General features: G+C 45.5%; 1 protein-coding gene across 1 annotated transcript; it reads right to left on the minus strand.

Moving 5' to 3' along the window:
- Positions 1-33,574: 33,574 nt before the first annotated feature.
- Positions 33,575-77,923, minus strand: LOC134912399 (inactive tyrosine-protein kinase PRAG1-like). Its single transcript, XM_063919906.1, has 6 exons — positions 77,650-77,923; positions 60,389-60,799; positions 57,483-59,008; positions 51,929-52,098; positions 38,928-39,667; positions 33,575-36,991 (listed from the first exon to the last, which is right to left on the minus strand). Exons 2-6 carry the CDS (start codon positions 60,725-60,727, stop codon positions 35,957-35,959), a joined length of 3,810 nt encoding a protein of 1,269 aa, XP_063775976.1. The 5' UTR covers positions 60,728-60,799; positions 77,650-77,923; the 3' UTR covers positions 33,575-35,956.
- Positions 77,924-144,179: the final 66,256 nt, after the last annotated feature.

Below are 144,179 nucleotides of genomic sequence, written 5' to 3' on the forward strand. Positions count from 1 at the left end.
GTCAAAGTCAGCCCAAACAAGCCAAAAAGTACCTCCAGCATGTGCAGGGATGCACCAGTGCTAAAATAGGAGCAAAAAAACATGTTTTGGGAACAAACAACGACACATGTCGGCCACATGGCAGATACCGACACACTCTAAAATCACCCCAAACAAGCCAAAAAGCATCCCTGCACATGCTGGAGGTCAACCAGTGCTAAAGTAGGAGCAAAAAACATGTTTTGGAAACAAACTACACCACATGTCGGCCACATGGCAGATACCGACACACTCTAAAATCACCCCAAACAAGCCAAAAATCATTCCTGCACATGCTGGAGGTACACCCAGTGGTTAAAGTGGGCCGGAACGGGACGGAACTGCGTTCCGTCACCTCTAATTGCAGCCTCCGCCCGGCCACAGCATCATGTCCCTGTTCCATTATAAAGGTGGCAGCGGCCGCCAGCCAATCGCGGCTCGCGGACCGGCTGCAGCACCAATTAGAAGTAGATGAGGCTTTTTCAAAATCTGGCGTGAGCCAATCACGGCTCGCAGACCGCCAGCCAATGAAAAGCTGCCAAGTGGCAGCTTCTCATTAGCTGACGGTCCAGGAGCCGTGAATGGCGCTCAGCCGGCGCCAGGTTCAAAGTGCCCTCACTCCCCCCCTCTGCCGCAGCCACAGCCACAGCCGCCGGAGTGTGACTGAGCCGCGGGCTGTAACGCCCGATCCCCCCCCCCCCCCCCCCCCCCGCAAATAGACTGTGCGGTACGGCTGCCGGCAGCTGCCTCCACTAACTGAGGAGAGGACGGAGGCAGGCTGGCTGAATGTACGGGGAGCAACAGTAGCTGCAGAGAAAGTTGCAGCTCCTCCCAGGCAGACCTCCCATGTGACAGAGCTGGCCGGCCGGGTGAGGCAGGACGGAAATGTTTACAGTGAACTGTACTGCAGTTGAGCACAGGTATTTGTTTTAAGTGTAGGTGGGGGCTTAGTTGGCCGGGTGAGGAACCCACTGCCCTGGTGTTTGGAAGGAAGAGGGGGGTGCTATGTGTTTATAAGCTACGTGTGTATCATGTGCTGTGTGCATGTATCCTATGTGTGTATCATGTGCTGTGTGCATGTATCCTATGTGTGTATCATGTGCTGTGTGCATGTATCCTATGTGTGTATCATGTGCTGTGTTCATGTATCCTATGTGTGTATCATGTGCTGTGTGCATGTATCCAGTGTGTATCATGTGCTGTGTGTATGTATCCTGTATGTGTATCATGTGCTGTGTGTATGTATCCTGTATGTGTATCATGTGCTGTGTGTATGTATCCTGTATGTGTATCATGTGCTGTGTATGTATCCTGTGTGTGTATCATGTGCTGTGTGTATGTATCCTATGTGTGTATCATGTGCTGTGTTCATGTATCCTATGTGTGTATCATGTGCTGTGTTCATGTATCCTGTGTGTGTATCATGTGCTGTGTTCATGTATCCTATGTGTGTATCATGTGCTGTGTTCATGTATCCTATGTGTGTATCATGTGCTGTGTTCATGTATCCTATGTGTGTATCATGTGCTGCGTTCATGTATCCTATGTGTGTATCATGTGCTGCGTTCATGTATCCTGTGTGTGTATCATGTGCTGCGTTCATGTATCCTGTGTGTGTATCATGGCCTTTGTTCATGTATCCTGTGTGTATCATGTGCTGTGTTCATGTATCCTGTGTGTATCATGTGCTGTGTTCATGTATCCTGTGTGTGTATCATGTGCCGTGTGTATGTATCCTATGTGTGTGTATGTGCTGTGTGTGTGTATGCATGCTATGTGTGTATGTGTATATGCTGTGTGTATGTATGCTCTGTGTGTATATGTATGCATGCTCTGTGTGTATGCATGCATGTATGCTCCGTGTGTGTGTCTGCAGTGTGTATGTTTGATCCGAGTAGTTATGTATTGTATATATGTTTTTGAAAGTACGCCATGAATGTATGTATGCTGTGTGTAAGTATGTATGTATATGTACAGAAGTGTATGTATGTGTGTGTGTATATATATATATATATATCTATCACAACATATGTACATGCATACGTGAACGGAACCCCCCCCCCCCAAGAAAATCCTGCGTTTGCCCCTGCCTGGGCGTCTGGTAGGAGAGTCAACTCTCCCTCCTCATGAAGACCTCCAGGTAACTGCTGCCACAATTCACAGCTCTGGGTGCCCAGTCTTTCTGCTGCTGATATTCTCTCTCTCTCCATGTCCCTCTCTCTCTCTCTCCATGTTACTCTATTTTGCCATGTCTCCTCTTCATCTCTCTCTCTTTTGCCATGTCTCTCTCTCTCTCTCTTGCAATGTCTCTATCTCCATGTCTCTCTCACCCTCTCTTGCCATGTCACTCTTTTTGTCTGTTTTTGCACTTTCAAGACTCTGAGTGTGTGTGTGTGTGTGTGTGTGTGTGTGTGTGTGTATATATATATATATATATAACACCCTCATAAAATCCTGCGTTTGCCCCTGGAAGGGGCTCTACCTGTCGTACTGTGTAAAAGGGGACGCTGTCTGCCGTACTGTGTAAAAGGGGGACTCTGAAAATTGTGGGCATTGTGTGTAAAGGGCACTAGTATGTGGGGCGGGCAATGTGAATAAGATTGTGCTACTGTGAAGCATTATTTTGAATTGGTGGTACTTTTGTGTGGCCACGCCCCTTCCTTGTGAGGCCACACCCTTTCTGTGGCATTGCAGGTGAGGTGAGTTCCCCCACCTCTCCAAGACCACTTTAAGCCCTGGGTACACCAATGCAAAAGCATGACCTAAAAAACATTATATGGAAAAAAAAAAACGTGAAAAACTACCCCCAAACACAAAACTCAAAAAAAAAACACGCAGCAATACAAGCAGGAGCTATATACACATACCTGCGCACATACACATACCCCAAACACCCCAAAGCAACGCCACATGTACACCTCATGGCACCCCCCCACTACACAAACACATACATGCAACGCCAGACCACATGTGGTACTTACCTACAAATGTAGAAATCGCTCCAAAAACGACTCTCCTCGGGTAACAGGTATCCTCCTGTCCGTCCTGGATTAAAGCCTGCTGGGTGTCCAAACGATACCACAGCAAACAACAACCAATTTGCTAGCTCTACAGCACCTCCACTCAACTCTGCAGGTTCACAAAATGGCTGCTGAGCACGCAGCAAACAAGCCCTATAAAGGGCTCAAAACGGCGGGAAGTCGAATCCAGGACGCCCACTACTCGACGATTGGTCCGTTATTCGACAAGGGGAGTGTCGAATGCGTTTTGTATTGAATATGTCGAATTCATGGTCCCGGGTGGAGGGTTTCGGCTGTCGTGTACAGTCGAATCCTAAAACGGTCGAAAAAAACGCAATTCGTCCGGAATTGCATATACCCCTTAATGTTTTCTTGTGTGCAAATAACAAATAAAATATAGCATATTTCAAATTTCCATGTAGTTGAAAAAAAGAAACAAACTAACAAACAAAAAAACATTAGCACAAATAGCGAACTGCTTTCAGCAGTTATACAACTTGGCCGCTAACACTAGCAACTCAGAATCCCCTCCCACATTTACACAAATTAGGGCTCATCTCTCATCTGTGTCTTTTCCTATGCTGTCATCCCTGGATAGGGAAGCTTTGGAACAACCCTTCACCCTTCATGAAGTCGAGCAGGCCATTTCCTCGTCCCCATCAGACAAGAATCGGGGCCCGGACAGTTTCACCATAGCATACTATAAAACATTTAAAGATCCCCTTGCCCCTATGCTACGTCAGGCTTTTAACTCAGTTTCTGCTACTTCTTATTTTTCCCGACACTCACTGGAGGCTCATATAATGGTTCTTCCGAAACAGAGTAAGAATCCCTCAGTGTGCTCCAGCTACCGAACCATTTCACTTTTGAATGTCGACCTAAAGTTATTCTCCAAATTGATGGCAAATAGATTAAATAAACTGATCCTTTCATTAATTCACCTGGATCAGGTGGGGTTCGTTCTTGGGAGAGATGCCAAAGATAACACTACTAAAGTGTTGAATCTTATTCACTTAGCCTCTCAACGGCGGATTCCTACTATACTGCTCTCTACTGAACGCTTTTTCAGCATCGGTTGAGTCAATTGGACCTTCATGAGGGCGGTGCTGGAGCACATTGGATTGGGTCCCCTTGCTCTTCATAGAATTTTGCCACTATACAAGACACCCATGGCTAGGGTCAGAGTGAACGGCTGTCTATCGGATCCTTTCACCATCTATAATGGGACGAGTCAAGGGTGTCCTCTGTCCCAGTAATATTTGTTCTTTGCATCGAAGCCCTAACCTGGGCCATTAGGGCTAAACTTAACTTATCAGGCCTTCACGTTGATGGAGAGGAATACAAACTAGCCTTGTTTACGGATGACGTATTAGCTATTGTATCTCATCCTACTATCTCTATCCTGCACTTAATGCATGAATTTGAGACTTTTAGCAAATTGTCAAATTTTTCAATACATTTCTCAAAATCCAGTGCCTTTAATATTTCGGCCCCTTCTTCTACGATTGTAGGCCTCAAACAGGTGTTTACGTTCTCTTGGTCCTCTTCGTTCATAACCTATCTGGGAGTTAAGCTAACACAAAACCTCACCCACTTGTTCTCCTTCAACTTCTTACCCCTTCTTCCGACAATCCGAAACGACCTTAGCAGATGGCACTCTAAACAACTCTCTTGGCTATGGAGAAAGAGTATTTTAGGGAGTGTATTCATTTTAACTATATTCAATCGCCTTCAAACTCTGCCAATTCATATCCATTAACCTTGGTTTAAATCCATCCAGCTCCTGATTAGACAATTTATTTGGTCGCGTAAGAGACCCATAATAAAACACACTGTTCTCATATGAGCTTCTTCTTCTGAGGGTTCCAATTACCCGATATTAAGACTTACTATTGTGCGGTCATTCTGAGCAGGATCCTGGATTGGACAAGGAATAGGGATGTTAAACAATGGCAGTGATTGAAGGCAGTTACATGCAACAACACACTGAGATATTCCCTTGGCTTCCCCGGCTACCTAAACCTCCTTGTCCCCATCTGATGATTACGCCCACTTTGACCTTATGGAGACTTTTGAGACATTCTGACTTTATTTTCTGTGAACTTGGTCCACTGATGTCTTTTTTTGACTAATCCTAGTTTCCCCCCAGATCTTCCTCTTTCCCACTTTACCGGATGGACGTGTGTGGGTCTCTTCAGGGTCAGCCAGCTGGTGACTTCATCTTGTGTTAGACAATTTTCTGAGATCCAAATTAAATGGGACATCCCATACCATGATTTTTGGAAATATCTACAAGATAGGGACTTTCTGAACACAGATAATAAATTGAAACTAGTGGCCAGAGACTTGACACCTTTTGAAAGGCTTTGCGTGTACCTTAACGTAATACCCACATAGGGGGTAATTCCAAGTTGATCGCAGCAGGATTTTTGATAGCAACTGGGCAAAACCATGTGCACTGCAGGGGAGGTAGATATAACATGTGCAGAAAGAGTTAGATTTGGGTGGGTTATTTTATTTCTGTGCAGGGTAAATACTGGCTGCTTTATTTTTACACTGCAAATTAGATTGCAGATTGAACACACCACACCCAAATCTGACTCTCTCTGCACATGTTATATCTGCCTCCCCTGCACTGCACATGGTTTTGCCCAATTGCTAACAAAAAACCTGCTGCGATCAACTTGGAATTACCCCCATAGTCTCTATTTTCTATAAGCTACTATAAAGTTGAGACTCTACTATTACTTTTTATGCGTTGGCCTGGGAAAAGGGACTTAGGTCTAACTACCCCAAAAAGGATTGGGAAATTATATTTCTTAATGCGCATGCAAGTTCTGTTTGTATTCAGATCAGGGAGACTCGGTATAAAGTATTAATGCATTGGTATAGGTGTCCTTCGCTCCTTCATTACATGTACCCTTCCATTTCAAATACATGCTGGCGCTGTTCTACTGCAGTTGGCACATTGCTCCACGTGTGGTGGGAATGCCATCATTTGACTGCATTTTGGGATTAGGTTATTAAAATATTGCAATGTATTTTAAATACAACACCTCCCACTGGTCCAGCTTTTTGGTTGTTGGGCCATTCCCCAATGTCAATCTCTGCCTACAAGAGATCTCTTTTACGCCACCTCAGCAATGCTGCAAGATCGGTGATTCCTGCATTGTGGAATTCCCAATCCTCCCATACACATAAAGATTAGGTCTCCAAATTGGATTATTTTATGAGCATGGAAGAATTATTGTTTTCATCCATGGGTAGACATGCTGAATTCACAGCTATTTGGTTCCCTTGGCTTGAATACAAATCACAGAAGCATATAAAAACTCCTTTTTATCTGCAGCAACCGTGGCCTAGCTTTTTTGTCCACAGGTGTATTTTCCAGTTTTCGTTAGTTAATCTTGTATGTTCCCCTGCTCCCCTTTCTTCTATATCTTTTATTCCTTTTATTTCTAATCTTCTCTTTCTCCTATATATTATTTTGTCTTTAGAAAATTATTCCGAGTGTGTTTGTTTCCTCTGATATTTTGTGAGCTTATCACTATCTAACTGTTCTGGACTAATTTATGTCTATGCAATTTTGTGTACCTGTCCTTGAATTTCTTTCAATAAAAAAAGATTAAAAAAAACAAAAAAAAAAAAAACCCTTAACACTTAAGTCATCCCAGTAATAGCCTGAATATATATATATATATATATATATATATATATATATTTTTTTTTTTTTTACAACTGAATGTACTGTATTTAGCCTCTATAAGACCTAATATAGTTCTCATTAACCACTTGCCTGTGTGTGTTGTCTCACCTGGTTGCAAACAATGCAACCAGTCAGAAACACAGAGTGGGCGGCTGCCGGAAGATATTCTTCTGGCAGCCGTCAATAACAGGGGGACCTCCTGCCCCTCTGCATCCGCCAGTGTCTGCCATGCTGCTGATCACTGCTAATCAGTTAGCACAGCAAGATCCCCCTCCCAGTGGCTGCAGACAGGATGAGGAGCGGCCGCCTGGGAAATGTAAATTACCCTCCTCAGCCCCCCCCTCCCCATGTGTGCCTTGTGTCTGCAGTTGCTGGACTTTACAGAGCTGGAGAGCACAGGCTGCAACAGCAAACTGTGCATTGAAGTCTAAAAAAACAGTTTATTTGAAGAAAATTATTAAAAATAATAAATGCCAACTTTATTTATCATCTCTCTGGGAGAAGCCCAGGGAGTAAATGCTGCTGACAGCTTTGGGGTCGGGTCAGCTCTCCACATCATTAGGCCCCACCCCTGTGTCTGCAGGGTGAGGCTCAAATGACTCAATTTGCATTGGTTTAGCCACTCCATACACATCTGAGACTTCCCGTATTATCCCTCCATCCTGCCAACTTCATTAGGTAATTGGTGGGATGTGGGAAATCAACCTACTCTTTGTAGGGGAAGTACCAGAAAAATCAGGAATTTCCCGCAACTTCCAAGAAAGTAGGAAATAATTTTATAAAGTCAGCACTGCCCACAATAAAATAAATGTTATTGTCCGAAGCAGTCCAGTAAAAGGATATTTGTAGAACCTTAATGCTGATCCGGTGGGCGACAGGACCCAGTGTGCGGCAAGTGCATACTCACTTGCTGATGCCATCATGTCATTGCTGACGATATCCTCTATCAGCCCTGCTGCAGGGCCGACTGAGGATGACGCTAACGACCCACGAGAGCGCGCATATCATGTGTACAGACTAGCAAACAGCTGCATTCCGGATCGCTCGACCACTGCTGGCTGCTGCCGCTCTCCAAATTCGGGGGGAGTCCACAATTGACTCCCCTCGCCGGTCCATAGCGCTCCTCAGTCGCTGGGGACACAGATGCTAGAGGTCATCCTTTACCTCAAATGTCTGTCAGGCAGAACAGTGCTATAGCTACCCGGAAGTGCCGGGAGCACTCAGCGCTGGCGCTCCCGGCACTTCCATTACACCCCTGACAATGAGCATTACACCCCTGGCAACAAGACCCCTTGCATTGAACATTACACCCAGAGCATTACACCGCTGGCAACAAGATCCCTGGCAATGAGCATGACACCCAGAGTATTACACCCCTGACAATAAGCATGACACCCAGACCATGAAACCCCTGGTAATGAGCATAAAACCCTTGGCAATGAACGTGGAACCCCTGACAACGAGCATGAGACTCCTGACAATGAGCATGAGACCCCTGGCAATGGGCAGGTCATTTATAAGTAATTCGAAACCTTACTGTGGGGCATAATGTGTAATGGGAATTACGGTGTGTGGCATAATGTATCATGGGCATTGCAGTGTGTGGCATAATTTAGCAAGGGCATTGCAGTAGGTGGCATAATGTGTCACAGGCATTACAGTGTGTGGCATAATGTATCACGGGCATTGTGGTGTGTGGCATAATGTGTCACGGGCATTACGGTGTGTTGAATAATATGTCAGGGGCATTTTGGTGTGTTGGCATAATGTGTCATGGGCACTACAGTGTGTGGAATAATGTGTTGGGGATTGCGGTGCGTGGGATAATGTGCCATGGGCATTGCCGTGTGTGGAATAATGTGTCAGGGGCATTGTGTGTGGTATAATGTGTCATGGGCATTGCGGTGTGTGTAATAATGTGTCACGTGTATTGCAGTGTGTGTAATAATGTGTCAGGGACATTATGGTGTGTGGAAAAATGTGTCAGGGGCATTACCGAGCGTGGCATAATGTGTCATTGGCATTGCGCCGTGTGGCATAATGTGTAACGGGCATTACGGTGTGTGGCATATTGTGTAAGTGGCATTACGGTGTGTGTGGTGTAATATGTCACGGGCATAACAGTGTGTAGCATAATGTGTAACGGGCATTACTATAAGGAGGAAAAATGACAAATAAGGGGGACGAATCAGGTTTTTTTTTTCCTGTGGTGGCCAATGTCTGGGTGTGCAGGTTGCAAAACTGGGGTATAAGGTAGTAATTTCCTGCAATGCCACACCTCTAGTGAGGCTACACCCTCTTTTTGGAGTGTGCGCGCCTAAGGTGTGTACTAATTCTTTACTTTTCATATGACAATGGGAAGGGGCGCCAAAACTTTTTTGCCAGGGGGGTGCAAAATATATAGCTACGCCACTGCCCACGAGTCTGGTTGCTGGGACTCTCTCAGTGTTAAGACCATTCAAGTACAGCATTTTTTTCAAAAACTTTAGTTTCATTTTCTCTGACGTCCTAGTGGATGCTGGGGACTCCGTAAGGACCATGGGGAATAGCGGCTCCGCAGGAGACTGGGCACAAAAGTAAAGCTTTAGAACTACCTGGTGTGCACTGGCTCCTCCCCCTATGACCCTCCTCCAAGCCTCAGTTAGATTTTTGTGCCCGAACGAGAAGGGTGCACACTAGGTGGCTCTCCTGAGCTGCTTAGTGAAAAGTTTAGTTTTAGGTTTTTTATGTTCAGTGAGACCTGCTGGCAACAGGCTCACTGCATCGAGGGACTAAGGGGAGAAGAAGCGAACTCACCTGCGTGCAGAGTGGATTGGGCTTCTTAGGCTACTGGACATTAGCTCCAGAGGGACCGATCACAGGCCCAGCCATGGATAGGTCCCAGAGCCGCGCCGCCGGCCCCCTTACAGAGCCAGAAGACAGAAGAGGTCCGGAAAATCGGCGGCAGAAGACGTCCTGTCTTCAACAAGGTAGCGCACAGCACTGCAGCTGTGCGCCATTGCTCTCAGCACACTTCACACTCCGGTCACTGAGGGTGCAGGGCGCTGGGGGGGGGGGGCGCCCTGAGACGCAATAAAAACACCTTGGATGGCAAAAAATGCATCACATATAGCTCCTGGGCTATATGGATGAATTTAACCCCTGCCAGAATACACAGAAAAACGGGAGATAAGGCCGCCGAGAAGGGGGCGGAGCCTATCTCCTCAGCACACTGGCGCCATTTTCCCTCACAGCTCCGTTGGAGGGAAGCTCCCTGGCTCTCCCCTGCAGTCACTACACTACAGAAAGGGTTAAAAAAGAGAGGGGGGCACTAATTGCGCGCAGTATTAAAAATACAGCAGCTATAAGGGGAAAAACACTTATATAAGGTTATCCCTGTATATATATAGCGCTCTGGTGTGTGCTGGCAAACTCTCCCTCTGTCTCCCCAAAGGGCTAGTGGGGTCCTGTCCTCTATCAGAGCATTCCCTGTGTGTGTGCTGTGTGTCGGTACGTTTGTGTCGACATGTATGAGGAGAAAAATGATGTGGAGACGGAGCAGATTGCCTGTAATAGTGATGTCACCCCCTAGGGGGTCGACACCTGAGTGGATGAACTGTTGGAAGGAATTACGTGACAGTGTCAGCTCTGTATAAAAGACAGTGGTTGACATGAGACAGCCGGCTACTCAGCTTGTGCCTGTCCAGACGTCTCATAGGCCGTCAGGGGCTCTAAAGCGCCCGTTACCTCAGATGGCAGATATAGACGCCGACACGGATACTGACTCCAGTGTCGACGGTGAAGAGACAAATGTGACTTCCAGTAGGGCCACACGTTACATGATTGAGGCAATGAAAAATGTTTTACACATTTCTGATAATACGAGTACCACCAAAAAGGGGTATTATGTTCGGTGAGGAAAAACTACCTGTAGTTTTCCTGAATTTGAGAAATTAAATGAGGTGTGTGATGATGCATGGGTTTCCCCCGATAACAACTGATAATTTCTAAAATGTTATTGGCATTATATCCTTTCCCGCCAGAGGTTAGGGTGCGTTGGGAAACACCCCCTAGGGTGGATAAAGCGCTCACACGCTTGTAAGAACAAGGGCTCTACCCTCTCATGAGATGGCCGCCCTTAAGGATCCTGCTGATAGAAAGCAGGAGGGTATCCTAAAATGTATTTACACACATACTGGTGTTATACTGCGACCAGCAATCGCCTCAGCCTGGATGTGCAGTGCTGGGTTGGCGTGGTCGGATTCCCTGACTGAAAATATTGATACCCTAGATAGGGACAGTATATTATTGCCTATAGAGCATTTAAAAGATGCATTTCTATATATGCGTGATGCACAGCGGAATATTTGCCGACTGGCATCAAGTCTAAGTGCGTTGTCCATTTCTGCCAGTAGAGGGTTATGGACACGACAGTGGTCAGGTGATGCGGATTCCAAACGGCATTTGGAAGTATTGCCTTATTAAGGGGAGGAGTTATTTGGGGTCGGTCTTTCAGACCTGGTGGCCACGGCAACAGCTGGGAAATCCACGTTTGTACCCCAGGTCGCCTCTCAACATAAGAAGACGCCGTATTATCAGGCGCAGTCCTTTCGTGGGCAAGCGGGCAAAAGGTTCCTTATTTCTGCCCCGTGACAGAGGGAGAGGAAAAAGGCTGCAGAAATCAGCCAGTTCCCAGGAACAGAAGCCCTCTCCCGCCTCTGCCAAGCCCTCAGTATGACGCTGGGGCTTTACAAGCAGAATCAGGCACGGTGGGGGCCCGTCTCAATGAATTTCAGCGCGCAGTGGGCTCACTCGCAATTAGACCCCTGGATCCTTCAGGTGATATCTCAGGGGTACAAATTGGAATTCGAGACGTCTCCCCCTCGCCGTTTCCTAAAGTCGGCTTACCGATGTCTCCCTCTGACAGGGAGGCAGTTTTGGAAGCCATTCACAAGCTGTATTCCCAGCAGGTGATAATCAAGGTACCCCTCCTGCAACAGGGAACGGGGTATTATTCCACACTGTTGTGGTACCGAAGCCGGACGGCTCGGTGAGACCGATTCTAAATCTAAAATCTTGAACACTTACATACGGAGGTTCAAATTCAAGATTGAGTCACTCAGAGCAGTGATTGCGAACCTGGAAGAAGGGGACTACATGATGTCTCGGGACATCAAGGATGCTTACCTTCATGTCCCAATTTACCCTTCTCACCAAGGGTACCTCAGGTTTGTGGTACAGAACTGTCACTATCAGTTTCAGACGCTGCCGTATGGATGGTCCACGGCACCCCGGGTCTTTACCAAGGTAATGGCCGAAATGATGATACTCTTTCGAAGGAAGGGAATTTTAGTTATCCCTTACTTGGACGATTCCCTGATAAGGGTAAGATCCAGGGAACAGTTGGAGGTCGGTGTAGCACTATCTCAGGTAGTGTTGCGGCAGCACGATTGGATTCTCAATATTCCAAAATCGCAGCTGATTCCGACGACTCGTCTTCTGTTCCTAGGGATGATCCTGGACACAGTCCAGAAAAAGGTGTTTCTCCCGGAGGAGAAAGTCAGGGAGTTATCCGAGCTAGTCGGGAACCTCCTATAACCGAGCCAAGTCTCAGTACATCAATGAAAGGGTTCTGGGAAAAATGGTGGCTTCCTACGAAGCAATCCCATTCGGCAGATTCCACGCAAGAACTTTCCAGTGGGACCTGCTGGACAAATGGTCCGGGTCGCATCTTCAGATGCATCAGCGGATAACCCTGTCACCAAGCACAAGGGTGTCTCTCCTGTGGTGGTTGCAGAGTGCTCATCTTCTAGAGGGCCGCAGATTCGACATTCAGGACTGGGTCCTGGTGACCACGGATGCCAGCCTGCGAGGCTGGGGAGCAGTCACACAGGGAAGGAATTTCCAGAGCTTATGGTCAAGCCTGGAGACATCACTTCACATAAATATCCTGAAGCTAAGGGCCATTTACAATGCTCTAAGCTTAGCAAGACCTCTGCTTCAAGGTCACCCGGAGTTCATCCATTCGGACAACATCACGGCAGTCACCCACGTAAACAGACAGGGTGACACAAGAAGCAGGAGGGCAAGGCAGGAGCTGCAAGGATTCTTCGCTGGGCGGAAAATCATGTGATAGCACTGTCAGCAGTATTCATTCCGGGAGTGGACAACTGGGAAGCAGACTTCCTCAGCAGACACGACCCCCACCCGGGAGAGTGGGGACTTCACCCAGAAGTCTTCCACATGTTTATAAAACTCGACAAGTATTGCGCCAGGTCAAGGGACCCTCAGGCAATAGCTGTAGACGCTCTGGTAACACAGTGGGTGTACCAGTCAGTGTATGTGTTCCCTCCTCTGCCTCTCATACCCAAGGTACTGAGAATTATAAGATGGAGAGGAGTAAGCACTATATTCGTGGCTCCGGATTGACCAAGAAGGACTTGGTAACCAGAACTTCAAGAGATGCTCACGGAGGATCCGTGGCCTCTACCTCTAAGAAGGGACCTGCTCCAGCAAGGACCCTGTCTGTTCCAAGACTTACCGCGGCTGCGTTTGACGGCATGGCGGTTGAACGCCGGATCCTGAAGGAGAAAGGCATTCCGGATGAAGTCATTCCTTTCCTGATCAAAGCCAGGAAAGATATAACCGCAAAACATTATCACCGCATTTGGCGAAAATATGTTGCATGGTGCGAGGCCAGTAAGGCCCCGACGGAAGGTCGATTCCTACATTTCCTGCAAACAGGAGTGTCTATGGGCCTGAAATGGGGGTCCATTAAGGTTCAAATTTCGGCCCTGTCAATTTTCTTCCAAAAAGAACTAGCTTCAGTCCCTGAAGTTCAGACGTTTGTGAAAGGGGTACTGTATATACAGCCTCCTTTTGTGCCTCCAGTGGCACCTTGGGATCTAAATGTAGTTTTTGGGTTCCAAAAGTCACATTGGTTTGAACCACTTAAATATGTGGAGTTAAAATATCTCACATGGAAAGTGGTCATGCTGTTGGCCCTGGCCTGGGCCAGGTGCGTGTCAGAATTGGCGGCTTTATCCTGTAAAAGCCCTCATCTGATTTTTCATTCGGGCAGGGCGGAATTGAGGACTTCAGTTTCTCCCTAAGGTGGTTTTCAGCGTTTCACCTGAATCAACCTATTGTGGTGCCTGCGGCTACTAGGGACTTGGAGGACTCCAAGTTGCTAGACGTTGTCAGGGCCCTGGAAATATAGGTTTCCAGGACGGCTGGAGTCAGAAAATCTGACTCGTTGTTTATTCTGTATGCACCCAACAAGCTGGGTGCTCCTGCTTCTAAGCAGACTATTGCTCGTTGGATTTGTAGTACAATTCAGCTTGCACATTCTGTGGCAGGCCTGCCACAGCCAAAATCTGTAAAAGCCCATTCCACAAGGAAGGTGGGCTCATCTTGGGCGGCTACCCGAGGGGTCTCGGCTTTACAACTTTGCCGAGCAGCTACTTGGTCAGGAGCAAATACGTTTGTAAAATTCTACAAATTTGATACCCTGGCTGAGGAGGACCTGGAGTTCTCTCATTTGGTGCTGCAGAGTCATCCGCACTCTCCCGCCCGTTTGGGAGCTTTGGTATAATCCCCATGGTCCTTACGGAGTCCCCAACATCCACTAGGACGTCAGAGAAAATAAGAATTTACTTACCGATAATTCTATTTCTCGTAGTCCGTAGTGGATGCTGGGCGCCCATCCCAAGTGCGGATTGTCTGCAATACTGGTACATAGTTATTGTTACCAAAAAATCGGGTTATTGCTGTAGTGAGCCATCTTTTCTAGAGGCTCCTCTGTTATCATGCTGTTAACTGGGTTTAGATCACAAGTTATATGGTGTGATTGGTGTGGCTGGTATGAGTCTTACCCGGGATTCAAAATCCTTCCTTATTGTGTACGCTCGTCCGGGCACAGTATCCTAACTGAGGCTTGGAGGAGGGTCATAGGGGGAGGAGCCAGTGCACACCAGGTAGTTCTAAAGCTTTACTTTTGTGCCCAGTCTCCTGCGGAGCCGCTATTCCCCATGGTCCTTACGGAGTCCCCAGCATCCACTACGGACTACGAGAAATAGAATTATCGGTAAGTAAATTCTTATTTTTCTCGAGTAGCTCACACACCAAGTAAGGTTGGAGACCACTGCACTAGATGATGAACCTGGTATGTCACTACAATCGATGTGTACCCAGATTAAGTTAAGCTTCTCTGTGCCAAACAGAAATGTGTATCAATGCCAGTTGAATATGTTGTAGTAGCATAATGTAGGGGAGATTTATTAAAGCTTGGAGAGAAATAAATTAGAGAGAGATAAAGTACCAACCAATCAGCTCCTTCAAATACAAATTACAGAAGCAGCATGGTTGGTATTTTATCTCTCTTCACTTTATTGCTCTCTCAGATTTGATACATCTCTCCCTGTATGTGTACTTTCAATTGTGCCAGCAGGACGAGTTCCTGTAAATATAGGGGGTAATGGTGCCCATACATATGTGCAATTGTCCTCAATGCGATTTCCCTTGAAGCCCCCCATGCTTATTTCGGCATTCGATGTGCACACGATCATGCGATAAATCGCATGCCCCTTGCAACCTGAAATCGGGTGGTCGAATGTAGCCTGCACACCTTGTTTGGCAGAGAGCAGAGCAGCATGCGTCCTCCTTCTTCCAGTATAAAGTTTAGCACAAGGGGTTGATGCGATTGTCCAAGAAATTAGGTCAAAACAGCACAGATCGCACATTGTAGAGCCATAAATCGCATGTGTTGCGATCGCACATGCAATGCGATAAATATTATGTGCAGCACATATCTTGAGATGCGAGATTGGACCAGCATGCCCGCACATCACGTCAGGGCACACATGCGATTGGCTTGCTATCCATGTGATTTATCGCAATCGCATGATTGTACCCGATATCTCACAGCATAATTCAGATCTGATCGTAGATGTGGTAAATTTAACACATCTACGATCATTTACCCTGACATGCGGGGGGACGCCCAGCACAGGGCTAGTCCGCCCCGAATGTCAGGCCCTTTTTCCCCCCCCAGCACAGGTGGAAGAGCAGCGGCGATGCTTTTGCGCCTGGCAAGTAGCTTCCTGCCAGCGCAGCTCCTGCGCGCTGGCAGCCCGCTGCCCACCATGTCCTAGGTCGCAGCGGCTGCGTGTGACGTCATGCAGCCGCCATGGCCTCCCTCCACGGTCCGGACAAGCCTGTGTTGTCCGGACCACGCCCCGCCAATGGCGCTCTAACGCCATTGGCACGCCCCGCGACCGCCTCTGCCTGTCAATCAGACAGAGGTGATCGCAGCCCAGAGATGGTTTTAGCATCTCACTGGGCTCCCAAGGTGCGTGCACACTCCACGAAAAAATTCAGACTGCGATCGCTGCCATTGCAGTGATCTAGTCTGAATTAGCCCCAGATCTGTATATAATGTAGAGCTGCAAAAGCCTGTACATGAATAGATTTGTATTTGTAATCTGTTTTCCCACTCGATATATAGCTGATCTTGTTTATTACTTCCAGCTATTCTGCATGCAGGACAGCAGGACAAGTAAACTCAAAGTGAACGGACTGCCAAAGTGCCCAAATTCTGCTTGATTTAGCAGTTGTAAGTATTTTACAATTCTATAGTACTCCAACCATTCTTGCATATGGGCTATTCTGGCTATCTTTGTTTCAGGTTTTTTCTTAGCATTTAGTTTGGTACCAAATATTTATTTGTACAAAAAAAAAGAAAATTACTACTTTAATGTATTTACCAATTTAAATTTAATCTAGGCTTCGCGAACCTGCAACTCTACAACTGTTGTGGAATGATATGTCCCAGCCTGCCCTGTGACACAGAAGTAGAAGAGTTACAGGTTGCTTAATCCTTCTCATTACCTTCCTGGGTCTATCCCACTAACCAAATACTAGCAGGTGCCATGTAGGAAGTTCCTTCCTTTTTAGTACAGGACCACTGACTATGATACCCCTTTCACATCGCACAAATAACCCGGTACCGACACGGCATATTGCCGTGTCGAACCGGGTCAGTGTGCGATGTGAAAGCACACTGGGCGATTTAGCGGGTCGCCTGACCCGGTAAATCAACCCGGTAAAAAAGAAGGGTTTTACCCGGGTTGATTACCGGGTCAGGTGCGGTGTGAATGGGAGCCGTGTCGATGCGACACGGTTCCCATTCACAAGATAGGGAGAGGCGGCGCTGGAGATGAGCTCATCTCCCGACGCCGCCTCCACCCCCGCCCCTGCTGCTGCTGCGGCCTCCGTTGTCATGGCAACCGACCCGGTATATTGCCGGGTCGGGAAGCCTGCAACGGAGCGCAAATGCCGGATCCCACCCGGTAAGTACACGTTTGTCTTACCGGGTAGGACCCGGCATTTGCGGTGTGAATGCAGCATAACTGTCAGCTGTTAATTCTCCAAGGATCAGCACCCTTATATTACAGTACTTAGGGGGTTAATCAGTATTTTTAGCACACAAAAGTTAGCCTTTGGGAAAAACCATGTGCAGTGCAGGTGGGGCAGATGTAACATGTGCAGAGAGATTTAGATTTGGCTGGGATATATTGTTTCTGTCCAGGGTAAATAATGGCTGCTTAATTTCTACACCTCAATTTAGATTTCAGTTTGAACACACCCCACCCAAATCATAAGGTGCATACACACGGTGAGATATTGACTATTTCCGAATTGACTTTGGGATTTCCCCTAAACTCCCCGGAGCCCAGAACCACTGATAGTCAATATGTGAGATTTTGACCAAGTGGCAATTTTAACTATACTATGTACTAGATAGTACACAATATAGTCAAGTTTGACTAGCCTGCACAGTCTGTCTTTTCTTACGATACAGACCCCACGGGAGCGTGCATCGGTATCGCAAGCTGTGTACACACGGTGCGATTTGCACCAACTTTATAGTTAAAATTGTAAGGTTACATCGCACCATGTGTATACACCTTAACTCTCTCTGCATTGTTTTGCGAATTGCTAACTTTTTAGGTTTGCGAACAACTCTGAATAACCCCTTAATGCAGTATCTTAATAAGGTAGGTAGGTAGGGTAGATGAAAGTGAACCGCAGCATATGAATCGAAAAGTAGTAATTATTTAGACCAATTTATTATAAAATCAAATCAAATAGATTTATAACTGGCTGTAGAAGATTTTAGTAAATAATCATAAAGAATGAAGAAACAGTATAAGTATTGTCCACAAAGACAAATGTTGTATACGTGACAGCAGAGTCTTGTACAGATGAATTATGTATGTATTGTATGGTCTGAAGGTGGTTTTGGGAAAAGTTAAATAACGAACAGTTTTCTTAAAGTTTCCTATAGTCAACTCATGTGTGGCATAGTAACTAAATATATGTTAGCATAAACAAGTACCTCAAAGCAGATTAGAAAAAAAATGACTTGGCCGCTTATTAACAGTCATCACTAATCCCTAATCTCCTTATGCCAAACTGTAATGGGTCTCTGAGAAATTATATAAAAATTACTGACAACGGAATATTTGCTTGTTAATAAAGTATCCACTTGTAACAATAGGGTTTCCACAGAGGTAGGAGTAAATAAAAAAAACAAAACCTGCCTACCCAGGCCCATATGTGCATCTGGTCCCATTGCAGGTGGGATACCCTGGGGGGTTTAAACTGGAATGCCCACCTGCTGCACCAACCCTATTGCCGGGCGCCCGCTGCGGTGTATGTTTTGCTAGTGGTGTGCCTAGCTCCTTTTCTCCATTCTGAACATGCTCGGCCTCCCAACTCCCATACTTCTGCTCAGGACGCTCTGGGTGGTTTTTCTCACCAACATACAGTTTCACTGGGGTGCAACTTCATGTCGGCGTGCACTCAGGGGTGACCCAGCGACCTCTGCCTCCCTGTTATGGGGTATGCCTTACCTGCAGAAAGCATAGTTTTACCAAGATGCTTCTAACTCTGCATAAACCCAATGTGTGTTAGTTTATGCAGGCAACTTGTAGCGTGCATCAACCCAATTATATCCATAACTAGCTGAATACCCGTGCTTTGCCATGGAATTTCAAGTATTTATGTGCATATAACTTTCATTTTGAAGGACTTCCTGGTAAACTAATTAGACTTACAACAGGACATGCTCTACCCACTGCTGCCAATATTTGGGCCTAATTCAGACCTGATCGGAGCAGCAAAAAAAATTCTAATAGGCAAAACCACGTGCAGTGCAGGTGGGGCAGATATAACACGTGCAGAGAGAGTTAGATTTGGGTGGGGTGTGTTCAAACCGAAATCTAAATTGCAGTGTAAGAATAAAGCAGCCAGTATTTACCCTGCACAGAAACAAAATAACCTCCCTCCAGATTCCAGACCAGTGAGCTCTTCCATCCAGAGTCTCCAGACCAGTAATTGCCTCAGTCCAAACCAGTGGGTTGATCTTGGTCCCACGCCCCCCCCCCCCCCTTACACAAGCCCTCAGCACCTCACCTATGGATAAAATGTAACCTCATCTGATGTACTGTCATCTGACTACATTAGTATGTAAAAAAAAAAAAAACACAACAACAACACACATATGAGAGGCCCCCCAACATGTTTGAAGTTTGCCAACATATTGGATGGGCTCCTGCATGTTTTCTTCTTTTTCTGCCTTGGTAATGCAAGACCGTTTCACCACCAATCAGCTTACTATTTTTTTTACAGGACAATGTTCAGCAAAATTAGATCCAGTTACGTGTAAATAAATTAATAGTTTCAGGTACACATTTGGGATATTTTACCATTTGCTTAATTTTCCAGAAAGTTAATATTTTGGCTGTTAGCAATAATACATACAAAACACACACAGACAGTAAGGCATACTTGCCGATATTCTGGCTGCTCTCTGCGGGAGAGAGCAGCCAGGTCGGCTCAGCAGGGGGGCAGGGGCAGGCTGTGATGTGGGGAGGAGGCGGACCGGAGGCGGGATGGGGGCGGAGCAGGGGCGGGCCGGGGGCAGAGTTACTACGTCACACCCTTTAAGCCACGCCCCCCGCTCTGTAATGCCGCGATCCCCGGCATTACACTGCAGGGGGCGTGGCTATGATGACGCGATTCAGCAAGAATCGCGTCATCAACTGCCCGGACCGCCCACTTTACACAGTAAGTGGGCGGACGGGCAGGGTGACTGCTAGTTCCGGGAGACTTGCCTGCTCTTCCGTGGGGCCGGGAGGGTCACCCGATTTTCGGGAGCCTCCCGGCCATTCCGGGAGAGTAGGCAAGTATGCAGTAAGGGTAATTCAGAGTTGATCGTGGAAGCAAATTTGTTAACAGTTGGGCAAAACCATGTGCACTGCAGGGGGGACAGATGTAACATGTGCAGAGAGAGTTACATTTGGGTGGGGGGTGTTCAAACTTAAATCTAAATTGCAGTGTAAAAATAAAGCAGCCAGTATTTACCCTGCACAGAAACAAAATAATCCACCCAAATCTAACGCTCTCTGCAAATGTTATTTCTCTGACGTCCTAGTGGATGCTGGGGACTCCGTAAGGACCATGGGGAATAGACGGCTCCGCAGGAGACTGGGCACATCTAAAGAAAGATTTAGGACTATCTGGTGTGCGCTAGCTCCTCCCCCTATGACCCTCCTCCAAGCCTCAGTTAGATTTCTGTGCCCGGCCGAGCTGGATGCACACTAGGGGCTCTCCTGAGCTCCTAGAAAGAAAGTATAGTTTAGGTTTTTTATTTTACAGTGAGACCTGCTGGCAACAGGCTCACTGCAGCGAGGGACTAAGGGGAGAAGAAGCGAACCTACCTAAGTGGTGGTAGCTTGGGCTTCTTAGGCTACTGGACACCATTAGCTCCAGAGGGATCGCACACAGGACCCGACCTCGTCGTCCGTTCCCGGAGCCGCGCCGCCGTCCCCCTTACAGAGCCAGAAGGTCCGGAAAATCGGCGGCTGAAGACTTCTGTCTTCTCCAAGGTAGCGCACAGCACTGCAGCTGTGCGCCATTGCTCCTCATGCACACCACACACTTCGGTCACTGATGGGTGCAGGGCGCTGGGGGGGGGGGCACGCCCTGAGCAGCAATATTAACACCTTGGCTGGCAAAACTGACACCATATATAGCCCCAGAGGCTATATAGGTGTAAATTACCCCTGCCAGAATAACACAAAAAGCGGGAGAAAGCCCGCCGAAAAAGGGGCGGAGCCATCTCCCTCAGCACACTGGCGCCATTTTCCCTCACAGCTCCGCTGGAAGGATCGCTCCCTGGCTCTCCCCTGCAGTCCTGCACTACAGAAAGGGTAAAAAAGAGAGGGGGGGCACTAAATTTAGGCGCAGTATATATATAATACAAGCAGCTATAGGGGAAAACACTCTGTATAGTGATATCCCCCTGTTATATAGCGCTCTGGTGTGTGCTGGCATACTCTCCCTCTGTCTCCCCAAAGGGCTTTGTGGGGTCCTGTCCTCTGTCAGAGCATTCCCTGTGTGTGTGCTGTGTGTCGGTACCGCTGTGTCGACATGTATGATGAGGAAAATTATGTGGAGGCAGAGCAAATGCCTGTAAATGTGTTGTCACCCCCTGAGGGGTCGACACCTGTGTGGATGGACTTATGGAAGGAATTACGTGACAGTGTCAGCTCCTTACATAAAAGGTTTGACGACATAGGACAGCCGGCTACTCAGCTTGTGACTGTTCCAGCGTCTCAAATGTCATCAGGGGCTTTAAAACGCCCGCTACCTCAGATGGCAGACACAGATGTCGACACGGATACCGACTCCAGTGTCGACGACGATGAGACTAGTGTACCCTCCAATAGGTCCACCCGTTACATGATTAAGGCAATGAAAAATGTATTACACATTTCTCTGACGTCCTAAGTGGATGCTGGGACTCCGTAAGGACCATGGGGATTAGCGGCTCTGCAGGAGACTGGGCACAACTAAAGAAAGCTTTAGGACTACCTGGTGTGCACTGGCTCCTCCCACTAAGACCCTCCTCCAGACCTCTGTTAGATTCTTGTGCCCGGCTGAGCTGGATGCACACTAGGGGCTCTCCTGAGCTCCTAGAAAGAAAGTATATTTAGGTTTTTTATTTTACAGTGAGATCTGCTGGCAACAGACTCACTGCAGCGAGGGACTAAAGGGAGAAGAAGCGAACCTACCTAACAGGTGGTAGTTTGGGCTTCTTAGGCTACTGGACACCATTAGCTCCAGAGGGATCGACCGCAGGACCCGACCTTGGTGTTCGTTCCCGGAGCCGCGCCGCCGTCCCCCTTACAGAGCCAGAAGCATGAAGAGTCCGGAAAATCGGCGGCAGAAGACTTCGGTCTTCACCAAGGTAGCGCACAGCACTGCAGCTGTGCGCCATTGCTCCTCATGTACACCTCACACTCCGGTCACTGATGGGTGCAGGGCGCTGGGGGGGACGCCCTGAGGGCAATATATGACACCTTGGCTGGCAAATCTACATCATATATAGTCCTAGAGGCTATATAGATGTAAAATTACCCCTGCCAGTATTCCAGAAAAAGCGGGAGAAAGTCAGTTGAAAAAGGGGCGGTGCTTCTCCCTCAGCACACTGGCGCCATTTTCTCTTCACAGTGCAGCTGGAAGACAGCTCCCCAGGCTCTCCCCTGTAGTTTTCAGGCTCAAAGGGTTAAAAAGAGAGGGGGGGCACTAAATTTAGGCGCAATATATGTATACAAGCAGCTATTTGGGGAAAAATCACTCAGTTATAGTGTTAATCCCTGCATTATATAGCGCTCTGGTGTGTGCTGGCATACTCTCTCTCTGTCTCCCCAAAGGACTTTGTGGGGTCCTGTCCTCAGTCAGAGCATTCCCTGTGTGTGCGCGGTGTGTCGGTACAGCTGTGTCGACATGTTGGATGAGGAAGGTTACGTGGAGGCGGAGCAGAGGCCGATAAATGGGATGTCGCCCCCTGTGGGGCCGACACCAGAGTGGATGGATAGGTGGAAGGTATTAACCGACAGTGTCAACTCCTTACATAAAAGGCTGGATGACGTAACAGCTGTGGGACAGCCGGCTTCTCAGCCCGCGCCTGCCCAGGCGTTTCAAAGTCCATCAGGAGCTCAAAAAACGCCCGTTACCTCAGATGGCAGACACTAATGTCGACACGGAGTCTGACTCCAGTGGCGACGAGGTTGAGACATATACACAATCCACTAGGAACATCCGTTACATGATCTCGGCAATGAAAAATGTGTTACGCATTTTCTGACATGAACCCAAGTACCACATAAAAGGGGTTTTATTTTTGGGGAGAAAAAGCAGCCAGTGTTTTGTTCCCCCATCAGATGAATGAATGAAGTGTGTAAAGAAGCGTGTTTTCCCCCGATAAGAAACTGGTAATTTCTAAAAAGTTACTGATGGTGTACCCTTTCCCGCCAGAGGATAGGTCACGTTGGGAGATATCCCTTAGGGTGGATAAGGCGCTCACACGTTTGTCAAAAGGTGGCACTGCCGTCTTAGGATACGGCCACCTTGAAGGAACCTGCTGATAAAAAGCAGGAGGCGATCCTGAAGTCTGTATTTACACACTCAGGTTATATACTGAAACCTGCAATTGCCTCAGCATAAATAGGGCTGCTGCAGCGTGGTCTGATACCCTGTCAGATAATATTAATAAGCTAATACAGGGATAATATTTTGCTAACATTGAGCATATTTAAGACGTTGTCTTATATATAAAGGATGCACAGAGAGATATTTGCCGGCTGGCATCCAGAATTAATGCAATGTCCATTCTGCCAGGAGGGTATTAGAAACCCGGCAGTGGACAGGTGATGCTGCCTGTAAAAGGCACATGGAGATTCTGCCTTATAAGGGTGAGGAATTGTTTGGGGATGGTCTCTGGGACCTCGTATCCACAGCAACAGCTGGGAAGAAAATTTTTTACCTCAGGTTTCCTCACAGCCTAAGAAAGCACCGTATTTTCAGGTACAGTCCTTTCGGCTTCAGAAAAGCAAGCGGGTCAAAGGCGCTTCCTTTCTGCACAGAGACAAGGGAAGAAGGAAAAAAGCTGCACCAGCAGCCAGTTCCCAGGATCAAAAATCTTCCCCCGATTCCTCCGAGTCCACCGCATGACGCTGGGGCTCCACAGGTGGAGACAGGTGCGGTAGGGGCGCGTCTTGGGAACTTCAGGGACCAGTGGGCTTGCCCACAGGTGGATCTCTAGGTTCTGCAAATAGTATCACAGGGATACAGGCTGGAGTTCGAGGCGACTCCCCCTCGCCGTTACCTCACATCAGCCTTGCCGGCTGCCCTCGGAGAAAGGTAGTACTGGCGGCAATTCACAAGCTGTACTTCCAGCAGGTGAAAGCAAGGTACCCCTCCTTCAACAAGGCCGGGGTTACTATTCCGAAATGTTGTGGTACCGAAACCAGACGGTTCGGTGAGACCCATTCTAAAATTGAAAGCCTTGAACACTTATATACGAAGGTTCAAGTTCAAAATGGAATCGCTCAGGGCGATTAATGCAAGCCTGGAGAATTTCATGGTATCACTGGACATCAAGGATGATTACCTGCATGTCCCTATTTACCCTCTTCACCAGGAGTACCTCAATATTGTGGTACAGGATTGTCATTACTAATTCCAGACGTTGCCGTTGGTCTGTCCCCGGCACCGAGGTATTTACCAAGGTTATGGCCGAAATAATTATCCCGTACTTGGACGATCTCCTTATAAAGGCGAGGTGCAGGGAGCAGTTGTTCGTCGGAGTAGCACTATCTCGGGAAGTGCTACAACAGCACGGCTGGATTCTGAATATTCCAAAGTCGCAGCTGGTTCCTACAACGCGTCTACTGTTCCTGGGTATGGTTCTGGACACAGAACAGGATAAAAAGGGTTTCTCCCGGAGGAGAAGTCCAAGGAGTTGTTGTCTCTAGACAGAGACCTCCTAATACGTATACAGGTGTCGGTGCATCAATGCACGCGAGCCCTGGGAAAGATGGTAGCTTTTTACGAAGAAATTCCATTCGCCAGGTCCCATGCAAGGATTTTCCAGTGGGATCTGTTGGACAAGTGGTCCGGGTCGCATCTTCAGATGCATCGGTGGATAACCCTGTCTCCAAGGGTCAGGGTGTCGCTGTTGTGGTGGCTGCAGAGTGCTCATCTTCTAGGGGGCCGCAGATTCGGCATACAGGACTGGGTCCTGGTGACCACGGATGCCAGCCTTCGAGGCTGGGGGCAGTCACACAGGGAAGGAACTTCCAAGGCTATGGAAAAGTCAGGAGACTTCCCTACACATAAATATTCTGGAACTGAGGGCCATTTACAATGCCCTAAGTCAGGCTAGACCCCTGCTTCAACACCGGCCGGTGCTGATCCAGTCAGACAACATCACGGCAGTCGCTCATGTAAACCAACAGGGCGGCACAAGAAGCAGGATGGCGATGGCAGAAGCCACAAGGATTCTCCGATGGGCGGAAAATCATGTGTTAGCACTGTCAGCAGTGTTCATTCCCGGAGTGGACAACTAAGAAACCTCCACCCGGGAGAGTGGGGACTTCATCCAGAAGTCTTCCAAATGATTGTACACTGCTGGGAAAGGCCACAGGTGGACATGATGGCGTCCCGCCTCAACTAAAAGTTACAAAGATATTGCGCCAGGTCAAGGACCCTCAGGCGATAGCTGTGGACGCTCTGGTAACACCGTGGGTGTACCAGTCGGTGTATGTGTTCCCTTCTCTGCCTCTCTTACCCAGGGTAATGAGAATAATAAGAAGGAGAGGAGTAAGAACTATACTCATTGTTCCGGGTTGGCCAAGAAGAGCTTGGTAACCAGAACTCCAAGAAATGATCTCAGAGGACCCATGGCCTCTGCCGCTCAGACAGGACCTGCTGCAGCAGGGGGTCTGTCTGTTCCAAGACGTACCGCGGCTGCGTTGACGGCATGGCGGTTGAACGCCGGATCCTGAAGGAAAAGGGAATTCCGCAGGAAGTTATCCCTACGCTATTTGAAGCTAGGAAAGAAGTGAACGCAAACCATTATCACCGCATATGGCGGAAATATGTTGCGTACTGTGAGGCCAGGAAGGCCCCAAAGGAGAAATTTCAGCTAGGTCGATTTCTGCACTTCCTACAGTCAGAGGTGACTATGGGCCTAAAATTGGGTTCCATTAAGGTCCAGATTTCGGCTCTATCGATTTTCTTCCAAAATTGAACTGGCTTCACTGCCTGAAGTTCAGACTTTTTTTAAGGGAGTGCTGCATAGTCAGCCCCCGTTTGTGCCTCCAGTGGCACCGTGGGATCTCAACGTGGTGTTGGATTTCCTGAAGTCGCATTGGGTTGAGCCACTTAAATCCGTGGAGCTATAATACCTCACGTGGAAAGTGGTCATTCTGTGGGCCTTGGCGTCGGCCAGGCGTGTATCAGAATTGGCGGCTTTGTCATACAAAAGCCCTTATCTGTATTTTATATGGATAAGGCGGAATTGAGGACTCGTTCCCAATTCCTTCCTAAGGTGGTATAATTTTTTAATGTGAACCAACCTATTGTGGTGCCTGCGGCTACTTGGGACTTGGAGGATTCCAAGTTACTGGATGTAGTCAGGGCCCTGAAAAGTATATGTTTCCAGGACAGCTGGAGTCAGGAAAACTGACTCGCTATTTCTCCTGTATGCACCCAACAAGCTGGGTGCTCCTGCTTCTAAGCAGACGATTGCTCGCTGGATCTGTAGCACGATTCAACTTGCACATTCTGCGGCTGGACTGCCGCACCCTAATTCTGTAAAAGCCCATTCCACGAGAAAAGTGGGCTCTTCTTGGGCGGCTGCCTGAGGGGTCTCGGCTTTACAACTTTGCCGAGCTGTTACTTGGTCGGGTTAAAACATTTTTGTAAGAGTCTACAAGTTTGATACCCTGGCTGAGGAGGACCTAGAGTTTGCTCATTCGGTGCTGCAGAGTCATCCGCACTCTCCCGCCCGTTTGGGAGCTTTGGTATAATCCCCATGGTCCTTACGGAGTCCCAGCATCCACTTAGGACGTCAGAGAAAATAAGATTTTACTCATCGGTAAATCTATTTCTCGTAGTTCGTAGTGGATGCTGGGTGCCCATCCCAAGTGCGGATTGTCTGCAATACTTGTTTATAGTTATTGCCTAACTAAAGGGTTATTGTTGAGCCATCTGTTGAGAGGCTCAGTTATATTTCATAATGTTAACTGGGTATAGTATCACGAGTTATACGGTGTGATTGGTGTGGCTGGTATGAGTCTTACCCGGGATTCAAAATCCTTCCTTATTGTGTCAGCTCTTCCGGGCACAGTATCCTAACTGAGGTCTGGAGGAGGGTCTTAGTGGGAGGAGCCAGTGCACACCAGGTAGTCCTAAAGCTTTCTTTAGTTGTACCCAGTCTCCTGCGGCGCCGCTAATCCCCATGGTCCTTACGGAGTCCCAGCATCCACTACGGACTACGAGAAATAGATTTACCGGTGAGTAAAATCTTATTTTCTGATAGTACCCCAGGTACCACAAAAAAGGGTATTATGTTCGGTGAGAAAAAACTACCAGTAGTTTTTCCTGCATCTGAGGAATTAAATGAGGTGTGTGAGGAAGCCTGGACTTCCCCCGATAAGAAATTGATAATTTCTAAACGGTTATTGGCAGCATACCCTTTCCCGCCAGAGGATAGGTCACGTTGGGAAACATCCCCTAGGGTAGATAAAGCGCTTACACGTTTATCAAAACAGGTGGCACTACCGTCTCAGGATACAGCCGCCCTAAAGGATCCTGCTGATAGAAAGCAGGAGGCTACCCTAAAAGCTATATATACACACACGGGCATTATATTGCGACCAGCGATTGCATCAGCATGGATGTGCAGTGCTGCTGCTGCGTGGTCAGATTCCCTGTCGGATAATATTGATACCCTGGATAGGGACAATATTTTGCTGACAGTAGAGCATATAAAAGACGCTGTCTTATACATGCGTGATGCACAGAGGGATATTTGCCGGCTGGCATCAAAAATAAGCGCAATGTCCATTGCCGCCAGAAGGGGGTTATGGACTCGGCAGTGGTCAGGTGATGCCGATTCAAAAAGGCACATGGAAGTTTTGCCTTATAGGGGAGTGGAACTGTTTGGGGATGGTCTTTCAGACCTCGTTTCCACAGCTACGGCTGGGAAATCGACATTTTTGCCACAGGCTACCCCACAGCAAAAGAAAGCACTGTATTATCAAGTACAGTCCTTTCGGCCCCATAAACACAAGAGGGCTCGAGGCGCATCCTTTCTGCCGAGAGGCAAAGGTAGAGGGAAAAAGCTGCAGCATACAGCCAGTTCCCAAGAGCAAAAGTCCTCCCCCGCGTCCGGTAAGTCCACAGCATGACGCTGGGGCTTCACAGGCGGACCCGGGTACGGTGGGGGCCCGTCTCAGAAATTTCAGCACACAGTGGGCTCTCTCACAGGTGGATCCCTGGATCCTTCAAGTAGTATCTCAGGGGTACAGGCTGGAATTCGAGACGTCCCCCCCCCCCCCCCGCCGTTTTCTAAATCTGCCTTACCAGCAACTCCCTCTGCCAGGGAAGCAGTGTTGGTGGCTATCCAAAAACTGTATTCACAGCAAGTGATTGTCAAGATACCCCTCCTTCAGCAAGGAAAGGGTTACTATTCCACAATGTTTGTGGTACCGAAACCGGACGGTTCGGTGAGACCCATCTTAAATTTAAAATCCTTGAACACGTATATCAGAAAGTTCAAGTTCAAGATGGAATCGCTCAGGGCGGTTATTGCGAGCCTGGACGAGGGGGATTACATGGTCTCTCTGGACATCAAGGATGCCTACCCTGCATGTCCCCATTTACCCTCCTCACCAGGAGTACCTCAGATTTGTGGTACAGGACTGTCACTATCAGTTCCAGACGCTGCCGTTTGGGTTATCCACGGCACCGAGGGTCTTTACCAAGGTAATGGCCGAAATGATGATACTCCTTCGCAAGAAGGGAGTTTTAATTATCCCGTACTTGGACGATCTCCTGATAAAGGCGAGGTCCAAGGAACAGTTGGTAGTGGGGGTAGCACTTTCTCGGGAAGTGCTACAACAGCACGGCTGGATTCTCAATATTCCAAAGTCACAGCTGGTCCCGACGACACATCTTCTGTTCCTGGGAATGATTCTGGACACAGACCAGAAAAAAGTGTTTCTTCCAGTGGAAAAAGCCGAGGAGTTGTCATCTCTAGTCAGAGACCTCCTAAAACCGGGACAGGTGTCGGTACATCAATGCACACGAGTCCTGGGAAAAATGGTAGCTTCGTACGAAGCAATTCCATTCGGAAGGTTCCACGCAAGGACTTTCCAGTGGGACCTGTTGGACAAATGGTCCGGGTCCCATCTCCAGATGCAACAGCGGATAACCCTGTCGGCAAGGACCAGGGTGTCGCTGCTGTGGTGGCTGCAGAGGGCTCATCTACTAGAGGGCCGCAGATTCGGAATACAGGACTGGGTCCTGGTGACCACGGATGCCAGCCTTCGGGGCTGGGGTGCAGTCACACAGGGAAGAAATTTCCAAGGACTGTGGTCAAATCAGGAGATTTCGCTTCACATAAATATTCTGGAGCTAAGGGCCATTTACAATGCCCTAAGCCAAGCAAGGCCCCTGCTTCAGAACCAACCGGTACTGATCCAATCAGACAACATCACGGCGGTCGCCCATGTAAACAGACAAGGCGGCACAAGAAGCAGGAGGGCAATGGCAGAAGCCACAAGGATTCTCCGATGGGCTGAAAATCATGTGTTAGCACTGACAGCAGTGTTCATTCCAGGAGTGGACAACTGGGAAGCAGACTTCCTCAGCAGGCACGACCTCCACCCGGGAGAATGGGGACTTCATCCAGAAGTCTTCCAAATGCTGGTAAACCGTTGGGAAAGACCACAGGTGGACATGATGGCGTCCCGCCTCAACAAAAAGCTAAAAAGATATTGCGCCAGGTCAAGGGACCCTCAGGCGATCGCTGTGGACGCTCTAGTAACACCGTGGGTGTACCAGTCGGTTTATGTGTTTCCTCCTCTGCCTCTCATTCCCAAGGTACTGAGAATAATACGAAGGCGAGGAGTGAAAACTATACTCGTGGTTCCGGACTGGCCAAGAAGAGCTTGGTACCCGGAACTTCAAGAGATGCTTTCAGAGGACCCTTGGCCTCTGCCGCTTAGACAGGACCTGCTGCAGCAGGGGCCCTGTCTGTTCCAAGACTTACCGCGGCTACGTTTGACGGCATGGCGGTTGAACACCGGATCCTGAAGGAAAAGGGCATTCCGGAGGAAGTCATCCCTACCCTGATCAAAGCCAGGAAGGATGTCACCGCAAAACATTATCACCGCATTTGGCGGAAATATGTTGCTTGGTGTGAGGCCAGGAAGGCCCCAACGGAGGAATTTCAACTGGGTCGATTCCTGCATTTCCTGCAAGCAGGGGTCGTGACGTTGGGCCTCAAATTGGGGTCCATTAAGGTCCAGATTTCGGCCCTGACGATTTTCTTCCAGAAAGAACTGGCTTCACTGCCTGAAGTTCAGACTTTTGTCAAAGGAGTTCTGCATATTCAGCCTCCTTTTGTGCCCCCAGTGGCACCTTGGGATCTCAATGTGGTTTTGGAGTTCCTGAAATCACATTGGTTTGAACCACTTAAGACTGTGGATTTGAAATATCTCACGTGGAAAGTGGTCATGCTGTTGGCCCTGGCTTCAGCCAGGCGTGTGTCAGAATTGGCGGCTTTGTCCTATAAAAGCCCTTATCTGATTTTCCATATGGATAGGGCAGAGTTGAGGACTCGTCCTCAGTTTCTCCCGAAGGTGGTATCAGCGTTTCACTTGAACCAGCCTATTGTGGTGCCTGCGGCTACTAGGAACTTGGAGGATTCCAAGTTACTGGACGTAGTCAGGGCCCTGAAAATTTGTTTCCAGGACGGCTGGAGTCAGGAAAACTGACTCGCTGTTTATCCTGTATGCACCCAACAAACTGGGTGCTCCTGCTTCTAAGCAGACTATCGCGCGCTGGATTTGTAGCACTATTCAGCTGGCGCATTCTGCGGTGGGACTACCGCAGCCTAAATCTGTAAAAGCCCATTCCACAAGGAAGGTGGGCTCATCTTGGGCGGCTGCCCGAGGAGTCTCGGCTTTACAACTTTGCCGAGCTGCTACTTGGTCAGGGGCAAACACGTTTGCAAAATTCTACAAATTTGATACCCTGGCTGAGGAGGACCTGGAGTTCTCTCATTCGGTGTTGCAGAGTCATCCGCACTCTCCCGCCTGTTTGGGAGCTTTGGTATAATCCCCATGGTCCTTACAGAGTCCCCAGCATCCACTAGGACGTCAGAGAAAATAAGAATTTACTCACCGGTAATTCTATTTCTCGTAGTCCGTAGTGGATGCTGGGCGCCCATCCCAAGTGCGGATTGTCTGCAATACTTGTAAATAGTTATTGTTACACAAATCGGGTTGTTATTGCGAGCCATCTGTTCAGAGGCTCCGTTGTTATCATACTGTTAACCGGGGTTCCTATCTCGAGTTATACGGTGTGATTGGTGTGGCTGGTATGAGTCTTACCCGGGATTCAAAATCCTTCCTTATTGTGTCAGCTCTTCCGGGCACAGTGTCCTAACTGAGGCTTGGAGGAGGGTCATAGGGGGAGGAGCCAGTGCACACCAGATAGTCCTAAATCTTTCTTTAGATGTGCCCAGTCTCCTGCGGAGCCGTCTATTCCCCATGGTCCTTACGGAGTCCCCAGCATCCACTACGGACTACGAGAAATAGAATTACCGGTGAGTAAATTCTTATTATCTGCCACACCTGCAGTGCACATGGTTTTGCCCAATTGCTAACAAACTTGCTGCTGCGATCAACTCAGAATTACCCCCCATGTGCACTGCAGGTGTGGCAGATATAACATTTGCAGTTAGACAGTTAGATTTGGGTGGGTTATATAGTTTCTGTGCAGGGTAAATACTGCCTGCTTTATTTTTACACTGCAATTTAGATTTCAGTTTTAACACACCCCACCCAATTCTAAAGGTCCATACACACTGGGTGTTTTTGCCCAGCGTGTATGCACAGCGATGATCGCTGACATCGCTGGGCTGAAAAGCGCTCAGTGCATACACACCGAGTGCTTTTCCCTCCTGTCCAGCAATGTCTGCGGGGGTGAGCGGCTTTGCATAGCAGGACGTTATGGAAAGCCGCTCACCCCGCCATTCATCTACTGGTAATACCAGTAGATGAACGGCAGCCGCTGGCGATGAAGTGGGAGCGCGCATCACTGCTCATCGTTTGGGCATACACACTGGCCGGTTTTGAGCTGAAAGCAGCTCAACACACCAAAAGTGACCTGCTTTCAGCTCAAAATCGCCCAGTGTGTATGGGCATTTACTCTATCTGCACATGTTATATCTGTCCCCCTGCAGTGCACATGGGACCTAATTCGGACCTGATTGCTCGCTAGCAATTTTTTTGCTGCGCTGCGATCAGATAGTCGCTACCTACAGGGGAGTGTATTTTAGCTGTGCAAGTGTGTGATCGCATTTGCAGCCGGGCGGTACAAAAAATATTTGTGCAGTTTCTGAGTTGGCCAGAACTTACTCAGCCGCTGCGATCACTTCAGCCTGTCCAGACCCGGAATTGACGTCAAACACCCGCCCTGTAAACACTTGGACACTCCCTGAAAACGGTCAGTTGTCACCCACAAATGCCTTCTTCCTGTCAATCTCCTTGCGATCGGCTGTGCGAATGGATTCTTTGTAAAACCCATCGCACAGCAACCATCCGCTTTGTACCTGTGCAACGCGCCTGTGCATTGCGATGCATACGCATGCGCAGTTCTGATCTGATCGCAGCAAAAAAAGTTAGCGTGCGATCAGGTCTGAATGACCTCCATGGTTTTGCCCAACTGCTAACAAATTTGCTGCTGTGATCAACTCTGAATTAGGCCCACTGTCCCTTGTTCAACCAATGTAAGGTAAGAACAGTTTCAATATTAAATAATTTGAAAATAACCCCAGTCTTGCATTCATTATTAAACTTAACATTATTTAAACACCGGCATCCTGACCACTGTGTACTATTAGGTATAAAATAAGATACTACACATTTATCGGATTTATTATCCTAAATGTTTTGGACCTGGGGTTTTCTGTAAATGATTTGAAGCATCATGATGCTTCAAATCATTTACAGAAAACCCCAGGTCCAAAACATTTAGGATAATAAATCCGATAAATGTGTAGTATCTTATTTTATACCTAATAGTACACAGTGGTCAGGATGCCGGTGGTGACACTGCAAACAGAGCTGTAACATACCCCTCCCGCAGTCTAACCCTAACCATCTCCTCCTGCAGCCTAACCATCTCCTCCCGCAATCTAACCCTAACTATCCCCTCCTGCAGCCTAACCATCTCCTCCCGCAATCTAACCCTAACCATCTCCTCCTGCAGCCTAACCATCTCCTCCCGCAATCTAACCCTAACTATCCCTTCCTGCAGCCTAACCCTAAACATCTCCTCCCGCAATCTAACCCTAACTATCCCTTCCTGCAGCCTAACCCTAACCATCTCCTCCCGCAATCTAACCCTAACTATCCCTTCCTGCAGCCTAACCATCTCCTCCTACAGCCTGACCCTAAAAGTAGCCCTACTACTCATTGTAGAGATCGACTGGCATTGTGACCTTCGGGATTCCGCTTTCAGGATTCTGACCGTTGGGATCCTAACCACATCCCAGAAAGAGTTAAAATTATTCCATTAGTACTGTACTAGAATTTTATTATAACATGTTTAACGTCAACAAGTCATGGGAAAATGTAAACAGCAGCTGGTGAATCACAAAATAAAAATAGTTTGTAAATGATTGAAAAACTGGTCACACACATGTATTTTACTTTTTATTATTTTTGAATGTTACTGTAAACCTAAAACAGCATATGTACAAAACAAAAGAACATAAAATTTACATTTTCAATATCCTTCTAGAATATGAAATGGCTGTAAGTTAACAATATAAAAAAATAACAATAAAAAAACTTTGAAGCTAACAAACCATTGCACTGCAATGTGATTAGGATCCCCTGTATTACATGATACTTTTATATAACAAATATACATCTATCATACAGAAATGCTGGCGTATAAAGTAAGTTATACCACTACTTTGCTAATGAAACAGTAGGTATGTGTAAACTATAGCAGCAATCCTGGCTACTTATGTCTTTGTGTATACACATAGTTATTAAGTTCTGTGTGGGCTATACAACATGCAGCAGCCATTTATTTAAATCTCCTGCAGGCATGTATACAACAGGGAGATGGTAAGGAAACTTGGCTGTGGAGATGCAAACACCCTAAAAAGTGGTTATCCGGTTAATAGATCTACAGTAAAAAGATAGACAATTGGCCAACCCCAAATGGTCGACAGGCAAAAGTTCAACAGTGCTTAAAAGTGCAACCGGTTCAAAAAGGTTGACATGACCATCGTTGACACCATTGAAAAAAAAAAAAAAAAAGATTTGTTCAATGTATTCATTATTTACCATCCACGTTGACTAGGATTGGGAATAGTTACCTTGTCCGAAGCGTGGCGAGCAAAGCGGGCCCACAAGGGTACACATTTTGACAAATTTGGCTCAGATATGGTGAAACATCAAAAATGACACACAAAAAAACTTGTCGACTATTTTTATGTCGATCTTTTCTACTGTCTACCATTTTTGTGTTGATCTTTTGACCCCATTGACCTTTTGCATGTCGACCTATTGACTGTATCTTATTACTGTAGATCTAACGAACCACACTCAAAATAGTGAAAACATAATAAAAGTATTATAACTAAATTGCAGCAATCATTTCATGCTCTGTAAGGTTTCCTATACTGGTTTACATACAGGATATTCAGTGTGCATAGAGTAAAAAGAGAAAAGAAGTTGCAGAAATGTCGCAATAATATTCAATTATTGTTAGTGGTGATTAGCTCAGCAAATGCTTATATAAAATGTGCGGGAAAGTGCAGAGTAGGAGTAGTTATAGACCCCAAGGATAAGTTTTATAGTTCATTCTGTTCTCACACTAATGTACTTCACTATAGCTGGGATTCCTGTAAAGGATCAGACTGGAAAATTACATATTTAAATAAAATAGCCAATGGATGTCAGGATTTAACATTTAAATAACTGTGTACCATTTTTTTCCCCCTCTTTAAATAAAATTTACAGAAGATAAAGCTTTAATTGACATAGCCTGTACAAATATTACAGGCACCAGATGTAGAGATGCTTTAGGGCAAATTAACCGGGTGGTCTTCAGTTTGCCGACTGTCGGGATCCCGGCGCACAATATACCGGCGCCGGAATCCCGACAGCCGGCATACCGACACTTTTCTTCCTCTTGGGGGGTCCACGACCCCCCTGGAGGAGAATAGATAGAGCGCCGCACGTAGCACGCCACCGAGCCCGCAAGAGGCTCATTTGCGCTTGCCCAGCTGTCGGTATGCCGGCGGTCGGGATTCCGGAGCAGGTATACTGGCCGCCGGGAGCCCGGCCGCCAGCATACCCTACTACACCCAAATTAACCACTGGCATGAAATTAAATCACCAGTGATGCTGGCTGCATGTCAAATGCAACGGCTTTTGATATACGGTGACAGTCCTTCAAACTTGCAAGTAAATAAAGCAGTGTCAAATGCTTCTGAACACAAGAATTTCTGGTACGGAGGGATTGGGTCTATTGCCATCCTGGTTCATGCTTTTCCTAGTGTAACACACTAGTAAAAGGATGTATTTTGGTAAGGGGTCTAAGTTCTTCTAATGAAATTATTGTAAACAAAATTTATAGGAGTTGAGTACAACAAAACATCAGTTTATATTAGTTTTAAGTATATATTAACTGGCTGCATAATTATTACCCCTAACAACATGTTCAAATGATTGACAGCTTTGTAAATTCGCAACTTCATCTAAAATAATGCATGTAGCATTTCCCACATTGGTAACAATTTGTGAAGCAAACTGTGTACACTTTTTTCTTTTAACAAAACTGAAAAAAGATGAAGGTTCAATAGATACAACCTGTTTGATATTACAAGCTCATTTGTAGAAATTATTTTAGGCAAATTAATCAGTGGCGTAATATTAAATCACCAGTGGTGCTGCATGTGGTCTCATTATTACGAGTTAAAATGGCCACTGTTACCTGTTTTTAAGGGCAGCATAAAATACTCTACAAGTCCTCTCTGCAGGCAGATTTCAAGTGGCTTCCGTTATCACGTAATAAGTTTGATAAGTTTCAATATTTTATAAAGGTAGCATGGATCTGCAGACGCCAGGTATTGGCAGCACAGCCAATCCTCTAGAGAGATGTTATACTTGGGCTCCAGAGCCCGCTCTGCAAACTTCATCATCAGAAGGGCTCGCTTCATATCAATCCAATTTTGCAGGGCACAGTGCAAAGCCTCCTCATGGCTAAACGGCTGATCTGTTAAGTCTTTCCTTGGACCCCACAACAGACACTGAAGAATGCGTTTTGCTTCAGAAATGCGGATACGTTTGATTGGATCGGCTTCCAACAACAAGTGGGCAAGATGCTGCAGCCCACGAGAGTAAACGGATAAGCCAGGAAGTGGAGGAAGGTCTTTCTGGCTATACTCATGCTCATGAAGGCTTGTGCGGACCTCAAATGGGTTGGGTTGGTGAAGTAGTTCATAAATAAGTATCCCTGTCTGGAACTCATCAAACTTTTTGTACTGGGAGGCGGCCATAATCTCAGGTGCTAGTCTGGTTTTATCTCTTCGGAGTTTGGAGTCCTCAGAGCCTGGCCTCAGCTTGGCTTTGGAAAAGTTGCTCACAATAAGTCTTGGAATATACTTGCCATCTTTAATCTTATCAGGTGTGGTTTGGCAGTGGACCAGAAGCAGGTTTTCCAAGCAGAGGTCTCGGTGGATGATGGCATGTTCCTTCAAGTGCTCCAAGCCATTGCAGAGCTGTAGTAATAGAAGGCAAACCTGGCGCTCATATATCTCTGGCTGGGTTTTATGAGTGGATACAGCTTCCCTGACAAAGGAGGCAGCTGTGCAGTAAGGAACCTCCCTAGTGATAACCACCACACAGTCCTCCTCATTTGACACCCCAGACACTTGTGATGTTTCAGTAGTTGAAGAGCCTTTGGATATTTCCGAGGGATGTAGCAAACTTGAAGGAACAGTGGCCAAAAAATGGCCACAGTCTTGCTGTATATTGAAGTGGACTGGAAGCGACAGGTTGCAATACTGTGGAGTTCTTGTGTCCTCTGCCCTGCACATCTGCAAATAAAAGCAAATACAAAACATAACTATAGTATATGAATAATATTTACAGATCCCTAAATAAAAATCTCTGTTTTTAAATGTGTACAGGTACAACATACAAATAGAAAACATTGACTTATATGTGATATCAGCATTAATGTGCTGATTAAAAAACTATATTCCATTGACCCTACAAAAGTTTCAAAAGAAGTTTTCTTTGATTAATATGAACTTTTATCAATTGAAATATGTGGTAGCAAACTATAAATTGCGTAAAGACTTTGAAATAGAATAAACTCAGTAATCACTTTATTAGATATACTTTTACATCTCCTATTTAATGATTTAATGCTGATACTGCGGCAGTGACTAAATGCATATAAAAAAAAAAAGATACAGACATGGCCAAGAGCAACAGTTCTGTGGGGGAAACAGTAATAGGACCTACACACTGGGCGATATCACTAAAAAATATAAACGATCTCCTTCATTAATGAACGATGCGCGGCCCTGCGCTCGTTCATCGCTGGTGCCCCGTCGGCTGTGCATGCAGGCCAATATGGACGATCTCGTCCATATTTGCCTGCACTTCTATGGAGCCGGGTGACGGGGCAAGTGAAGAAACTTCACTCCCCCCGTCACCGGGTCGTCCGTCGGCCGTATCCGCCGTCGGGCAGCTCGGCGGCGGATCGGTCAATGTGTAGGGCCCTTAAGAAAAGAATGACCAGGCTGGTTCAAGTTTACAAGAAGCTGACAGTCACACAACTCGCTAAGCTTTACAACAGTGGTATGCAGAAGAGCATCTCTGAATGGACAGCATGATGAACCTTGAAGTAGATGTGCTACAGCAAGTATAAACATGAATCCATGGATTCATACTGCCCTGTATCAATGGTTCAGGCTGGTAGTGTAATGGTGTGGGGAATGCATTACTGGTAAACATTAGACCACTTACCTGCTTGCCTCTGTGTGGCCCCTAAATTGTAGATTTGTTTAATCATATGTAAATGATAGCTATTTAAATATGATTTAGAATTTTTGTCAATTTTTTTTTTATATTGAATCAGGTTTAAATAGCTATTATTTAAGTAATTTGATAATTAAAAAGGATTTTGAAGACATTTTTTGAAAAATATTAGCCAGCTACATGGTTATACTTGAGTGTTTAAATGCCACAGACTACCAGGATAATGTTACTAACCATGTACATCCCTTTATGTTCACAGTCTATAGCATCTTATGAGGGTTACTTTCAGCAAAGTATTGTGCCTTTTCCCCAAGCTGGCTCCATGATCATGAGAATACGTTCAGTGTCCAATGGCCTCCACAGGCACCAGGGAATAAATTCACTAATCAGCACTTTTCAATGCCAACGTGTCTTCAGCAGTTTCGTTTGCTGGATCTAAAGGGGCAATAGTTTTAAATACAAAACCAGGCGCGATTTGTATTTATTAACATTAGCTCTTTAAATCCAGAATCCAAAACCGCCAGAGACTGGGGCTTGCTGCCCGGGGTAACCCACAGATTCTGGGCACTACACACAGAATCTATGGGTTACCGCACAGGGAAATTCAGAAAACTGAATAGCTCCGGGCGTTAAAGCCAGAGCTTTACCCACCCAGTAATCACTGCAGGTAATCGACTCTTTTCCTTAATGTATTTGTTTTGTATAAACTTGTTTGCCTTTCAAGCTTGATCCAGTTTCCACACACACTCTAGTAATAACATACTTACAAATCAATTAGCTAATGACAAAAAAAAAAAGTGTGGGTGTGTGCATGTGCTGTAGAATATAGATTGTGAGCTCCATTGGTGCAGCTGATGTGAGTGACTGAAATATCTGCAAGGTGCTGGGTAATGTGTGCATGCTATTTAAAATAATAACTCAAAAGGTATCTGTACAATCACTTCATCCTAGCAAAAGACATATTTAAATCCGTTTCAAATTTACCTTGACTGCATAGTTATTGGAAGGGTCATTGGCACACGTTGCACAGTAATAAATTGCATCCCCAGCATTGCAGCATGGTTTGTTGCTTGTCAACTTAAAGAGTGACCAATTGTTCTCATTGAAATGTTGCTCCTTCTTTTGGTCCCGCATGAAGTAATCCTCACATTTCTTCATCAGCCGCCTTGTAGACTGTGCATAAAGACCACTGAGCTTTGCATACATGCCTTCTTTGCTGTCTATATTGCTAAGAAGGTGATGGAGCTGCAGACTCGATGCAGAGGAAGCATGACTGGACACACTTAGCTGTGAAATAGATAGGGCTGGGGTTCCTCTGCTTTGAACACAATTCCTGCTCCTAATCTCATTTCTATGACTAGTCGCTCTGCAGCAGGTCTCTAAAGACTCAGAGGAGGAAAACATGGCCTGTCGGTCAACTGGACTTAAAGGATAGCTACGTAGTACAGTATCATCTCCACAAACATTGTTTTCTGACTGACTTAAATTGAGTGCGGGACTTTTTGGGCCAATCCCTGTTCTTGATGGGAAAGCCCTTCCCCATGCGGAGTTATCTGGAGCTGACACAGCCCTGTTCATAGACTTCTTTACTGGTAGTGGCGGTGGCTGGCCAGGTCCATGCTGATCTTCCATTCCGGAGTCCACAGAGAATGAAACTTGGGCAAAATGCTTTCTTTCACCACCAGACGTAACAGTTGGTGAAGTAACTGCATCACATGACTGACCTGCAGACAAGATGGAATCATTAGAATAACTTTCTTGTGAAACATTATTTGTTAAATGATAAAATATTTACTCCCATAGCAAGATGAAAAGAGATTAGCAGAACCTTGATAAAACCTGAGACCATTAAATACTGCATAAATGCTTATATATAGTTTCCATGCTGATCTGAAACTAATTATCACATGCATATTTTGCACACATTTTATTTGTTAATGTCATTGAAACAATGCTTCATTCCTCCTGAAAACTGCTGAAATTAAAAGTTACTGTCACATGTTTACCTGCATGGCTTTGCTTTGTCATAGAATAAAGCAATGACACTGTGAAAATTTTATTATATTGCTTAGTCTACAAAGTTATTCTAAATGTCCTGGACATATTTGTCCAGGCCCTAAGAAAAGATAAGAAATAAATGGATGATAGTAACATTTCAAACGAATTGATTCCTTCAATTAGCATCACACGTCTTCTTTATTCTAATCAGTCATTCACCTTATTGATATGAAGAAAAAAAGTTATTACTCTGATGTTTGGTATCATCAAGTGCACCACACTGAACATAGACCAGAAAAAGCAAAGGAGAGAGTTGTCTGAGCAGATCAGAAAGAAAATTATAGGAGAAGCATGTTAAAAGGTAAAGGCTATAAGACAATATCCAAACAGCTTGATGTTCCTGTGAATACAGTTGCAAAGATTATTTAGAAGTTTAAAGTCCATGGAACTGTAGCTAACCTCCCTGGATGCAGCCACAAGCGGGAAAAAAAAAAAAAAAAAAGACACCAGATTTAAGCAGGTGAGAAAAAAATTAGAATGGTAGAAAAAATGTTGGACTGGAATTAGCTAAAATGCATACTGACAAACAACGCTGGACAGAGGAGTCAAAATGGTCTGGCATGGGTAGACCTGATTCTGTGCAGGACACAATGAAATCTCAAATACTAGTAAGGCGTTCTAGAGCAAAATATGCTGCCAAGCGTCAGAAAGTTCTGTCTCTGGATAAATGACTCAAAACACACAGTTAAAAACACCCAAGAACAAAATACTGGACTGTTCTGAAGTGTCCATCTACAAGCCCTGATCTGAATCCTATTGCACATCTATGGAAAGAGCTGAATTAAGCAATTTGGAGAAGGCACACACCAAACCTGAGACTGCTGGATCAGTCTGCTCAGGAAGAGTGGGCCAAATTACTTGTTGACAGGTGCAGAGGTCCCTTTGATAACTACAAAAATCACATGAATGTAGTGATGGTTGCACAATCTTTAGATGCAAATTATTAAGTGAAGGATCCCATCGTTTATTCATGCCATTTTTATTTGTTTTTTAATGATTTCAAATATTCTGTTGAATCAAATTATACACATACACAGTATGTACTGTGTGTATATATATATATATATATATATATATATATATATTTCTCTAACGTCCTAAGTGGATGCTGGGGACTCCGTAAGGACCATGGGGAATAGCGGCTCCGCAGGAGACTGGGCACATCTAAAGAAAGCTTTAGGACTATCTGGTGTGCACTGGCTCCTCCCCCTATGACCCTCCTCCAAGCCTCAGTTAGATCTTTGTGCCCGAACGAGAAGGGTGCACACTAGGGGCTCTCCTGAGCTTCTTAGTGAAAGTTTTAGTTTAGGTTTTTTATTTTCAGTGAGACCTGCTGGCAACAGGCTCACTGCATCGAGGGACTAAGGGGAGAAGAAGCGAACTCACCTGCGTGCAGAGTGGATTGGGCTTCTTAGGCTACTGGACATTAGCTCCAGAGGGACGATCACAGGCCCAGCCATGGATGGGTCCCAGAGCCGCGCCGCCGGCCCCCTTACAGAGCCAGAAGACAGAAGAGGTCCGGAAAATCGGCGGCAGAAGACATCCTGTCTTCACCAAGGTAGCGCACAGCACTGCAGCTGTGCGCCATTGCTCCTCAGCACACTTCACACTTCGGTCACTGAGGGTGCAGGGCGCTAGGGGGGGGGCGCCCTGAGCAGCAATAAAAACACCTTGGCTGGCGAAAATACATCACATATAGCCCCCAGGGCTATATGGATGAATTTTAACCCCTGCCAGAATCCATAAAAAAGCAGGAGAAAAGTCCGCAAAAAAGGGGCGGAGCCTATCTCCTCAGCACACTGGCGCCATTTTCCCTCACAGCTCCGTTGGAGGGAAGCTCCCCTGGCTCTCCCCTGCAGTCACTGCACTACAGAAAGGGTTAAAAAAGAGAGGGGGGCACCAATTAGGCGCAGTATTAACAATACAGCAGCTATAAGGGGAAAAACACTTATATAAGGTTATCCCTGTATATATATATAGCGCTTTGGTGTGTGCTGGCAAACTCTCCCTCTGTCTCCCCAAAGGGCTAGTGGGGTCCTGTCCTCTATCAGAGCATTCCCTGTGTGTGTGCTGTATGTCGGTACGTTTGTGTCGACATGTATGAGGAGAAAAATGATGTGGAGACGGAGCAGATTGCCTGTAATAGTGATGTCACCCCCTAGGGGGTCGACACCTGAGTGGATGAACTGTTGGAAGGAATTACGTGACAGTGTCAGCTCTGTATAAAAGACAGTGGTTGACATGAGACAGCCGGCTACTCAGCTTGTGCCTGTCCAGACGTCTCATAGGCCGTCAGGGGCTCTAAAGCGCCCGTTACCTCAGATGGCAGATATAGACGCCGACACGGATACTGACTCCAGTGTCGACGGTGAAGAGACAAATGTGACTTCCAGTAGGGCCACACGTTACATGATTGAGGCAATGAAAAATGTTTTACAAATTTCTGATAATACGAGTACCACCAAAAAGGGGTATTATGTTCGGTCAGGAAAAACTACCTGTAGTTTTCCTGAATCTGAGAAATTAAATGAGGTGTGTGATGATGCGTGGTTTTCCCCCGATAACAACTGATAATTTCTAAAATGTTATTGGCATTATATCCTTTCCCGCCAGAGGTTAGGGTGCGTTGGGAAACACCCCCTAGGGTGGATAAAGCGCTCACACGCTTGTAAGGGCTCTACCCTCTCCTGAGATACCCTCCTGCTGATAGAAAGCAGGAGGGTATCCTAAAATGTATTTACACACATACTGGTGTTATACTGCGACCAGCAATCGCCTCAGCCTGGATGTGCAGTGCTGGGTTGGCGTGGTCTGATTCCCTGACTGAAAATATTGATACCCTAGATAGGGACAGTATATTTTTGCCTATAGAGCATTTAAAAGATGCATTTCTATATATGCGTGATGCACAGCGGAATATTTGCCGACTGGCATCAAGTCTAAGTGCGTTGTCCATTTCTACCAGTAGAGGGTTATGGACACGTCAGTGGTCAGGTGATGCGTATTCCAAACGGCATTTGGAAGTATTGCCTTAATAAGGGGAGGAGTTATTTGGGGTCGGTCTTTCAGACCTGGTGGCCACGGCAACAGCTGGGAAATCCACGTTTGTACCCCAGGTCGCCTCTCAACATGAGAAGACGCTGTATTATCAGGCGCAGTCTTTTCGTGGACAAGCGGGCAAAATGTTCCTCATTTCTGCCCCGTGACAGAGGGAGAGGAAAAAGGCTGCAGAAATCAGCCAGTTCCCAGGAACAGAAACCCTCTCCCGCCTCTGCCAAGCCCTCAGTATGACGCTGGGGCTTTACAAGCAGAATCAGGCACGGTGGGGGGCCCGTCTCAATGAATTTCAGCGCGCAGTGGGCTCACTCGCAAGTAGACCCCTGGATCCTTCAGGTGATATCTCAGGGGTACAAATTAGAATTCGAGACGTCTCCCCCTCGCCGTTTTCCTAAAGTCGGCTTTACCGATGTCTCCTTCTGACAGGGAGACAGTTTTGGAAGCCATTCACAAGCTGTATTCCCAGCAGGTGATAATCAAGGTACCCCTCCTGCAACAGGGAACGGGGTATTATTCCACACTGTTGTGGTACCGAAGCCGGACGGCTCGGTGAGACCGATTCTAAATCTAAAATCTTTGAACACTTACATACAGAGGTTCAAATTCAAGATTGAGTCACTCAGAGCAGTGATTGCGAACCTGGAAGAAGGGGACTACATGATGTCTCGGGACATCAAGGATGCTTACCTTCATGTCAAAATTTACCCTTCTCACCAAGGGTACCTCAGGTTTATGGTACAGAACTGTCACTATCAGTTCAGACGCTGCCGTATGGATGGTCCACGGCACCCCGGGTCTTTACCAAGGTAATGGCCGAAATGATGATATTCCTTCGAAGGAAGGGAATTTTAGTTATCCCTTACTTGGACGATTCCCTGATAAGGGTAAGATCCAAGGAACAGTTGGAGGTCGGTGTAGCACTATCTCAGGTAGTGTTGCGGCAGCACGATTGGATTCTCAATATTCCAAAATCGCAGCTGGTTCCGACGACTTGTCTTCTGTTCCTAGGGATGATCCTGGACACAGTCCAGAAAAAGGTGTTTCTCCCGGAGGGGAAAGCCAGGGAGTTATCCGAGCTAGTCAGGAACCTCCTAAAACCGAGCCAAGTCTCAGTGCATCAATGCACAAGGGTTCTGGGTAAAATGGTGGCTTCCTACGAAGCAATCCCATTCGGCATATTCCACGCAAGAACTTTCCAGTGGGACCTGATGGACAAATGGTCCGGGTCGCATCTTCAGATGCATCAGCGGATAACCCTGTCACCAAGGACAAGGGTGTCCCTCCTGTGGTGGTTGCAGAGTGCTCATCTTCTAGAGGGCCGCAGATTCGGCATTCAGGACTGGGTCCTGGTGACCACGGATGCCAGCCTGCGAGGCTGGGGAGCAGTCACACAGGGAAGGAATATCCAGGGCTTATGGTCAAGCCTGGAGACATCACTTCACATAAATATCCTGAAGCTAAGGGCCATTTACAATGCTCTTAGCTTAGCAAGACCTCTGCTTCAAGGTCAGCCGGTGTTGATCCAGTCGGACAACATCACGGCAGTCACCCACATAAACAGACAGGGTGGCACAAGAAGCAGGAGGGCAATGGCAGAAGCTGCAAGGATTCTTCGCTGGGCGGAAAATCATGTGATAGCACTGTCAGCAGTATTCATTCCGGGAGTGGACAACTGGGAAGCAGACTTCCTCAGCACGACCTCCACCCGGGAGAGTGGGGACTTCACCCAGAAGTCTTCCACATGATTATAAACCGTTGGGAAAAACTCGACAGGTATTGCGCCAGGTCAAGGGACCCTCAGGCAATAGCTGTAGACGCTCTGGTAACACCGTGGGTGTACCAGTCAGTGTATGTGTTCCCTCCTCTGCCTCTCATACCCAAGGTACTGAGATTGATAAGATGGAGAGGAGTAAGCACTATATTCGTGGCTCCGGATTGGCCAAAAAGGACTTGGTAACCGGAACTTCAAGAGATGCTCACGGAGGATCCGTGGCCTCTACCTCTAAGAAGGGACCTGCTCCAACAAGGACCCTGTCTGTTCCAAGACTTGCCGCGGCTGCGTTTGACGGCATGGCGGTTGAACGCCGGATCCTGAAGGAAAAAAGGCATTCCGGATGAAGTCATCCCTATCCTGATCAAAGCCAGGAAGGATGTAACCGCAAAACATTATCACCGCATTTGGCGAAAATATGTTGCGTGGTGCGAGGCCAGTAAGGCCCGACGGAGGAAATTCAACTGGGTCGATTCCTACATTTCCTGCAAACAGGAGTGTCTATGGGCCTGAAATTGGGGTCCATTAAGGTTCAAATTTCGGCCCTGTCAATTTTCTTCCAAAAAGAACTAGCTTCAGTCCCTGAAGTTCAGACGTTTGTAAAAGGGGTACTGCATATACAGCCTCCTTTTGTGCCTCCAGTGGCACTTTGGGATCTCAATGTAGTTTTTTGGGTTCCAAAAGTCACATTGGTTTGAACCACTTAAATCTGTGGAGTTAAAATATCTCACATGGAAAGTGGTCATGCTGTTGGCCCTGGCCTGGGCCAGGCGCGTGTCAGAATTGGCGGCTTTATCCTGTAAAAGCCCTTATCTGATTTTCCATTCGGACAGGGCGAAATTGAGGACTCGTCCTCAGTTTCTCCCTAAGGTGGTTTCAGCGTTTCACCTGAACCAACCTATTGTGGTGCCGGCGGCTACTAGTGAATTGGAGGACTCCAAGTTGCTAGACGTTGTCAGGGCCCTGAAAATATATGTTTCCAGGATGGCTGGAGTCAGAAAATCTGACTCGCTGTTTATCCTGTATGCACCCAACAAGCTGGGTGCTCCTGCTTCTAAGCAGACTATTGCTCGTTGGATTTGTAGTACAATTCAGCTTGCACATTCTGTGGCAGGCCTGCCACAGCCAAAAATCTGTAAATGCCCACTCCACAAGGAAGGTGGGCTCATCTTGGGCGGCTGCCCGAGGGGTCTCGGGTTTACAACTTTGCCGAGCAGCTACTTGGTCAGGAGCAAATACGTTTGTAAAATTCTACAAAATTGATACCCTGGCTGAGGAGGACCTGGAGTTCTCTCAATTGGTGCTGCAGAGTCATCCGCACTCTCCCGCCCGTTTGGGAGCTTTGGTATAATCCCCATGGTCCTTACGGAGTCCCCAGCATCCACTTAGGACGTTAGAGAAAATAAGAATTTACTTACCGATAATTCTATTTCTCGTAGTCCGTAGTGGATGCTGGGCGCCCATCCCAAGTGCGGATTGTCTGCAATACTGGTACATAGTTATTGTTACCAAAAAAAATCGGGTTATTGCTGTAGTGAGCCATCTTTTCTAGAGGCTCCTCTGTTATCATGCTGTTAACTGGGTTCAGATCACAAGTTGTACGGTGTGATTGGTGTGGCTGGTCTGAGTCTTACCTGGGATTCAAAATCCTTCCTTATTGTGTACGCTCGTCCGGGCACAGTATCCTAACGGAGGCTTGGAGGAGGGTCATAGGGGGAGGAGCCAGTGCACACCAGATAGTCCTAAAGCTTTCTTTAGATGTGCCCAGTCTCCTGCGGAGCCGCTATTCCCCATGGTCCTTACGGAGTCCCCAGCATCCACTACGGACTACGAGAAATAGAATTATCGGTAAGTAAATTCTTATTATATATATATATATATATATATATATATATATATATATATATATATATATATATTGTACTTGTATGTATACTTAAAGTGCTTGTGACCATTCTTACTGTATTTTCACATTAGCTGGATTTACAAGCATGTGTTTTCCTTGTCTACTTGAGATTTAACAAAACCCAATGTAAAATTGACAGGATATGCATTAAGTGCCAATTCTGCCACAAGAGTATTTTTGCCTACTGAAACAAATTTTTACTTTAGGTCTACTGGTCAATATAAAAACAATAGTGAGCTTTTTTGTAATTCAGTACAACAGCACAGCCGTTGCTAGAAGCCTTGTCGGTTAGTGATAACCAGTAAACCTGTTGCAAACACCTTTTTGTGCCAGCACTGCATTTTAAGTTTGTTTGCGTTGCTCAGGTAGAGAGAGTAAAATACATTCCAAAGCTGCTTTGTGACAAGAGCTCATTGCAATCGGATTATAAATAGAGACAGGGAGTGGCACCTTGCTGAACACCGATCTGGGCAGATTAAATTTATTTTAAGTGCATATTCTGAGCAGAGACCAGATGTTGCAATAGCCTTAACAGTGGCTTAGAGAGAGAATCTTGCTTTTAAAAAGGCCAATGCTACAGTAGCTCTTACAAGTAATTTTTTCCAACTTTTCCATCCCTTGCATTTGTACGATCATGAGAAAATCAGTCTAAAGAAGGGTTTTCAGGCTGCAAACATTAGGTTGGCTAGCAGAAAATTATATTTTCCATACAGCGTACTCACCTGAGCAAAAGTTGAAGGTCATACATTCAGATCAGATTGAATTGTTTAACACCAATCACCTGGACAGTCTGCTCCTTAGTATTAATGCCAGGTGCAATGTAATTTAGCCTGATCAAGGTGCAACCCCTGATAATACAATTTATAATGCCCAGAGTTCAAAGAGCAATGATGTTACCAATTCCATATTGTAATACTCCCCTCCAGACATGCAGAGAAAGCCCAGTCACATTTGCATTCTTACTCCTAACAGTTGTTGACACACACCAGGTGGACTTTGCTCATTTTACAAGCGTTATGCAGGTATCTTAAAGAGAATGAATGTTTATAGGTGCCCTTACATTTGTAGAGCAATATCATTGTTTATGATAAGAGGCAGAAAAATGTATTGTTTGATAGAAATATATTTTCCAATGTCATTTAAAACAACGCGTAGATCAACTTTACCATATTTTTTTGTATAATTAATAGTTAAAGGACATATACATCTATCACATGAGAATCTTTGCAGAAAATTAACAATATAGATAACATTTGCAGCATACAGTATCGAGCTTTGGACTTAATAACTTTAATACCAATGTTCAGTTCAGTGATCTGTAGACTCAGGGGATCAGGACGAGATCCCACCGGACGGGATCCCGGCGGTCGGAATTCCGACACTGGGATCCCGACCAGCATAATCCCGACAGGGGGGCGAGCACAACGCAGCCCCTTGCGGGCTCGCTGCGCTCACCACGCTGCAGGCATGGTGCCTCGCCACACTGCGGGCACTAATTTATTCTCCCTCTATGGGTGTCGTGGACACCCACAGAGGGAGAATATGTCGGGATTGTGTCGGTCGGGATCCCGGTGTCGGTATTCCGACCGCCGGGATCCCGTCCGGCGGGATCTTGACCGCATCCCATTCTAAGGTCAAATACCTCTGCCCATGAATGCAGCTTAGGGCAAAGTAATGTGGATGGCTTTACTAAAGCTGGCCATACATCAGGACGATATCTTTCCAACCAGCCAACTACTTGGCTGGTTGGAAAGATAATGTGGCAGTGTGTGGGAGCAAACGATTATCAGCCGTTTGCTCCCACACGCTGAAAAACGGACAGAAACAGTCTGTCCAACTAGTTGGGAAAATCAAACCTGTTTGATTTTCCCAACCAATCGTTCAGGTGTAGGGGAAACTTTCCCCCCAACTGAACGATAAGTAGGCGGACACTGCCTGCTAGTGTCCGCCTACAGTATGAAAAGCCCCCCCCCAATCACCTGTGACAGCGGGCTGTGCAGTGCGGGGTCTGAAAAGGGGGGGGAGCTACGGCGGCACGAGGGGGCGGAGCTACACGGAATAGAGGGGCGGAGCTACACGGGACCAGACAGCTTTGCAGTGACGGCCAGCCAGACTTGGTAAGTGGAGGGTGAGAGAGAAGTGAGTGTGTGTGTGTTTGTATATATATATGTGTGTGTGTGTGTGTGTGTGTGTGTGTTTGTATATGTGTGTGTTTGTATATATGTGTGTGTGTGTGTTTGTATATATGTGAAGTGTGTGTGTGTGTGTGTGTGTGTGTGTATGGTGGAGATGTGTGTGTGTGCAAGGTGGGGTGTGTGTGTCTGTATATATGTGTGAATTGTGTGTGTGTGAGGTATGTCTGTGTGTGCGCGCGCTTTATGGACGCCACTGCTAGGGGGGCCATTACATGCAAGGACGCTACTACTATAGGAGGGGCATTACGTATAAGGACGCTAACGATGCTACTACTACTGGGGGGGCATTATGTATAAGAACGCTACTACTACAGGGGGGCATTACATATAACGATGCTACTACTACTGGGGGGGCATTATGTATAAGAACGCTACTACTACAGGGGGGCATTACATATAACGATGCTACTACTACTGGGGGGGCATTATGTATAAGGAGGCTACTAATACTGGGGGGGCATTACATATAAGGACGCTACTACTGGGGGGGCATTATGTATAAGGACTCTTACTACTGGGGGGCATTATGTATAAGGACTCTTACTACTGGGGGGCATTATGTATAAGGACGGTGCTACTACTAATGGGAGGGCATTACATGTAAGGATGCTACTACTACTGGGGGGGCATTATGTATAAGGGCGGTACGACTACTGGGGGAACATTACGTATAAGGATGCTACTACTACTACAGGGGTGGCATTACGTATAAGGACGCTGGATCAGATGAGTATAATTATCTTTTATTTTCAGGTACCCGTGGATTCTACTTGGAGAAGAGGACCGACTGCTTCGTGTCAACATAGGTAAGTATGTGTGTGTCGACATGTGTGAAATAAAGTTTTACTGTCACGGTGTGTGTCTCCTGTTTTTATTTGGGTATTTTTTTTCCATTAGAACTGCAGGTACCAGCGGGCCCGTTTTTCTCCCGCATGCTGGTACTTGTGGTTCTCCAAGTACCAGCTTGCGGGGGAGGCTTGCTGGGACTTGTAGTACTACTGGAAAAAACAATATTCTTTAAATTTTCTCAAGGCTATCAGCCCCCCATCCGCAGCCTTTGGATGGGGGGGACAGCCTCGGGCTTCACCCCTGGCCCTTGGGTGGCTGGGGGGGGGGGGACCCCTTGATTGAAGTGGTCCCCACTCCCCCAAGGTACCCCGTCCAGGGGTGACTAGTTGGATATTTAATGCCATGGCCGCAGGGCACTGTATAAAAGTGACCCCCGGCAGTGGCATTATCTGTCCAGCTAGTGGAGCCTGATGCTGGTGTAAAAAATATGGGGGACCCCTACTCTTTTTGTCCCCCGTATTTTTTGCACCAGCACCAGGCGCAGAGCCCGGTGCTGGTTTTAAAAATACGGGGGATCCCCTGTCCGTTTTCCCCCCGGATTTTTAGAACCAGGACCGGCTCGAAGAGCCCGAGGCTGGTTATGCGTTGGATGGGGGACCCCACGCAAATTTTTTTCGGGTTTTTCCCATTCCATTAAAAAAAAAAAAAAAAAAAAAAAAATATATATATTATATATATATATATATATATATATATATATATAATAATAATAATCTTTTTAAAAATATATAAATAATACTTGTGCCTCCAAAAAAGAGGGCACCAGGCAAGCTGTACATTTTACTACATTGGGAGTGCCGAATATCTACATCTTATATATATATATATATATATATATATATATATATATATATATATATTTGCCTTGGCAGCCCAACCATGCTGGTATCCATAGTTCAGTATAAAAATAAGTAAATCTAATAAATGTATGGTGGTGAAAGAAAAGCCCAGTTTCACTGAAAAAAAGACACTTCTGCATGTTTTGAAATTAAAAAACAAAACAAAACTGAAGAACTGTAGGCAGGCACTGTCCGCCTACTTCGGTGACATCACAAGTGGTACAGAAGTTGGCAGGTTGGTTGGTCTGATGAAAAGTTAGTTAGATGTGTGGAGCACTGGTAAAAAGTTGGTGAGATGTGTGGGGCACTGTTTTAGTTGAACAGACAAGTTGGATGGTTGGAAGTTTGGAGTGTTGGAGAAAAGTTGGTCTGATGTATGGCTAGCATAAGGTGTCAGGTCCGGAGCTGGGTCACAGAGCAGGGCTGGCTAGGGATAGGATGATGCAAGGTGGCTGAATGATACTTATCTTCATAAAGTAACTACCATAATATGGATTAGTAGGAGAAAAGAGCAAATCTAGATTTCAACTGTATGCTACCAGGTTGTGGTAACAATACCTTAGAACCTAGTACAAAAGAAGGGTTGGGTATGCGTGTCACCATACAGACGCCGGAATCAGCAGTGATCAGCAGCACAGCAGACACTGGGGGAGGATGCAGGGAAGCAGTTTTCATAGCACCCAACTTGGAAAAAAATAATAATAAACACGTGCCTACCTGTAATCCTTAGTTCAGTAATGTGGTCATGTACCACCAACCCGAGGCACCCCTGCAAGAGCTCTGCGGCTCCTTAGGGTGCATGGGCACACAGTTTGGGGACCACTGAATGTATTATCTCCACACGCATACCCACTCACACATGTACACACTAACAAACATACATGCATCCATCTACCCGGGGCTGAGAGGTGATTCGCGGCCACTGGTCCGCGCCACTACCCGAGGGGGAATAGATCGGTAGCCACCAGGCGCGAAGCGTGGGGACACGCTGCGCTCGAGGAAGGGATTCTGGCGTCGGTATTTCTACTGCCAGGATTTCATACTGATGCCCTTATTTATCACTGAGTGATAAATTTCACTGTGAGTGATAAATTGCACCAGCCAATCAGCTCCTAACTGCCATGTCACAGGCTGTGTTTGAAAACTTACAGTTAGGAGCTCATTGGCTGGTGTTAATTATCACTCACAGTGAAATTTATCACTCATTTATAAATAAGCGCCGAATCCGTTTATTACAGTCTACCTATACCCGAATTTCTAACAATACTGCAGTGGGCCAATATTCTTGATAAGTAGATGTGTGGAATTACCTCCTTCGCTGCAAGCCCTGGAATCCAGACTATCCATAGAACCAGCACTAAAGCTGACACTTATGTTCATGTTTGAGTTGCTGACATTTGTAGCCTTAAAAGACTCTCCAAGACTCTCCATTGAGCTCATATTCTCCAGTTCAGAGCTACTTTTGTTCATTTTATGATGCCTTGGGAAAAGAAAAGACATATGTCAAGAAAAATAATGCTTTGCAATACTGCAAGAAATGGATAATAGTTATTTCCCATTTCCTAAAGCATTAAAGTGATTTAAAAAAAATAAGCACAACGAAACGCTACCTAGTGTACATTTAAAATGTTGTTTAAAAAAGTTAAAATAAAATAAAAATAAAGACAACCTGGTTACTTTCCAGGAAGGGATGACCAGCTAGAAAACCCATTTTTGTATAAGTACAATACAAATTATTATTATTACCAGAGCAGGATACACAAACGGACACTTCCTGTTCCCCATCCTATAACTCAAGTTACAAAGAGCAGTAAAACAGGTTATTCTTTTCTCAAAAATCCACTTATCAAATGAAGCAGAAAGCACTTTTTTTTGTACCTCCTTATGCAAACACAGATACATTTTACAGAGCAACTACAGTCTGAAGAGAGGCATACACAATGTGAGACTGCTCGCCAGTTCTCCACAAGGGATGTAGTTAATATGCCGGATGTCGGGATCCCGGCGTTCAGGATACCAATGCCGGCAGTAAAATGCTGGCAGTTGGAAAACCAAACAAAGCCTGGTATTCCCACAAAAGGTCGCCACCGGGCACGAAGAGTGGTGAGCGCAGTGAGCCCGCAATGGGACTCGCTGCCGGGATTCAGGATGGCGGGATGCCGCTGTCATTATACTGAAAGCCAGCATCTGGTCTTCTGGCATTACGTATGTATTCCCTCCACATACAAAGGTCCTAAAGCACAGCAAATACAGGTCTACATTTGAGCTGGACCAAGCTTGATCAAATCTGGCATAAACTGCAGTGGAATGATTGGTTAGAAAAGGTCTGTACCTTACACAATATGTCCCTTTGGCCCAAGTGCCAATGTATAGAATATTGATAGGTCCATATGTGTAGCCAAATTGGATATACTGTGGATTTGGCCACTTGGTGTTTACAGCTAGTGGCTGCATCTGCAAATGTATGCATTACATGCAAGATAAATGTTAAGAAAACATAATAATCCTAAAATGTAGCTCTTATTATCTTGCCAATATTATCTTGGTATGGGATTATATAATTATTTTTAAAACTTTCTAATTAGTTAGCTAAAGGGCATCCCAATTATTTAGTTATGTTGTTAATGTTAAATTAAAAAGTGGAAGACAAAAAAAAAAAATGCAGACACAACACCTTTTGTGTACTTCAGATCCCTCACTGTGGCGGAGCTGTGCTTGGCTGGTGGTGTACATATTTCTGGGTGATTAGACTTGGAACAGGTACAAAATAAAAAGATAAAAGCTAGAATCTATCCAGAAATATGTGGAAAAGCAACTTGGTATAATTAACAGAAATGTCTCTGAAAGAAGACATTGTGATGGCGAATGTTTGTTCTCCTTGGAACACTGACAATCATTAACCTCATTCCTCTGCTTTCTATATTTACATGTTCTGCAGTGGAATGCAAAACAATACTGGTGAACTGGTCAGTGTGGACTTTAATTTTCTTTTCTTGCACTCTCCTTGGCGTTTGGGCTGTGAGGATGATGCCTTTTGTAAGCAGTTACTGAATAACAGCCACGATACTGGAAGGGCCAAGGATTCCAAAAGGAATGTGACTAGGCCTCTCTCCAGGACTTCACCATGGAGGCTGTGGGAATTGGTGGCAGGCAGCGTCCAAACAGAATGTAGCATGTCATTTTGTGACTCAGTCGCTGGATTCAAAGAAACAAGAAATTCTTTGCATAGCTTAAAGCCCCTCTTACTCAGCTCTGCTACAGAGAATTTACAAATAAATGCCATGTAAGGCTTTGAAGTCTGGGCAAGCAGGAAAATCCCAATAACTGAAGCAGATCCCATCTCTGAGAAATGTTTTATACAGTTTCCTGGCATAGAGTGAGTAGGACACATACCATCTCCATAGCAGCCCAGGATGTCTAAAAGTGAGTCATACGCAGGGCTAAATCTGTGCTGGAAGCACAGGAATGCAGTTCTGAGGCTACTATTGGCCTCATAAAGGCAATTCATTCAGTGCCGTAACTAGAAGTGTGCAGTCTATGCAGCCGCTCAGCACATCTTCATATGGACGTCATGTGCTTAGGGAGCAGGGCTGGCACAGGGTACTCCAGAGCCTTGTTATGGCATGAAATGCAGTTAGCATTGCTATGTGGTCACCATGTGTGACTGCACAGTGACACACATGCACACCCCAACATTGCAGACTTTCTTGCACATCTCTTGGTGCAAGGACAAATGTGAGATGCTGGTGGTCAAAAGTTGCAGAAGAAATGGTTCTGGCCATCAACACTAAAATAACTGTCAATGAAGTCATTAATGTTTGAGGAGAATATTTAGTGTCCTTCATACACATTTGCACTCCACTTCTTTTATCTAATAATTAAGCACTGCTTATTAAATTGATTATTTACATAGAGAAATAGTTTATAATAGAGAAACAGCATTGTGGCGGGGCCCTTATGTCGAAGAATGCTCGTTCTCGCGCTGAACACACTGTTTAAGGCACGAGTATGGGCATTCTCCAACAAAGCAGCACGCTGATTTGAATAGCTGCAGGACCTCCTTCCCTGTGCTATTCAATTTGCATTGAATTGAATTGAGCCTATTGAAGTCTTAAAATGCAGATTAGTGCTTCAAAATACACATTCTACAATAGATTTACAAGTACTGTGTTCAGTAAAACTTTTAACTATATGTGGATATTAGTTTGGGAAGTGGTGCAAGGTGCTTCTAATTTACACTGCAAATGTAACTGAAAAGTTTGCAGAGGTCTGTATAGTCAGTATATACTAGGAAGCTGCAATTGTATCTTATTCTAAGCATGTCAAGTCATAAAATATTATTTCTGAAAAAAAGGCTGTATTTTAAGAAAATGATCCTTATCTTCTGTGTGAGGGATGTGAGAACTAGAGATATTGCTCACAGTCATGTGTTGATGTAACCAAACAGACAACCTTTTGTGTGTCCAGAGTCAATGATCCCATTCATCTTATGACACAGGTCAGCGACAGGAGCTATCAAGTCACACACTTGTATATGGTGTGCATTTGGAAAGCCATCTTGCTGCACAATGCCTTTAAGGAATTTTGTGATGACTGCTGGGAAGAGGGTGATGATAATTGCTATCAAACAACAAAAGTCACCCAGATCATTAAGGTTAAGTGACCTTTAACATATTCCTCAGCATTACAGACTTAGTAGGAATAAGCTTCTAGTGGAAAGGAAAAGTGGAGTGTGCTAATAAATGCCCTATAAATAAATCCCTCTATTACATAACGCATAAGTATTAGGCTGACTCAGTATATCCTAGTTAATTGGTTGCAAAGCCAGTGCAAGATCAAAGATGAATGCCTACAAATGACTAAAGCAGCCCATACATCAACAGGATGAATTCCCAATGCCAATCAGATTCCCTGATCGTCAGACTCCAATGATCGGTAAAATACAACATTTTAAAAATCCCTGGCTCGCCGTTTCCATTCATTTTTGGGTCGGAATCGGCAAAAACGAGGATTTCCAACATGTTGGATTCGGGAAGTGGTTACAATACCGCCAGTCGGGAACCCGGCGGTCACAATACAGATGCCAGAAACCCGGCAGGGGGTTAAATGTGCCGCTGGAATACCGGCGAGAAGGGCTATTCTCAGTCTGTGGGTGTCAATGACACCCATAGAAAGAGAATATAACCTGTGGTGAGTGCAGCAAGCCACCGTGCCTGCATCAACTCAACATAGGATTGTGCCAACCCCAAGATGGCAAGAATAAATACTGTAAGTACAAGAAAAGGATACCATCAACAGTATCAGCTGATCATCTGTATTTACTAAAACTACTAAAGTACATAGTTAAACCATCATCGGCCACGATTCTTTATATATTAATCATTACTACAAGTGGAGCAGACCTTATTACATCAATTCATCCACAGGGGCATAAGTCAGCACATATAGAGTATCAGCCAATGCACAGGAAGAGAAAATGGAATAGATCACATGAGCAATCCATTCGCATTTCTTAATTTATCTCAAATAAAGCCTGCCTCATCTGTAGATCAACTGTGACCCATCACTTCTTCCCCCCCCCATCACCAATGATAGGCTGAACTGCATTGCAGACACTGGGAAATTTTTAAACCTAGACTACTTTCCACATTAACACTTGTGTACATCCAGCGCAATGAAATAGCAAAAGGACAATGAATTACATAAAATTGAACAGCATATAAATAATTTCCTAGCTACATTTTTCTAGACTGTTTGTACGGTCTAAACTTCCATTAGACTAGTATGAGGAAAAGTTGTAAAACCGGGCAATAAAACATTAACAAAATTAGTATAGGCCACATTCCTATGGCTATATTGAGAACAAGTAGCCATTTACTGGAAGCATTAAACTTTCTTATGCTTACCAACTAACTACTAGTAAAGACAGGAATACACATTTTAATCCAAAAGCTAAATAAGTTGTACACATCACATAAATGTTAGAAATTTCCCTTCCCTTTCCCATATACAAAAAATTATAGGATCTCAGAATCCTTGAATTGTTCAACACTTTTAGGCGTAGTTCAAAATAATAATCCTATTAGAATGAGTACTAAAAGCGACAGGTTACAGCTGCCAAGATAAGGCAAAATTATTTTTTTTCCATTAATTGCAAGTAAAGGCAGGCCAGAGCAAGGCTGCCTGCAGTGCGTCATGAACTTCTAGGTTTTACTAGCTACTGTTTATACCGAAATAGCGTGTTGTATACTAGCAATATGCAAAAACGGGTGTGATACAGGCCGTCGGCAGTCGGGATGCTGGCGGTCACAAACGACCTTGGCATCTCGACAATTATTTTACCCCTCCCCTGTCCTCTACCTTTACCCTAATCAATATGGGATGGTGGCTAGGGCTACGATAGCGGGTGTGGTGGCTCTGGCTAAGTCACAGAAGGTGGCAGCTTTGGCTAGGCCCCCCCCCCCCCCCCATGGCCCTACCCTTGGGGATGTCGGCGGTCGGTGTCCGTCACATGACCGCCGGGACGTCCTGACCGCATCCCACAAAAAGGGCAGTAACCCAAAACAGACATGTGCTTTGATGGAGTCCTCTTTACTAATGTACTGCAATCTTCTAAAGCACGCTTTACACTCAGTGTGCTAGGAATAATATACTAATTCTTAGAGAACTGTATTGATAAGCACACCCAACTTTACCTTTCCAGCAGTTTTGCTGTGTAATCTGTAACCTAATGATCGGAGTGAAAATCTACCCCAAATTTTGGAGGTGCCAAAAGTAGAGCATTTATTACAACATAATTCAAAAGTATCCTAATACTTTTTATGGTTCAGGAGTCATAATAATGGGAAAGTATCACGTTCATACCTGCTCTGTTTTTTCGGTGGAGGAGGTGGTGGTGGCTGACTCGAGTCTTCAACTTCCTTATTTATTTTTGAGAGTTCAACAGGACAAGAGGCAGATTTACTCATACCTTTCTGACCTCTCAGTTCATCCAACTTGTCTCTCTCTTCATAGCTACAATTAGTAGTGATGGATGAAACAGGCTGACCATTGCCTACAGCACAGGTACTTGACTGCAGTGAGCTAGATGACACTTCTTCCTCCTCTTCCTCATCAATCCTGCACTGCCGGCTCCATATTGCATGGTTGAGCCTCTGTCTACGATCTCCTGCAGGCAGGCACCTGTCAGTCAGCTCTTGGGAGTCCTTTTTATGAGAGATGGAGGATAAGATCCCAGTAGTGTGTGTTGGCAAAGTCAGACGTAAGCTATTCAACTCCTCCGATTGGGTAACCTTAGGAGGCACAACATGGCTGGTGTTACATTGATATTTATGTGATAATGAAGTCTGGTACCTTCTATTCACATCAACTGATTTACTTTGGCTCCTTTCTCCCCATAGAAAAGTAGGTGAGAGACTCCCATTCTCTGCAGATGAAGGACTAGTGCATGTCCATTCAACCCCAACTGCAGAATCTGGGCTGCTCAGGTAAATTGTTCGGTTGTCTTCTTCTGTATGGGCAGCCATGACGGTTATCCTAGCAGCAACATGTGTTGTGGATTCTTGTATCATCCTGCTATTGCTGACAGAACACTGATTACCCTCCTGTTTAGCGCTGGTTTTCTCCGTGTGCCATACAGTTTTCGTCCCTGTGCCTGAAACACCTTTTCTTTTAGTGCTTTCAGCATAAATAGGTTCATTGTTTCTTCCATCATCAGGTACAGTAGAGGAGTGAAACTTAGTCTGGGAATCTGCAATAGTTGGTGACGCAAGAGGACTGTCTTTAATACCAATACATGACAGAGTCTCTGACAGGTTATCTGACTCAGAATGAAGCGATACTTTAGTTCTACTGACGTACATGCTCTTACTAGATCTCACATCTGATTTATAACAGTTTGTATCATCAGACCTGGTTTCTTTGCACAATCCTGTTTTGACAGAAGCTACACAAACTGCACTGTCTTTGCTAAGAAAACTTCCTTTAGAGGATGGCCTGTCTGGGGCAGGTCGGGTTCCTGAGCAGTAAGCACTGCTACTCTTTAAAGAAAGCAAGGCAGATTCTTCTTGGAGGCTGTTCAGTTTCTCAGTATCCCCATCATTTTGTTTTGATACCTGGAAATCTTCCTCCTGAGGTGCTCTCAACTTGTCCTTGAGGAACACTGCTTTGTCAGCCTGAACATCAAAGTGACTCACATACGTTAAATTATTCACAGCATTTATCTCAATCTTCTTATCAGGACTTGTCGTACCATTGAATAAATATTTTGATGTATCACTCGAGGAGCAATAATCATGGCTGAAATGTTTGCTGAAGTTATCTAGAATAACCATTGAAATATCCTCAGATTTCAGGACTGAATTGCTCATTGAAGATACTTTCCAACTGACCTAAGAGGGGAAAAAAAAAATAATGATTTTGTTTTATAATATTGCAGAAGATATTAAAACTATAATCTACTGTAAGACAATAGGCCTATTTCAGAGATGGACAAAGATCAGCTGCAGTAGGTGTCTTGTGTAAATAGAAGACTCATGCAGGCTTCTGTGATCTGCTGCTTCCTCTGAAGACGCAGCATCAGATCACTCTGCATGAACATAGGCCTTCTGAGCCTCAGGTTACTTAGCATGGTCGGTGTTCTCACACAGCCGGGGCCTGTGAAGTTGCGCCTGAAGAAAAAAAACACTGGCCTGGGCACGCCTTAAAAATGGTGCCAACGCTCCCCACCCCCTTCATTTTTGAAAATGCTCTCGTCGCTGCCCCACTCCCAAACAGATGCGGCTTAGCAGGGTCTGTGCCTAAAGAAGCAAGACCCAATAGGGACATGAGCAGTTCAGTAAACATAAGATATATACATTAACGCAGTGGTTCTCAAACTCGGTCCTCAGGACCCCACACGGTTCACGTTTTCCATGTCACCCAGCAGCTGCACTGTGTATCACCAACTGCCACATTTTAAAAATCTACAGGTGACCTGCAAACCACGGACCGTGTGGGGTCCTGAGGACCGAGTTTGAGAACCTGTGCGATTAACGCCTGGGGCTATTCAATTACAGCCCATTTATCTTGCCAATTAAATTAACCTGTTAATTGGCTTTAACCCATGGAGTCCGGGATAAGTTTACCGTGGCTAATTGAATTCCCCCCAAAATCTCACTTACATGTATCATAGATGTATTTTTTACAGTCTGTGAACTACAGTATTACACAAATATACTGCACTGACAAAATGTATCAGATAAGCTGGAACAGGTGGAACTTTGGCAAAATAAATGTATGTATGAGACAAAATAGATAGCAAAAACCTACTTTTAAATTTAAATATACCCAGGGCAGGGAAAAATAGCCCTTGCATCACATCCGCATTCTATGAATTACTTTCACAAAGGGAAACCTGATAAGGTTATCATGCCCTTGGTCACTGAAGCAAGTAGGTATATGGTTAATACAAAGGACTAGAAGTGCTTCTTTTATATAAACCTAGTCTAGCCAGATACTGGATAAATAGTTACCAGTTTATTATTAGAATGCTAACTTTCTGCAATTTCTTTGAAGTATAAATACTGTATTTCAAATGGATTCTCTGCCATTGCTTGGCAACTGACAATGCTTAAATTGGTTCTAAATAATTCTGGAACCTGGTGAGAATGTACAGTACATGCGCCATATGGAACACAAGTTTCATAATAATAAGCCATTTTATGGTCACTTTCTTTCCCAGTTGGATCACATGCATCCACTTAGAAAGCGTCCTAGATATGTGCACGTACCTGTGTTGGTGTTTCACTGCTGTTCATCTCAGCCCACCCCTCAGCAGTATCTGATGTAATCATGGTTGGTTTTACTGCTATGGTGGGCTTGGAATACAGAGCAGCAGTTACAATCTCATCATCTTGGTTTGTGTTCTCCGACTTGATCCTAATCCCATTAAGACTAGGCAGGACTGGCAGGTTGCCTATTTTTCCATCAGAGGATGTCTGAAGCTTTCGGTGGTCACTCTTTGGGTGAAAGCAGTTCTTGCAGGATCCAGGTTTCCAAATGTGTTCCACAAATTCGTTGCACACAGACATTCTCAAGCCCTGATTGGTTAGTGTGATGCCTCGATGCATGTTAGAGCCAGAACCACCTCTCTCATCTTGTGCTCCGCAATATGCAGAACAAATTGTGGCTCCTTCACAAACCTAGATTAAAGAAAAAAAAATATTATTGAAAAATTGTTTTTATTCCTACATGAACCAAAATGATACAGAGATCAATAAATTTTTCTTTGTTTTTGGGTATAGAAAAATCATAATATAACTGCAGTAAAATATATACCAATGAGTGTCCCATACATATGCTGTCTAGCAGAGGCCACAAAATGTTAAGCTTTGCAAACTTGGAGTGATAAACTCTTATGTGATTCATGCAAGAAGTGTAATGGGCTAGAAACTGAAGCCGAAATGACCGTTTGGGTTAACAGTACCTGCCTGCACAATGATAGCTGCATGATGTGCCTATGTTTAATGAATCACCCTTACTCTATCCGTTTCATCTGATAGAGGTGTTACTCAGTATATGACACGTTCCGCCAACATAAATCCCCTCCCTATGGTCACGTAAAAGGAATTTGGATACCAGCTCTTCACTTATCTGTAAGGTTCTGTAGCCAAACCATTCATTCCTGCCTTTTAATATGCGTTTCCATTCTCAGCTTAATGACAATTAGAAGTGACACCTTGAACATTTACCATATCAAAAGTGTACTTTCCCATTTCACAGCTGCTCCAGTCTGATTGATTCTGCAATTACATGCTTCAAACAAGTAATCCTGAACAAACTGGTGCTCAATTTTATTACTGTTCCTTTTACGTTACCTGCTGTCCAGGGATATACTGCATGTACCTGTGTATCAGATGCACAGCTAGAAGTACAATTCTTGTCAATAGAAAATGTACAGCAGACTGCCCCTTTTAAAGAAAAGCTTAAAAACTTAAATTATCCAGTGAGTCTGCACATACCTTTAAGTCTTATTAATTAGTAAGGAAGTAAATTAAAGCAGTATACGATCCGATGCACTGCAATAGACATCTAAGAGCTTCATATAAATTGGTTTACTATGCTTGGCATGCTTCCCCCCCCCCCTCCCAAAAAAAAAAATAGAATACATGGGGGAGATTCTATGACATTTTAAGGTATCATACAAATGATACAAACATTAAATAAGAGTTAAACTTACTAGTATTGTGCACGGATCTGGTGCCAAAAACACTAAAAAGAAGCATTGCCTAAAAGTCTATCACCAGTCATTGTGCTAGGATTAGCTCTTCACAGTGCCAAACAGTAGAACCAACCCTGAGGTGATGGCGGTCAAAGCAGGTTGAAATAAATCTGCCTGCAGACAAATGTTCCATTTCAGCAGATGCTCTTGACATGTTTTAAAACACAGAGGGGTAGATGTACTAAGCCTTAGAGAGTAATAAAACGGACAGATAAAGCACCAGCCAATCAGCTCCTAACTGCCATGTTACAGGGTGCATTTGAAAAATGACAGGAGCTGATTGGATGTTACTTTATCTCTTTCCATTTTATCACTCTCCAAGTCTTAGTATATCTGCCCTAGAGAGTTGAGCATTTAGGGGTCTATTCATGAAGCAGTGAAAAGAGTGGAGAAACAGACCAGTGGAAAAGTTGCCCATGTCAACCATAGTGTTCATTCTAGCACCCTGCACCTTTCAAAATCCGTGCAGTTTCTCTTTCCTGCCTGGGGTGTCGCTCTCTGTTCTGGTGTTTCTCAGCACACTGGTCTGTTACTCAGTGCTGTGATACAAACCTGTGTGCGCTGAGAAGCACCAGAGCAGAGAGCGACACCCCAGGCAGGAAAGAGGAACTGCATGGATTTTGAAAGGTGCAGGGTGCTAGAATGAACACTAAACCAATCAGCATATTACATTTTATAGAATGTACTTGATAAAGGGTTCCTTTAAAGCCGATTGACAACTTCTCCACTAGTTCTTTATTCCACTCTTTTCACTGCTTCATGAATAGACCCCTTACTCACATGATGCCATGAATAATGCACTTTTCAGGTGCCCTTTCTTGCTTTGTGGAGGCTAATTTAAATATTTAGCCTCAGTATTGCCTGAAATTCTCCCTCCCGATAGCTTTTAGAATACTTTTCAAATATTTTCTTTTACAGGCAAAGATCAAGAAATGAAAAGTCTTGCCATAGGCTTAAAAGGCATTTTTTTTCCCCTAAAGAAGCTTATCACAGCAAACCCATTGTGAAGATGATCCTTTCAAGAGTCACACTATTACACCTTTGCTTCTCTGCCTTTTGACTAAGATCAAGAGGCTCTATCTCTGTACCCATAGGGTTATAGTGTACCCAGTGGATGTGCAGTAACATAGTAGTGCCAGGGGCTGAGGTGCTGGAACTCTGAGCTGCCAGTGCAATTTCTTACCCAAGTGAGGATCACCACCCTGTTATAGAAAACATGCCTAATGGCGTGGAAAACGTGCACAAACAGCATTTTTCTTTTTTTGCAAGAACATTTTATTTTATAAATCTAGTTAAGAAGGCACTGCAGGCTACTTATTTAAATTATTCACTACATTGTCCTTTGTCAAGATTTTGTCTTTAGGATGGGCTACCAGATGGAGACATTATCCCTCTACCTAGCCCTGGCCTTTGTGCTCCCATATCCCTACAAAGTATAAAGTGTCTTCTTAGGGGAATAGATGAAGATTCCAGGATCTCTGGGGGAAACCTTAGCAAAGATAAATGGACCTTGCTTAGCATTGTGACCAAAGGGCCATTTGGGCTTTGGGGATTGGGGAATACAGAGGTCCTCTACTTTTGGGAGATAACTCGAGTACCTAGAGACCAGTCCCAATTCTTACTTCAGAGGAGGTTTTGCTGTGAACCAATTCATATTTTAAATGTTGGGAAGTTCATAAAGCACTGCACTTCAGGCTCTTAAAGCAAAGAAGAATAAATAAAGGAAAATCGATTCTACCTTGTTAGCTTGGGAACATGAGTCATTCTCAAACATCACTGTCTAGTTTCAACAATTGAATTCTCATATCTGAAGTAAAGCTACAGGGTTTGTATTATGATTAAATTGTTCTTCCCCACTTCTACCACTAGATGGCACCCAACTGAGCAATCCAATTGATGCTCTGTTCGGGCATGTGGACACACTTCAGCTCTCAGCCTCCTGGCGTGGCAAGCTGAAATGTGCAATAAGTCAACACTGTGGGCGTCCCAAGCAGTACTTTAGATGGGATCAGTACGAAATCCCGCCAGACAGGATCCCGACCGACACAATCCCGACAGGGGGGCAAGCGCAACGCAGCCCCTTGCGGGCACGGTGCCTTGCTACGCTCGGCACACTAATTTATTCTCCCTCTATGGGTGTCGTGGACACCCACAGAGGGAGAATATGTCGGGATTGTGCCTGTCGGGATTCCGGTGTCGGGATTCCGACAGCCGGGATTCCGTCCAGCGGGATCTTGATCGCATCCCCCTTAGATGGGTTTGGCCACTTTGTGTGGGTAACCAAGAACTAATGGGCGCGCAAACGCAGCCTGTTACGTTATTATAGAGAAAACACCATTAAAGATGTTCACACAGGGATGGCCGAAAAATATATTAATATTCTTTAAAATGGGACAGACCAAAACGATTATTTATCATCATTTTGTGAATACCAAAAACACGTTAAAATAAAAGTTGCTTTAGGCAGTTGATTATAGCAGACATAAAGCCTTACAAGTGACTACAGCTGTATTGAAAACATATTTAGTTAGCAGGACCTGGCATTCAGCTTAACACTGAACCCAAAGATACCATTCATGGGTCTGCACTTTCCCATTACACCAACAATAAGCAGCCATGAACAAAAAGCACTGCTAAGAAAAGGCTAAATGTAATAGCTATTTTACTGTGGGATTTGGAGGTCTGCTTTTTGCAGTAACATGCCTGACAGAACTACTTGGCTTACAGCTGCACTGCCACCCAGGACTTGCAGGACTCCTGCTGTTCTTACAGAAAATCAATGCGATTTCCCCCACCTTTTACAAGTGACTAACAAACTAAATTCACTGGTTCCATATTACTACTGCTACACAAGGCCTCATTTGTTTCCTGGGTGGTACCCTTGCTTTAAATGATAATTGTATCTTTAAATATTAGCCAACTTAAAAGTAATATTTTCCTAAGAAATGTGCATGTGATTTTGTATTACTACTGCGACCCCTGAAATACTTTTTTGAGGAGTTGCTTTAAATCCTACAAGTTATTTTCAGTCTAAAGATGGGTACACACTGGAAAGATATCTGCAGATCAATTGATCTGCAGATATATCTATGGACGGATCGGGCAGTGTGTTGAGCATACACACTGCCCGATCCGTCGGGGACTGACGTCATGAACTGGGCAGGCGTGTACACACGCACGCCCAGTTCCGCTGTCAATCACCGCCGGCCGCCGCAGCATGTGTACGGGCAGTCGGCCGACCGCCGTACACACACAGCGGCGCGCCAATATATCGCTAGATATATTGTCCGTCGGCTGTGCTGCGGGGCCGACGCGATACGTTTGTGAACGACGAAGTTCACAGACGTATCGGCCGTACACACTGGCCGACAGACCCGCAATATATCGGCCGTTCAAGAGAACGGCCGATATATCGGACAGTGTGTACGGGCCGTAATACGATTTTACTGGATACCATGCCGTAGTATTGTGTGATTGTGGATATAAAATGCAATTCACAGTCATTGCTAACATGCATACATTATCATTACTAAAGGCTGTCTTTCCTCTGGCATCATCACTGAGCTACCTATATTGGGGGGGATTCAATTGTTATCGCCCTCAATCTCCCATCTAAAGTGACGGGAGATCGCAGGGGGCGATATACAATTAATGTCCCCTATCATGCTGATCGGGACCATTAGACTAAACTAATAGACGCAATCAGGAAAAGTGCCTCTTGGGCGCCCAAATGGATAACTTTTGACACATTTCAGCTCGCCACCACTGGCGGGTGCAAGCTGAAATGTAGACGCCGGCAGCCGATTGCGCCCAAACAGAGCTACATTCGAATAGCTCCGTTGGGCGCCATCTAGTGGCTGCTGGCCACAAATACCTTTGAATCTCACCCATAGAGGCTCTAACAGAGAGATATAAATCATGCACCTGCAGTAAAGAGAATGCAAAACAGACTTAGAATTTTGTAATTATGATATAAATAGTATACAGAGGGTACCATGAGGTATGACAGTAGGCATCATAATATTAACACATGCTTTCTAACTCTTCCGGGACAGTGACAAATTTCGTCCAGTCACCAGCATGCCTCTCACTCCACGAGTGTACTGGGCAGCCTGTGGGTTTGGAAATGCAATTCATATTGAATCCTGTAATTGTGTCCTCAACTCCCAGCGCCCACTGTAAAAGTGCACGAATTGCAGCTTGGGGGTTGGGGGCTGGCCACTAAGACACAATCACAGCACCACACCCCTGCACTCCAGTGACCGAGACTCACTTGGAGAGGTTACTTTTCAAAAGTTATCAAGTATGTGTTAACATAATAATAATAATAATAATATCATCATCATCATCTTTTATATGGCGCCCAATTACAGAGTACATAAAAAAAATAATCAAAACAGGAAAATAGTGACTTACAGTTGAAGACAATATAGGACAAGTATAGGGTAAAGAAACATAGTTACAGCAGCAGATGACACTGATATTAGTATCAGGGTGGCAGAAAACAGCAGGGTTTGGTGCCGTTGAAGAAGGTTTAAGTAAGAGTAAGTAAGTGAGAGATAGGATAAGCACATGAGGGGTTGAGGGTCCTGCTCGTGAGAGGTTACATTCTAAAGGGGAGGGGCAGACAGACATGGGTGACACAGATGGGGTAGACCGTGAGCAAGGAACAGAGGGTTAGGATGAGAGTAGACTGGGTTTGGTGAAGTAGTGGGCCCTTCAGATCCCGTTTGAAGTTTTGTAGAGAGATGGGGAGTCTGAGGGGAAGAGGTAGAGAATTCCAGGGAATGGGAGCAGCACATGAAAAATCTTGAAGGTAGGAGTGGGAGGAAGTAATCAGTAGGCAGGATAGGCGGTCTGCAGTAGCAGAGCGAAGAGGACAGGAGGTAGTGTAGAGGGAGATAAGGTCAGAGATGTAAATGAGAGAGAAGTGGTTGAGTGCTTTGTAAGTGAGTGTGAGAAGTTGGAATTGGATTTTGAAAGGGAAGGGGAGCCAGCGAAGAGCTTGTAGGAGTGGGGAGGTGTGTTTATTAAGGAAGATGAGCTGGGCTGCTGCAAAGAGGATCGATTGGAGTGAAGAGAGGCATTTGTCAGGGATGCCAGTTAGGAAATATTTTTGAGATGAAAATGACAGATTTTTGAGTGTTGAATGTGTGGTTTAAAGGAGAGGGAGGAGTCAAGGATTACTCCAAGACAGCGCACTTGGGGGCTAGAGATAGTCGTGCCATCAACAGATAATTAAATTGTAGGAGGCGAGGTTGTGCGGGAGTGTGGGAAGATGATCAGTTCAGTCTTAGTCATGTTAAGTTTAAGAAAGCGCTGGAACATCCATTAAGAGATAGCAGAGAGACATTTGGAGATACCAGTGAGAAGAGCGGGGAACAGGAAAGGTACATTTAAGTTTTATCAGCATAGAGATGATATTGGAAGTCAAAAGAACTTATGAGTTCATCTAAAGAGGATGTATAAAAAGAGACAGGGAGAGGACCAAGAATAAAACCTTGAGGGAAACCTACAGTTAGTGGAAGTGGGGAGGAGGTGAAGTCATGAGAGGAGACAGAGAAGGAACGGTCAGATAGGTAGGAGGACAGTATCACGCAGACCAAGGGAGTGAAGGTTTTGCAGAAGGAGAGGGTGGTCCAGTGTCAAAAGCAGCAGAGAGTAGTGGTCCTTAGATTTGTCAGCATGGAGGTCATTGCAGACTTTTGTGAGGGAAGTTTCAGTGGAGTAGAGAGAACGGAAGCCAGACTGGAAAGGGTCAAGCCGTGAGTGGAAGGAAAGAAAGGCATTAAGGCGATTGTAGAAAATATGCACAAGGAGCTTGGAGGCAAAATGGAGGCGAGAGATGGGTCAGAGATGTGTGTTTGGATCAAGGGTAGGTTTTTTAAGAATAGGGGAGACGAGAGCATGCTTGATGGGGACAGTGCCTGTTGAGAGGGAGAGATTGAGAAGGTGAGCAAGATGGGAACAGGCAGAAGGAGAGAGGTAGCGGAGGCGGTAGGGGATAGGGTCAAGTGGAGTGGTTATGGCAGGAATGGATGAGGGTTATGACTTCCTCACCAGACACATGAGAGAAAGATGTCAGAGTTAGTGAGAGGGATGAGGAGGGGTGGTAAGTGATAGGAGGTGGCTGGTTACTGATGGTCTGGTGTGATGTGATGTCCTGACGTATGGAGTCAATCTTGGATGTGAAATAAGTGGCAAAGTCGAAAGCCAACAGTGAGGAGGGGAGATGAGGTGGGAGTGGGCAGAGAAGGGAGTTGACAGTGGCAAGTAATACTGTTCAAAATAGTGTTTAAATTATACCCCCAACATCGTCCTGAAGATAGTGGAGAGAATGTGAGCATTCCACTGGAGGAGTGAGCGAGGACACACTTCATCCAACTTTCTGGTGTAGGGACAAATATACCAAATGACTGGACAGTCCCCTCAAATTGGGACTGTCCTGACAAAATAAGAACAGTTGTAAGGGAAGTTTAAGAGGGAGAGGGTGAGCCAAATAGTACCAAGAGACCAAAGACCCGGAGCAAAAATAAGAATTTACTTACCGATAATTCTATTTCTCGGAGTCCGTAGTGGATGCTGGGGTTCCTGAAAGGACCATGGGGAATAGCGGCTCCGCAGGAGACAGGGCACAAAAAAAGTAAAGCTTTACTAGGTCAGGTGGTGTGCACTGGCTCCTCCCCCTATGACCCTCCTCCAGACTCCAGTTAGGTACTGTGCCCGGACGAGCATACACAATAAGGGAGGCATTTTGAATCCCGGGTAAGACTCATACCAGCCACACCAATCACACCGTACAACTTGTGATCTAAACCCAGTTAACAGTATGACAACAGAAAGGGCCTCTTAAAGATGGCTCCTTAACAATAACCCGAATTAGTTAACAATAACTATGTACAAGTATTGCAGATAATCCGCACTTGGGATGGGCGCCCAGCATCCACTACGGACTCCGAGAAATAGAATTATCGGTAAGTAAATTCTTATTTTCTCTATCGTCCTAAGTGGATGCTGGGGTTCCTGAAAGGACCATGGGGATTATACCAAAGCTCCCAAACGGGCGGGAGAGTGCGGATGACTCTGCAGCACCGAATGAGAGAACTCCAGGTCCTCCTTTGCCAGGGTATCAAATTTGTAAAATTTTACAAACGTGTTCTCCCCCGACCACGTAGCTGCTCGGCAGAGTTGTAATGCCGAGACCCCTCGGGCAGCCGCCCAAGATGAGCCCACCTTCCTTGTGGAGTGGGCTTTTACAGTTTTAGGCTGTGGCAGGCCTGCCACAGAATGTGCAAGTTGAATTGTGTTACAAATCCAACGAGCAATCGACTGCTTAGAAGCAGGTGCGCCCAACTTGTTGGGTGCATACAATATAAACAGCGAGTCAGATTTTCTGACTCCAGCCGTCCTTGAAATGTATATTTTTAAGGCTCTGACAACGTCCAACAACTTGGAGTCCTCCAAGTCGCTAGTGGCCGCAGGCACCACAATAGGTTGGTTCAGATGAAATGCTGATACCACTTTAGGGAGAAAATGCGGACGAGTCCGCAGTTCTGCCCTATCCGAATGGAAGATTAGATAAGGACTTTTATAAGATAAAGCCGCCAATTCAGATACTCTCCTGGCAGAGGCCAGGGCTAGTAACATAGTCACTTTCAATGTGAGATATTTCAAATCCACCTTTTTCAATGGTTCAAACCAATGGGATTTGAGGAAATCTAAAACTACATTTAGATCCCACGGTGCCACCGGAGGCACCACAGGAGGCTGTATATGCAGTACTCCCTTGACAAAAGTCTGGACCTCAGGGACAGAGGCCAATTCTTTTTGGAAGAATATTGACAGGGCCGAAATTTGAACCTTAATGGATCCCAATTTGAGACCCATAGATAATCCTGATTGCAGGAAATGTAGGAAACGACCCAGTTGGAATTCCTCCGTCGGAACACTCCGATCCTCGCACCACGCTACATATTTTCGCCAAATGCGGTGATAATGTTTCACGGTGACTTCCTTCCGTGCCTTAATCAAGGTAGGAATGACTTCTTCTGGAATGCCTTTCCCTTTTAGGATCTGGCGTTCAACCGCCATGCCTTCAAACGCAGCCGCGGTAAGTCTTGAAAAAGACAGGGACCCTGTTGTAGCAGGTCCCTTCTGAGAGGTAGAGGCCACGGTTCGTCCGTGAGCATCTCTTGAAGTTCCGGATACCAAGTCCTTCTCGGCCAATCCGGAACCACTAGTATTGTTCTTACTCTTCTTTGCCGTATGATCTTCAATACCTTTGGTATGAGCGGCAGAGGAGGAAACACATACACTGACTGGTACACCCAAGGAGTTACCAGTGCATCCACAGCTATTGCCTGTGGATCTCTTGACCTGGCGCAATATTTGTCCAGTTTCTTGTTGAGGCGAGACGCCATCATGTCTACAATTGGTCTTTCCCAACGGTCTATTAACATGTTGAAGACTTCTGGATGTAGACCCCACTCTCCCGGATGAAGATCGTGTCTGCTGAGGAAGTCTGCTTCCCAGTTGTCCACGCCCGGGATGAACACTGCTGACAGTGCTATCACGTGATTCTCCGCCCAGCGAAGAATCTTGGCAGCTTCTGCCATTGCACTCCTGCTTCTTGTGCCGCCCTGCCTGTTTACATGGGCGACCGCCGTGATGTTGTCCGACTGAATCAACACCGGCTTTCCTTGCAGGAGAAGTTCCGCCTGGCTTAGAGCATTGTAGATTGCTCTTAGTTCCAGAATGTTTATGTGAAGAGACTTTTCCAGACTCGTCCATACTCCCTGGAAGTTTCTTCCTTGTGTGACTGCTCCCCAGCCTCTCAGGCTGGCGTCCGTGGTCACCAGGATCCAATCCTGAATGCCGAATCTGCGGCCTTCTAATAGGTGAGCCTTCTGCAACCACCACAGAAGTGACACCCTTGTCTTTGGTGACAGGGTTATTCGCAGGTGCATCTGCAGATGCGACCCTGACCATTTGTCCAACAGATCCCTTTGGAATATTCTTGCATGGAATCTGCCGAATGGAATTGCTTCGTAAGAAGCCACCATTTTTCCCAGGACTCTTGTGCATTGATGTACTGACACCTTTCCTGGTTTTAGGAGGTTCCTGACCAGATCGGATAACTCCTTGGCTTTTTCCTCTGGAAGGAAAACCTTTTTCTGAACCGTGTCCAGAATCATTCCTAGGAACAGCAGACGAGTTGTCGGGATTAAATGGGATTTTGGAATATTCAGAATCCACCCGTGTTGTCTTAGCACCTCTTGAGATAGTGCTAAAGCTGTCTCCAGCTGTTCTCTGGACCTTGCCCTTATTAGGAGATCGTCCAAATATGGGATAACTAATACGCCTTTTCTTCGAAGAAGAATCATCATCTCGGCCATTACCTTGGTAAAGACCCGAGGCGCCGTGGACAATCCGAACGGCAGCGTCTGAAACTGATAGTGACAGTTTTGAACAATGAACCTGAGGTACCCCTGGTGTGCGGGGTAAATCGGAACGTGTAGATACGCATCCTTGATGTCCAAGGATACCATAAAGTCCCCTTCTTCCAGGTTCGCTATCACTGCTCTGAGTGACTCCATCTTGAACTTGAACTTTTTTATGTAGAGGTTCAAGGACTTCAGATTTAGAATAGGCCTTACCGAGCCATCCGGCTTCGGTACCACAAATAGAGTGGAATAATACCCCTTTCCTTGTTGTAATAGGGGTACTTTGACTATCACTTGCTGAGCGTACAGCTTGTGAATGGCTTCCAACACCCTCTCCCTTTCGGAAGAGACGGTTGGTAAAGCAGACTTCAGGAAACGATGAGGAGGATCCGTCTCTAATTCCAACCTGTACCCCTGAGATATTATCTGCAGGATCCAGGGGTCTACCTGCGAGTGAGCCCACTGCGCGCTGTAATTTTTGAGACGGCCCCCCACTGTCCCCGAGTCCGCTTGAGAGGCCCCAGCGTCATGCTGAGGTTTTTGCAGGAGCCGGGGAGGGCTTCTGTTCCTGGGAAGGAGCTGCCTGTTGGTGTCTCTTCCCTCTTCCTCTGCCTCGTGGCAGGTACGACAAGCCCTTTGCTCTCTTATTTTTGTAGGAGCGAAAGGGCTGCGGTTGAAAGGTCGGTGCCTTTCTCTGTTGGGGAGTGACTTGAGGTAAAAAAGTGGATTTCCCGGCAGTAGCCGTGGCCACCAAGTCTGATAGACCAACTCCAAATAACTCCTCCCCTTTATACGGCAAAACCTCCATGTGACGTTTTGAATCCGCATCGCCTGTCCACTGTCGTGTCCATAAGGCTCTTCTGGCTGAAATGGACATAGCACTCACCCGAGATGCCAGTGTGCAAATATCCCTCTGTGCATCACGCATGTAGATAAATGCATCCTTTATTTGTTCTAACGACAGTAAAACATTGTCCCTATCTAGGGTATCAATATTTTCAATCAGGGATTCTGACCAAACTACTCCAGCACTGCACATCCAGGCAGTTGCTATAGCTGGTCGTAGTATAACACCTGCATGTGTGTATATATTCTTTTGAATAACTTCCATCTTTCTATCTGATGGATCCTTAAGTGCGGCCGTCTCAGGAGAGGGTAACGCCACTTGTTTGGATAAGCGTGTGAGCGCCTTGTCCACCTTAGGGGGTGTTTCCCAGCGCGCCCTAACCTCTGGCGGGAAAGGGTATAATGCCAATAACTTTTTTGAAATTATCAACTTTTTATCAGGAGCAACCCACGCTTCATCACACACGTCATTTAATTCTTCTGATTCAGGAAAAACTGTTTGTAGTTTTTTCACACCATACATAATACCCTGTTTTACGGTATCTGTAGTATCAGCTAAATGTAACGTCTCCTTCATTGCCAAAATCATATAACGTGTGGCCCTACTGGAAAATACGTTTGAATTTCTACCGTCGTCACTGGAATCAGTGCCCGTGTCTGGGTCTGTGTCGACCGACTGAGGCAAAGGGCGTTTTACAGCCCCTGACGGTGTTTGAGGCGCCTGGACAGGCATTAATTGATTGTCCGGCCGCCTCATGTCCTCAACTGACTGTTTAAGGGAAGATAAACCATCACGTAATTCCACAAATAAAGGCATCCATTCTGGTGTCGACCCCCTGGGGGGTGACATCTGCATATTTGGCAATTGCTCCGCCTCCACACCAATATCGTCCTCATACATGTCGACACCACGTACCGACACACACCGCAAACTCACAGGGAATGCTCTAATGAAGACAGGACCCACTAGCCCTTTTGGGGAGACAGAGGGAGAGTCTGCCAGCACACACCACAAAGCGCTATATATATATAAGGGATATCCTTATATTAAGTGCTCCCTTATAGCTGCTTTAATATATAATATATATAGCCATTAATGTGCCCCCCCTCTCTGTTTTACCCTGTTTCTGTAGTGCAGTGCAGGGGAGAGACCTGGGAGCCGTCCTGACCAGCGGAGCTGTGACAGAAAATGGCGCCGTGTGCTGAGGAGATAGGCCCCGCCCCTTTTTCGGCGGGTTCTTCTCCCGCTATTTTTCCAGTCAGGCAGGGGTTAAATATCTCCATATAGCCCCTATGGGCTATATGTGAGGTATTTTTAGCCTTGTATAAGGTTTATATTTGCCTCTCAGAGCGCCCCCCCCCAGCGCTCTGCACCCTCAGTGACTGCCCAGTGAAGTGTGCTGAGAGGAAAATGGCGCACAGCTGCAGTGCTGTGCGCTACCTTATGAAGACTGAGGAGTCTTCAGCCGCCGGTTTCCGGACCTCTTCACGCTTCAGCATCTGCAAGGGGGTCGGCGGCGCGGCTCCGGGACCGGACTCCACGGCTGGGCCTGTGTTCGATCCCTCTGGAGCTAATGGTGTCCAGTAGCCAAGCAGCAAATCCACTCTGCATGCAGGTGAGTTTACTACTTTCCCCCTAAGTCCCACGTTGCAGTGATCCTGTTGCCAGCAGGACTCACTGTAAAGAAAAAAAACCTAAACTAAACTTTCTCTAAGCAGCTCTTTAGGAGAGCCACCTAGATTGCACCCTTCTCGTTCGGGCACAAAATCTAACTGGAGTCTGGAGGAGGGTCATAGGGGGAGGAGCCAGTGCACACCACCTGACCTAGTAAAGCTTTACTTTTTTTGTGCCCTGTCTCCTGCGGAGCCGCTATTCCCCATGGTCCTTTCAGGAACCCCAGCATCCACTTAGGACGATAGAGAAATAACTATAGAATGACACTTCAGAAGAAGATCATCTAAACTAAAGCTCACAGGTACTATGCTGTATTGAAATGTTTGACTGGAATGTGTTTAAAGTAAGTAATTTGTTTGAAAATGGAATTGCCCCGTGCTTTCAAATGTTACGTGCACTGCAGTAGGCCTATGCGGTGACAGTGCACAGTTGTAAATGTCACTTTATGCATACCTGTGACTCACACCGTAATGCTATTCTGTGCCAATATGTTAACACATCCAAACATGGCATAACATTTCCCAATGGCAAAACAGATTACAGCAGATAACATATGACTATTTCATTTACATATTGCAGAGGGACAAATTGATTATTACATTCCAAATGGAAAGTGTATGACAGCTCTGGTATATCAGACCAGGAAATACAAGCAAGTCATTTTGATAGGCATTAATCAGTCTTTAAACCAGAGCCACACGGGTATGTTATCGCTGATGTAACACAGCAATTCAGAAACTAATGATTTTTTCGTTCATCTTTAATGTTTTAACTGTACCAACTGCACAAACAATAATTCTTAAGTATATCAAGCAAATGTGAACTAGAACAGGGATTTTTAAGGCAATCATAGACTAAGCAAAAATTGTACCAACAACAGGAACACAATCTGCAAACAGATAACACCTAATATAAAGCTTATTGTAAACACAGGCAGTTTATTTCAGACACTGACTTGCTGTGAAAACAGCACTGGAATTCCTGTGAAGCTCTATCTGCAGACCCTGATCAGTTCACATTCCTGTCTTTATGCACTGCTACCACTGCCTTTGTTATAAAGTACTGGGGAGATTCCCATTCTACTGGGATCCTGCATTCCACACCAGAAATAGGCCAAGGCATAATATTCCCAGCAGAGCACAAGTAATCTGTCTTGTAATTCAAATTTCTATCAAACTGAATCAGAATCACTGGTAACACAGAGATATATGGAATGAAGTCAAAAAGCATAAACCTAAAGTAGAAGAATCAAACATTAAAATAGATATTGTTACAAAACTTGCTTTAGGGGGGTATTTATCCAAGCTCGGAGAGATATAAAATTGTGAGAGATAATAGTCAATCAGTTTCTAATTTATATTTTACAGGCTGTGTTTTAAAAAGGACAGGTGCTGATTGATTGGTACTTTATCTCTCACAATTTTATCTCTCTCCAAACTTAGCTAAATACCCCCTTAGTGTTTTTCCTCACAAAAATAATGGGTCAAATACTGAATTAGACAAAAGCAGAGCACAAGCAGGGAACATGTGCTCCAGGGAGAGAAACAAAAACCCAGACATATTTACGCTTACGTCTAGCTCTGCATAGTCCGCAGTTGCGCTGATAAGCACTTGCTGAACTTTGCCTAGAGCTCTCTGTTACCCCTCTGCAGTAAGTAGATGTGACTGAACTGTGTAATGGCCCATACACATGGTGAGATTTGGGCTAAGCCGATTCTCACTATGCGACAGGGGCAAGGTTGGCACATAGTCAGTATCGCAAGCACACTCATTATGTGCTTGCGATACTATGTGCAATTTTGGTGTCAATTTTGACTATCTCTTCTATAGATAGTCAAAATTGACTTGCCTGCACAGTCTATTTTTGCGATGCCGACCGCACATCGGCATCGAACCGGGATCGCAAGGCGACTTTCACTTTGCGATCTGCACTAACTTTTCTTACGATTTTGACTATATAGTCAAAATCGTAAGAAAAAATCTCACCGTGTGTACACACCATAAAACTGCCTTTGTTCCAAATCATGTGTAATGTGAAAATACGCAGGTTATGCTTTGCATAGAGGCATATGTTCAACTCAGACTCTTCCATAATTAGAGCAAATAGAAATAATTCCTCCAAGTCACTGTAAACAGTCCACAACTGTATCTCTCTGTCTTAGTGCTTTGGAATCTGTATTTTTACAATACCCTATACAGCAGCAAGATCGAATTTGGTGACATCACTTGCACCATTCTCCCAATTAAGATAACCAGCTGGTGCACAATACGTTGACACAGATGCAATTTAGCCACACATGTGGGTGATCAAATTGAATATACAGTCTCGTTCGGTTGCCAAGTAAATGGATTACACTGTGCACCTGAGCAATCTGCCAACATCTCCTCTACCGTAAGCGGAGGACCCGAGACACGTCATACATTTTGACCCAAAAAGTACATTATTTATTAACAGTTATTTATATAGCGCACACATATTCCGCAGCGCTTTACAGAAAATATTTGGCCATTCAAATCAGTCCCTGCCCCAGTGGAGTTTACAATCTATATTCCTTACCACATGTACGCACACACACACACAAACATACACACATATATATATATATATATATATATATATTCATGCTAGGGTTATTTTTGTTGGGATCCAATTAACCTACCAGTATATTTTGGGATTGTGGAAGGAAACTGGAGTACTCAGAGGAAACCCACACAAGTACGGGGAGAATATACAAACTCCACACAGTTAGGGCCATGGTGGGAATCAAACCCTGACCTCAGTGCTATGAGGCAGTAATGCTAACCATTACACCATCCATACACGAGTTTGATCAGTTAGTAGAACACACAGGTGTAGCTATAACCTGGCTCACACTACCTAATCTGTAGTCATCACAATCAGCAAACTACTGGGTGACAAGGCGTAACTCCTCCCCCTTACGGAAAAGGTCCCTTAGCCCACTTGATTCTAGCATCTACCGTGACAATAGCACTACCCATTATTTTACAACAAGTGAAAACAAGCTATTGAAACTCAGCTGGACCCTGCCGCTTCGTATTGTATAACATTTTATAACTATATAATCGTTTTTATTGCAAAGAAAATAAAAATAAAAGCTAATGTGTGTAAATGTCAAATTGCACTTTGTTTCACTGCTAAATCTTAAGGCTTCTTTTGCTGACCATTTGTGATAAGGAGTGTCCAAGTTCAGAAGACTGTGTCTAACAGTACAGCCTCACCAACCCGGCTATAAAGTCAGGTCAACAAGAGCCTTCCAAGGTGAGGGCTATAGCCCAGTCCCCCATAATCCCCCTGTGCCTGGAGTGCATCTTATACAACAACATGTAAACCTCTTAAAGGAAACCTTTTTAGACATCACTTAATCATCAAGATCGTGTCCTGGGCTTAATGACCCAGCTGGGTTTGTGTTTTTTTTTTTTTCTCTCATCTAACCAGGATCCTTAGTAGATCACTGGCCTCTGTAGAAATTCAATATGCGAGGAAAAGTTCCCCTCCATGACCTGTTACTACCCACATACCCTGGGATAAGCTGCAACTGAGAGAAACCTGCCCTGTAACCCTCTGCCTGCTCCCATGTCAGCAGGAGCCCGGGGGAAGGGGTGGGCGAGGACTAGGAGTCAGGGGAAAGTGCAGTTGCCCGGGCAAGTTCTCCCAACAGAACAGCAATCTGTCTGTAATACACATACAATCTGGAAGGGAAATGACACACTGTATATAAGGAGCTAGATATGTGGCTATGCGTGCTACCATGTGCACAGTCAGTCACAGCAAAGTTACTACATTACCTGTCTATAGTAGTTGTACAATGATCCAAGCACCGGCCGAAGAGCAGAATAGACCGCAAACAAGGATGAATGGAGGAGGCACAGTGAGAGAGTGCGCTACACACAGTCACCAGAAGACCGGGAGCTGACACTCGGCAGCAGCACTGAAGTGCACTGTGTGTGAGTGAGTGTTACTAGTGACTGGATACAGCGCCAGAGGTGGAGAGAGACACTGGGGAGGAGCAGCACCGTCTCTTCCACACCCCGACCCTGCTGCTGCTGTATGCCCAGCTCTCCTCCCACAGGGCAACGTTCTGGGACTTCGTTTGCATTAACTACAATTCATTTTAATGCAATTAAAGTCACTTATGAATAAAAATAAATAAAAGGATTTCAAATACAAGAGCATAGGGGATAGGAACAACTCCTACTGTGTGTTTAATTGCATCAAACGTCGTATACTGTAACTTGTTCTCGCGTCCACACTTCTCTGTGCGGCTGAATGACTGACCAACACAAAGCCGTTTACTGTTTACCTCATCATTCCATTGTGTGTGCTTTGAGAGAGAAGAGACATTTCAGTTTCCAATCACAGTGGGGAATTCATCAATTCTGTGTGCCATACCCGAATGCCACACTGTGCCCGGCAACTTTGCGTTCGCCAACATCGTAACGTAAGTTTTCGCAAAAGTTGTGTGTTGGCACTACTGTAAATAGGCCTCATTCAGATGCGGTCGCAACTTCGATGGTCTTGCAACTAAGCGAATATCGGCAAACTATGATTGTGTCACGGCCGCAGTGCGCACTCGCCAATGTACCTTTGCAATGCCGCTTGCAATGAAGAATCAGTCGCAGAGTTATTGAAATTAAGAGGTCGTTTGGGGGTGGTAACGGAGGCACAGGCGCATTGTGACCGTTTTTGGGTCGTGTCTAGGCGTACCACTGCGGTCTCATACGCATAACACATGGTGCCAGCATTGCAGCTCCCATGGTTATTCTGCACGACATTGGAGGCAATCAGGGAGTCATGTTCCTTGCATATGCGTTGCAGTAGCGGTGGAGTACACAGTTGTTGAGAATGTTGCGATGGCTCGGTGGGCGTCTCTGTTCACTTGTGGGCGGCTGCTACTCTTGCAATGCCTCACAGTTCCGTCACTAAAAATGCACTGCCGTGGCGGCTTTGCAACCGCATCTGAGTGAGGCCCAATTTCTGATATGTGCACAGCCAGGCATAGCCACTATGACTGGCGGTACATCGCTTTGCATTTGAAGAGTAGCGATAAAAAACTTCCCATCACTACTATTAACCAATAAGACTTCACCTGTGAGCTGAGGGATAAGGGCCTATGTACTCACCTGCACTATATTTGACCCACAGTGTGTCCTGCACTGTAACTGACACTGTATCCAACCCACACTGTATCCTGCACTGTATCTGACCCGCAGTATGTCCTGCACTGTAACCCACACTGTATCCGACCCTGTGGAGGTTATTTAGACGTGTGGCTGACTCACACTGAATCCGACTTGCATTGTAGCAAGCAGTGTATCCAACCTGCACTCTATCCGACATGCACTGTATCCAACTCACACTGTATACAACTTGCACTGTAACCCACACTTTATCCAACCTGCACTGCACACAACCTGCACTGTATCCAACCTGCACTGTATCCAACCCGCACTGTAACCCGCACTGTATCCAACCCGTACTGTATCTGATCCGCAGTGTGTCCTGCACTGTAACCCACACTGTATCTGACCCGCACTGTGGAAGTTATTCAGATGTGGTCAGAGTTGCTATCTCTGCTGCTTCCTTGTAACCGAAATGTAACCAACCAGCACTGTAACCAACCTGCACTGTACCTGACCTGTACTGTATCCGACCTGAAGTGTGTATCCTGCACTGTAAGGCACATTGGCCCCCATTTATCAACGAGTTTCCTTGCTGGAATTTGTTTTTGGTGGTAAATGGGACCAATTGCTATTTAACAAGGCTAATAGCGCTGCTAACTAGCAGCGCTATTAGCCTTTCATATTCACTATACTGCGGCACGCTAAACTGTATTTAAGACCGAGCGCTATTTCTGAAATAGCGCTCGCTTACCTATAATGGCCTTGCCTGCTCCAAGCAGACGTTATGACACCGCTGCAGCGGAGTCCGTCCTGCGCTCCGGCTCCCCCCTCCCGCAGCAATCCCGGCATGCATCACGCCTGCCGAGTTGCTATAGAGACAGCCTGAGGAGTTCTCTCAGTGATGGTCGCCGCGTCCGGAAATCACTACCGCGCATGTGCCAGGAATTAGCATAAACCGTCGCATGCGTGGTAGGAAGCCAATCCGGACACAGTTCATTTGTCAGCGCTGATGTAAGGTAAACATCAGCGCTGATGCGGTAAATACCGCATTCGCTTGCCGTGGCAAAAGCTCTTCTTAAATAGAAAAGCGCGATGCCACTATACCACGGCAAGTGAAAATGGTACTTACCACTTCACTTATAGCTGGTTGATAAATGGGGGCCATTGTTTCTACCTGCACTTAACATGCACTGTATCCGACCTGCACTGTATCCAACCTGCACTGCATGTTCTGCACTGTAACCCGCACAATATTTAGCTGTGTCTTAATGTATTCTGCACTGTACCCACACTTTATCCATCAGGTACAGAACACGGGCCCTCATTCCGAGTTGATCGCTAGCTGCCGTTGTTCGCTCCGTAGCGATCAGTTAAAAAAATGGCAAAACTGCGCATGCGTATGCACCGCAATACGCACGCGCTTCGTACGGGTACAAAGAGCATCGTGGTTTTGCACAGGTTCTAGCGACGCTTTCAGTCACACAGCCGATTGCAAGGAGATTGACAGGAAGAGGGTGTTTGTGGGTGGCAACTGACCGTTTTCTGGGAGTGTTTGGAAAAACGCAAGCCTGGCTTGGTGTTTGCTGGTCGGTTATCTGACGTCATTGCCTTGTCATTCGTCGCAGCCATCATCGCACAGAATGTAACTAAGGGGCTGGTCTTGTTCTGCACAAAACGTGTTTGCAGCTGCTCTGCTGCACAGGCGTTCGCACTCCTGCAATGCGAAAATACACTCCCCCGTGGGTGGCGACTATGCGTTTGCACGGCTGCTAAAAGTAGCTAGCGAGCGATCAACTCGGAATGAGGGCCCCTGTTTTCATGGTTGGGGAAATTTTGGGGAGCTGCACAACAAAAAGGCAGATTTATTTGGGCTTTACATAGCACAGCATGCCGACACAGATTCGCTGCTGGGATACTGGTGTCGGTATGCTGACTGCCAGGATCCCGGCAGCCGGCATATCATACCCAACCCTTGCTGTTCCTGTGTTGCGCTCTCAGTTAAACAATTCACCAACTACAGTAAGCAAACAGCTAGCACAGTGGGTTCCAAACTTTTTTGAATCACGGCGCCCTAGAATATCAGAATTTTTTCACAGCACCCCTAGGCCAAAAATTTCTTATTGAGAAATTTAGAAAGAAATATTACATTAAGTAGATCGCGTTTATATGTCATCCGTAGGGTCAGTTGTGTGGTGAGGGTACAAGGGGGGTGATTCCGAGTTGATCGCTATTTTTTTCATTCGCACAACATATACGCAAAATTGCGAACACGTTGCACAATAGCGAATATCCGCCCCCAACGTATTTTTGCTATATCGTACGCAGTATTACACAAAGTAGGCGTATGCCAAATGACATCGCACTAATGCGAACCCATCGCATTACCACAAACCTCATCGTAAAATTACTAACTTCTCGTAGGTTTACACATTCTTCTTAAAATTGCACACGCTTTTGCTAAAAAAAACGCACAGCGGGGGTAATTCCAAGTTGATTGCAGCAGGAAATTTTTTAGTAGTTGGGCAAAACCATGTGCACTGCAGGGGGGCAGATATAACATTTGCAGAGAGAGTTAGATTTGGGTGGGTTATTTTGTTTCTGTGCAGGGTAAATACTGGCTGCTTTACTTTTACACTGCAATTTAGATTGCAGATTTAACTCACCACACCCAAATCTCTCTTTCTCTCTGCACATGTTATATCTGCCTCCCCTGCAGTGCACATGGGGGGTAATTCCAAGTTGATCGCAGCAGGATTTTTGATAGCAATTGGGCAAAACCATGTGCACTGCAGGGGAGGCAGATATAACATGTGCAGAGAGAGTTAGATTTGGGTGGGTTATTTTATTTCTGTGCAGGGTAAATACTGGCTGCTTTATTTTTACACTGCAAATTAGATTGCAGATTGAACTCACCACAACCAAATCTATCTCTCATATGCACATGTTATATCTGCCTCCCCTGCAGTGCACATGGTTTTGCCCAATTGCTATCAAAAATCCTGCTGCGATCAACTCAGAATTACCCCCAGCAATGTTTTTTTTTTGTGTTAAATTACACCTTTCAGTTCAAACTCCACAAGCCTTCCTCAGTTACGATACCAATTAGTGTAACGAATGATAATGGTCATGACCAATTAAGTCTTCAAAGAATACCTGAATAACACTTAGTAGGCATAATTGTACATCAACATTTAAATTAATAAATAAAAGATATAGATGTGGTAAATGTGCCTGGACTAATGTTTTTTTTTTTTTTGGTGTAGAGGTGTAGTGTGTGAATAAATGTGTTTACATGGGGGGTCATTCCGAGTTGTTCGCTCGCAAGTGGATTTTAGCAGATTTGCTCATGCTAAGCCGCCGCCTACTGGGAGTGAATCTTAGCATCTTAAAATTGCGAACGATGTATTCGCAATATTGCGATTACACACCTCGTAGCAGTTTCTGAGTAGCTCCAGACTTACTCGGCATCTGCGATCATTTCACTGCTTGTCGTTCCTGGTTTGACGTCACAAACACACCCAGTGTTCGCCCAGACACTCCCCCGTTTCTCCGGCCACTCCTGCGTTTTTTCTGGAAACGGTAGCGTTTTTTCCCACACGCCCATAAAACGGCCTGTTTCCGCCCAGTAACACCCATTTCCTGTCAATCACATTACGATCGCCAGAACGATGAAAATGCCGTGAGTAAAATTCCTAAGTGCATAGCAAATTTACTTGGCGCAGTCGCAGTGCGGACATTTCGCATGCGCATTAAGCGGAAAATCGCTGCGATGCGAAGATTTTTACCGAGCGAACAACTCGGAATGACCCCCATGGTTTTATAAACAATAAGCTCCTAACTGTCTTTTTTTTTTTTGTGTGTAATTTTAATAAACTAATCTTAAATAAGATGTGTGAACTGTTTTAGGTCATCAATTTCTGCACGCAAATCTGCTTTTCCTAAATAGCATTAATAAACACAACACCCGCTTAACTTCAAAAACAATTGTTTTATTTTATTTTTTTTAAACTAATGTTTAAAAAAATAAAATTTTTAATCTTAGAATTTTTTTTCTAAGTTTTCAAGGTCCTCAAGCACTGCCCTCAGGTTCCCTTTAAGCCTGGAAACAATAGCAGGCAAACTGGTGGGATCTCCAACTGCCACATCTGAAATGAAGAGGAAAAGAAAACATTAATAACTTACTCACATTACCTATTATACAAGCAAGGCACAAAGCACACTTTAATGCAGGCATGTCCAAACTGTGGCCCTCCAGCTGTTGTGAAACTACATATACCAGCATGCCTTGACACAGTTTTGCTGTCAGAGAATGCTAAAGCTGTTTCAGGGCATGCTGGGATGTGTACTTTCTCAACAGCTGGAGGTCCGAATTTTTGACAGGCCTGCTTTAATGGCAAAGTGACTACATCATGGATGTTTTAATGAGAAAACAGTAGCAGAAAAACACACAAGCCTGCTCAGCAATGTTTTGTATTTTTTATTTATATTTTTAAGAAAGTTTACCACACCATGGGGTACATTTACTGATATGTGAGTTCTATTTAAGATGGGTCGTTGCCCATAGCAACCAATAACATTAAACATATTATCTTGTAGAAGGTGAGAAAAAAATGACAAGTAGAATCTGCTTGGTTGCTATGGGCAACATCCCATCTTAAATAGAACTACCATCTTAGTAAATGTAACACCATGCTGGGATTCATTCACATCTGGAGTGAAGCAGACTTATCTTTTTTGGGGTTGGCCCTAAATCAGCACTCTGCATATCAACATCTTCAGAAGGAAAACAAATCCTAGCATGCCCAGACTCCCTGAAAGCCTGCCTTACTACATAAGGTCTTACAGCTTTTAAAATGTTAAAATCCTAAATTGTAGGAGTGTAACTTTCACAACACAAATCACTGTGTATTTAGCCTGCCTAACAAAGTGAAGCCTGCAACTTCAATGTGCAAATATTGGAATACCCAGGCACAAGTGTAAAAGTCAAACAACAAATTAAACTCCACTCAGGTCTAACTGTTTTGCAGATAATGTATCACATACAAACCCTGTTGTCCAGGCAACCCTGTCGACATAATGAGTGTCGACCTAGAGTGGGCATCCTCAACATTGCAGACGTAGACACTGTACATCTAATGTTCCTCACACAAATGTAAAAGCATCAACCATACCATGATGAAGAAGACATTTAACCTTGGCAAAAGATTGGCCCCAGTACAACACTGCATTTATTAGAATGTGACGTTAAAGACATTTCAAAATGAAATGTCAATGTGTGTGAACTTACTCTCCTCTGCGACTTGCCCACCTCCCTCAAGTGGCTTCGGGGCCTCTGCTGCCCATTCTGATGGTGGAGATGTCGGCTGGATGGGGGATGGCGGCTGGATGGGGGAAGGAGGCAGGATGGGGGAAGGAGGGTGGATTTGTGAAAGAGGATGGAAGGGGGAGGAGCTTACAGAGGGTGGGTCAGATTGAGAGGGGGAGGGTGGTGGAGAGGTGGGTTGGGCCACAGAGGGGGAGGGGGGCAGAGAGATGACTTGGGAAAGAGAGGGGGAGGGTGGCGGAGAGGTGGTTTGGGCCACAGAGGGGGAGGGGGGCAGAGAGGTGGATTGGGAAAGAGAGGGGGAGTGGGGCGGAGAGGGGTATTGGGCCACAGAGGGGGAGGAGGCAGTGAGGTGGATTGGGAAAGAGAGGGGGAGTGGGGCGGAGATGGGGATTGGGCCACAGAGGGGGAGGGTGGCAGAGAGGGGAAGTGGGCCGGAGAGGGGGAGTGGGCCGGAGAGGGGGAGTGGGAAAGAGAGGGGGAGTGGGGCGGAGAGGGGGATTGGGCCACAGAGAGGGAGGGGGGCAGAGAGGGGGAGTGGGCCGGAGAGGGGGAGTGGGCCGGAGAGGGGGATTGGGAAAGAGAGGAGGAGGGGTGCGGAGAGGGGGAGTGGGTCGGAGAGGGGGAGTGGGCCACAGAAGGGGAGGGGGGCGGAGAAGGGGCTTGGGCTGGCCTTCGAAGTCGGCACCTTGCAGCCGCTGCTCGCCGTTGTGCTTGCCCTAGAATGACATATGTAATAATTAGGTTGTGGCTTTTACAAAAAAAATCAGCAGTTCATAAATACATTGTTATGTACCATGTTAAATACACAGATCAAGTTATTTTGTTCAGCCGATAGCCTGTGTACCAACTCAGTACAACAACATTAACTTTTTCACAAGCACTTTGCTACACACTCAGTACTGCAAGCCATAACCACACACAATGTTGAAACTTGTGTAAGGTTTGTGCTACAATAGTGTCATTACACAATCTGCTAATTCTCTAACTATAGCACTTCTTAGTGAAAATGTGCATTTTTAACATTTTAATTATCCTGCAAATAATCTCAGTGTAATATTCATATTTTATGTAATGTGTTTAACTTACTGCGTCCACGGCGGATGCTAATTTGTTGGCGCAGCTCCTCCAACAGCTCCGGCGTGCGACGGCGGAGGTCACTCCACCGCCTTTCCAATTGGATAATGCTGCGCTGTGTCCGGGTATTTGTCCGCAGTATGCGGCGGACCTCTGCGTAGGCCTCGCGCTTAACCCGATTGGGGATAAAGGGCCCTGCGCGGCCTACGCGGCGGTCCATGACCGAGATTAGCACGCGCAGCTCCCGGCGTGAAAAGGCAGCTGCGCGCATGGTGCCAATGGCGTTTTCAATACATGTGCATATATTTATAGTGTGTGGTGGCATTTCATTTTTTGTAATTGTATGGTGTCATCTGTATTAAACTTTATTGATATGTGTACATTAATGTGCAGGACAGTGTGTACAGTTCGCATCAGTGGAGATTTGCACCCGTGGAAACACACACACACACACACACACACACACACACACACACACACACACACACACACACACACTCACTCACTCACACTCACACACACACACACACACACTCACTCACTCACATACACACACACTCACATACACACTTATTGTTGCAAATTTGTATTCCAAATACATGCTTAGAAATTACTAGCATTGTAGGTTTGTAGGATAAAAGAAAAAAATAAACACATGACAATGTTTTGATATATGTCTCTAGATAGTAATATAGATACATACACACACACATACCAGTAATATTTTTCCGGAATTCATAAACATATACGTATATATATATATATATATATATATATAGAGAGAGAGAGAGAGAGAGAGAGAGAGCACAAAAAGCTTAAAAAAAAAGTAAGTGTTACAATCTGTGTACTCACCACATTTTGCTGGAACAATCAGCTACACAAAGTCACAAAGTTTTAGAATTTTAGGATCAGATGTTGTGTCATTTTTATTGTAAACAGATTCACAAGCCAAACATAAAATTTGAAACAAAAAAAATGTTGGTTAATAACACAATTAACCGAAATGTAATTATTGTTTAAAAAATAAAAAAAAAACCATTGTTTACAACAGTCTTACACAACAAACATGATAAGGAGAACATTACAGATTAATTATGTACTGAAACAATAATAAAGACTCACAAAACAAAAGCAACACACTCTGAACTTGACCAAGCTACCTAAATGCCATCAGTCCAAAAATAATAAACAAATACAGACAGTTTTGGGAGACAAAACTAAATAAAAATAAAACACAATACCTGAAATAATCCCGGACAATTCTAGCCCTTACTGCATTCCCCCGGTGGGACACACTCCCCCCACGGAATGTCCGCCCAACCCCTGGCTTCTCATCCGGCAATTCCTCCATGTGGGGAAGCTCTACGCGACTCCTTACAGTGATGTTATATAGGATAGCGCACAGGACCACAATTTTACTTACCATCTCCAGCGAATACATGATGTCGCCACCAGTGCGGTGGAGCACACGAAAACGCCCTTTAAGAACACCAATCGTGCGCTCCACCAGCTGTCTAGTGGCAGTAAGCGCGGAGTTAAATGCCGTCTGTGGTCCTGGCCTGGGTTTACTGTAAGGAGTCATGAGCCGTGCAAGGATATCCACGGTCTCTTGTTTGATAAGATGAGAATAGAAAAAGGTGAAAAAATACAAAAAAGAATGTCATTCCAAAAATATGACTGCTCTAATAATGTAAATTACAAAACTCACCCAATAGCCACATGTCTTGGCCTTCCATCGTTCTTAATCTTTGCCATATCCCTGATTGTCTAATGACATGGGCATCATGCGAGTTCCCAGGGAACTTAGCATTCAGGGACAGGATCTGGAGGGATGGGCCACAAACAACCATTACATTCAGAGAATGAAACAGTTTCCTGTTTCTAAATATTTCTTCCTTATGTCTTGGCGCAACAATAGCAACATGTGTCCCATCCACAACCCCAATAACGTGTGGGAAGCGACTACCCCCTTCCTGAAATTGCCGCTTCACCACAGCCAGGGCACCAACATCCAAAGGCATTGAGATAAATTGCTTCACTCGGGTTAGAAAAGCTTGGCTGACACGCCGCAGGACCTTACTGAACTGGCCCTGCGACATGCCAACCAGAACTCCTACGACATGCTGGTACGAACCAGTGGCCAAAAAATGTAACACACAAAGGAGTTGTGTCAATGCTGGTATTGCTGTAGGATACCTAATGGATTGTTCTAGATCACTCTCTATTATGGAGAGAGTGTCTAGGATTAGATGAGGTGGCAGTCTGTATCTGTGCAACACTACATCATCAGGCATCCCAAAAAGGAGGACACGGGTACGGAAAATTGGTGGCCTTGCACGCCTCCGTTGCCTTGGAGGATGAGGAGCCGGTTGGGGTTGGAGGGCTTGCGCCGGTTGGGGTGGGAGTGGTTCTGTGGGTTGTGGAGGGAGGGCTTCAGCTGCCACATGAATGGACATCACCAACTTCAAATGAAGGTAAGAATCATTAAAACACACAATCAATTAACACCACACATTGTAAAAAATAATATAAGTAAAAGTGTATGGGTGTTCACTTACTGCAGGAGCGTACTCCATATCTTCATGATGAAAATTCGAAACCCCCCCCAAAAAAAAAAAAATTAGCCACAGTTAGCTAAGTAACTACAACATAGGTTACCATCACAAATAACAAAGTTTTTGAGATAAAAAACAAACCCATATAATTACTGCAACAATATATGAAAAAAGTACTAAGTATGTTTTGTTTTTAACACAAAAACAAATCCAAAAAAGAAAAAAAAGGCAACTTACCTGCTCAGAAAATAAAGGAACACTTGTTTTGAAACAGAAACTGAAAAATGGCCTACTTTGCCACTCCAAATATAATGGGCCAAATAAACAATAGAGACACATATAAGAGAGAGAGAAATGGCCAATAAGAAATAAGATACACACTCTCACCAAACACACACCATGACACCCAGGGACAGGCAACTTACCTGCTCAGAAAATAAAGGAACACTTGTTTTGAAACAGAAACAGAGAAATGGCCTACTTTTCCACTCCAAATATAATGGGCCAAATAGACAATAGAGACACCTACAAGAGAAAGAAATGGCCAATAAGAAATAAGATAAACACTCTCACCAAACACACACCATGACACCCAGGGACAGGCAACTTACCTGCTCAGAAAATAAAGGAACACTTGTTTTGAAACAGAAACTGAAAAATGGCCTACTTTGCCACTCCAAATATAATGGGCCAAATAAACAATAGAGACACCTACAAGACAGAGAAATGGCCAATAAGAATATAAAAAAACACTCTCAGCACTAGAACGGTTACACTGGAAATTACAGGTAACATAACTATTAGATACTACATGTACATTTTTTTTTTTTTTAAACATTAAACACCAAACAACAAAAAAACATTTTAAACCACTACAAAGGACCATTGCACACCCATACATACTTGGTTTGGTAATATACTAATTTATTTGAAAATACAAAAAAAAATGTTTTAAATACGCCATCCGCAACACAACAGTAACAAATTTGCAAGCTAACAAACGCACATTTTTATGCTATATACTGCAATAAAAACTCACTCTGAAATGTGATAGGCAACACGTCCACCTTTCTTGTGTCTTGATTCACCATTTATCATCATACACCCACTCACACAGGCTGCAGTCAAGGGTTTTTAATAGCCAGTACAACAATTACTGGAAGTATTAGCATAATTGTCACCTGTGCGAATTACCGCACTGGAAAACACACGCAGCTATAAATCGCTAAACCCCTGTGCAAACACACATGCCACCAGCAACATGGCTACTCGTGAGCAGATGGCAACAGAGATGGACCAGGTGCAGCAGCAGATGTCCGCTTTGACACATAGGCACCTAGCACTGCGGAGGCAGATGCTGGAAGCTGCCAGTGCAGATGTTGAAAGTGTAGGACCCAGTACTGTTCAAACTCCATCTTCTGATACACAGGAGTTAGGAGTGAATCCCCTGCCAGACATAGATACTGGGGAAACTGAGGGAGATTCAGGCCTACCATCTCAAACACAAAGTACACAAGCAGCTAGTGAAGAGGAAGATGGTGAGGAGGGACAGGACGATAGCTCACAGGCTACATCCAAAAAAAAAAAAAGACAGCCCGCCTTCACTAAGAGGGAGTTACGTGTTTTGGTCACACAGGCCATGGAAAAAATTCATTGAGGCAGCAAAAAACATGGGTGCTGCAGCCAAAGATCGAATCTGGAGGGACATCACTGATTCTGTTAATGAAGTCGGCTCAATAGTCCGCACCTCACAGGAAGTTAGAAGACGGTAAGTGTATGTTGACAAACCATTTTCTGAGCCAAGTATTATTAAAAACTTAGCTAGATGTGATGTTGCCTATAGCAGCCAAATACATAACATGTGTGCTATCAATTAAAGCAGGTATTCATAACTTTTATGTCCCTTGCCCTTAATTCTAATCCCATATGTAGTTGGGCCGACTTCAAATCCCGCCTGAAGGGCAAGAGTTCTGCGGAGTGGAATGCCTCGAGGGCAACAGGGGGAGGTCCAGCTGCCACTGTGGAATACACAGATCTTGAGGAGATGGCGATGGACTGTGTGAGCTACGAGGAGGGAGTTGGGTTGTCTCATATGGACACGGACCTGCCTGAAATACTGAATCCACATGACTTGCCAGGTAAGTTTACACACATATTCCTAAAAAACTAATTTAGTGGTTCCAAAAGTCTCATGTTGTTTTTTTCTTCACTTTTTCCACTCATTCTTCTATTTGCTTTTCTCTAACGTCCTAGTGGATGCTGGGAACTCCGAAAGGACCATGAGGAATAGCGGGCTCCGAAGGAGGCTGGGCACTCTAGAAAGATTTAGGACTACCTGGTGTGCACTGGCTCCTCCCACTATGACCCTCCTCCAAGCCTCAGTTAGGACACTGTGCCCGGACGAGCGTACACAATAAGGAAGGATTTTGAATCCCGGGTAAGACTCATACCAGCCACACCAATCACACCGTACAACTCGTGATATGAATCCCAGTTAACAGTATGAAACAACTGAGCCTCTCAACAGATGGCTCAACAATAACCCGATTTAGTTAACAATAACTATGTACAAGTATTGCAGATAAACCGCACTTGGGATGGGCGCCCAGCATCCACTACGGACTACGAGAAATAGAATTACCGGTGAGTAAATTCTTATTTTCTCTAACGTCCTAGTGGATGCTGGGAACTCCGAAAGGACCATGGGGATTATACCAAAGCTCCCAAACGGGCGGGAGAGTGCGGATGACTCTGCAGCACCGAATGAGAGAACTCCAGGTCCTCCTCAGCCAGGGTATCAAATTTGTAGAATTTTGCAAACGTGTTTGCCCCTGACCAAGTAGCTGCTCGGCAAAGTTGTAAAGCCGAGACCCCCTCGGGCAGCCGCCCAAGATGAGCCCACCTTCCTAGTGGAATGGGCATTTACAGATTTTGGCTGTGGCAGGCCTGCCACAGAATGAGCAAGCTGAATTGTACTACAAACCCAGCGAGCAATAGTCTGCTTAGAAGCAGGAGCACCCAGCTTGTTGGGTGCATACAGGATAAACAGCGAGTCAAATTTTCTGACTCCAGCCGTCCTGGAAACATATATTTTCAGAGCCCTGACAACGTCTAGCAACTTGGAGTCCTCCAAGTCCCTAGTAGCCGCAGGCACCACAATAGGCTGGTTCAGGTGAAACGCTGACACCACCTTTGGGAGAAATTGGGGACGAGTCCTCAATTCTGCCCTATCCATATGGAAAATCAGATAAGGGCTTTTACATGATAAAGCCGCCAATTCTGACACACGCCTGGCTGAAGCCAAAGCCAATAACATGACCACTTTCCACGTGAGATATTTCAGATCCACGGTTTTTAGTGGCTCAAACCAATGTGATTTTAAGAAACTCAACATCACGTTGAGATCCCAAGGTGCCACAGGAGGCACAAATGGGGGCTGAATATGCAGCACTCCTTTCACAAATGTCTGAACTTCAGGTACTGAAGCTAGTTCTTTTTGATAGAAAATCGACAGAGCCGAGATCTGTACTTTAATGGAGCCTAGTTTTAGGCCTATATTAACTCCTGCTTGCAGGAAATGCAGAAATCGACCTAGTTGAAATTCCTCTGTTGGGGCCTTTTCGGCCTCACACCATGCAATTATACTTCCGCCATATACGGTGATAATGATTTGCTGTAACCTCTTTTCTAGCTTTAATAAGCGTAGGAATGACTTCCTCCGGAATGCCCTTTTCCTTCAGGATCCGGCGTTCAACCGCCATGCCGTCAAACGCAGCCGCGGTAAGTCTTGGAACAGACAGGGCCCCTGCTGTAGCAGGTCTTGTCTGAGCGGCAGAGACCACGGGTCCTCTGAGATCATCTCTTGAAGTTCCGGGTACCACGCTCTTCTTGGCCAATCCGGAACCACGAGAATTGTGTTTACACCTCGCTTTCTTATTATTCTCAATACCTTTGGTATGAGAGGTAGAGGAGGGAACACATAAACTGACTGGTACACCCAAAAAACTAGAGAGGTATTGCGCCAGGTCAAGAGACCCTCAGGCAATAGCTGTGGATGCTCTAGTGACACCGTGGGTGTACCAGTCAGTTTATGTGTTCCCTCCTCTACCTCTCATACCAAAGGTATTGAGAATAATAAGAAAGCGAGGTGTAAACACAATTCTCGTGGTTCCGGATTGGCCAAGAAGAGCGTGGTACCCGGAACTTCAAGAGATGATCTCAGAGGACCCGTGGTCTCTGCCGCTCAGACAAGACCTGCTACAGCAGGGGCCCTGTCTGTTCCAAGACTTACCGCGGCTGCGTTTGACGGCATGGCGGTTGAACGCCGGATCCTGAAGGAAAAGGGCATTCCGGAGGAAGTCATTCCTACGCTTATTAAAGCTAGAAAAGAGGTTACAGCAAATCATTATCACCGCATATGGCAGAAGTATAATTGCATGGTGTGAGGCCGAAAAGGCCCCAACAGAGGAATTTCAACTAGGTCGATTTCTGCATTTCCTGCAAGCAGGAGTTAATATAGGCCTAAAACTAGGCTCCATTAAAGTACAGATCTCGGCTCTGTCGATTTTCTATCAAAAAGAACTAGCTTCAGTACCTGAAGTTCAGACATTTGTGAAAGGAGTGCTGCATATTCAGCCCCCATTTGTGCCTCCTGTGGCACCTTGGGATCTCAACGTGATGTTGAGTTTCTTAAAATCACATTGGTTTGAGCCAATTAAAACCGTGGATCTGAAATATCTCACGTGGAAAGTGGTCATGTTATTGGCTTTGGCTTCAGCCAGGCGTGTGTCAGAATTGGCGGCTTTATCATGTAAAAGCCCTTATCTGATTTTCCATATGGATAGGGCAGAATTGAGGACTCGTCCCCAATTTCTCCCAAAGGTGGTGTCAGCGTTTCACCTGAACCAGCCTATTGTGGTGCCTGCGGCTACTAGGGACTTGGAGGACTCCAAGTTGCTAGACGTTGTCAGGGCTCTGAAAATATATGTTTCCAGGACGGCTGGAGTCAGAAAATCTGACTCGCTGTTTATCCTGTATGCACCCAACAAGCTGGGTGCTCCTGCTTCTAAGCAGACTATTGCTCGCTGGGTTTGTAGTACAATTCAGCTTGCTCATTCTGTGGCAGGCCTGCCACAGCCAAAATCTGTAAATGCCCATTCCACTAGGAAGGTGGGCTCATCTTGGGCGGCTGCCCGAGGGGTCTCGGCTTTACAACTTTGCCGAGCAGCTACTTGGTCAGGGGCAAACACGTTTGCAAAATTCTACAAATTTGATACCCTGGCTGAGGAGGACCTGGAGTTCTCTCATTCGGTGCTGCAGAGTCATCCGCACTCTCCCGCCCGTTTGGGAGCTTTGGTATAATCCCCATGGTCCTTTCGGAGTTCCCAGCATCCACTAGGACGTTAGAGAAAATAAGAATTTACTCACCAGTAATTCTATTTCTCGTAGTCCGTAGTGGATGCTGGGCGCCCATCCCAAGTGCGGTTTATCTGCAATACTTGTACATAGTTATTGTTAACTAAATCGGGTTATTGTTGAGCCATCTGTTGAGAGGCTCAGTTGTTTCATACTGTTAACTGGGATTCATATCACGAGTTGTACGGTGTGATTGGTGTGGCTGGTATGAGTCTTACCCGGGATTCAAAATCCTTCCTTATTGTGTACGCTCGTCCGGGCACAGTGTCCTAACTGAGGCTTGGAGGAGGGTCATAGTGGGAGGAGCCAGTGCACACCAGGTAGTCCTAAATCTTTCTAGAGTGCCCAGCCTCCTTCGGAGCCCGCTATTCCCCATGGTCCTTTCGGAGTTCCCAGCATCCACTACGGACTACGAGAAATAGAATTACCGGTGAGTAAATTCTTATTTTAACATAACACAGCACAGGTGGGTGAGCAGGTAGAGTCACAGGAGGGTTATGTGGCTGAGGCTGAGGTGGGGGGACCTAGTGTCTCTGCCACTGTGGGACCACAGATTCCATCCGTCCAGATTCCAACTGGCCCCCCCACCCAACCCCCTGCTATCCCGGAAATCCTGTTTCATATTGCCAGGTATGGTGAGAGCCTGAATGCTTTTCAGGACAGGATGATCCGGGAGGTAAGCCAGATACCTGTCCGGCTCACTGAGCATAGAAACAGTGCGGAGCAAGGTGTAGCTCAACTCTGCCAAGGTCTGGCAGAGATCAGGCAGGGCTAAGAGCAACTCGCCTCCTCCTTCCAACAAATTGCCAATTCCATTCTGCAAGGGCTCCAGGACATCGCTGTCTGCCTTGCCCACAGTGGCAGAGAGCCAGCCACATCTGCTCCCTCCCCTCCCTCTGCCCAGGAAGAACATCCCACTGGGCAGGGCCCTCGAAGGTCGCTTCGCAGACCGAGCCAGGAAGAACAACATCAGGTGGGGAAAAAGAATAGAAAGTGATGTCTCTCCAGATGGGCAGCACCCATGTTTGACATGTTGCCTCGATGTTTTTTATTTTTGCTTGTGTGGCCAGAATGTACAACTCCCTCAAAGTGAAAGGGTATTTTTGTGTTTTTAAAAATTGTAGCCTGTGAGTTATTTTCGTCTACACCTGAGACATCTTCCTCTTCCTAGCGTGCTGTGTATGGTTGTGTTTGTGTATTGGTTCCAGAATCGACCTCAGTTCCCCTAAAAGTTTTGTCTGGCTGGGTGTTCACAACATGTACTTAGTAAATATTAAACATCATATTTTGTCAGAAGATGGGGTTACCATAGTACTGGGTTCTGCTATGTCAAATTTGGCACTGGCATCTGCTTGTTGCTATGTCCATCTTTGTATGTGATGCTCATTTGTAGCCATGTTGTGTTGCTGCTTTACTTTATTTTTTGAAGTAAAAAAAAAACAAAAACAAAAAAACTTGTTTGTGTGTTTTATTAAAGGTTATGCACTCTGGAAAACTGTGCCCTGTAAACTTTAACATGGCATACTGACATTTGTGGAACAATGGAACAATCAGAATATTCATACAAACATTGAATACAGGTTGAGTATCCCATATCCAAATATTACGAAACACGGAATATTCCGAAATACGGACTTTTTTGACTGAGAGCGAGATAGTGAAACCTTTGTTTTTTGATGGCTCAATGTATACAAACTTTGTTTAATACACAAAGTTATTAAAAATATTGTATTAAATGACCTTCAGGCTGTGTGTAGAAGGTGTATATGAAACATAAATGAATTGTGTGAATGCAGACACACTTTGTTTAATGCAAAAAGTTATAATAAATATTGGCTAAAATTGCCTTCAGGTTGTGTGTATAAGGTGTATATGTAACATAAATACATTCTTTGCTTAGATTTAGGTCCCATCACCATGATATCTCATTATGGTATGCAATTATTCCAAAATACGGAAAAATCCGATATCCAAAATACCTCTGGTCCCAAGCATTTTGGATAAGGGATACTCAACCTGTATTATAATTTAAAACATGTATGCCTTGCACAACACTTAAGTGGCCATATAAAAAAAAAAAAAAAAACAACAACTTTGGAACTTGGGTTACTAGGGGCAACATGGCATAGTATTAGATATGGACACATATTCCCACAAAAAAAAAAAAAATGGTATTAAATAACATTAAGTGTAGGCTGCATTATGTTGCTCATGTTATTTGGTATGTACAAAGGAATGTGTCTATGTCGAGAACATTTAGCTGATGTAGTTTATAAGTTGGTTTATTCCCAATTTATTAAATTTGAAAGTATTAAGAAAATCATTAAAACATGCAGTTAACATCAAAGTATTTAACCAAATAAATAAAATACAGTGCATTATTTGTGAGTGTGTCAGATTTATACGTGGTAAAAAAAAAAAATGTTTATGTGGGTATACAATTGCTGTTTGTAGTCTTTTGTAACTGCAGTGTTTGGCAAGTAATTGGTCAACAGGTGAATTAATTGGCCAATTAATTGCTAATTAGGGCAGACACACTTGTAACAGTACTTCACAAGTGCTGAGTAGCTGCAGACTTAGGGGCCCTACACACTGGGCGATGCGCCGCCGAGGTGCCCGACGGCCGATACGGCCAACGAGCAACCCGGCGGCGGGGGGGCAGTGACGGGGGGAGTGAAGTTTCTTCACTCCCCCCGTCACCCGGCTGCATTGAAGTGCAGGCAAATATGGACGAGATCGTCCATATTGGCCTGCATGCACAGCCGACGGGAGATCAGCGATGAACGAGCGCGGGGCCGAGCATCGTTCATCGCTGGAGTCTCCACACTGAAAGATATGAACGAGTTCTCGTTCATTTATGAACGAGATCGTTCATATCTTTCAGAATATCGGCATGTGTGTAGGGCCTATTACTCCTCGGCTGCGACAAGATAGCGAACATTTGTTGTGTAATTTTTACCATCGGCTATGCATTTCTGCACAAAACACGCCTACTGCCAGTTGCCTACTCCCACACTAGCCGCCCACTTTCACGCCCATTTCGTTAGATAGCGAAGCCGAGCCTCTGCCACTCCTCCGTCACTCCCTGTTTTCGGTGATGTAGTACGAGCTGATTTCCAGTTAGTAATTTTGCACAAGCGTCGTATCGCTCCCTTTGCGCACGCGCATTTCTGCTTTCGCACATGCGCAGTTTGCAATTTTTTGCCGTTTGCGATGCGATGAACTGCTGCGATCAACTCGGAATGAGGGCCAAGATTTGCTTCTGTTTGGCCACATATTTTATTACTGGCAGCCACCAGCACTGGCTTTGCCTATTATATTGACCATGAATAATTTGAATTGGTCCTGGACCACCAACCCAGGGCACCCCTGCAAGTGTCCCGAGGCACCCCAGGGAGCCACGGCACACAGTTTCGGAACCTCTGAGCTAGCAAACAGTGCTTCTTACCACCCTTATGTAGAGAGGAGAAAGGAGCTCTCCATAAACAGATGGCGAGAACATGCAGCCAGCCTAGAGGTGCCCTTCAATGACTTCATACTACCTCCAAGCAGTAGCGGCGGCTTAGTCCGTGTGCTGAGAGCCTTGCGTCCCCGCAGCACGGGAAAGAACAGTGGTGCCTAGGAGGTAAATGTGCCTTGGTGTTGGCCCTATTCAGACTCTCCTGGCAGTCACACTGTCGGGACTCACCAGACAGTCACAAACCAAGAATTATCTGCTGCGGTGCTGCCTGCCCTTGCTGGGACGTCCATGCCTTTTCTCACGGACCTCTCAGCAGAACAAGTAGCACCGCATCAGCTAAATACTGGTTTGTGACTTGCATTGTGCAGCAGTGTAACTGGTTGCAGGGGAGCTATGGGCCCTGATGGGAACTATTCAATTAGCTTTGCATGGGCTCATGGTGCGGGTAGGTGCACTTACTTGCCACACTCGCCCCTAGTATGTTTGCTGTATTAGCAGCTCCCCGCATACGGGCCCTCATTCCAAGTTGATCGCTCTCTAGCTGCTTTTAGCAGCAGTGCAAACGCTAGGCCGCCTCCCTCTGGGAGTGTATCTTAGCTTAGCAGAAGTGCGAACGAAAGGTTAGCAGAACTGCTCGTAAAAATTTTCATGCAGTTTCTGAGCAGCTCCAGACCTACTCCTTCCTTGCGATCACTGCAGACAGTTTAGATCCTGCTTTGATGTCACAAACACGCCCTGCGTTCGGCCAGCCACTCCCCCGTTGCCCCAGGCACGCCTGCGTTTTTACCTGTCACGCCTGCGTTTTTTAGCACACTCCCGGAAAACGGTCAGTTACCACCCAGAAACACCCACTTCCTGTCAATCGCTCACTGATCAGCAGAGCGACAGAAAAGCGTCGCTCTCCCTTGTATAACATTGCATAGTTTTGTGTGGAAGTACTTCGCGCGTGCGTACTGCGGCCCGTACGCATGCGCAGAAGTGCCATTTTTCACCTGATCGATGCGCTGCGAACAATGGCAGCTAGCAATCAACTCGGAATGACCCCCACTGTGGACATTTTTGCTCCAGAAATTGAAAGACATTAAGGCAGTGGTTTCCAAACTTTTTGGAATCATGGTGCCCTAGAGCACCAGAATTTTTTTTCACGGCACCCCTAGGCCAAAAGTCTCTTATTGAGAAATTTAGAAAGAAATATTAAATTAAGTAAGTTGTGTTTATATGTCATCCTTAGGGTCAGTTATGTTGTGAGGGACAAGATTTGTTTCTGTTTGTCCACATATTTTTTGACTGACAGTCACCAGCACTGGTTTTGCCAATTACATTGACCATAACTAATTTGAATTGGTCCTGGACCACCAATCCAAGGCACCCCTGCAAGTGTCCTGAGGCACCCCAGGGTGCCTAGGCACACAGTTTGGGAACCACTGCATTAAGAGCCTTACCCTGAGTCACATATATCTCTGCTAAGCTTCCATACACCAATGAAGCCTAATACGATAACCTCCTGTATTCATAGTCACATGGATCTCTGCGATTGCACTGGCCCCAGCCGACCGCTCATTCCTATTGTCGGCACTTAAACTTACCCCATCCTGTCTGCAAGAGATCTGCCTGAAATATGCATCCCTCCTGCATACGCATGACTTAGAATATGGAGTAACTCTGGCTATACCACCACAACACGCCATGTATACGGCCAACTGCTGCCCAGTTGACGCCCAGAAACACGCATTTTATTGAAAGAGCAAAACAGCCACAGTCCAGCCAACTCAGAATTGCTGAGAGATATGCAATGATGCGTGTGTGTTCGCTACTGCTACAGTTTGACTTAAACCTTCTACTATACATATGGCCAGATTTGGACTTGTGTGTGACTCAGGTTCTGTTTCAGAATGGAAGCAATCTCTCAAATACTGTATATTGTCACTGAAAGAATAGACCCAATCATCATACAATGACATAGGATTTTCTCACCATAGAGATTTTTCTCTGTGATAGATCTGAACCACTGTAATGTCTCATGATATAAACAGGAACTAATGTATACAATAAACTTTGTACTTTCTATCCAGGAAGGGAAATAGTGTCAGCATTTCCCCAGGGTATAATTGCAATATCTGCATATTTACTAATGCTTCCTTTTACTCTTTGCTCTTTTCCCGTTTCCTTTTACTTCAAGGCCACAGAAACCTAACGTGACACATACCAGTATTTTAGCTTGATAAAACCAAGACTTTGTATTTTGAGTTCTTTTGTTATGTACAGTGATACAAGTTTCAGTTGACTAAGTAAAATACAGGAATAAATAGAAGAGGCCTACCAAATGCTTTATTCAGTGAACCTTGGGGGTAATTCAGATCTGATCACACACTGTTTTTGCACAGCGGGCGATCAGGTCCAAACTGCGTATGCACCGCAATGCGCAGGCGCGTCGGACAGCTACAACGGGCATCATTGGTCAGCAACGGGATGGTGTGAAGGATCCATTCGCACGGGCGTATGCAAGGAGATTGACAAGAAGATGCCGTTTGTGGGTGGCAACTGACCATTTACTGGGAGTGTCCGGAAAAACGCAGGCATGTCCAATCGCTTTCAGGGAGGGTGTCTGACGTCAGCTCTGGCCCCAGTCAGCAGTATTCAATCGCACTGGAAGAATAAGTCCTGGGCTGCGCAGAGACTGCACAAACTGATTTTTAGCAGCTCTGCTAACACATAGGAATGCACACTTGCACAGCGAAAAATACACTCCTCCTGTAGGCGACGACTATCTGATCGCAGGACAGCAAAAAACGCAGCCCAGCGATCAGATCTGAATTACCCCCTTGTACTAGACACATGAGTCCCCAGCTGATGTAGGTAGCATACCAGCATAGACACTTCATTAGGATGAAAGAATGTCTGTTGCTTGAAAGCAAGCAATGGGACTGCTCTTAGTAGCATCTGGGAATAGTTACACCTACTTATTGCCAGCGCGCAGTGCACCGACTATTAAAATAAAATTACGGCGAGATAATCTATGACTCGCACATGTGTTTTTTTTCACTGCCATGGTCTCAATACATAGTAGAATTTTTGCCCAGATATTTAAATAATGCTTTAAATAAAGACATCTAAGACCAATTATTTTTATACCTTCTCCAAATTTTTGTTAAAATAATTATGCTTTGTACTTTCCTCTATGAGGCAATCTGTTCATTGAGAGAATAACATGACCTCACTTACTCACTTATAATGTGATCATTAATGGACAACTTTACCTACTTACCTGCTGGAATGTACACCGATATTTTAAATCAACTTCTTGCCCGGACAGATCTGCAATACTCAGCTATGCCGGTGGTGTTATTATTTCCATGTTTATCACTCAGGAGATGTAATGCCAAGCCACTTTGCGGAATTGTTGCCAATAGGCTACAATAGCTAATGCCATCCAATTATGGCATTAGCTATTGGACACAAGCTCCGGAAAGTTATGCTTTCCTGAGCATGCTCCATGAGGTCTCATCGCAGCCCCATAGAATCCTATGGGGACTTCTGTGACACCGATATCTAGTGTGCTGCCTGTTCTTGCATACAGTATGAGGATGTGTATAGATGTGGTAAAATCTCTGAAACGGCAATTTTTTTGAGGTTTAATGGTGTAAACCAACAGAACCAAACTCTGAAAAGCTTTGCTATTGGTAATAATGGGGACTGCGATCTGTAGTGCTAATTAGCCTTATAGGCCCTACACACTGGCCGATAATCCTCAAAGATATGAACGATCTCGTTCATTATTGAACATTATACCTGCCTTTTGGAAAAAGACGCCCTGCTGGTGTTGAAACACATTAAAAGGATACAGGTTTATTCTCCCTCAACACTCCTGCATACCCCTGTTGATCATCTGAAGTAGGCTCAATCGGAGTTAATACAGGAGATCAGCCGCTTCACGATTGCTGTACCGCGGCTGTCCACCGCCCAGCTCACGTCCAGGCACCGGCGTTATCCCATCCCGCCGGCGGTGCATCTCAACAAGGTTCAGCCGGAGCCTTGTGCAGAAGCGCAGCGACCACACCGCTGTCCACAGTGCGGCTGGCTTCAGCATACAGCCAGCGCAACTTCACTGTGGCTCCATCATCATCTCGCCTCCACACAGGTGATCTGCAGAGAGGCTCCACTTGAGCTGCCCGTGGGAGACTTGTCACACCGCTCCTGGTGAGAGCTCATTCACATCAGGCCGCACAGGTAACATCCTGCCGCCTGGGCATCACAGCCATCCGCCAGCATTGCGTACGGCTGCATTCCATCTCAGCCCGGCGGCCAGTGCGGACCTTGCTCTCCCTTCCCCGTGCAGGGGTTTAGCGGCTGACTACAATAGAACCACTCCGGGCTTTCTCTGCCACCATCATTACAGCGGTCTGGGTCCATTTTCATAGCTTTTCTGCTTACCATCATTGTTACATCGATATTCATTAGGTCCCCAACCATTCCAGGATCATTGGAACTGACACATGCTACCACGGATTCAGGACTCTTTGGGACTTTTTTTCACGGATCAAGTGAGTAACATTCTCCTGCATACAGACCTTTAGTCTATTTCTACAATCCCATATTATTGTTGTAACCTCCTTTCCCACTACATCTTTGGGGTTTTGTATTTTACATCATTGGGCATTTCCTAACAGAAAGTCCCCAGTAATTATTCATTTAGGCACAGGGGTATTGTATTTAGTAGATTTTATGTCTTATTGAATTGTTTCACCACACTCTCGGGAGAATTGTTGTTAACAATTTATTGGTATCTAATAAATGTTTTTACTTTTGATCGTTGAGCGCAACTTGTTTTTTGTTGTATATAGAGATAACGTTCATATCTTTTGAGTGTGGAGTCACCAGCGCTGAACGATGCGCGGCCCCGCGCTCGTTCATCGCTGGTGCCCCGTCGGCTGTGCATGCAGGCCAATATGGACGATCTCGTCCATATATGCCTGCACTTCTATGGAGCCGGATGACGGGGGGAGTGAAGAAACTTCACTCCCCCCATCACTGCCCCGTCGGCCGTCGTTAAATGTGTAGGGCCCTTTAGGCTTCTGCATTAGGCTACTAGGGCACAGTGTGGACACATATCATTATGCAGAAACTGTTGTTTATGCAGAATTTTATGAAAAATGGGCTTGATAAATGCTCTCATCATAGTGTAAAGATAAATTGTTCTGACGGGGGGGGGGGACCCAAATTTGCCATCTCTCCCTGAATGTTAGGAAGACTCCTTGAAATAGCAGCAATCTCCCTGACTCCCTGACGAGTCTAGCAATCTCCCTGAATGTACCTTAAAGCCATTATGTAGCTGTTGTATACTTTAAAAAAAATATTTCAAAGAAATATACATTCAAATGGGATAATCAGTGCCATTTCCCTGCATTGGTTATAAGGCACAATGATCCATATGGCTGCATGAATTTTCAAATAAGGTTTCTTGTGGCCACTAATATGGAACCACTTGTGAACTGGGTATGGCCATCGGTGTGGTTTCCATTGATGGTTACTATCAATGGCAATATACAGTGTGAGCCACGCTAGACGTGGCTCTGTCTGTGCCTGGCCGCACCCGCCCAGGTGTGCCTAATGTCGAGAGCGTCTTCGGGCGTGCGCACTCGTGATGGAGACGCACCCCGTTCACTAGGATGGGAGAGCGTCTCCTTCCAGGGCGCGCACGCGTCTGCGGCGAAGATGCTGACAGACACACGGCCCATTCACTTGAATGGGAGAGCGTCTCTGTGCACTCCCGGTGGGGCTAGGCAGACGGATCGCCTAGTTACGCCGGAAGTGCATGCCTGCGATGGAGCCACACTGGATGAGTGCGGATCCATCTGAAGCAAGTGGCAGTAGATAGTTGGCCTGTATGCAATGGATGACCATCCGATGGTCATCCCTTTTCTTTTGCTGGCTGGCCCATAGGCCAATCAGAACTGGGAGGCGGGACTTTGCAGGTGTAGGGGGAAGCAAAGCTATGTGCAATGTCCCAACACTTTGTAAAAAAACTAAAATATTCGGTTATTGCTGTGCCATTGATGGAGGGAAACTATCTGGTTCTGTCCCATTGATGGCAAAAGCATCAGCCATAAATTATTGATGATTATGAATCATAGATGGTGGATGGCCATCTCTAAGTAGAACATATGTAATACCTGAACAGGTGGTTGGTTGAACCGTGCCTCTAATAAGCTCCACACACTTGTAGTTACGGTGAAATAAAATTTTAGAATGTTATTTAAGTCAAAATGGTCACTTTAAGCTAGGTTGCAGAAAAACTCTAGACACAAATCCAATCACTTATTAGTAATGTTGAAGGGAACCTCAGAAGATAGCTAAATGTTTATTTTACTGCTCCGGAGTAAGATGATCTCTTTTCCAAGAAGTGGGTACCTAAAGTTCAGTTAGGAGAAATAAATACGGTTTCTCTATTCTACGTTTTAACAACTTAGTGAATGTTTCTACATAGTCATATATGTAAATATCCTTACCGAGAGGCCTAACCACTTAACATTTGATAAACAGTAAATGTAACATTAACATTTTACGGGGACAGTTTGGTGCTCTCAGGGAATATAGCCTAATTCGGCATAGTTACAGCACCTAGGAACTAGGTATGGCTTAGTTTTTCTAAAACTTGGAAAAATGAAGTTATAGCTTATAAGCCGGATTCCTACACCTACGCGGTACCTTAATCGTAGGAGATGGCGCTACCTGGTTGATTACTTGAATGGTGCAAACCCGGGTTTGTTAGCGCAATTGTGGGTGTCCTTCTGTCCTGATCGCTGAACTCCCTGGATAAGGCTGCAGTAGCCGAGTGCTAACTTCACTTGGTATGCATTGAGTTGTGATTTCTTATGGGTATTAATTCAATCCTGACTCTGGCGAAGTCTCACTATCCTGTTATATGATGTGGCCAAGTTCCTCCTATTTAGCAGCTGACAGCGAGGACTCATTGTATTCAAATGTCTTAGGCTAGGTGACGCTCTGCGGCGGCAGTGACTTTGGAACTCCGCTAACTCTCGACTTATTACAGGTGCTTGGACACTAATCAATATTCCAATATCTGCGGAAAAGGTGTCTGAGATCTAGTCAATACGCAACTCTCCACGATCTACTTCGCTGAAGTGTTGCGTTCAATATGTTGTCTTATTACTATTAGTCAAGGGCGGTTATAATCAGTTCGATTAGATGCTGACAAAGTATGGCTCTATGTTCGGACCGGCTGAATAATTGCTGGTCATTTTGCACTTGAACTAGTACTGCAGTGGTAGCATTTATTAGGGAGGGTATATGTCGTATACGGACAATGTACAATACCCTTCCTAGTACTTCTACTGACGGCAACTCCGCTCACTGTTGTAGGGTATTGCTAGGTTATGTACCCTGGTGACAGATAACTGCATTAAATAGTCTGTTTTGGAATAAATACACTGTTTAATGCTGCTGTGTATAAGAGTCTCTGACTGGAGAGGTGATATTTTCTGAGATGCGGTGCAATGTCACTGATATTACATGTACCTGTCAGTCTGCCTTCTCTGCTGTCAGATCGCAGCAGTCCTTCAATGCGCAGTAACTCCGCCTTCCAGGCCACCTCTCTCAGTAACTCAATGCCTCGTTATTGTCAATCACAAGTAGGCCGCTCCCCCGACCCTATCAGCAGGCTCTGGCACTTTCTCTTCGCCTCCTGAGACGGATCAATCCCCGCCTCCTATCTACATCACCCAGGGCTTCTCAGTGTCTCTCCGCCCCAAGCTGCCTCCTCCAGCTCCTGTGCACTCTGCCCACCGGAGATCACCGCCGCAGCCTCTCTCCCTCCGACCGTCCTCTCCAGCGCCATCTCCGGTAAAAATACATGCGCCGATTGCGCAGCTTTCTTCTTTTTCAACCCCCCAGTCACCAGCGCGGGCTCCAACCGCCCCACCGCTAGTGGTCCTTGCGCACACCTTCCCCTCGCGCGGCCGAGCAGTCCACTTCAGTGCAGGGACGCTGCTCCACCCGAGCTCCCTTATTACGACTTGGTTCCCTAGCCGGCCGCATGCTGAGAGTCACTGTCCCCTATATTTTAGTGCAGCTGTCTTCCATATCCCCTCCATGAGGGAGAACATATAGCTCAGGAGTGTGTTTATATTTCCCTCTGCGAGGGATCTACGGTCATAAACATTTGTTATATTTAGTTTTCTTACCATATACTATATAAATTTATAACTATTAATATTAAACATTCGTAAACCTTGGGGTATTACATATAACCCTTCTAAAAGGATGCGTGTCCTCACGCATAACAATCTTAACTTACACTTCCCTTACAGTTATAAGTTCTACCAATTGTAACAACTTTACACTAAGTAGGTACAGATTTTTCGCATCAAATTACTTTCGGTATCTCCAGGGTAGAACACCCTTGGTGCTAAGTTCTGACCTCCTGACTATTAAGTCGGTAGTATTTTCCTCAGTGGGGTCAGTCTTCTCCTCTATAGTTCGTTCCGCTAAAGGTGCGGGAGTGGCACCTCTAGCGATGCTTAAGGGAACAGGTCCACACATGTACATCAGTAAGTCTATGGGACTTTTAAAAGGATTATTCTCAAAGGGTCTCCCTTCTTTAGTGCCAATAGAGCTCCTGAGTGGAAGGTCGGGGACCTCTACAGTGCATAGTTTTATTTGCTCCCGCGGCACTGTGCTGACAGGCCCATCCTTATTTTCCTGAATTTGGTAAGCATGAAAGTTGTTATCAGGAACTTTAACCACAATATAAGGAGTTTCTTCCCACATCGTGTCTAGCTTACTGGATCGGCGGTTCTTTCTCTTCCAGACTTTGTCTCCCACTTGCAAAGGGACGGCTCTTACACCTGCATTATAATTTCTCTCTTTGCGTTGGTGGACTGCTTCCATATGCATTTCAACTATCTCTCTCGCTGCCTCCATGCAGTACTGATGTTCGCTAACCCAATCAATCTGAGGAGTTGTCAACTCACTCACCCCGGAGGTTAATTCCAAATCTTTGGGTAATTTCCCATGTCTTCCAAACATTAAATAAAAGGGTGTAAAACCGGTGGAGCAATGGTCTGTGTTGTTGTACAAATATGCTAGCTCCAGTAACAGGGAAGGCCACTGTAAGCGTCTTTACGCTGAGAGGCTTCTGAGCATCCCGATGACAGTCTGATTTGCTCTTTCACACAACCCATTACACTGCGGATGGTAAGCTGTCGTATGTAACTTCTTACAACCATACAGGGCGCACAGCTCCTGAAACAACTGTGCTTCGAACGCTGGACCTTGATCCGTTAATATTTGGTCGGGGAATCCATAGGGTTGGCCGAAGTATTTCAGAAATGTTGCAGCCGCCATTTTTGCGGTTATATCTCTTACTGGGACAACTACCAGAAATTTACTGTAATGGTCAACAATGGTCAAAGTGTATTGAAACCCATTTGAGCTAGGCTCGAGTTTTACGTGGTCCAATGCGACTAGCTCCAGTGGACGGCAGCTTCGTATTGGATGTAAGGAGTCCTTTTGACTGGATTTGGGATATTGTTTTAGACTGCAGGCTATACAGTCATGGCACCAGTGTTCGATGTCTACCTTCATTCCAACCCAAAAGCATCTTTTGCTTAATACGGCTTCCGTTTTCTTGGAGCCAAAATGCCCAGACTGGTCATGGTAAGCTTTGAGCAGAAATTCCGCCGATTGTCTGTGGACAATTACTTGTGTAATTTGCTGATGGGTTCCAGGGTCGAGACTAATCTGGACTAATAGTCCCTTTTGGAATTTAAGGCGGTCCCGGTGTCTCAGCAATTTAATTAACTCTGGACTGGCATCAGCCCTCTGTGCCTTAGTGAGTTGGCCATTCCGCAGAATGATATCAGATAGTTCTTGTATCACCTGACTTTCTTTCTGTATGGTCTCCCAGTCGAAATGAGTTAAATGATCATAAGCAGTTTTGGGTTCCAAGGTTACAGATACAGGATCAGATGTTACGACCAGTGACTCACATGATGGAGACTTGAACAATGGGATCTCTACATCTTCAGTCCGATCTTCCCCCTCCTCCGCGACGTCAGTAGTAGGCAGATGCGACAATGCATCGGCGTTACCATTAGACTTGCCGTTGCGGTAGGTGACCGTGTAGCGGAAATTAGCTAGTCGAGATAACCACCTCTGCTCTAATGCCCCCAAATGGGCAGTAGATAAATGGGCCAATGGATTATTATCCGTTAAAATAACGAATGGGGTGGCGATCAGGTAATTCCGAAATTTTTCAGTAACAGCCCAGATAAGGGTGAGGAGTTCTAACTTGAAGGTGCTGTAATTTTCGCTGTTCCTTTCTGTCTTTCGCAACCCTCTACTGGCGTACGCAATTACCCTCTCTTTTCCATCTTGCACTTGTGACAGCACTGCGCCTAATCCTTGATGACTAGCATCTGTATATACCCGGAAGGGTCTATCGTAGTCTGGATAAGCCAGCAATGGAGCTTCTATTAAAGATGATTTTAGTTGCTTAAATGCATTTTGTTGTTCCTCTGTGCAAACTACCGGCGAGGTACCCCTCTTTTCTCGACCCGACATGCCCATTAAGAGTTCGTGTAATGGGGCTGCGATTCTAGCAAAACGTTCGATGAACCGTCTGTAGTAGCTGGCAAACCCCAGGAAGCTGCGGACATCCTTTAATGTTTTGGGTGTGGGCCAGTCCCGCACCACTCGAATCTTCTGAGGATCTGGTCTTACCCCTTCGGCACTGACTATATGTCCTAAATACTGCACCTTTGGTTTTAATAAGTGGCACTTGGATAGTTTAAGCTTCAATCCACACTTGGTCAGACGAGTGAATACATCATCCAGGTGTTTCAGATGTTCTTCGTAGCTTTTGGAAAAAACGATGATGTCATCTAGATATATCAGGACCATCTCAAAATTGCAATGACCGAGGCAGTGTTCCATTACCCGTTGGAAGGTGGCCGGGGCGTTGCAGAGCCCAAAGGGCATCCTATCAAATTCGAAGAGACCCATTGGGGTCGTAAATGCCGTCTTTTCCCGGTCGTCTGGGGCCATGGGTATTTGCCAGTACCCACTAGTCAGATCGAGTGTCGAGAAATATCTCGCTGTCTTCAGAGCAGTCAGCAATTCCTCTATCCTAGGTAGTGGATAGGCGTCTTTATGGGTGACAGCATTTAACTTCCGGTAATCAACACAGAATCGCAAACTACCATCCTTTTTTCTTACAATTACTATGGGAGCGGCCCATGGACTGTGGCTCTCATGAATTACTCCCGCGTCCTTCATATCGGTGAGCATCTTTCGAACTGGTTGGTACAAGGTTGGTGGCAAAGGCCGGTGTCTTTCTTTGATGGGCGGGTTAGTCCCGGTAGAGATGTGATGATAAATATTCTCTGCTTTCCCAAAGTCGGATGAATGCTGGCTAAAGGCTTCCGCGTGATTCCGTACAATCTGAAGCACTCCTTCCTGTCGTGCTAACTGGGTATCAGCATTTCTAACCTGAATTTCTCTCCACCACGGACCCTCACAATTCGTCGTGTACTGATGAACTACCGGTGCAGTGTCTATGAAGACATCCTGAAAATTTGTCGGAATGATCCAGGCTACTGGGCAATTTCTGAATAGCCTTATAGGGTAATTATGAGGGTTCATGATGCGCACCGGTACCCTGCCACTTTCGACTTTTACTAACGTCCTTGCTATAGCAAAAGGATACTTTCCATCATTGTCACAAGACTCTAGGATGGCCTCGTAATCTTGACCACCGGGCCCGATCCTTGCCTTGCACCAGATGACATGTTCTGAATTGCGTCGCAGAAGTAAAGGCTTACGATCAGTGATTCTGGCTTTCCCTACTTCCCCCCATGCGTTGACAAACTTAATTTGCCCGACCAGCAACCGCACTGTGTGTTGCATGGTCTTCCGTTCCCTCGGGGTGGCTGACCGCATTTCTTGTCGAAGTACCTCTACAAGTTCATCAGGACAGTTTCTTAGGAAATTCATTCCCAATATAACAGGGGGTAAGTGTTCATTGGATGTGGAAGTAATCAAAAACCCTTGCCTCTCCAGCCTAGCTTTGCCAATGCATAAATCGGCCTCCCAATAGCCTCTGTATGAGATTTGTTGGCCATTGCTGGCTAAGAGTTGCAGCCAAGTTGTCGGTGGGGTCATAATTTCCTGTTCGTTCCAGTATTTGGAAAATTTGTTGAATCTGATGGTGGTTACCTGTGACCCGGTATCCAAAAGAGCCGGAATGACTATCCCATTGATTCGAATTTTCAAGTGGGGGCAGTTTCCAACAAAACGAGGCCACCACTCCGGGGATGATGGACCTACTAAGGCGACTCCTCCCGAGGATCGGTCCCTTGCCTCGGGGTCTCGCCGTTTAAATCGTTGCAGCTACAGTTCCTTTCAATATGCCCACTTTGTTGACACAGTCTGCAAATGGGTCTTCCTTGGGCATCAAATTTGTCTGTTATCCATCGACCAGGCTCACGGGGAAAGTCCCAATGTACTCTTCCGCCACGGTCTTGCCGCCATTTCCGGCGCCGGGCTCCGGCCTGTTCCTGACGGGTTTCTTTGACCTCACGTCCCAGTTCGGACATGTTCTGAACTAATTCAGAGATTTTATCAGTAAGAATCCCCACCGGATCCTGCCCAGATTGTACCTGCTGGGCGACTGCTCCTTTGTATAGAACGTGTTCTACCTTCATAATTTGTTCAATATTTCCCGAATTTCCCCCTTCCAGTGCTTCAGGGTCTGCATCATATTCGGCATCAATGGTTGGGTTAAGGCCAAGAATCTGTAGCACTTCTTCCTTGAATTCAGAAAATAAACATGTGGGATTCTGACGCCTCCACATCCGTAGTTGGGCACGCATGGCTTCTTCGCGGGCCCCTTCAATAAACAAATTAATAAGCATCTCGTCTTCCTGTATTTCTCCACTTGAATCTTTGGCTTTTATGGCTCGCATAGCCTCCTGAAGTCCCAGGGCAAAATCCCTCATCGATTCACGTGGTCGCTGTCTTCGCGCATAGAGGCGACCCTTAAGTTTGGCGATTGTTCGCGAATCGTAGATGCTGGCTAATTTCTTAAATATGCTGTCAACGGCTCGCCTCTCCTCATCTGACCATGCTTTCACTTCGCGAAATGCAGATCCTTTCAACTGCCCAACTACTATTTCCACTTGTTGGGCGTCCCTTAGTGGATATAGTCGGAACATAGCTTGCATCCTATCCTTAAATACTTTAAATGTACTGATGCCCAGTGTTCGATTATCTCTGGAGAAAGTTGGTAACCAAGGCGCACCAAAATAATACGGCATCGTGATGGGTGATGCTTCCATTGTAGATGTCACCCTCCTACTGGGTGATGGATTTATTGCTGGTAACAACCTTCGACCTGATGCCGATGTAGGAGTTTGAGGATTAGACATTGTTTACTTTTGTCCGTATCCTGTTCGTGGACGCCAAAAATAATTGTAATACCTGAACAGGTGGTTGGTTGAACCGTGCCTCTAATAAGCTCCACACACTTGTAGTTACGGTGAAATAAAATTTTAGAATTTTATTTAAGTCAAAAAGATCACTTTAAGCTAGGTTGCAGAAAAACTCTAGACACAAATCCAATCACTTATTAGTAATGTTGAAGGGAACCTCAGAAGATAGCGAAATGTTTATTTTACTGCTCCGGAGTAAGATGATCTCTTTTCCAAGAAGTGGGTACCTAAAGTTCAGTTAGGAGAAATATACGGTTTCTCTATACTACGTTTCAACATATAAATAAAACTTAGTGAATGTTTCTACATAGTCATATATATAAATATCCTTACCGAGAGCCTAACCACTTAACATTTGATAAACAATTAATGTAACATTAACATTTTACGGAGACAGTTTGGTGCTCTCAGGGAATATAGCCTAATTCGGCATAGTTACAGCACCTAGGAACTAGGTATCGCTTAGTTTTTCTAAAACTTGGAAAAATGAAGTTATAGCTTATAAGCCGGATTCCTACACCTACGCGGTGCCTTAATCGTAGGAGATGGCGCTACCTGGTTGATTACTTGAATGGTGCAAACCCGGGTTTGTTAGCGCAATTGTGGGTGTCCTTCTGTCCTGATCGCTGAACTCCCTGGATAAGGCTGCAGTAGCCGAGTGCTAACTTCACTTGGTATGCGTTGAGTTGCGATTTCCTATGGGTATTAATTCAATCCTGACTCTGGCGAAGTCTCACTATCCTGTTATATGATGTGGCCAAGCTCCTATTTAGCAGCTGACAGCGAGGACTCATTGTATTCAAATGTCTTAGGCTAGGTGACGCTCTGCGGCGGCAGTGACTTTGGAACTCCGCTAACTCTCGACTTATTACAGGTGTTTGGACACTAATCAATATTCCAATATCTGCGGAAAAGGTGTCTGAGATCGAGTCAATACGCAACTCTCCATGATCTACTTCGCTGAAGTGTTGCGTTCAATATATTGTCTCATTACTATTAGTCAAGAGCGGTTATAATCAGTTCGATTAGATGCGGACAAAGTATGGCTCTATGTTCGGACCGGCTGAATAATTGCTGGTAATTTTGCACTTGAACTAGTACTGCAGTGGTAGCATTTATTAGGGAGGGTATATATCATATACGGACAATGTACAATACCCTTCCTAGCACTTCTACTGACAGCAACTCCGCTCACTGTTGTAGGGTATTGCTAGGTTATGTACCCTGGTGACAGATAACTGCATTAAATAGTCTGTTTTGGAATAAATACACTGTTTAATGCTGCTGTGTATAAGAGTCTCTAACTGGAGAGGTGATATTTTCTGAGATGCGGTGCAATGTCACTGATATTACATGTACCTGTCAGTCTGCCTTCTCTGCTGTCAGATCGCAGCAGTCCTTCAATGCGCAGTAACTCCGCCTCCCAGGCCACCTCTCTCAGTAACTCAATGCCTCGTTATTGTCAATCACAAGTAGGCCGCTCCCCCGACCCTATCAGCAGGCTCTGGCACTTTCTCTCCGCCTCCTGAGACGGATCGATCCCCGCCTCCTATCTACGTCACCCAGGGCTTCTCAGTGTCTCTCCGCCCCAAGCTGCCTCCTCCGGCTCCTGTGCACTCTGCCCACCGGAGATCACCGCCGCAGCCTCTCTCCCTCCGACCGTCCTCTCCAGCGCCAACTCCGGTAAAAACACAAGCGCCGACTGCGCAGCTCTCTTCTTTTTCAACCCCCCAGTCACCAGCGCGGGCTCCAACCGCCCCGCCGCGAGTGGTCCTTGCGCACACCTTCCCCTCCCACAGCCGAGCAGTCCACTTCAGTGCAGGGACGCTGCTCCACCCGAGCTCCCTTATTACGACTTGGTTCCCTAGCCGGCCGCATGCTGAGAGTCACTGTCCCCTATATTTTAGTGCAGCTGTCTTCCATATCCCCTCCATGAGAGAGAACATATAGCTCAGGAGTGTGTTTATATTTCCCTCTGCGAGGGATCTACGGTCATAAACATTTGTTACTGTATATATAGTTTTCTTACCATATACTATATAAATTTATAACTTTTAATATTAAACATTCGTAAACCTTGGGGTATTACACATAACACATGAACAAGCCCTATCAGTGTATTTTCATTAACAAGTACAGTAGATCTTACTGAGCAACAATGCTCAGGAGGACCAGTTCACGTCCACTTTAACACTGCATTCATAGGCGTTGCTTTCTCAATCTCCCTGAAATGCTTTTTCAAAAGTAGGCAAGTATAGTAAAACCACTAAATTCCAAGAACAGAAATAATATTTTTAAGGAAGTCTGCAGAGAACACATAAATTTTGAATGAAGTATTTCAAATTCTAAACTCTAAAGTTACCGGTCAGTTATTTTACAGCAGGGTTTTCCAGTGGAACTTGCAGCAGCAATTTTCTTAAAGGCAATAAATGGTATGAATTACCTTTCAGAGAAATTGGTGCTTTAAATCCCACAGTAAACTAATTTCTGAATAGTGGGGTCTGTTCAGACCAGGACGCAGCTGCGCATTCACCGCATCCAGGAGGTCTGCACACTGGCCATAGTGCATTTGCGCAACTCTTCACCATGAGGCCGCATTCTTATAGAGAGGCGTCTGATTGACTCCAAATTTATTGTGCAGCAGGACAACAACCCCCAACATACAGCCAGTGTCATTAAGAATTATCCTCAGCATAAAGAAGAACAAGGAGTCCTAGAAGTGATGATATGGCCACCATAGAGCCCTGATCTCAACATCATTGAGTCTGTCTGGGATTACATCTATTATTTTTTAAAGCATTCTTACTTTGCAGCATGTTTTCCACACCCGATATAGATATAGATATATTTATAAATATATATATATATATACAGTATATATATATATATATATATATATAGTAACATAGTAACATAGTATCTAAGGTTGAAAAAGACAATTGTCCATCGAGTTCAACCTATTTGTGGTCACCTATGCACGATTATTTTGTATAAAATTTTGACTGAAGTTGATGACTGCCGTTACGTTTTACCCCTCTTTTTTATAATAACCATAGTGCGTGACTATGCCCCGTAACCCTGGATATCCTTATCCATTAGGAATTTATCTAACCCATTCTTAAAGGTGTTGACTGAGTCGGCCATTACAACTCCCTCAGGCAGGGAATTCCAAACACGTATCGTCCTTACCGTAAAAAAGCCTTTACGCCGTATTGTGCAGAATCTCCTCTCCTCTAACCTGAGCGAGTGTCCACGAGTTCTCTGTGTTGATCTAACCAAAAACAGGTCCAGCGCAAGATCTGTATATTGTCCCCTTATATATTTGTAAATGTTGATCATGTCCCCTCTTAATCTCCTCTTTTCCAGTGTAAACATGCCTAGTCTTGCAAGCCTTTACTTGTATTCCAGCGTCTCCATACTCTTAATTAGTTTGGTCACCCGCCTCTGAATCTTTTTTAACTCCAGGATATCCTTTTTGTAATAAGGTGCCCAGAATTGTACACAGTATTCAAGGTGTGGCCTCACAAGTGATTTATATAACGGGAGTAAAATACTCTCATCCCTAGCATCAATTCCCCGTTTTATGTATGCTATTATCTTATTAGCCTTCTTTGCTGCAGTCTTACTTTGGGTACTACTTCTTAGTTTGCTATATATGAGGACACCTAAGTCCTTTTCCAGTACAGAATCCCTTAATTTTACCCCATTTAGTAGGTAGGTGTTATTTTTGTTCTTGTTACCACAGTGCATTACTTTACACTTGTCTGTATTGAAGCGCGTTCTCCATTTCGCTGCCCAAGCTTCTAATTTAACTAAGTCGTTCTGAAGCGACTCAGAATCCCCCTCCACATTTATAACTTTACACAATTTGGTATCATCTGCAAAAATTGACACCATGCTCTCTAGACCTTCTGTTAGGTCATTAATGAAAATATTGAACAATAGCGGTCCTAATACTGAGCCTTGTGGCACACCACTTAGCACTTCAGTCCAATTTGAAAAAGATCCATTAACCACCTCTCTATTATCTAACCAGTTTTTGACCCAAGTGCATATTGTGCTTCCTAGCCCTGTTTCTTGTAGCTTGTAGATAAGTCTCATGTGTGGTACAGTGTCGAATGCTTTGGCAAAATCTAAAAAGATTACATCAACCTCTTTACCCTGATCTAGGTTTGCGCTTACTGTTTCATAAAAGCCAAGTAAGTTGGTTTGACAGGATCTGTCCTTCATAAACCCATGTTGATTCCTTTTAATGACCTTATTGACTTCAAGGAACTTCTGAATACTATCTCTTAGAATACCTTCCAATACTTTCCCCACTATAGATGTAAGACTAACTGGTCTATAGTTACCTGGTTCAGCTTTACTTCCCTTTTTGAATATAGGCACTACTTCCACTATACGCCAGTCTTTGGGAACCATACCTGATATTACTGAATCCCTAAAGATCAAAAATAGCGGTTTTGCAAGTTCAGAGTGAAGCTCCATTAGACCCCTTGGGTGAATACCATCGGGACCTGGTGACTTATTAATCTTTAAATGTTTTAATCGGTCACAGACTACTTCCTCGCTTAAATAAGTACCTATCAGTGGGATATTCTCATTATTGAGATTATGTGTTAGTCCCTGAATTGGGTTCTCTCTAGTAAATACTGTTGAAAAATACTCATTTAGTGTGTCCGCTATGTCATTATCATTTTTGCTTAAGACTCCCAACTTGTCTTTTAAAGGGCCTATACTCTCCTTCTTTAATCTCTTACTATTAATGTATTTAAATAATTTTTTGGGATTCGCTTTGCTTTCCTTTGCTACTAGTTTTTCAGTTTCTACTTTAGCTGCTCCTATTTCCTTTTTGCATATTTTGTTACATTCCTTATAGTGCTGAAATGACTCTGCTTCCCCGTCAGATTTGTATTTTTTAAATGCTCGCCTTTTCTTGACCATAAGTTCCTTTATCTTTTTGTGAAACCACATCGGTTTATGATTTTTATTCCTTTTTTTGCTGCTCGTAGGAATAAATTTGAGAGTATTTTTAGCTAGCAGGAATTTTAGTACCTCCCATTTCTCCGTAGTATTTTTTCCTAAAAACAAACCTTCCCATTCAATATCCCTGAAAAATACCCTCATCTTTTCAATATATATATATATATATATATATATATATATATATAAATACCAAAAATGGACCGGCACTCTCCTAACCGACTCTTCTTACCCCGGTGCCTTCTGAGACAAATGTGTAAACTCCAAAAAATCCTCGAGTGCCGCTGTCTTTTTTGGAGTATATATATATATATATATATATATATATACATACATACACACACGCGCACACACACACACACACACACACACACACACACACACACACACACACACACACACACAGTGTAGAGACACCTACCTCTTATGAGAGCAACAGGAGGATAACTTTTCAACCCACAGATAAACATTCTGGTGGCAGGACTGTCCCCTTAAATCTTGCCAAAACTGGGATATTTGGGTATGACAAAGATTAGTAACATCCTCGCAGATTTATTTTAGGTATCCTGAAAATAGCAGCAGCGGTATATAAATAATATAATCTAGTAAATAATGTATATAGTATAATCACTAATCAGTGCCTGTAGCATACATATGAATTGTACATAGTGTGCACACATCTGGCATCTTCAAGCAGGTGTTTATCTACATTTGTTCAATTACACTTTTTTTTTTTTAGCGAGTCTCCTAATTGTAAGCGGTCCTGACACAAAAGCATTTCTATTGAAAGGAACAGACAAAGCAGATGCAACAGCCAGAACATTCCAGTCAGCACCTGCCGCCTGAGTTACAAGTTCTACAGGGATAAACAGTCAACGGATATTCCAAGAGCGCTACCTGACTCCAGGTCCTTCTTTTCCAAACAAAGATCCCTTTTCAGTGATCCTTGGACTAAATGTGCATTGCATCAAAGCTGCAATTTCTATGAAATATTGCTTTATGGGCTGAAAATAATTTACATACTAGAGAATGTGGAATGTGGAGAATTTCACAATGCCCATGACTGTGACAATTGTCACCCCCTGCTTGATATATTTCACCATCCTATATGTTACTACTTACTACTAGACTATCATCTTTGCACCAAATACAAATATTATGTACGTATCTTTCAGTGTTTATTTAGACAGGCTTTTTTTTTAAATCACTTCCCCCATCCCTTTTGTAGGCAAAATAGATGAACATGTTTTGTGTTGATCAACTTGTGTCATTATGGTTCAATACAGGACACAAAATAGCTCAGAGCAAATTTTTATCATCAGCTTAACAATGTGAGCAGGTGTTTTCTGTTATCAGACCTGTTTACAATCTTCAAGGAAATATGGTATCTGCCAGGTGTTCTTAAGACGTGTAAAATTAAATCTCTCCCCCCACTTATGGTATCTGCACATTGTATGGCATGCAAGGTATTCCATTTCTACTCAGGATCAGAAGGTGGAATTTTTATTCTTTTGCTGCAGTTCTCAACATTCCGGAGACAGACTTTGTAAAGTGCATTGCTCTGATAATATGTGGTTTAGTATATACAATTGATATATGCTGTCTGTCATCACTTACAGTCAGTTTTTGTGTTATGTCATTGCTACATTTGTTCTTAGGAAAACTTGGGCATTATGAGGGATAATACACCCACTACTTAAAAACATCCGGAAATATTAGAAATTGCCTAGTATATACGTATGTGAACTGTGCCATTACATTGGGTCACTTATGGACTCTTTTGGAGTTGGACGCAATTGTCAAATCTTGCATACAGTGCATAGGCAGATGCAAACTTGTTCATTTGTGTGTATGTCGGTCGGACCTTGGTCTGATTTGTCTTTCCTTGAAATTGTTAAATTCAGGATGAGAACTAGGTGGAAAAAATGCAAATGCACATAACCAGTCTGTGGGAGTGTCATGGGAGTGTAGTGGGAGTATATATAAAACCAGGGCTGCCATCAGAAATTGTGGGGCCTGGGCAGAGCCAGATTAAGGGGGGGGGGGGGGGGGCCCTGGGGATAAGTACCCCGGGCCCCCCTTTCTAAAGGGCCCCCCTGCCGCAGATCAGATCTCTCCGATCTGCACGCTGTGCTCCCGGACCCTGCGTCTCCCCATTGGTTGCCATAACAGCCGCGGCGCCGGCATTGCACGAAGTACAGGACAGCTGAGCGACGGCTCAGCTGTCCAATGGTGTGAAGTAGCAGCCTGCGGCTCAGTCAATGGCTGGGCGCGCAGGCTGCACAAAAGAAGTGTGGAGTCGACTCGGAGCCAGCAGAGGTTGCGTGGGGGAACAAGCTGTTGCTCTCCTGGGTCACCAACAGCCTGCCAACAGCCGAGCAAAAAGTACAGTAAGCAGGCTGTATGGTTTTTTTGAGTTTTTATCCTGCTGCATGCTAAATTGGAATTTTTGGCTCTGTGTCGTGTGTGTGTGTGTGTGTGTGTGTGTGTGTGTATGTGTATTTATGTGTAATGTGTGTGTGTGTGTAATGGTGATAGATAGATAGATAGATAGATAGAGCCAGCCATATATATACTGTATGTATATAGATAGATATAGCTATATCTATCTATCTATCTATCTATCTATCTATCTAGATAGATAAATAGATAGATATAGTCTCAATGGGTGTAGTATGGCTGAGACCGGCGGTCAGCTTACCGACGCCGGGATCCCGGCAGCATACCGACGCCGGGATCCCGGCGGGGAGGGGCGAGTGCAGCAAGCCCCTTGCGGGCTCGCTGCGCTCGCCATGCTGCAGGCTCGGTGGCGACCTGCGGTCGCCACGGGTTCTATTCCCACTCTATGGGTGTCGTGGACACCCACGAGTGGAAATAGTCCCTGTTGGTCGGCATGCCGACCATCGGGAAAGTGAGCCGTCGGGCTCGTGGAGGAGGTCATGTGACTGTCGGTCAGCTGACCGGCGGTCACATGAATACCACCCGTCTCAATGGTGCAGTACTCCTGGCGTCTAAGGTAATACCACTGTCTTAGGCATAAGTTTGGCAACGTTTCAAGACCTGATGAAAGTGCCACACTAATAAAGGGAAATTAAACATTGCCAAACTTATGCCTAAGACAGTGGTATTACTTAGATGCTAGGAGTGCTGCACCACTGGGACTGTTGTGGACTTATTTGTGCGGCCACTCAGCGCAACACCCAGCGGGCACCCGGCACAGCACTGTTCATGCAGTGGGAGAGCCGGACATCATGCCTTCCCCACATTTAGACGCCTGGCGGAGGGGCGAGTGCAACGATGCCCCTTTCAGGCTCTGTTGCTCGCCTCAGGTTCTATTCCCACTCTATGGGTGTCGTGGACACCCATGAGTGGGAATAGTCCGTTAGTCGGCGTGCCAACTGTGGGGATTGTGAGGGGGTGCGGGATGTAGCTGTTGGAATTGTGACCGGCAGTCTCCTGACCGCCGGCAGAGCCGGCCCTAGCCAATTTGATGCCCTAGGCAAAATTTTGTCTGGTGCCCCCTAGCTCCGCCGCTAGTTCTGCATCTGTACCTGCAATGCTCAGGTAGTGGGGCCCACCGGGGGGTTACCCTGTGGGCCAGTTCAACTCTGCACAATGCCACACAGTAATGACCATAATACATATAATTCCACACAGTAAAGGAACCTTACACATATGCCCCACATTAGTAATGCCCATAATACACATAATGCCACACAGTAATGCACCTTACACATATGCCCCACATTAGTAATGCCCATAATACACATATACTGCCACAGATACTGCCACACTTGCTGGTTATACAAAAAGATCAGTATCAAACATGTAGAAACTGTCCATTCTCTTCACTATTCAGTGTGTTTGCTGGTGTCTGTTACTCCCGTTAACTGCATGCACTTTACTTTATACTGTGGGAGCTAAATGCTCTGCCCTCCAGTCTGATGTGTCCAAAAGTCACGCTGTGCCGTTTCATATAGAAATAGCACAACGCAACTTACTGACCACGTTACAGTGCTAGATGGCAGGGGAATTTTACGGTATGGACTGACTAGGAAATAAAGTGTGGGGAGAACACTGCCCATGTAATGTCCCTGCAGACACCTGGGGTTTGCACAGGGATAATAAGGGACACACACAGGATGGCAGGGTCCCCCTCCCCCATGTGCACAAGCAGTATAGGTGATGTCAGGTTTCTGTGAAGCAGTCTTCCAAAATACACATGTGTTATCATAAGAAGCCATCCAGTAATAACCTTATATAGTCAGTAAAAATGTCACAGGTCCAGGAATTGCATTTACTGGGCTTCTGCTGTCTGTCTGAGGTCTCACAAGTCAGGGGCATTCAAGCATGTCAGAGGAAGTTTAAGGCACAGTGTGCATTTTTTTTTACAAATGTAAACAGCAGTGTATACAAGTACTGATTGAATACATTTGGAAAGTAACAGTTAGTTTGCGGACTGTCCCTCTCAGCATGAGATGCTGCAGGGACATGCTTGGATGCCCCTAGACATGCTTGAATGCCCTAGGCAAATGCCTAGCCTGCCTATAGCTAAGGCCGGCTCTGACCGCAGGTCACATAACTACATCCCATATACTATATATATATATATATATTTATATATAATTGATTTCCCTGCCTCTATGTTAGGGGCCCCCCTGTTTGAAGTGCCCCGGGCCCCCCATAGCCTTATTCCGGCTCTGGGCCTGGGACTGCCATAATAGGCAGGGCCCCGCACCTTCCGCTCCCCCTGCAGCCTTCACAGCTTACCGTTCTGTGTGCCGGATGCTGGTCCCTGGAGAAGGCCGCGGAACATCAGATGGTGCCCCTAGGTACGACCGTAGCATGCCGGGACCACAGCAATAGCATCACACAGAAGGAACATGGATCAGGCAGCCATGGAAAGACAATGTCAGCAGCATTTTAATTTTGGAGCTGACTGCGAGCCAATCACAGATCGCAGACCGGCAGCCAGTCACCGCCAAATTCAAAATGCCATCGGTCCTGTATCCTTATGGCTGCCTGCGGCGCTCTCCAATCCACACCGCTGCCATCTTGGCCCCCTTGTGGTCCAGGCCCGGGACTCCAGTCCCGTCAGTACTGCGCCGATGGCCCTGTCTAAAGCTCTGAACTATTATGAGTCATGCGTATGGGAAGAGAAACATGTTTCTGATAGGTCACTCCCAGGGGACAGACACACCAATAGGCAGCTGCGGGGTATCTGCGGGGACACCACCCTCCACAGGCAGACCCCAGCGACAAAGGAGCCTCCGCAGGTAATCGACAGATAGCAGGGGGTCAGGCGGGCCCAGCAGGCAGCAGCATCGGCAATCAATGATCCAGAAATACAGGCCGCTGCTTCAGGCGCCGGAGCTCAGTGGGTCCCTGGATATTTGCCAGTCTAACCACCCTGTAGTTATTATATTATTGTAGAGCTTCTTCTTTTCATTTTTTTTCACTTCTTATTTCTGACATAAATGAACTACAGTATAAAAGGTAATGATTTTTATAAACCGAAAAAGTGATAAAAATATAAATATGTATGTAACTTATTTATGATTAGGTAAAATGGTACTTTCTTATAAGGATGTTTATTGGCAATATTTTGGGACAATTTAACAATGTTTTGTCTCAGACACACTGGCTGTTATAGCTTCATTGTATTGTACATACTATAGCTATAGTGTCATGTCATTCAAATTCTGATCCATTTCTCTGCCCTAAGCTGTAGTGTGCAAATGTAATATCAGACCCTCACTGCCTTTCATGAATACTGATAATGTATCAGCAATAAGCTAAACTAGTTGTTCTTTTCACCAATAGCAGCCCCTTGGAGTGAGATATGCTCATTGGTACTCTACTGGTTCTTTGTTACTCAGGTATTGAAAATAAACAATTTGTACTGAAGACACGTTGAAAATTTACCACGATAAAAAATCAGATCAGCAGCAGAAATATATTATCATCTTACAAAGTCAAAAAAACTAGGGCCAGGCAGCTGAACAGCAGCAACAGTACAGGCCAGAGCTGAAGGAGTCCAAACTTCAGGAACAATTTGAGGCAGAAGATAACAGTAGAAAATGAGCATTCAGGTAATACAACTAAATTTATACCTGACAAAGTGTACATGCAACGGGTGGTATTCATGTGACCGCCGGTCAGCTGACCGACAGTCACATGACCTCCTCCACCAGCCCGACGGGTCACTATCCCGATGGTCGGCATGCCGACCAACAGGGACTATTTCCACTCATGGGTGTCCACGACACCCATAGAGTGGGAATAGAACCCGTGGCGACTGCAGGTCGCCACCGAGCCCGCAGCGTGGCGAGCGCAGCGATCCCGCAAGGGGCTTGCTGCACTCGCCCCTCCCCGCTGGGATCCCGGCGTCGGTATGCTGCCGGGATCCCGGCGTCGGTAAGCTGACCGCCGGTCTCCTGACCGCCGGTCAGCAGTACTACACCCCATGCAACACGTGTCTATCAGGGTGCTCCTCTCTGTTATAATACTGAGCTTTGCTGTTTCTGCACCTGCATGGCAACTTGGTTAGTTTGCAGCCTGGGTACAAGGTATTTGCCACTGTGCATAGATGATGGTAAACAGGTCATCTGGCACTGTAAACACAGAGCTCTGAGAAACGGTGTAGTGTTCTATGGCCCTCATTCCGAGTTGTTCGCTCGCTAGCTGCTTTTAGCAGCATTGCACACGCTAGGCCGCCACCCTCTGGGAGTGTATCTTAGCTTAGCAGAATTGCGAACGAAAGATTAGCAGAATTGCGAATAGAAATTTCTTAGCAGTTTCTGAGTAGCTCCAGACTTACTCAGCCATTGCGATCAGTTCAGTCAGTTTCGTTCCTGGTTAGACGTCACAAACATACCCAGCGTTCGCCCAGACACTCCCCCGTTTCTTCAGACACTCCCGCGTTTTTCCCAGAAACGCAGGGTTTTTTTGCACACTCCCAGAAAATGGCCAGTTTCCGCCCAGAAACACCCACTTCCTGTCAATCACAGTACGATCACCAGAACGATGAAAAATCCTTGTTATGCCGTGAGTAAAATACCTAACTTTTGTGTAAAATAACTAAGCGCATGCGCTCAGCGAACCTTGCGCATGCGCAGTAAGCGACTAATCGCAATATAGCGAAAATCGGCAACGAGCGAACAACTCGGAATGACCCCCTATGTGCACTCCTTAGTACTGTAGTATAGACATTTCCGTTGCTGTTATTTATGAAGGGTATTATAAAATATTGGAGAGAGATAAAAGTGTGAGAGATAAAGTATCAGCTCCTATCATTTTTCAAACACAGTCTGAAAAATGTAAGGCAGAAGCTGAATGGCTGGTACTTTATCTCTCACAATTTTATCTCTCTCCGAGTTTTGATAAATACTCCCTTAATGGTGTGTACCCACGGTGAGATATTGTCTTACAATTTTCACTATATAGTTAAAATCATAAGAAAGGTTAGTGCATATCGCAAGGTGAAAGTCACCTTGCGATCCCGATGTGATGCTGATGCGCGGTCCTGCGCGGCCGGCATCACAAGCATAGATAGACTGTGCAGGTAAGTCAATTTTGACTATCTCGTAGAAAAGATAGTCAAAATTGACACTTAACCAAAATCGCACATAGTCAGTATCGCAAGCACAGTCATTATGTGCTTGCAATACCGACATTGGGGGTAATTCCAAGTTGATCGCAGCAGGAAAATTTTTAGCAGTTGGGCAAAACCATGGGGGTCATTCTGAGTTGTTCGCTCGTTATTTTTTTGTCGCAACGGAGCGAATAGTCGCTAATGCGCATGCGCAATGTCCGCAGTGCGACTGCGCCAAGTAGATTTGCTATGCAGTTAGGAATTTTACTCACGGCATTACGAGGTTTTGTCTTCGTTCTGGTGATCGTAATGTGATTGACAGGAAGTGGGTGTTTCTGGGCGGAAACAGGCCGTTTTTTGGGAGTGTGTGAAAAAACGCTACCGTTTCTGGGAAAAACGCGGGAGTGGCTGGAGAAACGGAGGAGTGTCTGGGCGAACGCTGGGTGTGTTTGTGACGTCAAACCAGGAACGACAAGCACTGAACTGATCGCAGATGCCGAGTAAGTCTGGAGCTACTCAGAAACTGATAAGAAGTGTCTATTCGCAATTCTGCTAATCTTTCGTTCGCAATTTTAATATGCTAAGATTCACTCCCAGTAGGCGGCGGCTTAGCGTGTGCAAAGCTGCTAAAAGCAGCTTGCGAGCGAACAACTCGGAATGACCCCCCATGTGCACTGCAGGGGGGGCAGATATAACATGTGCAGAGAGAGTTAGATTTGGGTGGGTTATTTTGTTTCTGTGCAGGGTAAATACTGGCTGCTTTATTTTTACACTGCAATTTAGATTGCAGATTGAACTCACCACAGCCAAATCTCTCTCTCTCTGCATATGTTATATCTGCCTCCCCTGCAGTGCACATGGTTTTGCCCAACTGCTAAAAAAAGTTCCTGCTGCGATCAACTCAGAATTACCCTCTTAGTCCCTGTCGCATAGTATGAATTGGGGTTAGCCCGAATCTCACCATGTGTACACACCATAAGATGAACAATCTCTCATGAGCTTGAATATTGGCCCTCATTCCGAGTTGTTCGCTCGCAAGCTTCTTTTAGCAGCATTGCACACGCTAAGCCGCCGCCTACTGGAAGTGAATCTTAGCTTAGCAAAATTGCGAACGAAAGATTCTCAAAATTGCGAATAGAAATTTCTAAGCAGTTTCTGAGTAGCTCGACACTTACTCTGCCACTGCGATCAGTTCAGTCAGTTTCGTTCCTGGTTTGACGTCACAAACACACCCAGCGTTCGCCCAGACACTCCCCCGTTTCTCCAGCCACTCCCGCGTTTTTCCCAGAAACGGCAGCGTTTTTTCACACACTCCCATAAAACGGCCAGTTTCCGCCCAGAAATACCCACTTCCTGTCAATCACACAACGATCACCAGAACGAAGAAAAAACCTCGTAATGCCGTGAGTAAACTACCAAACTTCTTAGCAAATTTACTTGGCGCAGTCGCAGTGCGAACATTGCGCATGCGCAGTTTGCGGAGAATCGCTGCAATGCGAAGATAAAGAACGAGCGAACAACTCGGAATGAGGGCCATTGCTGTAAACTCTGTCTAATCAGTGATGTTTTAGGCTGCCCAACTGTTTTATGTTCATGTTCTCATCTATTGTTGTATCACAATCTGTCTATATGTCAGTATGTACTTACTAATCAAGCCCTGTCAAAGTCTGTCATATGGCTTATTGTAAATGTGTTTCTTGATGGAGTCCATAACAGCCAGGGACATCAAAACACACTTAAGAACTTATTTATGAAGCATCATAAACATAGAGTTTCCACTTTCACTTCTGCTGTTTACATTTATTTATTGTTTTATGATGTAACTCTGCTTTTGTCTTGGCGTTATATTGGCCAGGGTACAACAGACTGCCTGTGTCTACTATAGATTGCAGTCTTTCATTAGCAGGGGCCTCTGAACCACCAGTTGAGGTTAGTATCTGTCTGTGATTATTCATGCATTTCATACCAATAGGACAGAGCTGCAGACAGTGTTCATGCTTTATTAATACAGGTAAGAAAACCAACAGCCACTGGTTTACTATAATCCTTCTGGAGACCGGGACTTTTTGTGTAATATTTGTGTAATATTTTATATTATGATCCTTTACAATCGCTTGAATGTCACAGCATCACTGTCATATCTTATTTTCTTTTATTAAGTTCCAGGCAGAGGCGGCCCTAACCAATATGATACCCTAGGCAAGATTTTGGCTGGTGCCCCCTAGCACCACCGCTGGTTCCGCCTCTGATCTTGCACCTCTTTCCCAGCACCCCTCAGCCATAGCAGTCTTTATTTTGGTGTTTGTACCCCCTATATTTTAAATGGGAACAGCTCGCACATTTGGCGCACAGCCCAAAAAGGGGTGTGTTTTTGCTGGCAAGGAGCATGGCCACACAATAGTAACCCCAATTCCAATTAAGCCACAGAGTACTGCAACTTTATTTACATTTGTTCATGCGATAGTGTCCATAATTCATATTACATCCCACAGTAGTATCACTTTACCTTATAAACGTTACTCCTCACAGTAGAGCCCCTTATTCACATTACATCACACTGAATTGCTCCTTATTCACATTTCACCACACCATATTGCTCTTTATTCACATTAGATGACACAGTAGTGCCCTTTCTATACGCAACGCCGCATAGTAGAGCACCTTATACACATAATGCCACACATTAGTAATGCATTTATACACATAATTCCACACAGTAATGCCCCTTACACATATGAGACACCTTATTAATGTGCTTATAAACATAATGCGCCTTACACATTATGACAACCTTTATTAATGCCCTTATACACATAATGTCCCACACATATGCTGCACATTATTAATGCCCTTAAACACATAACACACATAGTGCCCCCTACACATTTGCTGCACATTATTAGTGCCCCTATACACATAATGACACACATACAGTAGTACCCTGTTACACATATGCCGCACACTATTAATGCCCTTATACACATAATGACACACATAGTGCCCCTTAAACATATGTTGCACATTATTAATGCATTTTTACATGACACACATAATGCTCCTTACACATATTCCGAACACTACTGCACAACCAACCCACTCACGTGCACACAGCACTCACACTGCCACTAACACTGTGACCTCTGCCTCTGCTTGGATACAGATGTGTCCTCATAAATCTTGCCTCAATGCTTATTTGCATTGCTAAGTGGCTAGGGTGCACAAGCAGCTTCTGCTGATTAAAATGATATGCAGCATGCCTATATACTATGTGAGACTGTGGCTGTATCTGCATATGAAATTCTACACACAGATTATAGGCATGCCGCATATAATTTTAATCAGCAGAAGCTGCTGGTGCCCCAAGGCATACCAAATGCCCTAGGCAATTGCCTAGTTTGCCTATGCCTATGGCCGGCTCTGGTTCCAGGGGTGGTTTAAGAGAGAAAGGGGTCAGTGTGCATGAGCACATTGGGTCATTTGACTCTAAGGGGCCTATGTATCAAGCTTTCTCCCCCATAAAATTATGTAGAAACTTTCCTGCATCATTTTATGGCTTGTGACTATGTACTAATAGCATAATGCAGGAGATTTCACAGAAATCTCTTGCAGAATGCTAATTAGCACTACAGATCGCAGTCCCTATTATTATCAATAGGGACTACAATCTGACTCCTATGTACTAAACCCTGAAAAGCAAAGATTTCAGACTTTCTCCACATTAGTTGACACCATCTTCGATGCTATAAACTCTGTTTAGCCTATGGAGGCATGGCAGCGGGAGAGAGATCCTTCAACCTCCCTCCTGTAGCCTCCACATGGCGCCTGCCCTGATCCCAGAAACTGGCACTGTGCTCATGCGCAAATGTGAAAAACTCCTCCAAAATTCCGGGGAAGTAACTCACAGGGGCTGTCACTGCAGGTCTCCCTACGTACATAGCGGTGCTATTGTAATCACGGCTGCTCCGTGATTATAAATACTTTTGCCCCTAAATGCTTTTCGAAAACATTTACAAAAGCGAATTAAATTTCTGGCTTTTGCATATCAAATTAAATGTAATTCATTTATTCTATACCAGGCATTCCCAACCACGGTCCTCAAGGCACACCAACAGTGCAGGTTTTAGTGATATCCAAGCTGCAGCACAGATGGTTAAATCAAAATAACTTAGCTACTAATTAAGTCACCTGTGCTAAAGCCTGGATATCACTAAAACATGCACTGTTAGTGTGCCTTGAGGACCGTGGTTGGGAATGCCTGTTCTATACATATTGTAACAGTGAAACTGAATAAAACAATGCTCCAGAATTTATTAGTGTTAATAAAGTTGTAGTTGTTTCAAAACAAAGGGTTTTCAGAAGCGTTAGGCTAGGGCCACACATAGCAGCCAAGCGGATCCCGCTTTGCCGGGAGGGTTTTTTTTGTGTGCACACGGATCCTGTTCTGCGGAATCCCACAGAACAGGATCCGTCCAGTCACAGCCGCATACCTCCCAACATGACCCTCTCCAGGAGGGACACAATGCTCTGCTTCTGGACTTTTCTCTTAATTTAAGATTGCCGACACCTGTGTTGAACAGGTTAATGGATAAGAAAGGTGTTTCAGCACAGGTGATGGCAATCATACATTAAGAGAAAAGTCCAGGAACAGAGCATTCTGTCCCTCCTGGAGAGGGTCATGTTGGGAGGTATGCAGCCGATCACAGCCGCACTGTGTGAACACATACATTAAAATGTATGTGTTCACCTTCAAATCCCGCTGTCCTGTCATCCGGCTCAGCCTCAGCATGCTGCAGTTGGATCCGGCGGCGGCGGGACTGCCGCACATGTGTCTCCTTCCCGCCAAGCGGGTCCCACCTTGGCCGCTATGTGTGGCCCTAACCTAACTGAATATTATTGGCAAATAGAAACAACAGTTGCATTCTACTAAAATACTCTGTAGATCATTAATCACAAAGAAGGAAATTGATATGCTTTATCCATATGCTTTATTCTTCCCACGTCCAGCCTGAAGTAAAGTCACATAAAAATGTCAAAAATGACCATGGTCTCAGGACATGATAGGACCTGTACTGCAGTTGTATGATGAGAAATCCAGTAGGCCTAATGTACCTCCCAATAGTACTAACACCCTGTTAGTTACACAATTATAATAACTTAGCAAGCAGCTGTTTTTGTTACATCAAATCAACAGGAAGAATGGTCACATGTGGGTGTAAGATGGATCTATTCTAGCATGTCGTACAGCAGCTTTGTCTACGTACTATACGTTTGTTCTCTCAAACGTAGACTAATTCCCCTTTTCAGCTGAGTGACATTTCCACTCCAGGCTTGTACAGAGTGTTGTGTCTTGCACAGTATATGCACGCCAGACACAAATGATATAAAACCAACTATGTTATTTCCTTAGTTGGAACAAGTCTCAACATGAAACCCCACTCCCCACTGTTTTTCCCTCCCCCCAACAAAAGTTTATTTAGCCAGGGATCCATATTCTGAATTGCAAAAGTGCTGTGTTTACCAAACACCTGGGGTGTTTGCTTACAAATACAGGCAATAATTTGAGATGTTCCCCACATTGTTTAAATTCTCCTCTCTTTCAACTCAGCGTGATTAAAATCATGAAGAGGAAAATAAGGACAGGAAGAAAAACATCTCAGCAAGTACATTATCCTCTACTCACACATATTGGTTTTGTAAATGCCCAGGAAGCACCTTTAAAAAATGTTAAGTTGTTGTGTATAAGATTTGTGTCAGTTGTCCATACAACACTGGCTCTCACTTGCAACGAGTTTTTAATCCCTTTTTGGTGTAATCAAGTTATAATGGTGCTTTTCTACCCGACACCCCAGAGATCAATTCACAATTAAATAATTACAGCTAATGAGTGAATGTAAAGTTTCTTCATTCTAGAACAGACTTACAGTACTATAAATTGTCTGTGTGATGTCAGTATAGCCTAGAGAGAAGCTTGCTTTGCAGTTTACAGCCTTTGGGCTAGGAAACCAACAAATGTACCATTTAAAGACATCAAACACATTAAATTAACAAAGGTTTGCAGGGGTCCTCTCTGCAGTGTTCTTTCACCTGATAAACATGTGATACAAGGCAGTTTATCTGTTGTATTGTTTCCAAAATGGAAACCCAACATATTTAATTTTATTTAATCTTATCTTTTACCATTTGTGAATATACCCTAAAACTACCACTAGATTATCTAATAGAAATGCAAGACATTGTTCATTTTCTCCTGACATTACTTACCATTATTTGGTAGTTGTAATCACCCAGGTTGAATGGATAATTAATTTTCTTTTTTTAAAAAGGATTAAACACAATTGTTAAACCAATAGATAAATCTAGACTGGCACGGTTTTAAAGTGCTCTGTTTTGACAATTGTGACAAGATCAAGGGTGTATTAATGTATGTACAGCTGTTGCTATTAATCCTCTGTCTGTCTGTCTGTCTGTCTGTCTGTCTGTCTGTCTATCTATCTATCTATCTATCTATTAATATTATTATTATCCTTTATTTATATGGCGCCACAAGGGTTCCGCAGCGCCCAATTACAGAGTACATGAATAATCAAACAGGAAAACAGCAACTTACAGTTGATGACAGTATAGGGTAAATAAACATAGTTACATCAGCAGATGACACTGGAATAAGTATCAGGTGGCAGAAGACTGCTGGAGTTGATGCAGTTGAAGATTATTAAAGTAAGAAAGGATAAGCACATGAGGGAAGAGGGCCCTGCTCGTGAGAGCTTACATTCTATCTATCTATCTATCTATCTATCTATCTATCTATCTATCTATCTATCTATCTATCTATCTATCTATCTATCTATCTATCTATCTATCTATCTATCTAAGAATGTTGGCACTTTTATACTCAAAATACCATTTTTTTCCTGTATATTGTGGTTTAGTACAAATAAAAAAAAATAAAATGAACCACTTGCCAGGAATGGTAGCATTAGATGCGATCACACCAGGCTGGACTTTCCCTGATATGGTCGCATCTGATGAGACCAGTCAGAAACGCCCACTGAGCGGCTCTTGAAAGCTAATCTTCCAGCAGCCGGCAAAATCAGTGGGACCTCCCGCACCAGCTGTACTTACGACTCTGCCCCCAGTGTGCCCCAATCACTGCTGGCCACAGTGATTGGGCAGACCTTCTGCCCCCCCCCCAACCTTACTAGCATCAATGAAGCATGGTAGCCGCCACTCTGCCTTCCCCCATCTGTCCCAGTGATGGCAGCCAACAGTAACTGGGCAGCCCATCTGCGTCCCCTCGACATCACAGGTAGCTCATAGCAGGAGATTTATCAAACCTTGGAGAGAGATAACGCGCAGTTGGATGAAGTATCAGCCAATCAGCTCCTAACTGTTATTTCACAGGTGGTGTTTGAAAAAAAACCCATAACTTTTAAAAAATCCTTCAAAGCTATTAAACCAAGAGTTCATATTCACCTCCAATATCAAGATTTATTTTATAACCATTGACCAAAATAAGGATTAATATGAATTATCACCTCTAGTAACCACATTCAGGACTCCAAGATCCTCTTTGATGGATTTCAGACAAGCACAATATATTTAAGATTTTTTTGTATGAGGCTGGGCACATAATCACTGTTTGATATATCACAACTATCCGTGGACAGTTGAAAATTGTATTACATTACTAAGTGCTTCTGATCTCTTTAAAACCACTTAACTGGCATCGTCAGATTTCATGCAACTGCGTCGTCTCACTCTGTCCCCCCGTTTTTGACGAGGAGATCCGTTCTGCTGATGTGCATAATATAATGTTTAAATATTTAAAAAAATACTTTTTCAAATAAAATAAATGTTAAAAAACAATGTTGTTAACGCTTTTGAAGGGAAAAATCGTCAGTTAAGTGGTTATAATAAGAATTTACTCACCGGTAATTCTATTTCTCGTAGTCCGTAGTGGATGCTGGGGACTCCGTAAGGACCATGGGAATAGACGGGCTCCGCAGGAGACTGGGCACTCCAAAAGAAAGATTAGGTACTATCTGGTGTGCACTGGCTCCTCCCTCTATGCCCCTCCTCCAGACCCCAGTTAAGGAAACTGTGCCCGGAAGAGCTGACACAACAAGGAAAGGATTTGGAATCCAGGGTAAGACTCATACCAGCCACACCAATCACACCGTACAACTCGTGATAACCATACCCAGTTAACAGTATGAACAACAACTGAGCCTCAGTAACAGATTGCTCATAACAATAACCCTTTAGTTAAGCAATAACTATATACATGTATTGCAGAGAGTCCGCACTTGGGACGGGCGCCCAGCATCCACTACGGACTACGAGAAATAGAATTACCGGTGAGTAAATTCTTATTTTCTCTGACGTCCTAGTGGATGCTGGGAACTCCGTAAGGACCATGGGGATTATACCAAAGCTCCCAAAGGGGCGGGAGAGTGCGGATGACTCTGCAGCACCAAATGAGCAAAGGCAAGGTCCTCCTCAGCCAGGGTATCAAACTTGTAGAACTTAGCAAATGTGTTTGAACCCGACCAAGTAGCAGCTCGGCAAAGCTGTAAAGCCGAGACCCCTCGGGCAGCCGCCCAAGAAGAGCCCACCTTCCTTGTGGAATGGGCTTTCACTGATTTAGGATGCGGCAATCCTGCCACAGAATGAGCTTGCTGAATCGTGTTACAGATCCAGCGCGCAATAGTTTGCTTTGAAGCAGGAGCACCCAGCTTGTTGGGTGCATGCAGGATAAACAGCGAGTCAGTCTTCCTGACTCCAGCCATCCTGGCTACATAGATTTTCAAAGCCCTGACTACATCTAGTAACTTGGAGTCCTCCAAGTCCCGAGTAGCCGCAGGCACCACAATAGGTTGGTTCAAATGAAACGCTGATACCACCTTAGGGAGAAATTGGGGACGAGTCCTCAATTCTGCCCTGTCCATATGGAAGATCAGATAAGGGCTTTTACAAGACAAAGCCGCCAATTCTGACACGCGCCTAGCCGAAGCTAAGGCCAATAGCATGACCACTTTCCACGTGAGATATTTTAGTTCCACGGTCTTAAGTGGCTCAAACCAGTGGGATTTCAGGAAACCCAACACAACGTTAAGATCCCAAGGTGCCACTGGAGGCACAAAAGGGGGCTGAATATGCAGCACTCCCTTAACAAACGTCTGAACTTCAGGCAGTGAAGCCAGTTCTTTTTGAAAGAATATAGATAGGGCCGAAATCCGGACCGTTATGGATCCTAATTTTAGGCCCATAGTCACTCCTGACTGTAGGAAGTGTAGGAATCGACCCAGCTGGAATTCCTCTGTAGGGGCCTTCCTGGCCTCACACCAAGCAACATATTTTCGCCATATACGGTGATAATGTTGTGCTGTCACGTCTTTCCTAGCCTTTATCAGCGTAGGAATCACTTCATCTGGAATGCCCTTTTCCGTTAGGATCCGGCGTTCAACCGCCATGCCGTCAAACGCAGCCGCGGTAAGTCTTGGAACAGACAGGGCCCCTGCTGTAACAGGTCCTGTGTGAGAGGCAGAGGCCATGGTTCCTCTGAGATCATTTCTTGTAGTTCTGGGTACCAAGTTCTTCTTGGCCAATCCGGAACGATGAGTATAGTTCTTACTCCTCTCTTTCTTACTATCCTCAGTACCTTGGGTATGAGAGGAAGAGGAGGGAACACATAAACCGACTGGTACACCCACGGTGTCACTAGTGCGTCCACAGCTATCGCCTGAGGGTCTCTTGACCTGGCGCAATATTTTTTTAGCTTTTTGTTGAGGCGGGACGCCATCATGTCCACCTGTGGCCGTTCCCAACGGTTTACAATCTGCGTGAAGACTTCTGGATGAAGTCCCCACTCTCCCGGGTGGAGGTCGTGCCTGCTGAGGAAGTCTGCTTCCCAGTTGTCCACTCCCGGAATGAACACTGCTGACAGTGCTAGCACGTGATTTTCCGCCCATCGGAGAATCCTTGTGGCTTCTGCCATCGCCATCCTGCTTCTTGTGCCGCCCTGGCGGTTTACATGGGCGACCGCCGTGATGTTGTCTGATTGAATCAGCACTGGTTGGTTTTGAAGCAGGGGCTCTGCTTGACTCAGGGCGTTGTAAATGGCCCTTAGTTCCAGGATATTTATGTGTAGTGAAGTCTCCTGACTTGACCACTGTCCTTGGAAGTTCCTTCCCTGAGTGACTGCCCCCCATCCTCGGAGGCTTGCGTCCGTGGTCACCAGGACCCAGTCCTGTATGCCGAATCTGCGGCCCTTGAGAAGATGAGCACTCTGCAGTCACCACCACAGCGACACCCTGGCCCTTGGAGACAGGGTTATCCGCCGATGCATCTGAGGATGCGACCCGGACCACTTGTCCAACAGATCCCACTGGAAGATCCTTGCATGGGACTTGGCGAATGGAAATTCTTCGTAAGAAGCTACCATCTTTTCCAAGGCTCGCGTGCATTGATGCACCGATACCTGTATTTGTATTAGGAGGTCTCTGTCTAGAGACGCCAACTCCTTGGACTTCTCCTCCGGGAGAAACCCTTTTTATCCTGTTCTGTGTCCAGAACCATAGCCAGGAACAGTAGACGCGTCGTAGGAACCAGCTGCGACTTTGGAATATTCAGAATCCAGCCGTGCTGTTGTAGCACTTCCCGAGATAGTGCTACTCCGACAAACAACTGCTCCCTGGACCTCGCCTTTATAAGGAGATCGTCCAAGTATGGGATAAGTACTTCGGCCATTACCTTGGTAAATACCCTCGGTGCCGGGGACAGACCAACGGCAACGTCTGGAATTGGTAATGACAATCCTGTACCACAATTTTGAGGTACACCTGGTGAAGAGGGTAAATAGGGACATGCAGGTAAGTATCCTTGATGTCCAGTGATACCCTGAAATTTTCCAGGCTTGCAATAATCGCCCTGAGCGATTCCATTTTGAACTTGAACCTTCGTATATAAGTGTTCAAGGATTTCAATTTTAGAATGGGTCTCACCGAACCGTCTGGTTTCGGTACCACAATCATTTTGGAATAGTAACCGCGGCCTTGTTGAAGGAGGGGTACCTTGATTTCACCTGCTGGAAGTACAGCTTGTGAATTGCCGCCAGTACTACCTTTCTCCGAGGGCAGCAGGCAAGGCTGATGTGAGGCAACGGCGAGGGGGAGTCGTCTCGAACTCCAGCCTGTATCCCTGTGATACTACTTGCAGAAGCTAGGGATCAACCTGTGGGCAAGCCACTGGTCCCTGCAGTTCCCGAGACGCGCCCCCACCGCACCTGTCTCCACCTGTGGAGCCCCAGCGTCATGCAGTGGACTCAGAGGAAGCGAGGGAAGATATTTGATCCTGGGAACTGGCTGACTGGTGCAGCTTTTTCCTTCTTCCCTTGTCTCTGTGAAGAAAGGAAACGCCTTTGACCCGCTTGCTTTTCTGAAGCCGAAAGGACTGTACCTGAAAATACGGTGCTTTCTTAGGCTTTTGTGGGGAAACATGAGGTAAAATTTTTTCTTCCCAGCTGTTGCTGTGGATACGAGGTCCCAGAGACCATCCCCAAACAATTCCTCACCCTTATAAGGCAGAATCTCCATGTGCCTTTTAAAGGCAGCATCACCTGTCCACTGCCGGGTTTCTAATACCCTCCTGGCAGAATGGACATTGCATTAATTCTGGATGCCAGCCGGCAAATATCCCTCTGTGCATTCTTTATATATATAAGACAACGTCTTAAATATGCTCAATGTTAGCAAAATATTATCCCTGTCTTAGCGTATTAATATTATCTGACAGGGTATCAGACCACGCTGCAGCAGCACTATTTATGCTGAGGCAATTGCAGGTTTCAGTATATAACCTGAGTGTGTAAATTCAGACTTCAGGATCGCCTCCTGCTTTTTATCAGCAGGTTCCTTCAAGGTGGCCGTATCCTAAGACGGCAGTGCCACCTTTTGACAAACGTGTGAGCGCCTTATCCACCCTAAGGGATATCTCCCAACGTGACCTATCCTCTGGCGGGAAAGAGTACGCCATCAGTAACTTTTTAGAAATTACCAGTTTCTTATCGCGGGAAACCACGCTTCTTTACACACTTCATTCATTCATCTGATGGGGGAACAAAACACTGGCTGCTTTTTCTCCCCAAAAATAAAACCCCTTTTATGTGGTACTTGGGTTCATGTCAGAAAATGCGTAACACATTTTTCATTGCCGAGATCATGTAACGGATGTTCCTAGTGGATTGTGTATATGTCTCAACCTCGTCGACACTGGAGTCAGACTCCGTGTCGACATCTGTGTCTGCCATCTGAGGTAACGGGCGTTGTTTGAGCCCCTGATGGCCTTTGAGACGCCTGGGCAGTCGCGGGCTGAGAAGCCGGCTGTCCCACAGCTGTTACGTCATCCAGCCTTTTATGTAAGGAGTTGACACTGTCGGTTAATACCTTCCACCTATCCATCCACTCTGGTGTCGGCCCCACAGGGGGCGACATCCCATTTATCGGCCTCTGCTCCGCCTCCACGTAACCTTCCTCATCCAACATGTCGACACAGCCGTACCGACACACCGCACACACACAGGGAATGCTCTGACTGAGGACAGGACCCCACAAAGTCCTTTGGGGAGACCGAGAGAGAGTATGCCAGCACACACCAGAGCGCTATATAATGCAGGGATTAACACTATAACTGAGTGATTTTTCCCCAAATAGCTGCTTGTATACATATATTGCGCCTAAATTTAGTGCCCCCCCTCTCTTTTTAACCCTTTGAGCCTGAAAACTACAGGGGAGAGCCTGGGGAGCTGTCTTCCAGCTGCACTGTGAAGAGAAAATGGCGCCAGTGTGCTGAGGGAGATGCCCCGCCCCTTTTTCGGCGGACTTTCTCCCGCTTTTTCTGGAATACTGGCAGGGGTATTTTTACATCTATATAGCCTCTAGGACTATATATGATGTAGATTTGCCTGCCAAGGTGTCATATATTGCCCTCAGGGCGCCCCCCCCAGCGCCCTGCACCCATCAGTGACCGGAGTGTGAGGTGTACATGAGGAGCAATGGCGCACAGCTGCAGTGCTGTACGCTACCTTGGTGAAGACCGAAGTCTTCTGCCGCCGATTTTCCGGACTCTTCATGCTTCTGGCTCTGTAAGGGGGGCGGCGGCGCGGCTCCGGGAACGAACACCAAGGTCGGGTCCTGCGGTCGATCCCTCTGGAGCTAATGGTGTCCAGTAGCCTAAGAAGCCCAAACTACCACCTGTTAGGTAGGTTCGCTTCTTCTCCCCTTAGTCCCTCGCTGCAGTGAGTCTGTTGCCAGCAGATCTCACTGTAAAATAAAAAACCTAAATATACTTTCTGTCTAGGAGCTCAGGAGAGCCCCTAGTGTGCATCCAGCTCAGCCGGGCACAAGAATCTAACTGAGGTCTGGAGGAGGGTCTTAGTGGGAGGAGCCAGTGCACACCAGGTAGTCCTAAAGCTTTCTTTAGTTGTGCCCAGTCTCCTGCGGAGCCGCTAATCCCCATGGTCCTTACGGAGTCCCCAGCATCCACTTAGGACGTTAGAGAAATGCATTATTTAATAAAGGATTTATAACTGAATAATATCAAGCTCTCAAGTTAATTGTATGAATGTGGTACAAAGAGGATTTGTGACCAAATCCATTGTCTTGCAGCGGTCTATAAATGTGTCTGCATAACACACACACACTCACACTCACACACAAACACACACACACACACACACACACACACACACACACACACACACACACACACACAATGTGGGAAGGGGCATCATAGTATGGGCTTTTCCTGGGATCGATTTTGTCATGCCCTTTCAACTTGAGGGCATTCGCCTTATGTCCCTATTAGAAAATGGGGGGGCTCAATTTTCATTCCTGACACAGGGCACCAAAAAGTCTACTTACGGCTCTGCTCGGCAAAGTGCGGCACATAGGTCCGAGCTAACAGTAGACCAGTTGGCTGCAGGGGTATAGCATGGACGTAGCAGGTAGAGCCCATGCTATGGGTGCCAGAAACTGTGGGGTCACCAGCTGGATTACCATTAGTAATCTCCCTTGCCTCTTTTAATAAGATACTGGAGCTCCATTTCAGAGTTCATATCTGGATGTATGCATCCTAATGCCAAATAGACAGTATATTGCTTTTCTCTTTCCATATGGGGAGCTGCTATAGTTCCTATACACGTGCCGCACCCCATGACCACAGATCTTCCTCCCCCAGTAGGTGATCACTTCCTGCTGCTCCTCCTCCACCACCACCACCACCATGTGATCTCTTGCTACTCCTCCACTGGAAGAATTTTGACCGTAAGCTTCTTTGTGGCAGGGTCTGATGTGAATAATTAATAAGAACAGCAACTGGGCGCATCCAATATAGCTATCTCGTCAACTGTAATAATGTAAAGAGACTAGAGTCATACTGGGAGAAAGATGCTATATCAATTATTATTATTATTATTATTATTATTACTACTACTACTACTACTACTAACAATAATAATAATAATACTAGGTCACCTCTGTCCCTACTTATCTCTGTCTCCTCTATGGCTGGCCCTGCCCAGGGGTGGATTTAGAGGTCAGGCCACCCCTAGCCACACCCCAATAACTTCACAGCCCCCTTCACTTTGGGGCCAGTCTGGATGCTTCAAGGCTACCAAAGCAGCCCCAACCTCACCCCAATACCAGTACCCAGACCACAATTTGCTGCCCATTGTCCTTCTCCCGTCAGTGTCAAAATAAGATATAAACAAAAAATAAGTAGCTTCTGAGGAAGCTGGTGCATATTGCCCAGCGAAACGCGTTAAGCCTGTGCCTTGTTACCTTGCCACCAATTTACTGCAGCCCATCATTTTCATTCTGGACAACATTTGGATTTATAATCTTCTCCTGGGAGTGGCATTTGTGATCACATGCAAGGAATTAATTACTAGATTTTGGTTGATGTCTTTTAAAGTGTGTTGCACTTTTTATTAATTAATTGTGACCTTCTATATGTGATTATATATACCTTTTTAATTATATAATAAATGTGAGATTATATTTCAATCCGTCCAACTATTTTTTTTTACAGCATAAGCACTGGTATATCATTTATTTTCTCTATACATACATTTGGAGTTTGACAGCTCCATTACCAGCTGCTATTGTCAGCGCACCATCTCTCTATTTTTATATTTGCAAAAAATAAGTAGTAACGACAAAAAAAAATCACCTGGCCTCATCACCTGGCCTCATCACCTGGCCTCATCAGCCTGGTGCCCCTAGGCATGTGCCTCCCGTGCCTAGTGGGAAATCCATCACCGACCCTGCCCCCTGTGTACTGCCCCCACTTACCATTGCGACTATGTACAAGCGCCCTCCCCGTCATTGCTTCGCTACCCATAATAACCCGGCAGCTTTTGTACCTCTCCTAAGGCTGTCCCAGCTCCCTCACAGAAGGAACCATTGGGACTTGCACATTGAAGAGATGGAACAGCCTTAAACAATTATTATATAGATAGTATATATTTGAATCAAATGTAATTATTCTCAGTACATTGCAACTCATTTTTACAAAAGCATGTGAAGTTCTACTGTCTGCTATTTTGTTGATTTTCCAGTTCTCTACTATTCACTTCACATAAAATGACGAATAGGTCAGCATTGCTTTACATGTGTGTTACTTTTAAAAATAACACATTAATAAATGTAACATTTGTTCCCTTTACTTTTAATGAAACACACAAAGCTTGGTATGTTATTACCAAGCCCTATAATATGTACATATTTTTATACGGCTATATACAGCTCATATAAGTTAAACACACTTTATGATGTGAAAGCAGAGATATAATATTATACAATTAGAAATAACTATACATATTCCCATAAACTCTAATCGTCTATTAAGATTTATTAGTTTTTGTAAATGGAATTATTTGGAAAACTTCCTGATGCTACCAGTCTATTCGAACACAAGTGAGAACGTACAATTAAATTCAGCCAATATAAATAAAATATTTTCTTGCTCATAACCAAATTTCCCAGATTGCCAGATATGAGCAAACTACTCAGAACTAATCTGTGGTATTTTGCAGGGCCGTAACTAGGTGTGTGCAGAGTGGGCGTTACACACAGCGCACTCGTAGAGGAAGCGCAGCAAGAGTCCCCCGCTGCGCTGCGAGGACAGCCAGGAGTCAGGGCACTAAATATAGTAGGCGGCATGACAGTTATAAAATGTGGCTTATTATATGCATGGCCGCCCGGTCTGGCTGTCTCCTTGCATGCTGAGCAGTCCTGCCTCCCACTCTACACTCCCACCGCCTCTCTCCGTTATCTCCTGTAACCCCCCCCCCCCTTCCCACAATGCCTGGTGCAGGTGCGACATCATCACGCATGGCATTCTGGGAGTGGACGCGGTGGTGGAAGAAGACCGAGGAGCTGTGAAGATCAAGGAGCAGCGTGTGGTGACCAGCGGCGGCGTGTGGTAACCAAGGAACGAAGAAGATCAACGAGCAGCAGCAACCCCAGCGGCGGCGCGGGGTGGCCGAGGTGCTGAGCATATCAACGAGCAGCCCTTTAGCTCCAGCCAGGTCTGCAGCCATCATGCGCCTCTGTACTGAGGAGGAGTCACCAGCAGCAGCACAGCTCAGAGCCAGTTTCAGCACTGCAGGGAGAGTGTGCCCTCCCACCCGGTCCCAGACCAGGGTGAGTGCAGATGTACAGTATATATGCCCTGACTGACTCTCACTCTTTCTGTCCCCTCTCTCTCTCTCTCTTCTGTCTGCCGCAATGAGTAAAAAGGGGGACTGTCTGTCGTTATGTGTAAAAAGGGGACGCTGTCTGCCGTTATGTGTAAAAAGGGGACGCTGTCTGCCGTAATGTGTAAAAAGGGGGACGCTGTCTGCCATAATGTGTAAAAGGGGGACGCTGTCTGCCGTAATGTGTAAAAGGGGGACGCTGTCTGCCGTAATGTGTAAAAGGGGGACGCTGTCAGCCATAATGTGTAAAAAGGGGGACTGTCTGCCGTAATGTGTAAAAAGGGGACGCTGTCTGCCGTAATGTGTAAAAAGGGTACGCTGTCTGCCATAATGTGTAAAAGGGGACGCTGTCTGCCGTAATGTGTAAAAGGGGGACGCTGTCTGCCATAATGTGTAAAAGGGGGACGCTGTCAGCCATAATGTGTAAAGAGGGGGACTGTCTACCGTAATGTGTAAAAAGAGGACGCTGTCTGCCGTAATGTGTAAAAAGGGGACGCTATCTGCTGTAATGTGTAAAAAGGGGACGCTGTCTGCCGTAATGTGTAAAAGGGGCTCTACCTGGTGTAGTGGCGCTACTGTGCAGCGTAATTTGAATAATGGAGACTACTGTGCACCGTAGTATGAATTGGTATTATTTTGTGGCCACGCCCCTTCCCAATGAAGCCACGCCCCTATATATTTTTCACGAGCCTGCGGCGCGCACTGCCCCTGCCTTACATGGGGGGACGCCAACACCGTTTCTTGCACACAGCGCTAAAATGCCTAGTCACGGCACTGGTATTTTTAACTTTTTTATTGGGTTTTGACGCCAATTGTTCCATACAGAATTCTTGAATCGGGTATTCTCAGTTCTACCTAAACCATATCCAGTGTCAGACTGGTGCATGAAGGGCCCACTAAGAGAATGTAGTAGTAGTAGGGACCCATGTTTATGGATGTGGCCAGTCTCCAGAAGGGATGTGGCCAGCTGCCATAGAGGCATGGCCAACCATTAGAGAGTGCATGGTCTGGCTCCTTGGTAAATATATATAGTGAAAACTTCTAGTGCATGCATGATAATGTACCAGATAAATAATAGAAATTCACTGTAAAGAATACACAGCCCTGTGCAGTATCAGATAACATATGTATAATATATATTCAACTGCACAGTTTGAAACCTGATTTATAAAGGAGAAAGTGGGCACCTGGGCAGTGAGGCCCACCGGGGGTTTCCCCAGGACCCCCTATTGGCCAGTCCAGCCCTGGCCATGTCACAGCAGAAGTAACTGACTGTTCTCATCTCAGCTCTATTTAAATATTGTACATGCAACTTTGCAAGCTTTATACATATGACTGTGTAATATGCTAAGGCAATGTCAAACTCAACAATTGTATCACCAGAATGTTGCACCTATATGAAATGGCCTGTCATGCTGCAAGTTGTTTCCCATGAAATTTTGCTGCAGCTTTTCCCAGCTCCAGTGGCGCTGGGGAGAGGACAAGAGCTGGTACTACTTACCCGGGCCTGGGCTTGTTGAAGGGGTCTTGGGCTGGGTCCCCTCACCCCCATAACTCTTAAGAGAAGGCTGCTGCCACTCAGCAGAAGCAGCAGCAGACTCTCTCCTCAACCCAGCGCATAATATGTACGCACCCCCTCCAGGGCCGGATTAAGCATTCGGGGGGCCCAGGGCACCAAAAACAGTCAGCACTGCTCCCCCCTGGTTATGCCTGCTGTGTGTGTACTCCTCCTCCCACAAGCAATTCCCTGTGCCCACATACAGAGCAGGATTTATACTTTATTGGAGCCTTAAGCAAGAAATATGTTTGAGCCCCCCTCCCTCAACTGCATGCAATTTCACTCACACACTGCCCCTCATAGCCACACACACACACACACACACACACACACACACACACACACACACACACACACACACTCACCTCCATAGCTGCACACACACAGTAAACACACCCACTGCCTTACTGACACGGACACCCCTTGCTGATACAGACATCCCTACTGACACGGACACCCCTTACTGATACAGACACCCCTTACTGACACGGTCATCCCTTACTGACACAGACATCCATTACTGACACAAGCACCTCTTACTGACACAAACATACTGACAGACACAATTACAACACCCCTTACTGACACCGACACCCCTTACATAGACACACTTACTGACACACACACACCTCTTACTGACACAAACACACTGACACAAATGCCTACCCAGACACCACTTACTGACAGATAGCCCTTATGGACACATACAGCACATTGGCAAATACATACTTGCTGACAGACATCCCTTACTGACACAGATACCTTTTACTGAAATACACAATACAAACACATGTACTGACACACGCCTTTTACTGATACAGACATCCCTTACTGACAGATATCACTTACTGACACCACTTATTGCCACATTATCATACATATTTGCTGACAGACATCCCTTACTGACACAGATACAACTTACCTGATGCAGATACCCCTTACTGACACACACACAACCAGGGCTTAAAGTGGTCCTGGAGAGTTGGTGGAACTAATTTACCCTGCCACCTACTCCCCCCCACCACCCTCACATTAAGCTGAGCCAGGGCCAGTGCTAGTGCGTTCGGCACCCCCCCTACAAACTATAAAGTAGTGCCCTACTTCCCATACTTTATAAAGGGACATTGATCTCACAAAGAAGCAGAGTGGTCACACAATAGTACCCCCAATTCAAATGACAACACACAGTAGCACAATCTTATTCACATTACACTGCATGTAGTGCCCCTGATTCCTATTACACTTGATATTAATGCCCTTTATTATGGTTATGTCACTCAGTAGTTCCTTTTATTCACGTTGTGCTACACAATGGTACCCTTTATACACATTATGCCACACAGTAGTGCCCCTTACATACAATTCCCACAGTAGTAGTGCCCCTTACACATAATACCCACAGTTGTAGTGTCCCTTACACTTAACGACCACTATCATTCCGCTTATACACATAATTCCCACAGAAGTGCCGCTTATACACAAAATGCCCACATTTGTAGTGCCACTTATATACAGAATGTCCACAGTAGTAGCCCCCCTTACACATAATGCCCACAATAGTAGTGCCCATTACACATAATGCCCACAATAGTAGTGCCCCTTACACATAATGCCCACAATAGTAGTGCCCCTTACACATAATGACCACAGTAGTGCCACTTATACACATAATGCCAACAGTAGTGCCCCGTATACACATCTCTGCCTCTGTCACTCCATCAGCTCACAACCTGTGTCCCTCCAGCAGCTGCATGCCCTGTATCCCTCCAGCAGCTTTCACACCTCTCTTGTCCCTCCAGCCCCCTCTCATCTTGTCTTCAAGATGCATAGAGCCTGCTCCTCTTCATGGCTCTTCTTCACTTCAGCAGCAGCGAGAGCATGACATCACATACGCCGTGACGAAAAAGGATGCCAGTCCGACCAGAGGAGGGGATAAATGCTGTCCGACAGACACAGCATGTGTAAGTACCAGGAGAGGTAGGCTGTAGATGGAGGAGGACCATGGAGCCACCAGGACCTGAGGAATGGGAAGGTGTCTGCAGCTCATCAGTACCACTAGTGCCGCCTGCATCATTGATTGACATAGGTGATGGGGAGGGCTTTACTGCTGAATATACTGTACAGGGCAATGGAGGAGGTGGAACCAGTTCCCCCTACCATTACAGGTGCTGGAACTGAGTTCCCCCTCGTTCCCCCCCACTTTAACCCCTGCACATAACACTAATACACCTACTGACACAGGTGCCACTTACTGACACCACTTATTGGGGGTCATTCCGACCCGATCGCTCGCTGCAGTTTATCGCAGTGCAGCGATCGGGTCGGAATTGCGCATGCGCCGCAGTGCGCTGGTGCATGCCGGACGGGCATTGGGGGGTTGGGTCGCGGCGGCTGCGTGACGTCTCAGCGATGATCAACTCCCGGCCAGCCGCAGGAGCTGTGCTGGCCGGGAGTTACTCCACAAATACAAAAGCATTGCCGCTGTGCGATGCTTTTGTATTTGTGCGGGTGGGGGGGGGGGGCGGACTGACATGCGGGGCGGACTAGCCTTGTGCTGGGCATCCCCCGCCATGTCAGGGAAGATGATCGTAGCTGTGCTAAATTTAGCACAGCTACGATCAACTAGGAATGACCCCCATTGACCGAGACTCTCTTTACTGATACACACACTTACCGATACCACTTACTGACAAACACACTAACACAAACACACTTCATGACATGCATTCATACCCCACCCCCACTACTAAAGACTGAAACTAAAGACTGACTAAAGGCTCTCCTCTTCTAGTCCGACTGACTCCGCACTGGGTGTCCGTCTTTTCTCAGTGACGCTGGGAGGAGGCATGCCCCTGCAAGCCAGAAAGCTACTGCTGTAGCTTAGTAACTCTTTGTGCAGCTGCTCAGTGTGACTGTGTGTAGGGGGCAGTTGTGTCTGAGGCAGAGCAACTCAGCCAGGGGGCCCC

The sequence above is a fragment of the Pseudophryne corroboree genome, chromosome 1 (assembly GCF_028390025.1).
Source record: "Pseudophryne corroboree isolate aPseCor3 chromosome 1, aPseCor3.hap2, whole genome shotgun sequence".
Taxonomy (NCBI): domain Eukaryota; kingdom Metazoa; phylum Chordata; class Amphibia; order Anura; family Myobatrachidae; genus Pseudophryne; species Pseudophryne corroboree.

Excerpts from the sequence above, each read along its gene's own strand:
- LOC134912399 (XM_063919906.1), bottom strand. The coding sequence starts at position 60,727 with ATGCATCGAGGCATCACACTAACCAATCAGGGCTTGAGAATGTCTGTG. Across the intron at positions 59,009-60,388 it reads GCAGTGAAACACCAACACAG|GTCAGTTGGAAAGTATCTTC; the intron begins GTACGTGCACAT and ends TTCCCCTCTTAG. Across the intron at positions 36,992-38,927 it reads CCAATAACTATGCAGTCAAG|ATGTGCAGGGCAGAGGACAC; the intron begins GTAAATTTGAAA and ends TTTTATTTGCAG.